The 144,179-nt window shown below is 42.3% G+C and overlaps 3 protein-coding genes across 6 annotated transcripts in view; 2 read left to right on the top strand and 1 right to left on the bottom strand.

Moving 5' to 3' along the window:
- Positions 1–39,546: 39,546 nt before the first annotated feature.
- On the bottom strand, positions 39,547–87,896 carry ASB7 (ankyrin repeat and SOCS box containing 7). Its single transcript, XM_025893194.2, has 6 exons — positions 87,420–87,896; positions 87,162–87,256; positions 79,629–79,747; positions 77,342–77,603; positions 56,323–56,928; positions 39,547–42,982 (listed from the first exon to the last, which is right to left on the bottom strand). Exons 4-6 carry the CDS (start codon positions 77,550–77,552, stop codon positions 42,843–42,845), a joined length of 957 nt encoding a protein of 318 aa, XP_025748979.1. The 5' UTR covers positions 77,553–77,603; positions 79,629–79,747; positions 87,162–87,256; positions 87,420–87,896; the 3' UTR covers positions 39,547–42,842.
- Positions 87,897–88,092: 196 nt separating this feature from the next.
- On the top strand, positions 88,093–106,834 carry LINS1 (lines homolog 1). Its single transcript, XM_073882501.1, has 9 exons — positions 88,093–88,337; positions 89,103–89,137; positions 99,717–100,090; positions 100,450–100,539; positions 101,391–101,532; positions 102,867–103,457; positions 104,643–104,814; positions 106,147–106,360; positions 106,696–106,834. The coding sequence occupies exons 1-9, from the start codon at positions 88,294–88,296 to the stop codon at positions 106,702–106,704; spliced, it is 1,671 nt and encodes a 556-aa protein (XP_073738602.1). The 5' UTR covers positions 88,093–88,293; the 3' UTR covers positions 106,705–106,834.
- An 11,460-nt stretch (positions 106,835–118,294) lies between these two features.
- Positions 118,295–144,179, top strand: part of CERS3 (ceramide synthase 3) — a 115,217-nt gene continuing 89,332 nt past the window's right edge. Inside the window, exons 1-3 of one of the 4 annotated variants that reach the window (XM_073882502.1) lie at positions 118,651–118,693; positions 121,440–121,515; positions 138,069–138,187. In XM_073882502.1, coding sequence (XP_073738603.1) covers positions 121,477–121,515; positions 138,069–138,187 — 158 coding nt within the window. In that variant the 5' untranslated portion in view covers positions 118,651–118,693; positions 121,440–121,476. Of the gene's footprint in view, positions 118,422–118,646; positions 118,694–121,439; positions 121,516–138,068; positions 138,188–144,179 lie in introns of those variants that run through there. The other 3 variants (XM_073882504.1, XM_025893110.2, XM_073882503.1) reach the window with 3 other exon arrangements.

Genomic DNA, 144,179 nt, shown 5'->3' with positions numbered 1-144,179 from the left:
GAGTGGAATTGCTGAATCATATGGCAATGCCATTTTTATTTCTTGAGGAACTGCTATACTGTTTGCCACAGGAACTGTCCCATTTTATGGTCCTACTGACAGGGCATGATGGTTCACCCCATCACCAACACATGTTTTCTTTTCTTTTCCTAGTAGCCATCCTAATGGCTGATATCTCATTATAGTTTCGATTGCATGTCCCTAATGATTGGTGATACTGAGCATCTTTTCATGTGCTTATTGGCCATTTGTGTATTTTTTTAAGTTTTTATTTAAATTCCAGTTAGTTAGCATGCAGTGTAATATTAATGTCAGGTGTAAAATATAGTGATTCAACACTTCCATACAATATCTGGTGCTCATCACAACAAGTACACTCCTTAATTCTCATCCCCCAGTTTTTAATTTTTTATTTAAGTTTTCATTTAAATTCCAATTAGTTAACATAAAGTGTAATATTAGTAATAAATGGCTAAAGAAGATGTGATAAATACACACACACACACACACACAATAGAATATTACCAGACCATAAAAAAGAATGAAACCTTGACATTTGCAAAGACGTGGATGGAGCTAGAGAGTATTATGCTAAACGGAATAAATCAGTCAGAGAAAGGCCAATGCCATATGATTTCACTCATATGTGGAATTTAAGAAACAAAACAAATGAGCAAAGGGGAAAAAAAGAGAGAGAGAAAGACAAACCAAGAAACAGACTCTTTTTTTTTAAAGACTTTTTATTTATTTATTTGAGAGAGAGAGCACGAGAGGGAAGAGGGTCAGAGGGAGAAGCAGACTCCCTGCTGAGCAGGGAGCTCAATGTTAGACTCGATCCCGGGACTCCAGGATCATGACCTGAGCCGAAGGCAGTCGCTTAACCAACTGAGCCACCCAGGCGCCCAAGAAACAGACTTAATTATAGAGAACAAGCTGATGGTTACCAGAGGGGAGGTGGGAGGGAATAGGTTAAATAGGCAAAGGGGATTAAGGAGGGCCCTTGTTGTGATGAGCACAGGGTGTTGTATGGAAATGTTGAGTCACTATATTGTATACATTAGTGTATCTTTCATGAACTGTCTATTTAACTCTTTTGCCCATTTTTGAATCAGGTTGTTTTCTGTTTTGAGTTTTAAGAGTTCTATATATGGATATTAATCACTTATCAATTAGATATACTGTTTGCAAACATTTTCTCCCAGTTGTTGGGGTGCCTTTTTGCTGTTGATAGTGTCTTTTGATGCACAAAATTTTAAAATTTTCATTAAGTCCAATTTGTCCCATTTTTCTTTTGTTACCTATGCCTTTATTGTCATATCCAAGAAATCACTGACAAATTCAATGCCAGGAGTATTTTGTCCCATATTTTCTTCTACGAGTTTTATTGCTTTAGACCTTACACTTAGGTCCTTCATCCATTTTGAGTTAATATGGTGTTAGGTAAGGATCCAGCTTCATTATTTTTGCATGTGGATATCCAGTTTTCCCACCACCATTTGTTAAAAAGACTGTCATTTTACCATTGAATAATCTTGACAATCTTGTCAAAAATCATTTGACCATATGTGCAAGGGTTTATTTCTGTGCTCTCTATTTTATTCTATTGGTTTATGTTTGTCTTTATGCCAATACCACACTGTTTTGATTATTAGAAATTTGTAGTAATTTTTGAAAATAGAAAGTGTGAATCCTTTGGTCTGTTCTTCTTTTCAAACATTGTTTTGGCTATTCAGGGTCCCTTGAGAATCTACATGAATTTTAGGATGTTTCTATTTTTGCAAAAAAAAAAAAATCATTGGGCTTTTGAAAAGGATAACAGTGAATCTGTAGATTGTAGTGTTGATAATTTTAACAATATTAATGCTTCTCATTCATGATGTGTTTCCATTTACTTATATATCTTTGATTTCTTTCAGCAATGTTTTGTAGTTTTTATTGTACAAGTTTTTCAACTCCTTGGTAAATTCCTGAATATTTTATTCTTTTTGATACAATTGTAAATGGAATTGTTTTATAATTTCCCTTTCAGATTATTCACTGTTCATGTATGGAAATGTAACTAATTTTTGTTTATTGATTTTGTATCTTGCTACTTTGTTGAATTCATTTTTTATTTCTAACAGTTTTTGTGTGGGTGGCATCTTTAGTGTTTTCTACATATAAGATCATATCACCTGCAAACAGAGATAATTTTATTCTTCCTTTTCCAATTTGGATGACTTTTTTTCTTTTTTCTTGCCTAATTGCTCTGGCTAAAACTTCCAGTACAATGCTGAACTGAAGTAGTGACAGCAAGCATTCTTGCTCTGTTCCTGATCTTAGAATGAAAGTTTTTAGTCTTTCACCATTGAGTATGATGTTTGCAAGGGATTTGTCATATATGACTTTTATAATGTAGGGGTAGTTTCCTTCTATTCCTAGTTTTGCTGAGTGGTCTTATAATGAAAGCATGTTGAATTATATCAAATGCTTTTTCTATATCAATTGAGATAATTATGTGGGTTTTCTCCTTCATTTTGTTGATGTGACACATTACATTGATCAATTTTTGTATGTCTATCCATCCTATATCTTATATTCCAGGAATATATCCCACTTGGCCATGGTGTACAATTCCTTTAATATGCTGCTGAATTCTGTTTATTAGTATTTTGTTGTGGATTTTTGCATCATTGTTCATAAGGGATGTTGGTCTGTAGTTCTCTTGCAGTATCTTTGTCTGTCTTTGGTATCAGGTAATGCTGGCCTCATAGAATTGGTTTCGGAAGTGTTCCTTTATCTCAAACCTTTTTTGGAAAGGTTTGAGAAGGCTTGGTATTAGTTTTTCTTTGAATGTTTGGGAGAATCCACCAGTGAAGTCATCAGGTCCATGGCTTTTCTTTGTTGGGAGATTTTTGATTACTGATTCAATATCCTTACTAGTTATAGATCTATTCAGATTTTCTCGTTCTTCCTGATTTAGTCTTGGAATGTTTTGTGTTTCTAGGAATTTGGCCATTGCATTTAGATCATCCAATTTTTTGGCACACAGTTATTCATAGTACTTTCTTGTAATCTTCTCATTTCTATAGAATCACTAGTATGTCCCACGTTCATTTCTGATTATGGTAATTTGAGTCTTGTCTCTTTTTTAATTAGTCCATCTAGCTAAATCTTTATCAGCTAGTTTTGTTGATCTCTTTTTAAGAACCAACTTTTGGTTTCATTGATTTTTCTCTATTGTTCTATTCTCCATTTCATTTATCTCTTCTCTAATTTTTAGTATTTCCTTCCTTCCACTAGCTTTATCTTTAGTGTGTTCTTTTTCTAGCTCCTTAAATTGTAAAACTAAGTTGTTGATTTGAGATCGTTCTTGTGTTTAATGTGTTTATAGCTATAAATTTGCCTCTTAGCACCACTTTTACATCATCCCATCAGTTTTGGTATGTTGGATTTTCCTTTTAATTTATCTTCCATCCATTAGTTGCTTAATAGTGTGCTGTTAAATTTCCAAAATTTTGAGTTTTCCAGTTTCCATTTTGTTAATTTCACATTCTTTAAGAACATCTTTAAGATAATTTTTTTGTCCCATTGTGATCAGAGAATATACATTGTATATTTAAAATTACATATTTTTAAAATTTTATGGAGACTTGATTTGTGACCTAACATATGGTCTATCCTGGAAAATGTCCCCTGTGCACTTGAGAAGAATGTATATACTGCTGTTATTGGGTAGAGTGTTCTACATATATCTATCAGATATAGTTGGGTTAATGTGTTGTGTAAGTTCTCTATTTCTTTACTTATCTTCTGCCCAGGTTTCCTATCCATTACTGTGAATGCAGTAGTGAGGTCCGCAACTACTATTGTGGAAATATCTATTTCTCCCTTTAATTCTGTCAATTTTTGTTTTACCTATTTTGATGGTCTGTCATTAGGTGCATAGATGTTTATACTTGTTATATCTACTTCTGTATTGAGCTTTTACTAACATATAGTGTCCTTATTTATGTCTTTATAAACTTTTTTGGTTTAAACTCTACTTTTTCTATTAGTGTAGCTACCCCTGATCTTTTTTAGTTACTATTTGTATGGAATACCTTTTTCTATCTTTTCACTTTCAACCTGCTTGTATCTGTGGATCTCAAGTGAGTCTTTTATAAATAGAATATATTTGGATCATGTGTTTTTATCCATTTTGCAATTTGTCTTTTAATTGGAGAGTTTAATCCATCTGCATTTAAAGTAATTTCAGATAAAGAGGAACTTACTTCCATCATTGTGTTACTTGGTTCCTGTATGCCTTATAGATTTTTGTTTCTCATTTCCTGCATTACTATTTTTTGTGTGTGTGTTTAGTTTTTTTGTTCTGGGTTTTTTTAGGTAGTGAAATATATAAATTCCTTTCTCATTTCCTTTAGTGTATATTCTATAGCTATTTTCTTTGTGGTTACCATGGAGTTTGCATTTAACATTCTAAAATTCTAACATTCCAGTTTGAATTTATATCAGCTTAACTTCAATAACATAAAAAAATATTTCTTTTCCTTTACAGCTCTGCCCCCACTTCTTTTGTTTGTTGATGTCACAAAACTACATCTTTATATGTGTGTGTCCTAAAACATAAACTAATAATTTTAAATGCATTAGTCTTTTAAATTATGTAGAAAATAAGATTTGATGTTACAAAGGTTACAGTAGGTTACAAAGTTTACTCACTTTTACACTAATAATTTTTCTTTAAATATATTAGACTCTTCAATCATGTAAAAAACAAAAAATATCATGTACAAACCATTGTTTCAATATTTGCTTTTATAATTCCCAATATATTTTCCCTTATTGAGAGCTTTATTTCTCCATACTGCTTAAGTTACTATCTAGTGCCCTTCCATTTCACCTTGCAGGAATTCCTTTAGCATTTCTTGCAGTTCAGATCTAGTGGTCACAAATGTCCTTGGCTTTTGTTTATCTAGGAATGTCTTAATTTCTCCCTCACTTTTGAAGGACAGTTTTGCTGGATATAACATTCTTGGTTGACTTTTTTTTTTCTTTTAGCACCTTGAATGTATTAGCCTACTGTGTTCTGTCCTTCAGCGTTTCTGATGAAAAATCTGCTGACACTCTTATTGAGGATCCCTCATATATGACAATTCACTTTCTCTTGCTGCTTTGCTTTTAAGATTCTCTGTTTGTCTTTGACTTTTGAAAGATTGATTATAATGTGTCTCAGTGTGTTTCTCTTTGAGTTTATCTTACTTGGAATTTGTTAAACTTCTTGGATGTTTATATCCATGGCTTTGATCAGATTTGGGAAGTTTACAGTCATTAGTTTTAAAAATATTCTCTCTCTTCTCCTTTGGAACTCCTACAATGCCTATTTTAGTCCACTTTATAGTGTCCCACTGGTCCCTTAAGCTTGGTTCACTTTTCTTTTTTTTTTTTAAAGATTTTATTTATTTATTTGACAGAGAGAGAGATAGTGAGAGAGGGAGAGCACAAGCAGTAGCGAGAGGGAGAAGCAGGCTCCCCACTGAGCAGGGAGCCTCATGTGGGGCTCAATCCCAGGACCCATGACCTGAACCAAAAGCAGATGCTTAACTGAGCCATCCAAGCACCCCTGTTCACTTTTCTTCAATCTTTTTTCTTCCTGTTCCTCAGATTCAATAATTTCCATTTTTCCGTGGTCAAGCTTGCAGATTCTTTCTCCTGTCTACTTAACTCTGCCTGTGACTATCCCTAGTGAATTTTTCACTTCAGTTATTGTATTTTTCAGCTCCAGAATTTCTTTTTGTTTTTGTCTTATTTGGGTTTTCTATTTCTTGAGCATTTCTATCTCTTTATTGATATTTCCATTTTGTTCACACGTTCATTTTCTCGGGGTTGTAAGTTCAAGCCCCATGTTGGATGTAGAGATTACCTAAAAATAAAATCTTTTTTTTTTAAAGATAGAAAAAATAATCTTAAAAGAAATTAAGTCTTTGTCTAGTATATCTACCATTAAGCCTTTTTTTTTTTTTCAGGGACAGATTCTGTTGAATTATGTTTTTCCTTTGAATGGGCCATTCTTTCTTATTTCTTTGTATGTGTTGTAATTTTTTTGTTGAACACTAGACATTTGAATCTAATAATATGGTAACTTTGGAAAGCAGATTCTCCTCCTTCCACAGGCTTTGTTTTTTAATTACTATTTTTGTTTATTGTTTTTGTATTTTTGTTTTATTGCTGTAGGCTGTCTCTGTGTGGAGGATCAGATTGAGTTATAAACTTAAGATCTTCTCAGGTCTTTTCTGAGCCTCTACCTGGGCGTGTGTGGTCATTTTCTAATTTTCCTCATATATGCAGTTGTGTTTGAATGTTCTAGTCTCTAATGTCTGGCTCCCAAAAGGGGAAAAAGCAAAAAATGAACAGGGGGGAAAGGACAGTAGCTCTTTAAGTCTCTGGATGTCACTTTAGCCAAATGGGGAGGAGCTTCCAATAATAGGGAAGGTATAACAACAATGGCTGTCTGCCTCTTTGACTACGTATCTGTGATCAGAAGCAACAAACAGTGACCACATATGGAGAGCAGATTCCTGGTATTTGGAGGACAGGAGGACAGAGTCTTTTTTGCCCACCCTGGCTCCTGTAAGCTGTGTGCAAGCTGCTCCATGAACACGTGCCCGGCTGCCTGCCACATGGCTAGGGATGGGAGATGGGTAGTTGCTACGGCGCTAAGAGCTGAAATTGACCAAAATTAACCACGTTTTACCATCCAAGTCTTCCCCTATAAGTTATAAGCCTTCAATAGACTCCAGAGTTCCAAAATAGCTACATCAAACATATCCTGCCAGTACAATGGTTGTCTAGGTAGGGAGACAGATTTTTGGGGCTTCCTACTCTGCCATCTTCCCAGGATCCTCCTCTAAACTCAAACCTTTTAATATAAGGTTAGAAAAAAGCTAAAGAGAGAATATGGGAACTGGAAGTTAAGCTAGTAAAAAATCATTCAGAATGAAGCATTGAGATACATAAAAAATGGGAAATATGAAAGAAAGGTTAAGAGACATGAAACATGGTGTTAGAAGATAAACATGCATTTAATTAATCCGAGGAAAGCACAGGAAGAATGAGACAAAGTCAGTGTTTGTAAAGATAATGGTCAAACACTTTCAGAACTGATGAAAGTTTGGAATGTGTTTCTGGGTGGTGTTCCTTGATAAATACATAACAAAATTTGCTCTGCTGTTATATCATTGTGGATGTTAGAAGGACTTGGAAAATTTTAAAATTTTATTAAACCAGGATCACATCACCCCACCTCCTGAGCTAAAATCCAGTTTCAGTGTGATAATGCACTGCAAAATCAGCCCTTACTCTGAAAGGGAATGAAGATTTCCAGCCCAGCTGAAATGGAGCAGAGGAAGTTCTTCAGAACACCGATCTCAGGTTAGGATCCCCTTGAAATCCCCCCAAAGAGCCATGACATTTCATTTTTAAAAATCAGTGTTATTGGTGAAACAGCATAACTTCCTCAGAGGATGAAAAAGAAAATCCCACAAGGTTCTACATCAGCAACCTACACCAAGGCGCCAGAAAAATTTCACATGCCGTCTTGTCATGAGTTACAATCATTGTTCTGGGAATTTTCTCAGGGTTTGGCATTTTTCCTTATAAACAAAACTACATATCACTCTTGAAACTGTCTGATAACTGGAATGCAAGTAATTGCAGCATCTTTTTTAGGCCAAAGAATGATACCCGGTGGCTCCCATAAACCAGGAGTTTATGTCCCATTCTTCATTCTGCAGCAGAGCTGCCCCCATTCGGGACACATATGGAGAGAGGTACCCCCAGATATCTTCAATCTGGCCCCAGGCATCTCACACATGGGCCTCAGAGGTCCTTCCTCCTTTGCCCCACAGAGCCCATGCTTTTCTCTGCCTGCAGATAAGGACTAAGTTTTCCGAGGACCTATCAGTGTGGACATGAGTTCCTTAAGATCTCTGGATCAAGTACTCATGGTTGGTACAGCATGTCCTTTGTTTGTAAATTAATTCTGGGATAGAGTTTGATGACCTCTTGGATAAAGGGATGTCAGCTCAGAGATAGTTTAAATAAATCAGGCCAAAACAGAAAAGAAATCGTCATTGGCAAGCCTCCTAGTCATCTTTTTTCTAGTTTCACTCACTGTTAATATCAGGGTCGTGTAACTCTTTTTATGTAGTTTTGATCCCTACATGCCCTGAACACAGAGCTCTCTGATTCTTCTGGAGATGGATAAAGGAGCACCCCCCACTTCTGTCTTGTTGTCACTTCTGCCCATTGTGGTGCTGGACCCTCTCCCATGGGCACACAAGACTGACCACAGTAGGATAGGCAGAGGATGACTCACAGGTGTTCTTAGCTACCTTAACAGTCTTCTCTCATTTGAATCTGGGATCTCCTCTTCCCCAGCTTCTCCACTCCAGCTCCCTTTACTTCCCCACATACTCTTTACTTGTAAACCTTTGGTGATTTCCCATTGTCTTAGGGATCAAGGCCAAATTTGTTCCTTTGGTTTTCAAGGCCTTCCTCAGTCTGACCCCAAATCTCACCCTGGTTGCCAACTCTTGTTTATTCTAGCGGTTCTCAACAAGGGGTGCCTTAGAGGGTGTTTGGAAATGCAATGGAAACATCATGGTTGCCACAGGATGGGGGTGGTGACTGGCATTTAGTAGGCAGGGTCCATGCATGCAAATTGCCCTCAGATGGGACTCCCAACAGTCCCACACAGTGAACAATTGTCCCAACCTGAGGCCAGTGGTGCCCCTGTTGAGAAACACTGCTTGATTCTGGCCAAACTCGTTCATTCTTCATCCATGAAACCAGTTGTGTGTGTTTGTCCCTGCTGTTCGATCTCACCTGGAATTTCCCTCCTTTCCTCTTGGCTTATGTGAGTTCTATTGATTTGTAAGGCCGGGCTTGCTCGGATACCCTCCTGAAGCCATCACACCTTCTGAACCCTCAAAGTGACCATAATCTACCACACACAGGCTGACAGGATCATGGTGAAGGATGTAAACTCTGGAGTCACACAGACCTGAGTTTGGTCTCATTCTGCCACTCTACCCACGTGGCCTGGGGAGGGTCACTGCCCCTCGCCAAGCCTAGTTTCCTCATGTCCAAAGTAGTGGTGATAACAGCATCTACCTTAGTAGGTTTTGTGAGCATGAGATGCTACATGATAGGGTAAAGTGCCCAGCTGGCATGCAGTAGTAACTCCATTGATGCTATACAATTTTTAATTTTTTTCAACACAATCTATGGATTCGATAAACACATGTGGAGTTGACATTTACCACTAAGACTGTCTGTGGAGTTAGAACACTAGGTCCTATCATTCTAGACAGGGATTGTTTAGGCAGAGACTCATTTTTAATCAGCCACATATAGTGGCTTAGAATATGAGCCACTGAGAAGTGACAAAGTAACAGGGAACCCTAGGAGGCAGTACCCCCTAAATTCTGACTTTTCACTAATGCTGAGTACAGAGCCAAAGTGCAAGAAGCTGACTGCCTGAGGTATGTGCACAGCCCAAAGGAGACGTAAGAGGAGAAATAGGGGCCCATGCATCTCTCTGAGAGCAGTGCCGATGCATAAGTCATGGGCACCAGAAAGGGGGCAGGGTGCTCTCTTTCTGACATGGAAGGCCACTGCCAAGCCACCTCCCCAGCTTCTCATGGCTCCTTCCTCCTTGCTCTATGCACTGAATACCCACAGTTACCTTGGAGTCTTTCCAGCTTGGCTTTGTTCATGGCCTGAGAAATGTCGTGTCTCCTAGTCAAGGAATGACAGATATGGTGTCAGAGAACAGCTTCACCCTAATTACCCAATGACATAGGGCGTCACAGATATCCAGGGAGGTTGGCGAGGTTGGAGGTCAGGCTGGCCCAGGCTCTCTGGCCTGATCTGAAGCCCAAGTCCCCACAAGCCATGCACTGCCTCTTAGCAAGTGTTTGGGGGCTAGCTGATGAAAGCTGAGAGTATGACTCACTTAGTAACCCTAAGAAGTGAAAGTTGATGGAATTCCTGATAAGAAATGACCAAGAGAGATATAAATTAGGGACCCCTTATCCAATTCCTTCTTATGATTTTCTATTTTTAAAGTTAGCAACATCCCAAAAGTCTAGGAGGACCCATCAAGAGTATCCCAGCCACCCCCTAGAGAAATAGTTCAGATACAAGGCACTGAATTTGCTATGATTTGAAGACAAAGAAGTGGTCCCAACCAGATACAGGTCAATGGACTGATGGAGCATACTGCACTCTCCTGTGTGGGGGAAGGAGTGAGGAGGACTGGAACGGAAGCCTGGCTCTGCCACCAAGTGGCCAGAAGGTTCTGGGCACCTGACACAGCTTCTCTGGGTGTCTGTCTCCATATTTATTCCATTAGAACGTTGGCCTATGAAGATGACTTCTATGATGATGATGATTTAGTTAAACACCCAGTTGACTTTTTTTACCCAAGAGGTTGGTAAGTAGTTGGAATGATCATGATCATGTTGTTTATTTGGCTGCTGGCTCTTCCTACAGAAGACTTCCCACCCACCACCCATAAAGGCACTTTGAGGATGCACCTTGAGGAGGTCACCCAGATCCACCTGAAGGGCCTCCATCTGACCGGGTGATATGTTCCTGGCTTTGAGTCCTGGCTCAAGCTCTGCTCCTGACACCTGTCATCCGTCATTTAACGCCCCAGACTGCCCTTTCTTTGTGTGTCCACTGCTTCTGCCCCCAGGCCTGGTGCAGGGCTAGCTCCACTGGGACTTTGGGCTGCAGGGGAGGGGTCAGATGGCACCCGTGACCCAAAGGCCAGACTCAAGAAGATGCAGGGACTTCCGCTGCACATGATCCACTAGCAGTGGATGGTGTTCAGCCAGAACACTCAGGTGAGAAGTGACAAGTACCAACTCGGGTTCTTAATCTCAGAGGGAAGGTACTGTGGTCACCCTGAGCAGAGCTGGAACAGATGATTATACAGCATGTGCTTGTAGAAGCCCCTTTCAATGTAAGGTCCCAGCAGAAGTTATGAATGGAGAACCACGATCATTTGCACTCTTGGGGAAACTGTCCAAAAGAGCAAAGCTGAGGAGTCTTCCCTGGCCAAGGACAAGTGCAGCCTCCCTCTCTGGGAGCTGGAGAAGCCTCAGCTTCAACGTGGAGAAATGTGAGTCCTTCTCAAACCCACCTCCAGTGGCCACATGTCAGGGGCCTCCCGCCAGCCTTCATGCTTCTGGCCTCTTTAACTCAGAGGTTTTCCTAGAGAACAAATACCTTAAGGAACTAGAACATCATCAACACTCTGAATTCACCAGATCATTTTTGTAAGATTTTCCTGTAACAGGAAGGGAAATCACATGGTAGAGAAAGAGTATGTCTCTGGTGTCTCTTCTTCTTCTTATAGGGATGCTAATACCATCTTGAGGGCCTCACCCGGAGGACCTCATCTGAACCTAATTACCTCCCAAAGGCCCGCCTCCTAATGCCCTCACACCAGGGCTTAGGGCTTCAACATCTGAATTTGGGGGGTGGGTCACAAATGTTCAGACCATAGCAAACATTCAGGTTCTATGACATCGGTGTCACTGAGACTTGTCTTTCTGGTGCCCCTTTCTGCTCTGGCCACAGGCTCCCTCCCTGTGCAGGAGCCAGGGGAGCAAGCCACGTGTAATCCCCTTTTCCTATGGTTTCCTGGGAGGAGTCAGAAAGGTAGGGAGGCAGTGAGGGGGTAGTGAAGGGAGGCTAGCATTAGTTTTGAGATTTGGCATTTTAGACATAGATCTTGAAGTTCCAACCCAACACTTTGTCCATGGCTGGGGGCGGGGAGGGAGGCGCAGGTGAGACCTGTACTCAGTCTTCATGCTATGGACCAAAGAGTAGAGCAGAGATTGTTCCTGTATCAGTGTCTCTGTAGGGACACATAACACAGCAGCATTTAAGGCCTGTGGCAGTGGCTGAGCTAGGGCCCTGGGTGGGAGACTTGCTGAGAGGGGTTCGGAGCTGAACCTCTGCCCAGGCCTGCGGGGCTGGCTGCCTCTTGCTTCCACCTGGCTCAGGGCTTTGCTCGATTCATTCTCAGGGGCGGCACGCTCCTCACCCATCCAGGGACTCTTGTCTATTCCCCTGATAGTCTCTCTCCTGTGCTCCCTCACTCACTGCTGCCTGATATGGGCCCCCTGGGAACCTGGCTGGCAGAATCCATCATTCCCGCCAACCCGGCTGGCATGGGGGAGGAACTGGAAGCTTCTGTCGGTAATAGGCTACCTTCTTCCCCTACAACAGCATTAAGAGGCTGCACAACCCACTTTTCCTGTAATTTGCTCTTCTGCTCTTGTAATCCTGGGTTGAGTGATGTAATGGATGCCTCTATGTCCACCAGTTCCTGTAATGATTTCTTTTACAGGCCACGTTGAAGTTGGAGGCCCACCAGAAGTTTCCATTCGGTTCCTTGCCTTTCTCCCTTTCTATCACCCTTCCAATCCATCCTGAGGCTTTCTGAATAAAGCCAGAGCAGCAAATTCTTGGTTTTGGCTCACACTTTTCTCCAATTGAAAGCTCACTGTGTTTCCTTACAGAGAAACTTCGTGTTGAGTATCTCTGAGAAAACTCTTACTCAGTTGATTACAACATTGCTGAACTTTTGGCAGAACATATGTTTATCCATTTAATTATCATTATTAAGTTTCTCTCCCACTCAGATTTTTGGCTTTACATATTATATCATTTTTGGCTGAGTGTCTGTGACTCGGGGGAGGGGGGTCTATGGAAGGGTAAAGAGATACAATTACTCCTATTGACTATCATGCAGTGTACTTAAACCTTCATTTTACCCCAAGGATAAATAATTGAGAGTTATCCATGCCACTAAGCAAATATTCCTTTCTTTACACCAATTTTTCTTTTCTTTCCTGTTTCCCTTCTATTGTTTCTGTCCTCATCAAGGCTTACTCATGCCTCAATCACTTCCCACTTGGGTTAGAGATAGTTTTTGTTTCACCACTGGTCTAGGATGATGTCTTTTGAATATTCCAGCAGCCAGCCAGACAGCGGAATGATTGATTCTGGCCTCATAGTTTTTGTTTTGCCACTGGTCTAAGATGATGTCTTTTGAATATTCCAGCAGCCAGCCAGACAGCGGAACGATTGATTCTGGGCTCTGGGAGATAAAATTTTAGTCATCTGCTTTACTCACCCATGAAGCAGCCTGATGTCAGTCCTGACATCCAAATCATTCATTCAGATTTCCAAAGTGTTCGTTGTTCCAGTAATTACCATAATTCAAACTTCACCTGTTACGTATGCCTCCCTTTCCTTGGTATATTTGTGGGCAACCATTTCCAAGTCATTGGCAGACAATAAAGGAGCTAAGGATGATCCCTTTGTGGGAGCCCCAGGCCTGTCTGCTTTCCCACCCAGATTCAGGGCTCACTCGCCCACAAACCCACCTGTCTCCAGGGCAGGATCTGTGATGCTATTTCAAGGACTCTGACCCCCTCAGGGTGCCCTGGCCTGAAAGGACCCCATATTTTCTCTGCTCTAACTCCCATTCCCTAACAACGAACTCTCTCATTTGCTCACCGCCCATTACCCACCAAGGTTCCCTGCTCTAAGCCTGCTTCCTAGGCTGCAGGCCCTGACCCAGAAGGCTGGAGCCAGAGATAGTCCACCATTCTCAGGGGGGCCACACTCTCCCTGAGCCTGGGCCTACAGCTGTTGACACATCTCCTCGGGACTGGGATCCTGAGAGTCTCTTCCTTCTCTTTCTCCTCCAGGAAGTGGCCCTCAGCCTTTTCCTACCATTACCCACTTCCTCCTGGGCCTTGTCCCTGCTGTGGTGGACGTGGCTACATACACACCAAAACTCTGTGCTCCCCGCTCAAGTGTGGGATGCTCACTAGGAGACAGTCCCACCAGGACTACATCTTCTACCTCCCTGGAGTCCAGGTGAGGCCATGTGACTAGTTTTTGCCAACACAGTGGAAGCGGCTGAGCAGAGCCTCACTTCTGGGTTGGGATCCTAAGAAGCCGACGGGACTGCCCCATCCTCTTCTCTCCATTTGCCGACTACAGAATTAACAAATCAAGGGACTGGAGACAAGGTGGGAGGGTCCCAGCCCCTGATATCACATATGGAAGAAAGTCACCCATTGACCAAGAACGTCTGCCTTAGACCATTACATGAGCGACATGAAGTCCCCTTATGCTAAATCACTGAGAAGTGAAGGGTTGTTTGTTACAGCTACTGATGTAAACTTCATTTCTCCAATGGCCATCTTCGGCCCCTTCCCCTCTGGAGCTGCCACCCACTTTCCCAAGGGATTAATTTCCCCATAGTAGTTGAGAGACCAGCACCCTGTGGGTGAAGGTAGATCCAGTCTGGAGCCTCTACATTTTTTGGTGAGGTGATTTCTCCTGTGCCTTCAGGGTTATCCCCAGTCAGTGCTTCTCTCCCCACAGAGATGCCTGGTTGGTATTGCCCCGGATGCTGTGAGAAGGCTGGGGCTCATTCCCCACTAGGGGTGTGGCGAGGCTATCTTGGGGTCAATGTCCCAGGTGCAAATCTGCACCCTAGCTGCACAGGTTCTTGGCCTGTCTCCACCTGAGTTTTTCTGCCTGCTCCGTGGCATCATGATGTCTACCCCACGGGGAAACGGTGAGGCTTTCAAAGGACAAACTCCCCAAAGTACACGGAGCAGAGTGAGGGCTCCAAAAATGTTAGTGCCCTTCCACTCTCCACCCCCCTTTCCCACAGAGGAGAGTCAGACACAAAACTTTGTGTGGCTGAAAATCACCCGGGGAAGCAAAGAGGGAAAACCCCCTAAGAACTCAAGATGGCCAAGCCAGATAGGGCAGGTCACTTCTGGCTGCACCCTTCCTGCTGGGGAGTGAGCTCAGCAAGCCTTGTAGCATTCCAGGGAAGTGAGCTGTCAGGGCCAGGGGTCCAAGCGGCCTGTGCCTTGTCAGGAAGGCCATCCCAGGCCCATCACAACTGCTCATCGAACCCCCACACCACGCCAGGAGCCTCAGAAGGGGGCTGCAGGTGCTGCTGAGAGCCCATGGGACCCCTTCGCATCCAACCCGGGCCCACCTCGGGACAAGAAGGAAGCTGTCCAGAGGGCTGTTTTAAACAGCTCCACCACAAAGAAGGAACGCTCATGCGCTGTGGTGGGAATGTACACTGGTGCAGCCCCTGTGGAAAACAGCAGGGAGATGCCTCAAAGAGTTAAAAACAGAACCACCCTATGATCGGTCCCCAATCGCACCATTGCCAAAAACCCACCTCGGTGCTCTGGAGCCGAAATATGTAAGTCGGGGACAGAGTTCGGTGATAAAGAGGAAAGATAGTTTATTACTTTGCCAGGCAAAGGAGGCTGCAAGCCTGCCCAGGATAAAAGGCAGAGGGGTTTTATAGGAAAACACAGGATCTGGGCGGTTTTGACAGGAATCTGCTATGTGCTGCCCTTAGGTCTTCAAGGTGGTCTCATGACTAGGGTTGGCTCGGGATCTGAGTCTCGTTACTAAGTATCAACAACGATACCCAGTTCCTGGAACAAAGGATTGTACAGATAAACAAGTGAAGGGAAGGGGGAGGCTTCAAGAATGAGGAAGAAATATATTCCGTCTAAAGTCAGGACTTGCTCAGAATGGCTAAAATTAACAAGTCAGGATACGACAGATGTTGGCGGGGATGTGGAGAAAGGGGAACCCTCCGACACTGTCGGTGGGAATGCAAGCTGGTGCAACCACTCTGGAAAACAGTATGGAGGTTCCTCAAACAGTTGAAAATAGAGCTACCATATGATCCAGAAATTGCACTACTGGGTATTTACCACAAAGATACAAATGTGGGGATCCGAAGGGGTACGTGCACCCCAGTGTTTATAGCAGCAATGTCCACAATAGCCAAACTGTGGAAAGAGTCAAGATGTCCATCGACAGATGAATGGATAAAGAAGATGTGGTATATATACACAATGGAATATTATGCAGCCCTCAAAAGGAATGAGATCTTGCCATTTGCAACGACGTGGATGGAACTGGAGGGTGTTATGCTGAGTGAAATAAGTCACTCAGAGATGACCTCACTGATATGAGGAAGTCTTAATCTCAAGAAACAAACTGAGTGTTGCTGGAGTGGTGGGGGTGGGAGGGATGTGGTGGCTGGGTGGTAGACATTGGAGAGGGTATGTGCTATGGTGAGCGCTGTGAATTGTGCAAGACTGTTGAATCACAGATCTGTACCTCTGAAACAAATAATGCAATATATGTTAAGAAAAAAAAGAAGAAGAAGATAGCAGGAGGGGAAGAATGAAGGGGAGGGAGTAAGTCGGAGGGGGAGATGAACCATGAGAGACAATGGACTCTGAAAAACAAACTGAGGGTTCTAGAGGGGAGAGGGTGGGGGGATGGGTTAGCCTGGTGATGGGTATTAAAGAGGGCACATTCTGCGTGGAGCACTGGGTGTTATGCACAAACAATGAATCATGGAACACTACATCAAAAACTAATGATGTAATGTATGGTGATTAACATAACAATAAAAAATTTAAAAAAAAATAAAGTCAGGACTTGCTGAAGGATTAGTGTGCCCATCTTAATTTCCTTCCATTTTACATTTCTATAGCAATTTCAGGACTACTAGGTATTTTTTTTTTTAAAGATTTTATTTATTTATTTGAGAGAGAGAATGAGATAGAGAGAGAGCATGAGAAGGGAAAGGGTCAGAGGGAGAAGCAGACTTCCTGCCGAGCAGGGAGCCCGATGTGGGACTCGATCCCGGGACTCCAGGATCATGACCTGAGCCGAAGGCAGTCGCTTAACCAACTGAGCCACCCAGGCGCCCCAGGACTACTAGGTATTTGCCCCCAAAATACAAAAACACTAATTCAAAGGGATAGCTGCACCCCGATGTTTCTAGCAGCATTATCTGCGATAGCCAAATTATGGAAGCTGCCCAAGTGTCCATCAACAGATGAGGGGAGGAAGAAGAAACGGTTATTTATTAATATATATATATATATAAACTATATATATAAACACAAACACACACACACACACACATATACACACTGGAATATTATTCAGCCATAAAAAAGAATAAGATCTTGCCATTTGTAACAACATGGATGGAGCTAGAGGGTATCATGCTAAGTGAAGTAAGCCAGCCAGAGAAAGACAAATACCATATGATTTCACTCATATATGGAATTTAAGAAACAAACAAAAAATGAGCAAAGAAAAAAAGAGAGACAAACCAAGAAAGAGACCCTTAAGTATAGAGAACACCCTGCTGGTTACCAGCAGGGAGCGGGTGGGGGGACGGGTGAATGGGGGATGGGCACTTGTGATGAGCACTGAGTGCTGAATCACTACATTGTACACCTGAAACTAATATATTAACACTATATGTTAACTATACTGGAATTAAAATTAAAAAACCTAATAAAAAAAAAAAAGCCCCTCCAGGGCCTGCACTACCTCCTATCTCAGATGCAGAATCAGTCCTGATCTTCTGTTCATGAGGGTGCAGTCCATGGCTTTGCTCTGGAAGCCCCCCAGCTACGTTCCCACCAGCTGTCTAACGAGGAAGGAACACACTAGCTGTTTTCCTAGACAGGCTCCGGCTCTCCTCTCCCGCAGGCTGGGCCCTCCCTTTGCCCACCCCCCTTCCCATATCTCTTTGAGCACCTGGGCAGCCCAACTGGGGTGTCCTGAGGAAGGACGCCCCATGCCCTGCACTCGGTCAGAGTGTCCACCGGAGTCCAGGCACGGATGCCTGCTTGTCATCTGTCATCATTTCAAGCCTGTGACCTTCATGGAAATCCTTCCACCCTGCACGCTGCTTTCTGTAAGTCGGCTCCCTCCTCCAGAAGGGTCAGCCGTCAGTGAGACACAGCCAAGGAACCAAAGCCCACCGGATATTCCTGGTGACCTTGAAGAGTGATTCAGGACCTCTCATTGAAAGTGGAGTCAGGTACTGTACGATTATGTTGGACCTGCACCCTCCACCAGACCCTGACTGCCTTGGAATGTCAGCCAAGGGAAGCTGGATTGGGGGGAAAGCTGATTAGCGTTTGGAAACCCTGGCACTCACAAGTGGAGTCACCATTTCTTTATATACAGGGTCACTTGGGGATCTCAGGGTGGCCATCACCCCTCCCTTCCTGGCAGGGGGGTCAGGGTCGAGGAGTGAGGGTACATGTAAAGATCTCCATTCTTGCTCCATGTGGATTCTTCGTCTTCCCCAAAAGACTGGCCGGGGTCTCCCTCTGGGGCCAGGCCCTGAGAACCTCCTGAGGCCAGCTTCTAAAGATTTTGTTTATTTATTTTACAGAGAGAGACACAGCGGGAGAGGGAACACGAGCAGGGGGAGTGGGAGAGGGAGCCCGATGCGGGGCTCGATCCCAGGACCCTGGGATCATGACCTGAGCCTAAGGCAGACACTTAATGACTGAGCCACCCAGGTGCCCCCTGAAGCCAGCTTCTAGAAGAAAAAGGGAGAAACTAACTTCTAATGCCTCCTTCTGGAACGATGAGCCCAGACTCTGTTCCAGATCCGCATGGCAACAGCATGAGCATTTGTTATGTATGGCTAGAGGAAGCCCTTCCTGTCCCTTCTTCTCTGCAGAGGGGTGCACTGTCCCTTGAGCCCCAACACCTCTAAAGTGGCCCACACCCTAGCCAGCTTCCCCAGATTAAAAGGGCAGGTCGTAGTTTCAGCAGGGGAAAGGCAGAGGTGAGCACGTGGGAACTCTGCAGGACAAGAGTGGGGACAAAAGAGAGTGGGACCCGGAGACCTGCTCCGCCAGGACCCCTTAGTAAGATGTCAACTGCAGCAGGGTCCACAGGAATCTGACCCTGCCTGCCCCGCTGGCCCCCCCAAGTGACTTACACGTTCGCAAAAAACTCTAATAGTATCCACAATAAAAGATTCCGCAAAGAAATAAGATTTGGGGTTTGAAGCCAGTGCAATTCTTAGTCTGGCAATGTCAATTGCTTCTAGACCCAATCTTTCATCACAATATCCTACTCTGCCTGACAACAAAATGCAGATGGAAAGCACTCCCGATTTGTCGATGCTGCAAAACCAGCAGACTTCAGAGTTTTGTGACAAAGGCAAAATCCTCAGGTGGTCCCCGGCTAATTCAATGACACCAAGGGCTGCATTACCAAACAGCAGTGAAAGAGAAAAGACTGAATCCATTGCTGGGGATTCCCCAAGGAATCCTGGCTTCTCCTTCCCCCAGGAGGTACAGGTCCACCCTTGAAGGCAAAACACTTGACTGGAAAGTGCCTCCAGTTATGGGTAGGAGTTTACAGCCCGGAGAGCTCTCGGTGTCCCTGTGTGCAATGTCTGGCCTTGTGCCTCAACTTTCTCAATTTGCAACCGACGGAGAGCCAACATTCGGTGAGGACATGCCACGCGGTATGGGAAAGGCGGGGCGTGAAGCCCGTGGGCATCCATGCTGTATGAAGCTCAGCAGTGGGAAGGTAAGTGGGCACAATCCTTTGCTCCGGTGACAGCATCCTCACCCCCACTATCCTGGGCAGCTTCTCTGTCCCCCCATAATCTGATGATCGTATGCGAAGGCCTAAAGAGAATGGATTGTGTTGCTGCCAGCCGACTTTGCAACATTTTAATCATCACGTACTCACCAAGTGTTGCAACACGATGGTCATTATTCATCCATTCTCTTAAGGACTGCTATAAAAAGAAACAGCTAGCCCCCAGTGGAGACGTTTGCCACTCTACAACAGCAAAGGAGACTTAATTACAGTTTCGACTGATCCCGGGAATGCGCACTAGTGAGGTCAAATGCATGATAAAAAAAAAAAAAACAATCCCGCTGTTGCCTTCTCCCCCAAAAGATGATCTGGCCTGGCATAATCCTTTCTTATCTGTTGCTAATAACTCCTTGCCTTCCGTTTTGCACGACTCCTGGGAGCATCTCTCTGGTTGCTAGATGGGATGCGGCTGGATTCATGAATCCCTTAATAAAGCCAATTAGATCTTCCAGTTTACTTGGTTGAATTTCGTTTTTTTTTTAGAACTTCGTGGTGAGCACCAGGTGCTACATGAACAAGATACACAGGGCCCATGACCGTGAAGTACAGAGTCTGCAGGGGGTAGAGTCCCATGAGCAGGGAATAAAGAGACCCCACTGCATCTGGGGGTCAGAGGAGGCTTCAGGCGGGCTGGGAGGTCTCTGCTGAGGCCTGCAGAATGTCCAGCATTGGATGCAGGCAGAGAGCATGAAGTGGGGTGGGTGCCCAGGCCACCCTGTGTCACAGCCACACAGGGAGGGGGCCGAGCACAGGCCAACACAGAGTTTGAACTTCACTCCAGGGGCAACGTTAGGACGCAAAGTTGGCATGGGAATGCCACGTGGGTCAGCTATGGGTATCATGGACTCTAAGACACTATTAGTTTTTTAAACCACAATCCATTTCAGAAATGTTAAAATATGAAAAAACATACATATTAGAAATATGAGAAAAGGAAGTTCGGTCCATTGCATGAAGCGAAAATAACGTCAGTTCAAAGCAACACAAGCAGCCGGGGTATGGACAATCCCCGGCAGGGAACCCAAGGCAGGGGCTGGGGAGAGAAGGCCACATGTATGTAGCACCACTTGGGGGAGGTGACCTTGGCCTCTTCATTCCCTTCCCTCAACACGTTGGTTCAGGCCAACCCAGCTAAAAGTAAACCTCAAGAGCGGACTTAAAGTAAAACATAAATAAATAAATAATCCAGAAAAGGTTTTCTGAGCACGATGTGGAAGCAAAAGGAAGTGTGTTTTCTCTGAGAGGGGCATTTATGCATATGAGGCCTCCCACGCTCCCCCCATGGAGCTGCCTTTCTGACCCCCAACTGAACAGCACCCCTAAACCATCTCCTGCTGTCTCGCCCCCGCCCCCAGCAGCTGTCCTGCCCTCCCCTGGACACTGGGCATTCGCACACCCTACTTCCCTGTTGGCATTTTACCTCCTTTGTTAACGTCTCTGAAATCACCATGCCTCTTATAATGGATATGTGTGTACATTGAAGGTGATGGTGTTTTTCCCCCCTGAAAAGTCATTAAACTGATGGTGCTTCTCATAACTATCTCATAACCATCCTGTAACCATTGGTATGAGATTCAGAATACTGAATATTCTAAAGCCCAAAGCTCTAGAATATTCAGTAATCCACAGGCCCGGCAGATCAGGCCGTAGCAACTGTGTGGTTTATTAAAAAAAAATAAATAAGTAAAAGGGCACTTGTGCTTCCTGTCTTTAAATCCTGCTATCCCCAACTGTCTCCCCTTTTTGCTGATGTGCACAATGAACCACTAATAAACAAACTCCAACGTCTATTGGGTAATTCCTCTTAAAAAGAAAAACAAAATGGGCGAGTATCTGGATGGTTACAGGAATTGGAGACACAGATATTTTCGGGAGTGGCTTTGCAGCCACACTTCACGGTACGGTTTTTGCAGAGCGAGAAATGACCTCGGCAAAGCAAGGTTGGGCATTTGGCTGGTTGTGGTTTGCTCGCCTGCTGGCCGTCATTTGAGGGTGCCTTTGACACAAAGTGTCTTCATTGTCTTCACTGTGACCGCTGTCCAGATGTGGAAACTGAGTCTTGGGGACGGCGGGAGGGGGGCGGCTACCAGAGGCCACACAGCACGGAGGTGTGTGGTCGGGACTGGAACACAGGTGCATCTAACTCCTCGCAGAGCCACAGAGACCCCCGAGGGGCACAGCACCCTGGGGGCTTTAACCCACGATGCAAATCAGCTTTCCTGAACCCCCATCCCAGGAGAAACTGGCATGCATATGTAGGGGATAAAGAAACTTCCTTCTTTCCTGCAGGATTCTTCCAGCTGGTTTTGGAATTAAATTGACATGAGACAGAATGACAGGAGGAAAAAACCCCAAGTTTTATGATGTGCACACAGAGGCACGATAATAAAATCGAGACCCAAAAGAAAAAACCGGTGCAGGCAGTTTTTATGCATTTTAGACAAAGAGACAATATGCTGGTGAGGAACTGGCAGGATAAAGAAAACAGATGTTTGGGAGCTTTAATTAGTAAGGAATTCTAAGCGCAATTTAGGCTGAGGTGGTAGTTTAGGGGGAAAAAAACCCAAAACAATAAAAAACAAGGTTTGTTTCTCCCGCTTTCCCGGTTTTAAAGCCCTGTGTCTGGTCATAAGGATGTCTTTTTCCTTCTTAGTACAAGAAGGGTACTTTTTATGTGGGGGATTTCTTGCCTGCTTTCAGGGGGACAGAGGAGGGTCTGAGTGTCCTCAGGCCGGCTGTTTTCCCAGTAGCTTCAATTCAAAAGAATCAATATGCCATTGTGGCACATTTTGGGACAGTCTGCTCTGGGTCCCTACGCATGATTCACTTCCCAGCTGCACAGCACTTCTGTGTTCAAGAGGGGTCCCTGGGTGGGGGTCAGATCATGAGACTTCTCTTTCTTTCCATCTCTGCCCCCAGCTGTGTGCTGGGAATGGCCCCTTGACAGAGCTCATCGCTTTCTGGTGCCTTCCAGATACTAAAACAGTTGAGGTCCAGGCTGAAAAGTCAGCCTCCTCCCTGGCTCGCCTCGGCCCAGCGCAATCGGCCCAGCCCAACTAACGCTTCTTCCCTCGGAGGTGGAGAGAGCAGAAGCCTGTCTTTCCTTCACCCCACCATCTGTCCCCCTTCTCCAGCCCCTGAGGCTGGCCCTGGGGCGATGATCAGGGACGTGTTGGGATCACACTCTGGTCTGCTCTGCTGTCCCATTCAAGGACCTGGAATGGGGCAGGGGTAGTGTCCACAATCCTGTAAATCCCCATACAGATCTCAGGCAGGAACAGGTTCCAGTACCTGGGTCCGGTGTTCCCCCAACTCCATATCGTGCCATGGGGGCTGGTGGTCCTACGCGCAGCAAGCAGCCAGCCGAGCAGACAGGGACAGGCCCCCTCTCTCGGGTACTCTGGACTCCGGGAGGAATATACCCATCTCCCTCACTTGGCTGCGGTGGGAGAAAGCACCAATGCTGCCCCTCCCCCACGAAGCTGCCAATACAAATTCGACCTTTCCCTCCTGCCCTTCAGTCCACTCTTCTTACAGACCGGGGGGGGGGGGGGGGGGGGGGGGGCAGGGTGATTGCAGTGCCAGAGAGCTGATGGTTCCCTGTGGTTCTGGCAGCTTTTAGGAAGCCCTCGGGGAGCTCCCTTTCTGATATCTTCCATTTGTGGATGTGGCCTTGAGCCAGGGCCTGTGGGGAAAGCCTTCTGACATGCTGTTAAAAAGGAGGGGATTGGGGGTGCCTGGGTCGCTCAGTTGGTTAAGCGTCTGCCTTCAGCTCAGGTCATGATCACAGGGTCTCAGGATCGAGCCCCGCATTGGGGGGGGGGGGGCGGTCCCAGCTCAGCGGGGAGATTGCTTCTCCCTCTGCCTCTGATCTTCCTCCCCTGATTGTGCTCTCTGTCTGTCTCAGATACATAAATAAAATCTTAAAAAAACAAAACAAAACCCAGCACCCCTGCGACGTCAACAATGCCAAAGAGCTCACCGGAAGCTGTCGTGGTCCTGGTCTGAGTGGAGAGAATGACTCACAGTGAAATGTGCCAAGATGGCTCCCATCAAAACCAAACCCCCAGTGGCCTGTCCTCTGAGGCACATCACCTGGACTCTGCATGAACCATTTCAAAACACCACAGTAATGCCGGCCAAGGGCTCAGTTAGACCAAACGCAGTCCTCTTTGGCCCAGACAAGAGACTCTGAGAGCGTCCAAGATGGGCAGACATGGGCCACCATCCCACCTTCACCGCTTCCTCACCATGTGACTTTGGGCAAGTCCCTTAGCCCCTCCATGCCTCGGTTTCTTCATCTTTACCCTGTGGTAACCCGGTAGAGTCATGGCGAAGGGTTAAATGAGGTAAAGAGTATATAGAGACACACATGCGTGTACCTACGAATGTGCATCGCAAATAGCTTTCAAGAACCACACTTTCGGGCCATTGGCAGCCACGTGAACTCATCTAGTGCTGGGGAGGAGATACAGTCCAAGGGGAAAGCCATACTTCGAGAACTCAGGGCAAAGCAGATGTCAGCACTCAGGCCTCTTCCCGCTTCCCAGGGAGCTCTGTACCTACCCAAGGAGCCAGGCACAGTACACACTTTCTCTTTCTCATGCTTTCTCTTTAGCAGACCCCAGTAATTCTCATTGTCAGGAAAGACGATTTTCTTTCATACATGAGCTTCTTATTTTACAGAAAGGAAACAATTTAAAAATGGCATCTAGAAATGGCCACTTAGGTTAGGTGGGAGCAGAGATATATAATGATCTTCCATCCCCCACTTGCCATCCATATTTCTGAGATAGTGTGTGGGTGGGGTGGGGTTGTATGTGTATGTGTAAATGCAAACAAGTCTGAGTCACAGAATTTAAAACCTAAGGAAGGGAATTTTCAAGAAAAGTCTCCTTAGCTCCAACTCTGTGGGACTAACCAATGTAGGCCGTCTATTTACTTTGTTATTCAGCTGTTGGCCTGAGAGATGAAATATGGGATTAAAGACGGGGGGCGGGGTGCGGGGAGAAAGAACCACCATGTTGTAATGACATAAAGAACAAACAGGGCTGGCCAGGCCTTGCCTTCCATCGGGCGGGTAGGTGGCCTCACCTCTCTTCAACTGATGTAAATAGATGGGCCAAGAAATGCCAAGTCGGTTAGAATGCCCTGAATCACCAAATACTGGCTAATTCCTGGAAGGGACCCCAGTGTTTCCCAGCCTCTGCCGAGTGGCCAGATGTTTTCCTCATTAAGGCTTTCCTAGGGTAGAAATGATTCTTGCCTGTTGAATGCTCAAGTAGATTAGCAGTCTTTCTGCAAGGCCTGGGAACTGTCTACTTTCAACTGCCTTCAGAGACAAAACTTTTTAAATGGATGCTAGTACACAACATTGTCAATGCAACACATTTCCCGAGAATGTTTACCCTGAACCCAGCCTCGCTGTCAGGCTGGCTTTCAGTTTACAGGAAATTCCAAAAGTAGATGAACAAGCGAAATGACATCAGGAATAAACAGTCACGCAAATCCAGATTATGGGACATTCTCCCCGGCAACTCTTCTATATTCTTTAATGTCACGAGATTAAAAATAAATCAATAATAAGGTAGGGGGTATTGTTCTAGACCCAAAGAGACCACAGGGAAACAACCAAATGCAACGTGTAAACCTCAATTAGATCCTGATTAAAAATAATACCAAAAGGGGCGCCTGGGTGGCTCAGTTCGTTAAGCGACTGCCTTCGGCTCAGGTCATGATCCTGGAGTCCCGGGATCGAGTCCCACATCGGGCTCCCTGCTCAGCGGGGAGTCTGCTTCTCCCTCTGACCCTCTTCCCTCTCGTGCTCTCTATCTCTCATTCTCTCTCTCTCAAATAAATAAATAAAATCTTTAAAAAAAATACTACCAAAAGAATTAATAACAGACATTCTTGTGGCAATTGGGGAAATTTGAATACAGACTGGATATTACATTAGATTATGGAATTAGCATCATTTTCTGAGGAATGATATTGGGAGCTTATTTATGTTGAAGAATGTCTGCAAGCTTGGATACAGGGTGAAGTGTTTAGGGGTGAAGTGTTATGATGTCTACAACTTACTCTTAAAGGGCATGAAAAGATATGTATGTATAGCCACACAGAGACAAAGCAATGGTGCTGCTCAAATCTTCACAAGTGTTGGACCTACGTGGAGGTATTTCATTATATCATTTCGCAACTTTTTTGTTTGACAATTTCATATTTAGGGGCGCCTGGGTGGCTCAGTCGTCAAGCATCTGCCTTCGGCTCAGGTCATGATCCCAGGGTCCTGGGGTCGAGCCCCGCATCGGGCTCCCTGCTCCACGGGAAGCCTGCTTCTCCCTCTCCCACTCCCCCTGCTTGTGTTTCCTCTCTCGCTGTGTCTCTCTCTGTCAAATAAATAAATAAAATCTTAAAAAAAATAGAAAATTTCGTATTAAAAGGCCAGGGAAAGAAACAAAGCAAGCAAAAGAAAAATAAAGAGACAATGGAGAAAATAAAAATGAATGAAAGGAGAACTGTTTTCAAAAGTAGAAAAAACAATTTTTTTTTAAGTCGGGGAAAAATTCATCGTACTTAGAAGCCATGCATTCCACTCCTTTGTCTTCTGAAAAACATAGTGGAAGACTATTGCCAGCACGTACGGACGCACAACAACACTCCCACCAGCGAAGCAAGGAAACAGGACCATCATAAAATCCCCGTGCGGGCTCGTGGTGACTTCTCAGGAGGAGGGGGGAGCACAGATGCCAGTGAGCCTTCACGTCGCTACTCCAGTTCTTGGGCTGTGTGGAGGCTTGATGACTGTAACATACTATTAATAAATGAATAAATGAAACGGCGGTGGGCCATGCACAGGCTGACGACGACAGGTCAAGCATCAAGTAAAACGAAATACTGCCCAGTGTACGGGAACAGTAAGAAAATGCTCTCATGGTGGAGTCGTGGAGTCTCTGGTCCTCCGGACACTGAAGCAAAATAGTTATACTCATTAAGTGATATTTCCATTCATCTGCTGATTTATCCAGGTATATGGTGTGTATATATGGATAAATAAATATACATAGAAAAATATACACATAGATCAATATATATAGATATCTGTGTGTGTAAATATATACATTGTATATTATGTGTACACACACACACATACATACATTGAGGATCTGCTATATTCTAGGTATATAATATGTGTGTGTATTTACTATATATAAAAATATATTTCATGTATTTATAAATATACATGTGTATCACATATAATTTATATATATAAGCATAGTATAACATATATATGGTATATACTTACTGAGGCTCTAGGCATATATACGTAGGTCAAATGCTATGAAGAAAAGCATAAGACATATAAAGAAGCTTGGGGGCAAGGAGCATGACCTTTTGGCCAAGAGGCTGGAGGCGAGCTCTCTGAGGAGGTCTTTTGGCCAGGCCTGGAATGACTGAACTAGCTGCCCTGCGTTCTCGGAGGAGGAGTATTCCTGGTAGAGGAACAGTTAAGTGCAAAGGAAGGTTCTAGGGCAGGAGTGTGCTCTGTCAGGGAACACAAGAGGTCAGAGCAGCTCCAGTGAAGTGATATGGGTCAGAGAAGGTTTGGAAGCCGTGATAAACACCTCAGAGTTGTGTTGGAAGCAATCAGTGGGTTTCAAGCAGGGAAGTGATCTATCAGATATGTGTTTTTAAAGGTGAAAGCTGAGTGATTCCCTTGAACAAGTGAACCAGAACAATATTCAAAACACTGAGCAACTTGCAACTGTGCTGACCAATCAGCACGGACCCTGGTCCTGGCACGAGCCAGGTGCTTGGGAGCCCCTGTGGGCCAGGTGGCCAGTCCTGGAGCTGCTGCATCTGGGTGAGTTCTCTGAGGTTCCGGAGGAGAGGACTGGAGGGCCAAGAGAGTGCTTGTTTGTCCATCTGTATGGAAGTAGTCAACATTTTAACAGAAGAACGGGTAAATACACACCGTATAAAGGTACAATGAATAGCTAGGATTGAGCTGGAAGTTTAAGGAAACACCATCAAGGTCATCAATGAGCAGATCTACTTCCCTTTATCCAAGGTAAATAAGAATCACCCATCCATCCATCCATCTGTCCATCCAGCTCTGCATAGAATTTGTAGCTTTTGAACTACTGGTAGATGTCAAATACTGTTTTCGTGCTGGGATCTGTCTGCGAGTAAGACAGACAACGTCAGCAATCTCATGAAGTTTATATTTTAATGTAGACAGACTATAAACAAATACATGTCAAGCAAATTTCAGCCGGAGAAAAGAAAAGCTCTTGATGATAGAGTGGTTGGGAAGCAGGTGGGATATTTTAGAGTCAAGAAAGAAATGAGTAAGAAAGAGACAACATAAAAGAATTAGTTCCCGCTATCTCTCCAACTCCCAGGGAAGTACTCCACACATGGAAGTTGCTTGATACACATTGGTTGGAAGAAAAAAATGAATGTGGAACTTACTTAGCCATTAACAAGAATTAGGCATAACTACACGTAGAGATGAGGAAGCTGCAGAGAGGACACTTTGTAAAACTAAATGCACATATAGATGCACAAAGACTTGGAAGAATCCACACAACACGATCCACATTGAGAGGGAATGAGAAGGTACTTTCACTTTTTACGTAATATGTCGGTTTATTGTTTGCATTTTAAGAGTTGATACTCATTTTGAAATAACAAAGGCTCTTAGAAGCACACACACAATGATTCTGCGTATCAGAGGGGTGACCTGGAATGAGGCATGAATACTGGTGAATAATGGATCCAATCAGGAAACCTACATAGGCACTTGACAGGTGACGATCCTTGTACTATGTGGGCAAAGCAGCTTCACTCACACTCAATGCCATCATCCAGGCTCCCTGATGCTCCCCAGGGCCTCTCGGTGCCCAAGGAAATACAGGCATAGAATATGTTACAGTTTCTAATGCACCTGTGTGCTACGGCAGAAACAAGAGGCAGAACAAGTAAGAGCAGAAAATAAAGAAGAAAAGGTATTGCAAGTTTCAAAGGACAGCATCCCGGTGGCATCGCTGAAATGGATGTCAGGAACTACTGGCATTTAAACAATTCAGACCTTCACCTCGGAGGAAGTTCAGCAATGCTGATCCCACGAGACCTCTCAATCCAGGTGAATTCTGTCGCTGGTTTACAACGAAAAGAAGAACAACCAAAGGAAGAGGTCTCACCCTGGAGAGACCTGCTGCATGGTGGGGACATAAAAACCTTAAAAACAAAGGCACCTCGTGCAGATTTTTGTGGAAGGATTAGAGAACAAACAAGCATGCCCTCCCTAAATTCTCCTGGGCAGTGCTGGCCCGAGAGCCTCATCGCGGAAAGCTGCACACAAAACGTGGGGAGGCGGGATGCCGGCAGGAGAGCGTCCCGGGGTGAGGGCTCCCTGACCCTAGAGTCTGAGCAGGCGAATCACGTGGCTCCTAAAAGACCCTGTAATTTTCAGTTGACTAATGGGGGGCGGGGGGAGAATCAACATGTGAATCACCTTTCAAGTACTTAATTTAATTAGACAAGGAAAATGAGGCTTCTTTAACATTCTTCCTTGGCATTAACTTCTGTCACAAAGCAGCGTAGCCTAATTGGTAAAAGTGAAAAAGTGATTACCGAGGCTTAAGCTTATTTATCACAGCTGCTGCACTTTTACAAAGTGAGTTTTATGGTGCTAAAACCCTCCGCCAGGGCAGTACGGACCCCGGAGCATGGATTCTACTCTTTTCATAAAGCACCTCTAATAAGCCGCGGTAATAGGATGGGTGGGTGGGGAGGGGAGTATATTAAACACACAACCCGGCTGGGGCTCACAGCTTGGTCTGCTGCCCTAGGTGCCCATTCTTTCCCCTCCTGTCTTCTCTGTCCTTTAGAATCATACAGTATGGCAGGTCAGGGAGCCCTTAGCTCACCTCCTCTCATCCTGGGCAAATGACTTGCCCTGAGTCACACTGCCCTTTACCAGCAAAGCCAGATCCACCCAGGTCACGTGAGTCCCAAGTCATGGCTCTTTCTGCCTTTAGCAAGCTAATCAGAAAGAAGGTGGCGCTGGATCTCGGGAGCTAAAATTAAGGGTGTTCTGCAGCAGCCCCTAATCCGCTGTTCTTCTTGGTCCTTCCAGTGTTCCATCGTGTTAGTAATTTTCGCGCACCGTCTCTTCCCTCCAAGGGCCTAAACATTCGGAAGGCAGGCTCCTGATCGCATTCCTCTTGGATTACTACTGGACGGCTGACTGTAGGGCACCGTCTTTACGAGGCACTGGATACAACTGTGAGAAAGAAAGAAACCTCTCCTTGTTAATAACCACGCTAACTGATGGACTATAGGGGTGTTTCCTCAACTCCACGGACTAAAGCATGAGAATGGATGTTTGCAATGTGTCAAGATCTTGCGTCGGAATCCGAGATCTGAGGAAAAACTAGAGCCAGCCCACAGAGAACTTACGATCAAGCTGGCAAGATGACAATTTTTCTTTTTGTTTCGGGGGAAAATATCAACACAAAGACTCAGAGAATACTAGCACAAACACCCATGCACTCATGACTCTAAATTTTGCACATCTGAATTTTGTCATATTCACTTGATCTTCCCACCCAAACCAGACAAATAAAACCGATAGAACAGGAGGCCAGGATTGTCTGTGTTCCTGGACTGTAGGCCAGGGATTCAGCTGCACGTTTCTTTAGAAAAATACTTAGTTAGGCAAGCAGGAGATACAGGGGTTGGAGAATAGCATTGCTGCAATCCTTCCAAGAGTTTGAAGACCTAGAATATTTTATTAAACACCTCTGCCTGATGGAGTTCCAGCCCCCCCCCCCCCTCCCTTTACATGGGCTGCACCATTGTCAGGAGGGGGCTAGAGAGTGGATGGACAGGGCAAGTCACCTGCGGCCACTGTCCCAAGACCCACTGCGGCCAGGCTTTGGAGCAAGGGGTAGGCTGAGCCTCCCTTGAGAAGCTCCCTCAGAACACCACTATTGTCCTTGCTACCTGTGTCCCAACCTGCTCCCCACCCCCAAGGCCATCTCTTCCTCGAGCCTGGCCCCTTGAGAGGGATACTCATTGCTTGTCCCAAGTCATGGGCTGTGGGTAGCAGCCTATTTTTCCGTGAGGATCAACTTTGGACACCGCCTTTCCTTCACGCTGTTTCCCCACTTTCTGATGGGAATCATCAAACATTACCTATGTGCAGCTTTTTGCATAATTCTAAACTCAACTGAACTGTTCTAGAAACACGGTGGGAAGGGGGAAGGAACAACGCGGATTCTTCGTGTTAGCGGGTAGATGCCATACAGAGAAGACTTCATTTTGGTGACCCTCAGAGTGGCTCCTGGACCAGCAGCATCCCACACAAAGCTACACTCATCTGAAGATTTTTTTTTTTTTTTTTTTTTGGTCTTAAAGTAGGTACCACCAGCTTAGTCCCCAAGAAACCCACGTTGCCTCCCAGGGCTAGGAAAGGATCTGTGGGTGCTGGCGCAGGCTGCACCCAGCCTCGACCTGGCATCCGCCGTCAGCTCTTGGGCCAACCCTGCCAATGCTTCTTTCCATCTTCGGGACACGCCACCAGCAGGCTGCCTTGTGGGTAGTGCCAAGGCACATGGGGACCGAAGTAGCGAGAGTCACTGTCTCCCCCACCCCGGAGCAGGCTAGGACTGCCATTATCAATGTCGGGCAGACATATACTTCACGGGCTGCTGAACTAAGTTGAAGAACAGTAACAGCAAGACCCCAGAACTACAGGCTACTGGTTTTGTCTGTGCCCAACTTGCAAAAGATCACTGGACACACAAAGGCCCAGGTGTAGAGTCAGCTTGTAATGCGGCGGGGGGGGGGGGAGGGGGGGGGGGTTTTTTTTATTTTTTGGTAGAACAACACACAGAGAACCGTTCAGGCTGGCCCATAAAATAAGGCGACTTGGTGCACACGTGGTTTCTGAGAATCTCTAGAAGTGTGTTAGTCACAGCTCAAGGACAAGGAGGTAGGTGGTTTCTGTAACAGCTCATGGTGACTTCTGGAGTTTTCTTTCTTCTCTCTTGTGCCATGCAGAAAGCCTGAATACCCATCTGCAGGGGATCTCAGTGAGGTCTCTCGACCAGCAGCATCAACATCTCCTGAACTCTTGCTGGAAATACAGATTCTGTGGCTCTGTCCCAGACTTGCTGCATCAGAAACTCTGGTAATGGGGCTTAGCAGTATCTTAATGAGCCCTCCAGGGGATTCTGATCCTCACTCAAGTTTGAGACCCACTTGGACTAAGGTATACAGTGGAGTTCCATAATTCCACACTCCAAGAATGGTGTACAGCTTGAATTTAGAATATGGACGTCCTCGGCCAGGCAGAGCCCTGCCTGATTTCCACACAGTGTGGCCTCCCCACAGCAGCCCTGCTTATTTCTCCCCACATCCCCACACCACCCTGTTATCTCTTACCCATCCCTGGGGCTCTGACATTGGCTGGCGCCTGAATGCTCGCACGATGCTGGCCCCTCAGCCTGGCACTTCAAAAAATATGCATTGAATGAGCAAGCGGTCCTCGACTGGATCATTTTTAAACTTTCCCAGGACTTTGTGAACAGGCTCAGTAAAGACCACGGGGGTGGAGTCTGAACGTTACATAAGCGATCTCCCGTGCAGAACTCAACTGGGTTCCACTGTTAGGAACACCAAAGGAGTCCTCTTAGGAAGGAGCTTTTTCGTATGGTTTCCAGGGGTATGGTCTGGCTGGAGGAATATCTCAACTTCGGTATCATGAGAAGATGAGCTTCTACTAAGCAGGCATTTTATTATTATCCACCAAAACACAGGGTGATTAAAGCACTTTTTAATTTTAAAAATTATTAAATGGGGAAGGAAGTAAGAGTATCAGTTAATCTCAGGTCAGTCTTTTTTTTCTTTTTCTTAAACCCTCTAATAAGTTCCTAAACATCAAGCATTTCCATGAAGCTAGCCAGTTACTTAATTATAGACTTGGTGAGTAAATGCTTCTACAGAATTCTCAAAGGGATTGCCAGGATCCTCGTATAATATAGGGTTTAGATGTTCCACACCGGAGCCTATATACTAGCCCTTTTATCTTAAGGCAAAAAGGTGCCCAGGAGAGGATGCAACGCGGGGTTACACACCTTGGGGAGCCAGCCTGGCTCAAGGGTGAGGCAAGCCACCGAAGGCTGGGCACCGCGGTACCAGCACCCCCGCCCTGCTCGCCACGGGCCACAGCAGGACCCGCTCTGCTCCCAGTGGCCCTCCGGGGGCCTCGCAGGGCAGGGGAGTCTCTTCAGGGCAGTAACCTCATGTCTCATCATCCAGGACAGTCAGCAGTGCTGGTGCTCCCCTCCCAGCTCAGAGCTTCTCTCCGGGATAACGAGCCTGCGGTGCCGGCTGGAGGAGGGAAGCACAATGGGCGGCCAGTATGAAGGGCCCGACACCTAGCTGGCACCACGATCCCCTGGGAGGCCACGGGCAAGCCCTCCAGACTCTTCTAGTAGGGGTGTCCTCTCCTCTCCCCAGATTGCAGCGTGGGGATCCCCCAGGTCCCTTCTCGCTCAAAAATTCCCTGCTCCCTAAGAACTTCTCACTGAAGCCAGGGGTTCAGGGCCCATGTGGCAGAAGTTAAGTGAGGAAGTGAGAAGGTGGGGGAGCAAGGGGGACCAAGGCAGCCGACTCAGACCCCAGCCCAGTCAGGGCCAGGTGGGGACTCCAGGCCCAGGAAGCTGGAGGGGGTGTGCGCCATCATCTGACTCGGGGGAGCACTCAGGACTTAGGCTGAGTACATGGGCAGGGCCCCAGGGGTGGTCGGGGAGCTGCCCTGGGTCCTGGGCTGGCAGGGAGACATGCTCGGGAACGGCCACAGGGTCCCTCAGTGTGCTGCTTCCTGACACTAGGGGATTACAGAGCCCTTGGACAATTTGACAGCACCCCAGACCCTCTTCCCTGGAAAAGTCACATGTGCACCCACAGGGGATTTTGCACACTTAGAGGGATTTTGTAGGTTCTGCATGAAGAACCCTCAGGAACATGAGCACACACCAAGGATAGGACAGTGGTGATACGTGTGACACGGAGGCATAAAGATGTCTGCAGGAGCCCAGGGAAGGGTGGGGAAGGCCCGTTTGAGGGCTTGGGAAGCATCCCTGGTGGGAGGCAATGAAAGGATGGGTGGGTGGGTGGCCAAGGCTGGGCAGAGCCTGAGAGGCAAACCGGATGGGGGTGGTGGGGTGGGTGGGGGGGAGACCCAACCTCAGCTTCTTCATCTGTGAAAATGATCAGGGTACTACCTTGCAGGGTACTGGTGAGAAGTGAATGACAATCAGTGGTAGCTTAAAAGGGAGTGCGTGTGGGCAAATCGAACATTGGCTCCCTTCCGGTTTTCTTACCTGGCCCCAGAGCTTTCGAGCGGCTGTTACACCCACTCCCTCACTCAGCAAACATCTCCGAGGCCTGTGACTACAGACAGGCACTGTTGTAGTTGTCGGGCCACAAGGCCTGAGGCCAGATCGCTGCCTTCCGGTGGCTTCCAACATGGCGGGTGGAGACAGAGCTACAAACCAGTTTTCCCCTTAGGAAGAGGAATGACAGGACAATCCCTCCAATTAGAGCTTCCCAAAGGACATGGACATGGCCAAGGGATGGGAGCGGAGGGAAAGGGCATCTTCATGACTGGAACAGAATGCCTTGGAGACACCGTACCAAGAGGCAGCCCCAACTACTGCCCTGGGTTCGGGCCTAGAGCCCAGCAGGACGGGTCACCCGTGCCCTGCTCCCTCCACCGCCGAACTCCCAGCTAACACTCACGCCTGAGCGCCAGCCCCTTCACCTTAGTTTAGCTGCCTTAGTTTCTCATCCCCTTCCAGACCCGAGGAACCTGCTACTCTAAATCCTCGGACCCTTCACACAGAAGCCCCGCTCACGACACCCAATCACAGCTGATCTCTCTGAGGCACCAGAGGCCCACCCTTCCACCCAGGAGAAGACAGCCTGTTTCCTGTCCAACACAGTTCCTTGAGCAAAACCTCATCCCTGTTCATCTAAGGCTTTACTTTCACACACACACACACCACACACACACACACACACACACACACACTCATCACTTATACGTACAGGACAGACACACCTGAGGACAGATTGAATAGGAATCAGGAGTAAAGGCAAGTGTGAGCAGGTGCAGTGAAGGTGCTGCCTCCCAGGCCCACAGCTTCTGTGGCCCAGGCGAGGCCGTCCCTCATTCTTTAACAGGCTCCAAGGCAAGGAAGCACCTGCTACTAGCTCTGCCTGTCTCAGTTTGAGGCTCCCGGTGCACCGTGAAGCTTGTCATCAGACTGTGGCCATGTGTCAGGCCCATCCCTCCCAGGGCCTGCTCTCCCCATGAGGAGAGGCGTGAGGCGAGGGACTCTTCATCTCTCCACCACTGGTGTTATCCCAGCAGGTGGGGGCCTTAATGGCCCTGCATCTCATGCCTTAGAAATGCCTGCCAGGGGTGGGGAGGTGGTGGGCGTGACTTTCAAATCCACCCTGAATTGGGATTGACAGGAAGTTGGAAGAGAAATGACCGCCTTATTGACATGTCCACTGTGGTTTTAGCCACGGGACCTCCACATGTTCTATGGATAGTATTAGAGTTGTCAGTACTTTCTGGAATAAAGCATCAGAGTCTTAAGGGCTGATGAATTCGGGTAAACTAACATGACACCTTCCAGGTCAGCAAAGACACTTGGCCCATCCCATCTAAATCTGCAAGTTTTACTTTTTAATTGCTAGAGGTAATGACGTAAAGCTTGAAGAAAATTTATCAGCATCTTCCATAAAAACTTCAGAAGCCTCCAGATAAGAAACATCTATTTTTTTATTATTTTTTTAAAGAAACATCTATTGTAAAGTATACACAATTAGTTGCTATGATACAAGGACATTTATTTCAATTCAACCTTAGTTCTAAAACGAAATATCCACGTTCCTCCCTCTACTCCCTGGCAGGGCTCCTTAACTCTCAATGGGATTGCATAGGATGAATGTAAGGGATCATAAAATGTGATGCAAGGATGGTGGCATGGCATTCTCTTAGCTGCTCGTATAAAAGCTGAAAAAGGGAGAAAGAGCTGAGTGTGAAGACTACGGGCATTCCTGTGTAGGGTCACATATCCAGTTACAGAACCCATCTCACCAACCTGCAGTGCAAAACAAACACGATGGGCCCAGAATTCCTTTTGGCCACCCCCAGAAGGTGGGCAGTGCACTTCCCAAGGGCGTCCCCAGAACCTTTGCTATTTCTCTTTGGTTCAGAGCATCCAAAAGTCGTGGTGGAGGCTAAGCTGGAACTCTCAAGAAAACGTTCTATAGGCAGTTACAGGCAGCATATGGATGTGTTGGCTTTCAATCTAGGAAGTAGCTGTAGAAGATCCTGAGCCCCACCAGCTTTTGCCAAAATGTATTTCATCCCGTTATTGCTCCGGATCAATTTCTGTTCATGGGAAACCGCTGGTGCTAGCAAGAGCGGGGCTGGCTGGGCTGGGGACAGCCAGAGAACGTCGGGGCTGAGATGGCTTGGCTTCTGCACCCTACCCACCTGTCACTACGTGCAGGACCACAGCCACCGAATCGCTTCCATTCTCAACTGCCTGGCTTTCAACCTGCAGAAAGAAGGGTTTGGATGAGATGAAGTCCTTGGAAAAATACTGATTGTGTAGGACTACGTGAGGCCCTGGGCCAGGGAGGCGCTCAGAAGGGGTTAAAGAACGGAAGGGCCAACTATGCTGGTGCTTTCCTACTACAGATAAAGTGATCCGATTTGTGCTGTACGTGGAACAGTGGAGAAGAGCATAGGGGGTGGTGGTGATGGGCCAGGGACTCTGCCTTGGTCCCCATCTAGCTACCCTGAGAACGGAGGAGAGCTCTGTCCAAGCACGGCTGTAGCCCACGGAGACACACAGGGAGTTGGGGCTCCCTGTCCGCATGCTCTGAACTGGACATGCATGGAGGGTCCACTGCCCCAACAGGAACTGTAATCTTTCAGCTCAATGCACTGTGCCAGCTCAGGGGCAGGCAGTCTCCAGGTAGGCAGAATTCCCTGCGGAGTCCGGCGGTCTCTCTTGGGAAGCTTGCCATCCCAGCGCCACGCATGGTGGATCACGTGGGTCCGCTGCCCAGTGCTGACGGTGGAGGGGAGGGCCGGAGGGATGGGGACAGAGGGTAAGAGGAAGGAACAGCAAAAGGCAATGCTGGTAGGAATTAGGACTGTACTTATCTGAGATTTGGTGCTGAGAAATGCTGATGCCGGCATCCACTTGGCCCTCGTTTCCTTAGAGGCTTCCAGGAACTATTTGAGATTCAGGCAAGTAAGACCTGGGGTTTGTCCTCCAAGGAGCTCGCTGTACAGTGGACTTATAGCCAATGATTTTTTTTTTTAAGATTTTATTTATTTATTTGTCAGAGAGAGAGAGAGAGAACAAGCAGGGGGAGCGGCAGGCAGAGGGAGAAGCAGGCTCCCCGCAGAGAGCCTGATGCGGGACTCGATCCCAGGACCCTGGAATCATGACATGAGCCGAAGGCAGATGCTTAACCAACTGAACCACCCAGGCGTCCCACAGCAAATGATTTCTTAAGAGCTTCGGTAATAAACCAGGAAGAAATGCAATCTGTTCCTCTCTGCTGCTACCCAAGATGGTAGATGGATGTAGCCCTGACTAGTTTGCTAGAACATTCTTCCTAAATGATATTCAGCTATCATTCTGCCCAGGTAAGGCAGCAAAAAACAAGCAATCTGGGAACTCTAAAATCAGCACACAAAAGCAACTCAGTGAGGCCAAGACCATACTCTGTGCACATGTATGTACTTCACTAAAGGGTTAAGTGGCCAGAACTAAGACAGAAAACCTAGGTCTCTAGAGAAATATAAAATGGTCATGTACAGTAAGCCCGTGCCCCACAAATGTTCTTTTTTCTGTAAAGAAAAAACTGAGCAGTGACCTGACCCGAAACTATCAGAGGAAGAAAAGCAACATTAGCTCAAGCCTGAGCAGCAAGAAAAATATGACTCCGTTTGCCAGATAAAATAGGAACTATCTGCAGCTGGATTACCTCTGTGTCAGTCACAAAGGGTCAGTCTACTCATCACATGACCGAGTCTCTCCACTTCAACTAAGTCCCATTGTCCTAATTAAGCCAGCTATTTTCTGATTCATAAAATGCCATTTCACAGAAAAGTGCATCACTTCATTACTACTTCATTACTACTTAGTGTAACATAAAAGAAGTTACATTTAACTAATGTAAAAACAATTTCCTAATTAAAAGGTAACTTAATGTTCTAAGTGTGATTTTTAAGATGCTGGAACAACCCAAGATTCAGAATATATTTGTAATAACCACCAACATGATTATATGAATTTTTCTTAAGGTCCTCTCAGCAACCGAGGAGAATCATCCCCTTGAATCCGATCCTTTACCCCTAATGGGTCTTCAGAATTTCTAAATCACTTAAGTTTTTGTGGATGCACAACAACGACCCAGCACAAGGCACTGTGGGCATCAGTGAATGAATGAAATGAAAGAGCACATCTCACTACTGAGTGTGGCATTCCTTCAGGACAAGAGACAGAACACTGCAGCCAACAGCCCTAAGGGTTCCAGGCCCACATCGATGAGCTCTTACGGGGCCTTCTGCAAATCACCTCAGTCTTTTCGAATGGGATTCAGAATGTTAACTGTCGCTCAGGCATCACAGAGTTCTTCTGGAACATAGAGATCTATAAAATGCATCATGATCTTCGAGAAATAGATCACAAAAGTTTGAACGTTGTTTACCAGCAGCATACAAGAAAAGTCAGGAGATGCAACTTGATGATCCGTTTTGGTTATCGAAAACTCAGGACACTTCAATGGTAATGACAAAACCACCCATGACAGAATAAAGACAAGTGACTTCTGTATCTTAGGAGTCTACAGCAACTCGGGCCTGCAGATCAGTATCTGGCAGTGGACGTTTAAAATCATTTCATCGGTACTGAACCTTGTATAAATTCTAACATCAAAATTTGTAAGACGTTAAGAGAACACAGTTAACATGATGTGACATAAATACAGGCAGACGCTAGAAATCCATTTTCTTTCTTCCCTGAAACCCAGCTACAGAGGATGTGGAAATATATTTTTTTTTATCAAGGAGATAATCTGTTTTATCAATAGCTAGGAAGCCATTTTTGTAAATTGTCTGTCAGCTGAAAAAACAATACACTACTTACATCATATTGGAAAAGGAATGACCTCAAGATTTCCAAGCAACACAGCTATTTTTCACATCTGAACTCCCCTGCTGATCATCAAGAATCGTTTCAAATGTCCCATTCTTGGCCTTCAGTTGTGCCAAAGCCTGGACAAGTCCGCAACAAAGCGAGCTGCAAAATACTGAACATTTCTGCATGGGGCGCTCAGTCTCAGTCGTCTGGCCTCCCTTTCCCTCAGTACACCATCACTCATGGTCGTGTGAAGTCTCTCCCGAATCAAGCTGTGTTTACACTACACAAGGGAAGTGGGAAATCAGAGTTGTCTTGCTTCTCTCTCCTGCAGGCTAATAAACTCCCTCCAATTCATCGTTCTACTGCTCTGTGCTCAGAAACGCTGTGGTCCAAACTCTGTGCTCAGTCAAGGTGTGGCAGGCATGAGGCAAAGGTGAAATTGGCCTGAAAGGGGTCAGGGCTCACTCAACACACTGCAGGATGCCATTGTTTTCTGTTGTGGGTGTATGAGGGACGCATTGAAAACTGCGACTTGGGGAGGGGGCAAGAACTGCCTTCTCTGATCTAAAATGGTGCTGTTTTCTCTATCACGCTCTCGAAGCAATTCCCAATGATCTAAAATGCCGACGAAGGAAAGAGAGCTCTTCGCCTCTTTTCACCAAACAGCCTGAAATACTAAAAAGCTAAAGGCAGACTAGAAATAAAACACAATTCCGATAGGTTTTAAACCAGATTTAAGTTTTTTTTTTTAATTCAAATTGACCCAAAGCAAAACTTACATTACAAAGGAAGAACAAAATACATTATGATATAACACACTAGGAGTTACATGAAAGCTAAATTTGTGGGCAAAGGGCCTCATCCCAATCACATTCTGGGCTAATGAGCGACTCTGCAGGAAAAGTTAGAATCTCTATTTGTGTATGGTCCACTCTGGTAATGAAACTATACATTCTTGTCTCTTAGGGTGCGCATCTGACAAATCACTCTAGACTCCTCATGCTCCAGATGTGTACTCTTGCCACTGCCAGAACAATGAATTCTCTAGCGGAAATGCTGTTCCAAGCATTACGGATAATGAATTAAAAAAAAACAAAACAGTCAAGTCCTCCAAACTAACAAGCGTGGGTTATTTTGTAGTAAATAGTTTAGAAATATGGGAATTAAATAATCTAAAAAACACTCTTAACTCTGCTGTACATTTATAAACACAAATATTTACACACAAAAAAAATCTGTTTTCAAAAGATGAGGTTTGCAGTTCATTAATGATCATAATCTTTTATGAGCTGGTTTCTTTGGTGTACTTGCCAAATATACTTTCATAAAGGTTTAGTAATAGGCTTAAACAATAAATTTCAAAAGGAACATGGAAGGGTCAGCGACAAATCTGATGATATTCGGAACGTTTCAGTGAAGATTCTGGAAAAACCAATCAATCGATTTTTGGAAAATAACTTGTTCTCTCTACTCGTTACGTGACCACCGAATGCGTCTCTGCCAATTAAATTCAAATGTGGACCCGCACGTTGATCCCTATGTTCTACTGGTTATCACCTTTGAGACTAAAATTTTAGTTTTGGTTAAACAGGATATGTGATTGGGATTTTACTAACAAAAATAAAACATTCTTTTTAAGTTTCCAGGTAAATCACACCTCCAACAATAAATAATGGAATTATACACTTCTTCATTAAATAGAAATTTCAATTCCAAGGAAGAGCTCTCATAATTTTTTTTTTTTCCGAAGTCGCAGCAGCAATGCAGAACAAAGAATTTACCTTAATCTGATCTTTTTACTTGGAACTCCCTGACTCAAACTCAGTGGCTAACTTAGTTTGGAAACCTCTGAATGGCTGGGGAAAGGAAGTCATTTTCATCTACCTGAATAAATGAATACACACGTTTTGAGGAATTAAGCCCTGTGTGAAGGTAACGTTACTAGCACTGCTCCGAGTACAGGGTCCCGGGCGCCCGCCCTCCCAGCTCCTTGTCTCCCCGGGCCTGGGGTTTGACGGGGAAGTAACACACAATACATTTCTGGCCATGCACATTCCTGACACTGCAAGTATGTCTCACTTCTGACTTGGGTACTGGTAGAAAGGATGAGAACACAGCTCAGCTGCATGAGGGACTCTCTATCGGAAGATGACATTCTGGAGATGGGAGACCACCCATTTCTATCCATCAGGCTCCGGTTAGTCTTGGAATGGTTACCAAATTGGCCACACTATTACTGGCTCCCTGCAAAAGAGTCTATGTACCCCATCAGCAATCCCCCTGAATCATTCTTTTTCCGGAGCTGCCCGTTCTTCAGGCACCTGGGCACTGCCTAGGCACGAGCAGATCCAATATACCAATGCCAAAGCTACTCGGCATCCTAGGGAACTGACTCTGTGCTTGAGAGATAGATATCCCTGCTGGCTCTCTAAAAAAAGGTAAAGCCAGAGTAGATGCTCAATTCTGCTTAGTTATACTTTCCAGGTGAAGTAGTTTTATACTTAATGACTCAAAACTAGAAATTCAGACAAAAGAAGCCCTTTATCTTGTAAACGTCTGATAACAAATTTATTTCTAGCGCATAAATATTTTGAAATCGCCCAAAGCACTGAGAACAATACTGGGATATTTGAAAAGGTTCTTCTGAAACTAAAATGATGGCATGTTAATAAGCACAGAACACATTTCCGAGGGCATCAGCGTAGATCCCTAATGTCTCTGGAACCTTTCCCACTGTTACTGACACTTTATCATAACTGTGTTTACACTGCAAACATATGCCCAATCAACCCAGAAAATAAAATAACTGTCCAGAAGAGCTTCACTGTGCATAACCTTAAAATAGATAGGAAGTGTTGAATTAGCCTATTAGGAATTAACCAGACTTACAAATGTGCACCCATTAGAAATTGTACCCTTTAGAAATTTTTTTAACTGGGAAGAAGGAAAAAAAACAAAAACAAAAAACACCACGAAACCACCCCCAAATTATTTAACTGTTAAAGCCAAATGGCTTAACAATATTTTGGGTTATTTTTAGGGAAGACTCTACCACCAGGATATGAAATTTTCTGCTTAAAGTGAAGTAAAAGACAAAGCTTACAATGGAAATGGCACCTGACATCCTATGGTCCTGCAATTAAAATTAAAGTGGCGGTTCCTGTTCTCACGGGCATGTCAAAGCTGGCTGTGGAATGAGAAACATTGAGTGAAATAATGGATAAAATACACCAGAAAGAGTATTGCACGGGAGGCACTGTTTTAAAAACAGAATACACTGGCTTTATAAAGTTATTTTTGTTTCCATTAATTGTTTTAAAAGCACGATTCAACGAGAGACAGAATTGAGACCCAATGTCTCTGGGTAGTGTACTACAGTTGTTAAAAAAAATAAGTTAAAAACAAGAGCACACCAACAGGAAAGCAGAGGTACTGGATTTATGTCATCCAAGAGCTACATTAATTAGGAAAGGAACAGTTTCAAACAGCCAATTTGTACTCATTAAAAATGAATGAGGTGACAGAGTTACTTTAAAAATTTCTTAGGGCATTTTCCAGTAGAACCCAGGACCCCCCCGGGTGAAACTGTGCCTCCAAACCTTAACAAGTGCTCTGCTGGTTTATAATGTCGTGCACGCCCATGAAACCATACATTTGGAAAGGGGAAATTCTCCACTCCAACGCTGCTTGTGTTGTTTTGGAAAAACAATTTTCGTAAATGCAATATTGTATAGAAAGCTTGGACCTCTTAAACTTGGACCAAGAAACCAAATTAAGACCTTCAAGCATGTGGTGTGTGTGTGTGTGTGTGTGTGTGTGTGTTTATATATATAAAAAAAAAATCCCTCCCCTACCATGAAAACCAAACAAACAAACAATCAAAAAACCTAAAAGTGTATACCTGCTTTCTGACTTCACAGCAAATCAGAAATTGCATAGGATATACTTTGTGCAAGGCAAAAAGCCTTTTAAGTATCTGGAATATAACTCCTAATCTTGCTCACAGTTCTGTGTACATCAGATATCATCGAATTTGTGTTTTAAGTAGTCTTTCATGACCTTGGCAATTGGTAGTTCATCAAGTAGCTTTAGGTTTTGAAGGCCTATACATTGTCGAATTTTAATTCGGCACAGGTCCTGCAAGTTTCTGGGCTGTCCTAAAAAGACAGAAAAAAGAAACAGTTACAAAGCTACACAGTACAATATTTAAGGCAGGCTTTTCAGTTCTGAAAAGAATTATTTGTTTCACCAGGACGTGTCTCTCTATGGACTTCACATGCAAAGGACCAGACAGACTTAATGAGAGGACACGCCCTGGGGACCTTCATATGAGGTCCCATCTGATGCTTTTCACAACCCTGGGATGATGGATATTTTCACCTCCATGTTACAAATAAGGACTGAAGGGATCAGGGATTTGAGCAAATTGCTCAATGTCAGATGACCAATTAAAGCTTTTTGGACAGAGACTAAAACCAGTTTTTCTGAGTCTAAGCCTGGTATTCTTTTCATTATAAATCAGAATGCCTGTTTTCATCCTGGGATGCCTCTAATATGCTGAGTGAACCTGGGTGAGCAAATCAAAGTTTCTCTGTCTGAAAAGTGGGGGAACCGAATGAGAAGCTATCTAATGTGGCCCCTCCTTCAGCTCATCACTGAGGACACTGGAGCCTAGACACGTAGCATGATCTCCAGGGAGCTTTCCCAAGCGACATCTGCCCACCTGTTCACCATGATTCTGGACATAGCAGACCCCTGGCTGTAGGTACGAGGGCATAGACTGGGGGGGGGGGCAGGGAGCCAGGCAGAAAAAACACCCCAAACTATTCTGAATCTACGTGTCTTCAAACCTCACACCCTTACCGTGTGCCAATAAAAACCACTGCTGTAACTCAACTCAGAATTACAAAATTCAATTTCGTTCACTTCTGAATATCGTATTTTACCAGAACGATTCAGATGACCTCAAACGCAAGCAAGAATTCCGAGCAACAGTGCCTCAGTTATATCTGGACTCACATAAATTTTGCTCTCATATTAAATGGTAACAAACAGCAAAAGCTAACATGTTGAATGCTTACTCCATGCCATGGGTCCTTATAAGCTCTCAACATACACTAACTCGTTTCATCCTTTTATGAGGGAAGCACTACTTTGATCATCATCCCCATCTTACAGACTCCTTGCGTCTCAGAGAGATTAAGTAACATGCTCAAAGTCAAATAGAATGCCATACCTCAGCGAATCTCAAACTTCGTGGTCTCAAAACCTCTTTGCATTTTTTAAATATATCAAGGACCCAAAAGAACTTCCATTTATGTGGGTTATATCTATCAATAATTACCATATTAGAAGTTAAAGTGAATTTTAGAAATACTTATTCATTAAAAAAAAATAAAAATAAACCCATTACATGTGGCCACAGACAACATTGGTACAAAAAAACAGTATTTTAAAAAACAGTAAGAAGAATGACATTCTTTCACATTTTTGCAAAGTTCTTAAAGGGTTGTCTTAACAGAGGACAGCTGAGTTCTCATATATGCTTCTACATTCAATCTGCTGTGATAAAGTCATCTCGTCTCTGGACAAGTCCACTTATGCTCACGAAAGAAGGAATGTGAAAAAGGCAGATCATGTCTCGGTGTTATGAAAATCGTTTTGAGCTCAGATAGGGGAAAGGGTCTTGTGGACCTCCAGGAGTCCCCAAGCCATACATGGAGAACAATTGCTACAATTAGTACTTTACCCCTTACTTGAACTGCCCTTGTTTATAGTGATCGCCATTATTCAAAATTAAGTAATTCTTCATAAATGAAAAAGGCTCCTTAAACCTCTCTGTAAGGGCCTGTGTGAACATGTGCTTTCCAAGAGTTACTTAACACACGGTCTTCTCTGAACAAAATTGCAGAAGCTACTGCTTTCCTGGAAACGCCTGTAAACCTGGGGCGTGTGTATCTACGGATACCTGCACGCAGATCAGTGTGAGGCTGGGATACACTCACGCGTCTCTCGCCAACATGTGTCTTCTCCATTTTCCAGATCTCTGCTCAGAAGCACTTCATTAGGGGTGACAAAGGTTCCCCATCAGATACTTCAGAGTTCCTTTCTACTACAGCACTTAATAAGGCTGTGATTTTACATTTATTTGGTGATTCTCTACTAATGTCCAGCTTCTTCACTATCTGACATGTTCCATGAGGGCAAGACCACATCTGGCTGCCAATGTGGCCCAACACCTGACACTATACTCAGTAAAAACTAGCTGAATGAATGAATACTTAACAGGCTTGTCCATAAGGGACAAACCAGTCAACTCATTGCAAAACCCACCCATGTCAACGGCAAATCATTTTCTAACCTGTTTTGAATTATTTTTCACCACCCTTCATGGGCTACCATTAGGAAGGGAATAAATTATCATTGTCATTTTTTGATAAGCGTTTACAGTATTTGATCTGCAAATGCAAACCAGAATATGAATTAGATATGAACCTTCTTTTTTCAGAGTGAAGAATCTGATTTTCCTAATAGATGGCAGGTTCTTTTCAAATGTAATATTAACAAAAAGAACAAGCACAATGTATTCAGGCAAAAAACAGGTGAGGATAAGACTGACATGTAAAAAATATATGCACACTTAAATGGAAACATATCATCCGACAAAGTAGAAAACCTGTATTATCGGGATTTGCTTAGCTAAAGGGAAAAAAGAAGGGATCGAGACAAAGGGTTATGTAAGGGGGATCTTCTGATAGTCCTATTTTGTGTCAGACTGTGCTCTCCAAAAATAACCACGATATCACCTATGCCTCATTTTCTTTTTTACAGTGTGATCCATATGCCCACCTTTAAGAGATGGAGCCTTGGTTCCCCTTCCTTGCAACTGGGTGCACTCAGCACTATGGGGGAAGTGAAACTATGTGACTGCGATGAGTAAGTCACAGAAGGGGACATGCTTTCACCTGGTTCTTGGGACATTCACTCTGCCAACACAGCTACCAGCATGCCATGAAGTCTGAGCAGTCTAGAAGGAAGAACTGAGGTCACTGCCCAGCAACCCTGGCTGAACTCCAACCGCCAGCACCCAATTGCCAGCCATCGGAGCGGGCCATCTTGGGAAAGTGGAGAGGCCCCGGTCAAGAGACTCCAGATGACACTGCGTGGGGCAGAGAAGCAAAATAATCCACCATTACTGTGTTAAGCCACTAAAATTTGCAGCATTAAATAACTGAGATTCTGGGACCCCGAAGCAGGGTGTGTTGTCATTAAAAAAAAAAAAAAAAAAAAATCTAAAATATGTGGCTTTATCACTGGGACCAGCTGGTGGGGAAGGGCTCTGAGGAGTCTGTTAGGGCTTAAAAGAAAGTTCTAAAATGTTACTAGAAGCTGGGGTTGGGGCGGGGGGCTTTTATTAGTAGCAGAAAGTTTGGCAACACTGTCCCCTGCTGTAACATAGAAAAGTAGTAAATATATCCTAATGATCTAGTTAAGAAGATTCTGCAGGCCCACTACTGGAGGGGCCACTGGCTCTCCTCACTGTCTGTGATAAAATGCAAGAAAGCAAAGATAAGCTGGCACCTGTAATCCAAGGGATGTAGCTACAATAATCCTATCATCCTCAGAAGGTACCTCCACAGGGCCTCTCCCCGGGAGAGATGAACTTTCTATGTCTAAACATCAGAGTTTTACTCGATTTGCTACTGATTTTTCTTCTCCTTAAGTGGCGTGTTGTGGCAATCTTTTACTATTCTGGGAGAATCTTATCTTTTAAAGAGCTCTTGACCATGTATAATCTGCAGAATGACCTTTAATGGGAGAGGCACATCTTAGTGGTTAAAAGCATCAAGTCTGGAGCAGGACGGCCCGGGTCTGACTCCTGGCCCCACCATTTACAATCCGTGTGATCTTGGGCAAGATCCTTAGCCTCCTGCCTCAGATTCCTCATCTATGAACCAAGGATAACAACACCTCCATCACAGGCTTTACAAGCATCAAAAAAGCTAATTTTGCTAAAGTGCTTATGGGTATAGTACCAGACACATAGTAAGGGCTATATAAGTATTTGGTGAATAAAGGTTAAAATAGTGATTTTTCAATACTTGTAAGGATAATGTTTGCTTCTCCTTCCCAGAAAAGCAGAGGGTGCTTCCTGGAAGTTGAGGTCTCCCCTCTTCCTGGTGTTAAGAGAGGAAGACAACTGGTTGGCAGCTTACAGCAAAGGAGCCACTTGGTAATCAGTTACGGGGAAACGGTCCCGGACAAACTGATGGGACTGACACTGGGTATCGCCGCATGATTTAGGGCAGGCAGAGATGTAAGAACCTTAACCATATAAAAACCCGTGCAGTGATGAAGTGAGGGGTGTCTTTAAGTTACTGCACTGCCAATGGAGATAGGGACTCATCTTGCCATGCTGGAATGCGGACCGGGCGGCAGGCTTCAACAGGCAGGAGTGATAAGGACTACTCATTGCCATCCCTGCTGTTTCTAAGACTGACTAAGGAGCTTTTTTTTTTTTTTCAGGAATATCATTTTAGGAACAGAAAATTATGATTCAAAAAGTCCTTACTTTCTAGTCAACCCATCACTCAAAAAAGATTTACTGTGCACCTCCTACGTACCCCCAAAATGCGCTACGCCGTGGCTTAAAGGGGTGAGGGGAGAGAAGGCGGCAGAAGAAAAGAAGGCAGAGAAAGAGGATGAAACCAGAAACACTCAACACACACGTGCACAACGTTTACTAGGTGTCGCAGAAAATTACTCCTACCCTGTTAAGTAACAACCGCCTTGTCCAAGGGATTGTAACAGGAGAGACCTGGGGGGATGGCTCACACAAGAGTATAATTTCAGGAATCATAAACACTTTGGGGGATGCAGGAACACTACCAGGTATTCACACTAACAAACTACAACGGGATTGCATAACAGTTCAAAGGGCTGTTAGTCTCTCCATTTGGTAAAGCAGCCCATCATTAGTAATAATTGGGCTGGTATAAAATAGGAAATCAGCTTTTGAAGGGTCTGGTCTAAGATAAATTACAAAACCAGGGCAGCGGCATAATTTAGAAAATTAAATATCCTAAACCACCTCCTTTTGATACCACCATTACCACATTTACGATAGGCTAAACTTATTTGGGTAAAATATTTGTAAAGGTAGACAGAGAGGCAAAACATCTTTGTAGAGCCAGAGAAAAGAAAATGAAAGCAAAACAACGTCCCGGGTCTTCTTTGGGGGAGAGGGGAAAGAGGCCGGCAGCAGAGGGTGTAAAGAAAGATTTAGCCTCCTCTGACTGCTGTCTACAATCTGACTTGTGCCTTTCAGCTACCTCCCCATTTTAGGTCAGCATCTGGAATGGTCTCCCAATACCTCTTCGTTTTATTTCAGCTTCCCATTTTAAAATCCTACCATAAACACGTTTTGTTCCTTTGCTCTTGTCTCTGAATTTCCTTCACAGACACTCAGGATGAAATGTGTTCAACAAATCTTTATAGGACAATGACAGTTTCTAGCTCACCTTAATATAAAAATCGGGGCATTATAAAATAATTTAACTTAGATAAAATCCAAATATATACAGTATCAGCCTTGATGACATTTGTCCATTGGTTACATTTGTTCCCACAGGCTAATGACCTTTGACCTATATTCTTCATTTGCATTAAAACTAAACAAAACCGGGTCCCTGGGTGGCTCAGTTGGTTGAGCGACTGCCTTCGGCTCAGGTCATGATCCTGGAGTCCCGAGATCGAGTCCCGCATCGGGCTCCCTGCTCAGCGGGGAGTCTGCTTCTCCCTCTGACCTTCCTCCCTTTCATGCTCTCTCTCTACCATTCTCTCTCTCTCAATAAATAGATAAAAATCTTAAAATAAAAAACTTAAAACTAAACAAAACCATAGACTGCTTCTTAACAAATAACAAATCTCTAGAAGCCTATACTGAAAACAGAAAGCAATATAAATATCATGAAAAAAGTGAAGAATAAGGCAATGCTTTCTAGATCAAAGGACCTTAAAATGTAGTATAAGTGACTTAGAACTATGTACTATTGATTTCTAAAAGTAATTTTATTTTTTTTAAAGATTTTATTTATTTATTTGAGAGAAAGAATGAGAGAGAGAGAGCACATGAGAGGGGGGAGGGTCAGAGGGAGAAGCAGACTCCCTGCCGAGCAGGGAGCCGATGCGGGACTCGATCCCGGGACTCCAGGATCATGACCTGAGCCGAAGGCAGTTGCTTAACCAACTGAGCCACCCAGGCTCCCTTAAAAGTGATTTTAGTAATTGGAACCCAAAGGCCTATCAAGACTATAATGCAGATATCTGGCAAATCCCCAATTTATTACCAAAAAAAAAAAAAAAAAGCAATAATAAAAAAATCACCATAGGTAAAATGTGCTACACAAATTCTCTTAAAGAGTTACACTAGGTGGGGCGCCTGGGTGGCTCAATTGGTTAAGTGACTGCCTTCGGCTCAGGTCATGATCCCGGGGTCCTGGGATCGAGCCCCGCATTGGGCGCCCTGCTCCACGGGAAGCCTGCTTCTCCCTCTCCCACTCTTCCTGCTTGTGTTCCCTCTCTTGCTGTGTCAATTAAATAAATAAATAAAATATTAAAAAAAAAAAAGTTACACTAGGTAACGCTGTTTTGATATCATCCTACTCTCCCCCCAAAAATCAAAGAAAGTGATTAAAGAAGCTTTTGAAAGAAAAACAGAAATAAGGGCACCTGTCGTAGAGGTGTTGTTTTTATGTGATCATCTGCTCACATGCTTGCCGCTGTACTAGATTTAGCTGAGAAAGCCACAGCCTAAATTTTACCTTCTTAAAATTAAAAAAAAAAAGAAAAAAGTCATGACTTGTATTCTTACTTTTTAGAGTTTGAAACTGTTTTTGAAGTTTAACTCCTGCTGCCAAAACATCGTGTTTGACTATTTTTAAATAAAAACACATTTCAGGTTACTGCAGTGTTTGTAAAACAGTATTTTTAAACACCTGTGATGCTGTTCTGGAACGCAACACGCTTAAGTACTTGACAAACTAAGTCTCCCCCAAATAGTTTACCCAATTCAATTCCCATCTACCTAATCTTTTTTTTCCTTAGAAATAGGAGCCATTTAATTTCCTAAACTATACAAATCAAAATACAACCCAGTCCGACCTTTCACACACCACTGATGCAAACTGAGTGGTTGCTTCAAGTCTGTGAGCAACATCTACTAGAAACACAGATTGCAACTTGGCCTCCTTTTGGATAGTAAACACAAACCCAAACTGCATATTCCCTGCCTTAAGAATAATCTAGACCAGAGCTTGCCACAGAATAAAAGATGCTTGTGAAAGTTGGCTGTTCAGTGAACAAAAATTCATGGTTAACTTGCTCAAGGACTTCTTGGCACCTTGGATATGCTACTCCCTGAAACTGGGATCTAGAATCCAGGGTACTAGTCTTCCAAACTAATTTGAATAATGTATCCGTTTACCCTCACAGCATCTGATAGAACCACAATTTTATAAGCACACTTCAGGAATCACTGATCTCTACAGATCCTAAGTTGTAAATACACTGGCATAGGGCAAGTAGTAATTTAAAGCATTTCATTTTATCCAGACTGTAGTTAACTGCAAACAGAAATATATTAGCAATTCACCAAATGTGAAAACACCAGGCTAACAAGGTGTCCTTAAAAATTTGAATGTAGAAGTTGTACATCACCAGGGTCTCAATCTTTTAGTTTTATGACCTCTTTGCACTCTCAAAATTGGAGGACCCCAAAGGATTTTTGTTTATGTGGGTTATCTCTATCTGTATTTGCCATACTTAGAAATTTAGGTTGGGAAATTTAAAACATATTCGTTGATTAATTAAAAAATAACAGTAATATGGGGTGCCTGGCTGGCTCAGTTGGCGGAGCATGCAACTCTTGATCTCAGGGTTTGGAGTTCAAGCCCCACACTGGGTGTAGAGATTACTAAAAAAATAAAATCTTAAAAAAAAAAAATAACAAATATAAATTCATTATCAGTTGAAGTAAATTTTGGTAGACAAAAGAGGCTGCTTTCTGAAACAAAAAAGGTTTCACGAGAAGAGTGGCACTGTTCTACATGTTTGCAAATTATCTCTTAAAGTCTGGCTTCATGCAAGATAGCTGGATTCACAGATCTGCTCCTGCATTCTGTTCTTACATGCTGTCTTGACTGAAGTACTTCAAGAAAATCCAGCTTCATTCACATAGTTGGAAAGGGAAAGAATATTTTCATGGTCTTTTTAGATGATCGTCATCTTCTTCGATACTTCCCCAAAACTCAACAAGTGGTATTTTTTTAAAGGTTAGTTGCAATACGCAATCTGAAACCAAATCAATGAACCTCTCATACTCTTTCACATTCAAATCCATTGGTCTACTTTGTCCTTTGAATGGATCTTTTACCCATGCATGTTTTTGTCAAATTATGCATTAGTCCTTTGGAAAACATTGGCTCACTAGGTTATGGAGATCTTCCAAATGTTGACCCATTTCATTAATTATTATCAAAAAATCACTTTTGTTAGTATTGCCGCTCATCTCAAAACAGTCTTTGCATATTGGGAAACTGCCAATGTCACAGTAGCAAACACAAGCTTTTCAAAATTCTCATTTTCACTTGAAAGCTCAAATTTTATGACTTGTCATAAATACGGTCAATTGTTTTCCTTAACATGACAAGAAAGTCTGCCAAATAGCCAAGACTAAATAGCTATCGTTTGGCTGTCAGTCAATCTTCCAGGTAAAAATGGGTGTTCCACAAAAAAAGCTGCTGGTTCAGCTCAAACAAATCGAAGAAGAGCTTTCTGTCAATTCAATCACAGCGCTTTGGTATGCAATAAGAATACTTTCAATTTCCATTCCACAGAATATTAAAAGGGCATGTACTCAGAGGCATCAGATTTAATGGGATTAATTTTACTGCTTTGTCAAAGACATCCCTAAATGGAACCGCAATCTTCTTTAGTGAGACTGCCTGGTGGTGAAGAACTCAAGAACTATGTGTACCCTTTGGGGCCACTGCCTCGGTTGACACAGAGGAGCCAGCAGTTTGACCCGCCATTGCTCCTACCCCATCAGTCAAATGACCGCGCAGTGAAAGAGGCGAATCACATCTCAGCGCTGCTATGAAATCTATTTTGACCTCATGGGCACCTAAAATGGTCTTGCAGACCCCCCAAGAGGCCACACTGTGAAAACCACTGTTCTACATAAATCATAAAATAAAATCACAAACAGCAGGAAATCATTCCCTTTTAAGAGTGGTTACCGGCAAGAATTTTAAAAAGGAGGGGGGAGACCCCAAGGACTGTGGTCTAATTCCCTCATGTTTCAGAGGGGGTAACTGAGAATCAGGGGGCACTGGGAGGCTAAGCGGCTTGCCCCAGGTTTTTAGGCATGTCAGACACGGGGGTCAAGAACCCATTAGCTGCTCTCTCCACCACGAGATACAGCTAATTTAACAGCACCTCTGACACAGGCAGAGCTGAGAGATCTTCAGGATCATATATGGGAGACATGTGCCTCTGAATTCCAGGGGGCAAAACGCTACTCATCCCAAATGACCATGGATAGGCTGCTGTTCACTTTTTACGTAAAAACAACAAAACTAATGAACTGACTTCCAGTTTTAGCTCCTGAACATGTAAGGAGCTTGGAAGTCATCATTCCTGCTCTTGTAAGAAGAAAACGCTGAACAAATGCAAAATCAAAGACTTGCCTTGGACTTGCCCACCAGTGAACAGACTTCACAGCGCAAACCACCACAAAGTCAGGAGAGAGAAACAAATTCAGAGAGTCACCGCTGAGATCTGCGAACCCGGAGCAGAAGCTGCTGGAGCCCTAAACTGGTAGGAACACTTCAATGGTAATTTTGGTGAGTTACCTGAGGCTGTGTGTGGACTGGTCTGACAGTGAGGGTCACAGTCTTAGGAAGCACCCCACCCCGACCCGCCACATCCTCTCCGTTTTACTTTCAGGAACCCCACCAGGTTGTCACAGTGAATAGCTAATAAAACCCCCCTCGTGGCTCTGGCAAGGGAGGAGGGTTAAGAATAATCATGTGATCTACACCCAGGACCTTCTCCATAACAAAGGCCTGTTTCTCTAAGGGTAAAGACTTCACCAGAGTCTCATCCCACCTGGAGAAAGAACGGTTCTCTGACTCCAGCATCCAGAGTCTAACTGTCTCACCAAGCTGTGTGAGGGCGGAGGAGGGGGACCGAGAAGCCCAAAGTCAAGAGGGGCGACAAGACCGAGGACGCAGGAGGGACTGAAGTCTCCAGCACCTACAGCTCCAGCAGACATGGCACGCAGCCCAGCTCCTGGCCAGGTTCACACAGAACCTGACATTTAAAGGCCTATTTACCTCCATTCCTCTTACCTGATCTATCCTGTCTGGCTTCAATAAAAAGTTACAAGACATGCTAAAAGGCAAGAAAAAAACAACAGCTGGGAGAGACAAAGCAAGCATCGGAACAGACTCAGCTATGACACAGATGTTGGAATTATCAGACAGGCAATTTAACTTATGATTGCTCTGTTAAAACTAACGAAGCTGGTAGATGGTAACAGTAAAATCTTGCCTCTCTAATGCCTTGATGAAGTAGCAGCCCTGCAGAGGTAGATTCCACACAGTGAGTATAGACGTGCAGGTCCCCGGGCAAAGGGAGGAATGGGTGACAAGCTGACCCCTCCAACAGCTTTTCACCTTGCTGCTTGTCCGAGTCTTGGATTCCACTTTGCCTTCTGAACGTTTCCTTCTTGTGCAGAAAGAGTAACAAGCCTTACAATCGAGGGATTTCCTAGGCAGGCAGCACAACATGGCACCTGTTCTGCAAATAGGCCAGCCAGTCAGACGTGGAAGCAGCCTCCTTTCAAGTGGCACTCTCCAGCAGGGAGCCATCTCGTTTTCCGCCCCCTCTACTCTGTTCTCTAAAACCCTCCTCTGATTTCCAGACCCTTGGACACAAGGAACTGCAATTACCAGAGATTTTCAGGCCTAAGGCCTTCTCCTGCAGAGGTGGCTGGCTGAAGAAAGTCCGTCCCTACCACAGGCATAATCTGTGCCTGAGAATTCAGAAGTGGGCTTTCCCCCCACACTTAAGTTCTTCTCTACTTATCTCCAAACAAAATTCCAGGCATGCAGGTCATTAAAATCCCTTCTATACCTCCTGTAAGTTTAAAAGTTCTTGCTACTCTATGCCCGAGGTTCAGCTTTCTTGTGGAATTTCTCCCTTAAAAGATTCTTCATTCTGGATTAACTCCCTCGTCCATACAGTGAGTAGGGGAGTTTACATATGGCACAGGGGAGGATAAAGGGAACAACAGTCCACCGAGCTGAAAACTACGAGGCTGGGGGAGAGTAAGAATCTAAGGGATTCACTCTATTGGGAGCAAGCCATGCCTTGCTGTTCATCCACTCTCATTTAAAATTATTTTATTTTAAAAAACATATATGGCACTTAAAATGTGCCAGGTGCTATTTTAAGCACATTACAAACATTAACTCATTTAACCCACACAACAAGCCTGTAAGACAGATATAATTATCCTAATGATCCCATGAGGACACTGGGGCAGGGCAGTTGGGTAACCTGCCCAAGGTCACAGGTGACAGGTGGCCGAGCTGGGGCTTGAACTTGGGTAGCCTAGCTCTAGTCCATGCCCTTACCTGCTGAGCAAAATATTTAACAAAAGGGGCTGAGGCAGTCACACTAATTTAACCAGGAGTCTCGAGGGAGAAATTAAAACAAAAACGAAAGCAACAACAAAAAGATACTCAGAATGTAGAAAGAGTAAGAGATACTTCACAGGCTTTTTCCAGGACAGAATCCTAACCTGAAGTTTAAGAGTAATATTCTCTCTCATAACACCAGTACCCCTCCCAGTCTATGAATGAAGACTGCTAGAAAATTTGCTGAGAGAACCAGCACTTGAAATGTCACAGCACACTTTTCGTTAGATGCGGCCTGGATCTGAAGAGTCAGAGTAAGCTGGCGAGGAAACACCACACAGGACATCCCCTGTCTCTCAGTAGGTCGTGTGTCTCAAAAACTTTCTTCAAGGGATCACCTACCAGTCAGCCCAAAACCCTGCTCCCAAGGCAGACAGATCTGTGTAGAACACGGGAGCCAACAGGCGCTTGTAGCCATCTAAATTTCAATTAATACAGATAAATTAACAACTCAGTTCCTCAGTGGCATTAAGCACATAACACGTGTACAACAGCCACACGGGGCCAGGGCTAGTAGCTACCACACTGGACAGCGCTGACAGGCCATTTCCATCGCCACACAGAGGCCAACTGGACAGCCTAAGTTGGATCCTGAGGGTGATTTCTTTTTAGGCTTTGGTCTGCAGACACACAGTGGTAACAATGCCATCTTTTCCTTTTCATAAGCACACCAAATCCCAATTACACTTCATTTGTTCCTAAGATTTCTACTCCCAAGTTCAGTTCTAAGCAGGAGAGTAGATTATTTACCGGGTCAAGTCAACGCCTTACCCCTCAGTACCCGGTACCCACGGTGTATTTGTTCTTCCATGATAACGACTGAAAGGGAAAAAGCAGGTGAGGAAAAGGGAATTCATGAAAGAGTGCAGCAGAGGGCGAAATCAAACATTTCGTTTATCGACTTGAGCCTCAGGCTGGATGTTGAGCTCTGAAGACACACCTTGACGAGCTGCGGAGGAAGCCTGACAAGGGAGGGTGGCTATATCCACACACAGACCAATATCCCTACCAGAAAAACAATGCAAACGTGCACCGCCACGCAAGGCGAGTCACACATTTCCAGGCTTTCAGAAGAAGTGCCCATACCAAAACAGGTCAGAAGTGGAAGCCACGAGGGCCGGGGACAGTAGTACCAAATCGCCCACTGATGACAAATCTCATCTTACAACTTCTGGCATCTGTAACCTGCATTACTAGGATCCCTCGCTCAGGAACAACTGCTGTTCATCTCATGTGGGGTCACATCCCGGGAAGCCAGAAAAGCAACAATAAGACGTGGAGCAACAGCTTAGCACTAAAGCACCAATTCTAGAACACTTCCACAGCTATGGAACCTAAAGTCCAACGCTCTCCTTCTAATTCTTCAATCAGAAGTCCATGAAAGCCCGAATGACTATGTGTATGACCAGTAAGAACTGTCTTGTTCTAACAGAGATCTTTGTGAATTTAACAATTTCTCCTTTCTCTGTCCCTTCCTATATTTCCGCTCTCAGCCTATCTATCCCTGTTATTTTCAGTAACACATTGAATTCATATGAAATCTTGTGATATAGAGCTTTCTTTTTATTTCAGATGAATGAAGCATGACTCATATTATTAATAACTTATTAATAAGCAGGGCTGATGGGAATCATTAGCATCTGCTCATTTTAAGTTGTAAACACATCTGAAACACCCCCCAGAAGATGAAAATTTCTTAAAAATGCAATAAGAGTAATAATTAAATTACATACTTGTGACTTCTTGTAAGAAATCCAAACACGGTCGACTACTTCCAGAAATACTTATTGAAACAGCCAATGGGGTCTGTCCTTCATAGTTCCTTGTGTTTGTGTCCGCTCCATAGTTATATAACATCCGTGCACAAAGCACATCATCCCTAAGGGCAGACAAATGCAAAGGAGTCTGTCCATCTTCTAAGCGACCCAAGTTTGTGTCTGCTCCTCTCTGAAGGAACATTCGGCAATAAGAGTGATTGCTTTTGATCACAGCATATCGCAAGAGGAAACCGTTCTGGATGTCGATGTTGGCATTGTGGTCCAGGAGGATCTTCACGCAGCTTGACCTCTCTCGGATGATGGCGAGCTGAAGGGGGGTGGTGCCTTTATCGCTGAGCGGGTCGACCTCAGCCTTGAACTCCAGTAGGAGTCGGACAAATGAGTCCCTACCATAGTGAGCAGCCACATGGAGGGGAGTCCAGCCATCATTGCTTTTGGCATTAATAATGTCACTCCTGTATTCAGATTCTAACATCAGGCGTGCAATCCGGGCCCGGCCGTGCATGGCTGCGTAATGAAGAGCAGTGAAGCCTCCGATCAAGTCCTTAACTGTCGGATCGGCTAGGGTTAAAACCAAAATGAAAACATTAGCAGACTCGAAGACAAAACAATGAATTCTACCACGGCACAGAGCATTTAAGCCCATTCCTAGGGAAAAAAAAATGTGAAATGACTGAAGATTTTAATGGACATCAGGTACTTCTTTCTCAGTTTAACTGAAGCATAGTTTTCACGGAAAATAAATTTTGGTAGAAAGTCATCAAACCTGGGTTAACAGGACAAAAATGACCTACAGAGTATTTAAAAGATAGGCAAAAATAGAGCGTTCAGATTGCCACAGCCCCTCTCTTAATTTAACTTAAATTAATTTTAATCTTAATTTAACCAACTGCTTTTGGCTACTCGGCTCTCTCATCTCTGTATTGTTTCATGTTTCTCTTCAGTTTTGAACTTTTTGTTTTCTCTTGTGCTTCTTGGTCTTAAAGAGAAGCATGTGTAGCAACATCTGCTGCTCTAAAGGACGGATGTACTGTGGTCTGGCAGGCTGTGTTGTTTTAGGGTGTATTAGGTAGAAAAAACAAAAAACAAAAAAAAAAACTTCTGTGGTCTGTAAAAATTCCAAAGCATGTAAGATATATGTTAAGTGATCTTGATAAATCATGTTTTCCTAAGATAAGAGACTCTTCTGTGGATTCTTAGTTTTATAAGAATTTTGGAGTTTCTAAGAATTAAGTAGCACGTTGTGTGAAAAATTGGGAGAAACCTCAGCCCTGTATAAATATTTTCTATAACAGTTCCAAAATGCTCTCCTAAATGGACTGATTTCTGGAAAGAAAGAGTGAAAGGAGGAAAGAGAAGCGACAATTGGCTATGTGACTCTTCATCACAAACTTTTGTCACCTGCCCCGATCTTCCCTGAAGCCAAGGGTCAGTTCTGTGTGGCTCTCATCCCACTCACCTTCCTGGGCAGTGGGGAGAAAAGGGGCAAGACAAGAAGTGCTCCCTCCTATTATGTAGGTCACGTCCTGGGGGGCCAACAATCTCTCAGGTGAAAATAAACTGGTCAGGCCTAACTACCTGTAGGATTAAAATGCTCTCTTCTTATAAAAGTCACCCTTAATTTCTGGTTTATTCATGAAAGAGAGAAATTCATGAGTGCTTTCCAAACAGAAAGCCTCCAAAGTTATAGGATTAAAACACTTCTATATTGTTTACTGAAACATTATTTAGTTCTAAACTATGTGATGACAGCTGGGTCCCTTAGAAAAATCTATGAGGCAGAAAACTCCATATAAAATATTAATAATACTATGGAGAATAAAAAATACAATTAAGAAGTAGTTGCTAACAACAACAAAAAGATACAGTACCTACACACTGTGCTACTTAAAAAGAAAAAAAAAGCAAGCAAGAATGTTTAAACAAAGCATTTTGCTGCCATCTACTGGTAAGGCACGAACTTGAGCGACAAATGTTTTCACTTTGACAGCTTATGCTGAGCCCTCAAGTCTCGGACACCCACCCTCCCTTACATATGGAGACTAAGGCATGAAATCTAAAAGAACCCCTTCTATTCGAATGAAACAATGAATCTTGCCAAGACTTCCATTTCTAATCTATACCTGACCAATCAGCTGCTTCTTTCTTAATCTGTGGGGTTTAAGAATACCTTCTTTCATTTCTCCCACCTTTGAATCCACCAGGGCTGTCTTTAAAGGTGCCAGCAAACAGTCTTACACGCATCTTATACTCGCTCCATTTGAAAGTAAGACTGAAATTATGTTACATGCAATTGCACCAGCATCTTTGGTTTTCCACTTTAGGCCTTTTTTAGGTGCTACTTGCATTTTGGTGCTATACTGAGCTGGGAAAAACAAAGATTAACAGATACAACAGGGATCTGCTTAGTCTCAGTAAAAACCATGAATACGCAGTAACCGAGGACATGCTGGAAACACAGCAGAGAGGTAGAGCTATAAATTAACAATGCATAAAAAGTGTATACTTACTGTCCTCAAGGCATTAACAAATAGGAGACAAAAGACAAATGAAGATGAAAACAACGATTAATTTAAGGATTCTTATAGCTAATGCAACAGATAAGGAAAAGATCTCATTTGTAATTAGTAACAGAAACTGCAAAACGCCTGGATATAAAGTAAGAGATGCATGAGGCACATGTGAAGACACTTCTTTGATTGAACTGAATTCACTTCATCTGTATCTGCTCAAATGTCCCTTCATCAGAAGAGCTTTCCCTGAACACTACCAGCAGTCCCAGCCACCTCATTACTTTGTCCTTTTAGCTCCCTTCTGCCTACTCGCAGGTGCAACTTATTTTAAACAAGTTATAGTATACTTTCAAGAAATCCATTTAAACCTACTGAAAATTTTTAAAGTATATATAAATAAAAGAAGTATTTCCTACCAATATGATTTTTTTCCAACTGCTTTAGTGAGGTACAATAAAATTCACCCGTTTTGAGTGTAGAGGTTGATGAACTCTGACAAACTATAGAGAGCCAGGTAACCGCCACCACAATCAACATACTCCCATCATCTCCGAAAGTTCCTTCCTGCCTCTTTACAGTCAATTCCTTGCCCAGACTGTAGGTCCCAGGCAACCACTACAGTTTTGCCCTTCTAGAATGCCATGTAAGTGAAATCATACAGTATGTAGACTTTTGTGTTTGACTGATTTCACTTAGCATGACGTTTCTGAAATTCACCCATGTTGTTGGTGTGCATATATCAAAAGTTCATTCCTTTGTATTGCTGAATAGTATTACCTAATATGTATATACATTTATTTATGGATTCACCAGCAGATAGATAACTGCGTTATTTCCAGTTTGAGGCTATTATGAATGAGGCTGCTGGGAACATTCACATACAAATCTGTATTTTTCATTTCATTTGGGTAGATACCTAGGAAAGAAGTGCTGGGCCACATGTTAAGTGTACATTTAACTTCCCAAGAAATTGCCACACTGTTTTTCTAAGTGGCTATACAATATTATGTTCTCTCACCAGCAAAAATGTATGAGAGTCACAGTTCTACATCTTCATTAATACCTGGCATCATCAATAATTTTAATTTTACTGCTCCAGAGAGTATAAAGTAGTAACTTACTGAGGTTTTAATTTATATTACCCTGATGACTAGTGATATTGGGCTTATTCATGTATTTTCTTTTGTCAAGTGTCTGTTGAAATTGCTCACTCATTTTTACTACATTGTTTTTCTCATTACTGAGTTTACAATTCAATTGTGTATATATTCTGGATACAAGTCTTTGTCAGCTACGTTTTGTAAATATTTTCTCCTGGTCTCCTGATTGCCTTTTCATTTTCCTTTTTTTGAAGAGCAAAATGTTTAAATGTTGAGGAAGTCAACTCATTTGTGTCTTTTATTGCTTGTGCTTTTTGTATCCCATTTAAGAAATCTTTCCCAATGATTTATCCCTGTGCCACGGTCGAAAACCAATTTACTATACAAGTGTGGGTCTATTTCCAAACTCTGTTCTAGTCTATTGACAGAAAAGTGTATCCATACACCAATACTGGATCGTCCTGATTACTGCAGCTTTACAGAAAGCCTCGATAGCAGGTAGTACATATCCTCAAGCCTTTTAAAAAACTGTTTTGTCCAGTAAATTTTAGAATCAACTTGTCATTTTCTTCAAACAAGCCTATGGGATTTTGATTGGAACTCCATCGACTCAAAAAATGGAAACCATCCCCAAATACTCTAAATAATATTGACTCTTCCAAACATGAACAAAGAATATCTGTTTAGGTCTTCTTTAATTTCCCTCAGCAATGTTTTGTACTTCTCAATGTAAAGGGCTTGCACATCTATCATTACATTACTAAATATTTTAAATATTTAATCTTAAATATTTTGTTTTGTTGGTATAATAACTAATTGTTTTAAAATTTCATTTTCCAATTATTAACTGCTGATATAGAGAAATAAAGCTGATTGTATACTGAGCTGTGTAAATTAACTAAATTCACATTTTTGTTCAAGCACATTTTTGTAGATTTGTTATGCTAGTCTGTATACACAATTACGTTCTCTGCTAATAAAGAGAGCTTCACTTTCTTTCCAATCCTGACAGGACTCTTACTTAAACAAGTGTTAAATAAAAATGGTAAAAGCACATACTCTTGCCTTGTTCCTGATCTCAGAGGAAAAGCATTCGGCAGTTCACCATTTACTATGATGCACATAGTAGTTTTTCCTAGGTACCTGTCCTTAGGTTTTGGAAGTTATCTTATGCTTCTGGTTTGCTGAGTCTTTATGATAAATGGGTATTTTATAGGGTCACATGCCTTTTCTGCATCTACTGAAATTATCACTTGGTATTTATACTTTTATTCCATTAATAATGTAAATTACCATGTTGATTTTCAAATCTTAAACCCTGCACTCCTGGGGTAAACAGTACTTGGCCATGATATAATATTCTTTTTTTGTACACTGATGGATTAGATTTGCTGGTATTTTGTCAAGGATTTTTGTATCTATCATCACGAAGGATACTGGTATGTAGTTTTCATTTCTTTCAATGTCTATTTGGTTTTGTATCAGGGCACTGCAAGCCTTACGCAGTTACACAACCAAAGAGTTTGGGTAGTGCTGTTACTGTTTATTCTTTCAACATTTGAAATAATACAAGAGAGAAGGCAGCTGGGCCTAAAGTTTTCTTCGTGAGAAGTTTTAATCATGAACTAAATTTCTTTGATATAGGGCTGTTCAATTGTTTTATTTCTCCTTGGGTCAGTCTGGGCAATTTGTGACTTTCCAGAAATTGGTCCATTTCTTCTAAACGGCAAAAAGGTGTTCGTTATATTCCTATTACCCTTTTAATGTCTACAGGATCTGTAAAACAGTTTTCCCATGCTTACTACTGGTTATGTGTTTTTTCTCTTGCTTTCTTTATCAGTCTGGCTGGAGATTTATCAATTTTGTTGATCTTTTAAAAGAGTCAATTTTTGCTTTTTTTGTTTTATCAATTTTCTCCTTCATTTGCCCATTTTCAATCCCACTGATTTTTTTTTCTCCTTATCATTCATTCCTATTCTTACTTTGGGTTTAATTCCAGCAGTACATAGAAACTTCTAATACAGCCCTCTTTCCCCTTCTTTGTGCCACTGCTGTCATATACATTACATCTTTATATAGATTTTTCTTTAAGATTTTATTTGAGAAAGAAAGAGAGAGAGGGAGAGAGAAAGAGAGAACAAGCAAGGTGAAGGGCAGAAGGAGAAGCAGACCCCCCGCTGAGCAGGGAGCCCAACGCAGGGCTCGATCCCAGGATGCTGGGATCATGACCTGAGCTGAAGGCAGACACTTCACCGACTGAGCCACCCAGGCACCCCCTAACAGCAGTTTTATACTTGTTTTATGTTGTTGTCTTTAAGAAATGAAAATGGGGAAAATATATTTATACTGTCTATGGCAGAATGATTCTAAGGGGGCCCCTCCCATAATCCCTGCCTCTTCATGTCCATGCCTTTATGTACCTCTCCCCTTGAGTTTTAAGCAGGACCTAGGACTTCCTTCTAAGCCAAGAGAATTCGGCAAAGGTGATGAACTGTGTTCATCATCACTACTTTGATTGTGTTATGTTATATGAGGGTCCACCTTGCTGGCGGACTTGCTATAGTGACTCTCGTTGCTGACCTGAGGTAAGGAGTGCTGGTGGGAAAGCCCATGGGACAAGAATCTGCAGGTAATCTCTAGAAACCGTAGGAACCTCCAGCCAAAGGCCCACAAGAAGCTGAGGCCCTTAGTCCTATAAGCACAAGGAAACTAACCTGGTAACTACCTGAGTTATCTTGGAAACAAACTTTTCTCCAGTCTAGCCTACAGATGAGAACATTCTGGCCAACACCTTAAAAGTATAGGGTAATAAATGTGTGTTGTATTAAGCCATACGTCAGCGTAATTTGTTACATGGCAATAGAAACAAATACACTGTTTTTTAGATATACCTGAGCAATTACTTTTACCAGTGATCTTTATTTTTTGTATGAAAAACAAAGGACGGTTTTGCTAGATACAAACTTCTCGACTGACAGTTTGTTTTTGGCAATTAGAATATGTCATCCCACTGCCTTCTGGCCACTGCTGTTTCTCATGAGAAATTAGCTGCTAATCTCATCAATGAATTCTTATACATAATGAATTTCTTCTCTAGGTGCTTTCAAGATTTTCTCTTTGTTTTTGGCTTTCCACAGTTTGACTATTTTGTGTATGGATGAGTTTATCCTACTCAGAGTTCACTGAACTTTTCAGATGCGCAGTTTAGTATTTTTCATCAAATACGGGAAATTCTGGTCATTATTTCTTCAAATATTTTTTTCTGCCTCTTTCTCTCCTCTCTTTTCTGGCTCTCCCATTAGGCCTCATGCATATTCTTGATAATGTCCCACAGGTCTACTGGGCTCTATTTTTTTTTTTTTTTTAGTTCTTTTTTCTATATATTCCTCAGACTAATGTCTATTTAGCAATTTTCAAGGTCACCAGTTTCTTCTGCCAGTTCCAATCTGCTGTTAATTACTATAATGAATTCTTGACTTTAGTTATTGTTCTTTCAACTGGAGAATTTCTAGACACATACACATATATTGACATATATGTAAATTCTATCTCTTTATTGCTAGCTTCTATGATGAGTCACTGTCATCACGTTTTCCTTTTAATTCTCTGGACATGGTATCTGTCCTTAGTTCTTTGAACACATAATAGCTGCTTTGAAATTTTGTTAACTGAGTAAAGCATCTGGGTCCCTTTAGAAACACTTTCTATCAGCTGGTTTTATTTCCTGTGTATGAGCTATACATTCCTGTTTCTTAGGCATGTCTCACAATTTTTCTGAAAACTGAAGATTTTAGGTGATATTGGAGCAACTCTGGATTAATGAGGAACTCCTTAAAAGTGAGGATGGTGTGGAATGCTGCTACTGTTTGTTTTAGTGAAATGCTCAGACTAATTATACAAAATCTGTCTCCTTAGCACTATGCAGCTACTTAGGTCTCTGCTTAGTTGTTAATATTATTAAATTCTGGCTTCTAGGGGCCACTCCTAAGACTAATTCATGTTTGGTTAAAATAACTATTTTTGACCAATGACTGGTCAGAAGCTGTGCTTAAACATCTTGAACCAGCAACGTTCCCACACTTTGCCAAGGTGGTATGTGTATAGGTTGAGGTGCACATTCAATCATCAGGGAATTTATGAGTGTGCCCTAGCTTTCATTCCCTGGTCTCAGGGTCAGGTAAGGATGAAGAGGTAAGTGGGGTCCTCTCTGGTCTTTCTTAAGCATGCATGTAGCCTTCCAAATTCCCAGGAATACACAGAAGCTTAACGAAGCCCAAATGGCTGTCTCCGTCTCTGGGTCTCCTATTAAATGTGAGAGTACGATGTTGCTTGCCCCAACCAGTATCACAGCCTCAGGCAGCTGTGCTGTTGGCCTTTCCAGATTGTCAGCCACCTAAACTGACACCACTATTATTTTCAACTAGGCTCCAGGCATAGGGCATTTTCACTGAGCTCCAAAAGCAGGTCAGCCCACTGGCAGCAAGGGGAGTGCCGGCTATCATGATAATTGCTGCAGAGATTGCTGGGGGCAGGAAGGGCACCGATGGGGGCAGCCACTTTGGGTTCAATTTCTTATTCAAGTTTCTCATGGTAAAATTTAGATAACTGATTTAAGATCATTCTTTTCTACTATAAGCATTTAAAGTCACAAATTTCTCTCTAAACACCACTCTAATACATCCCATAAATTCTGATATATTGTACTTTCAGTAGCATTCAGTTCAAAACACTGTTTAATTTCCAAACATCTGAGGCTGTCTGAGGTATTCTAATAAAATTCCACTGTAGTCAGAGTTATTCTTATAATTTCATAAAATTTACTGAGACTTTATTGCCAGCATACAGTTTATCCTGGTGTCCTATCATGTACACATGAAAAAAAATGTATATTCTGAAGGTGCTGGGTGCAATTTTCAAAAATATCAATTAAGTCAATGAGCTTGGTATTTTTCAGATTTTTCTCTAGTTATTGATTTCTTTATCTAGTTGTTCTATCAATTGCTGAGAGATGTTAAAATTTTCAACTATGATTGTGAACTGTCCACTTTTCCCTTCATCAAATTTTTGCCTCAAATTGGGCCCCCCCATTGGGTACACATTCTATGATCAACCTCCTCTCTAATACTTCTGGGCATTATAAACCCCTAACCCTGATGAACTGTCCCATCTGTCACTGTCTTTCTTTAGTTCGGGTAATAGTTTATGTCTTAAAATAGATTTTATATGTTATTAACATAGCCACTCTGGCCTTCACTTAATTATCATTTGCATGGTATATCTTTATCCATTTATCTACTTTCAACCTATCTGTCTCTCTATACCTAAAGCGCATCTCTTGTAGGCAGCATATAATTGAGTCTTGTCTACTCCTTTTAGACAATTTCTAGTTTTTAACTGGAGTGTTCTGTCCATTAATGTTTAATATAATTATTGCTATAGCTGAGTTTAGATTTACCATTTTATTAGTTGTTTTCCATTTGTTTCCTCTATTGTTCCCCTTCTTTACTGCCTTTTTTGTACTAGTAGGCCATTTTTTAGCATTCCATTTTAATGTCTATTGACTTTTTAGCTACACATCTTTGCATTATTTTTTTTTATCTTTGTTTTACTGGTTGGTCTAAGGATTGGAATGTACACTAACCTGATTAAAATCATAATCAGGATTTATACAAATGTACTATTATATTATATGCATCCCATTTGCATTCAAAAGGAAAATCCTAAAATCAGGAAAATACAGGTATAAGCACCATACCCTAGTTCACTATACATGTGATTACTCTTTTTTTTTTTTTTTAAAGACTTTATTTATTTATTTGACAGAGAGAGAAAGAGAGACAGTGAGAGAAGGAACACAAGCAGGGGGAGTGGGAGAGGGAGAAGCAGGCTTCTCGCTGAGCAGGGAGCCCGATGCGGGGCTCGATCCCAGGACTCTGGGATCATGACCTGAGCCAAAGGCAGACATTTAACGACTGAGTCACCCAGGCACCCCTACATGTGATTACTCTAAAAAGTTTTGGGAAGCACCAAATGCAATTAGCTAAGTTACACAGGAACAGATATTGCTTGGAGGTCTATAACATAGTTATGTTTCATGTTGTATTAACACAGGAAAGAGAGGCAACAGTGATGGAGGAAAGCAAACTAGATGAATACCTAAAACTCTGCTAATAATTCACCACAGAATAAAAAGCTGGAAGGTCAGATGGTATAATGTCTCCAAACAGGATTTCGCCAGAAACAATTTTTTCATTAATGAAAAACTGCAAATTTAGTAAAGCAGCAGTGCAAAAAAAAAAAAAAAAAACCCCCAAAAAAACAAAAACAGCATTCCCTGATAACTACTCTCAACACTGATGATAGACTTGCAGCTTTTCTTCTACACCTTTTAAAAAATTACAAGTAATTCTAATCATAGTCTAATAACGTAATCTTTTCTCTATGTTTGGGCATAAGAATTTTAAAAATATGTGAAATGAGGGGTGAAATTTTCAGAGAGAAAAAAATTCCTTCATTAAGGATAGATTTCTTGGAATTAATCAGAAGACAATTTATTGGAAAAAAAGATCTCCCAATTCTAAGGATCTAATATATACTTCTAAACTGCTTTCTCCAAGTGTTTTCATAAATTCCTACCATTAACATTTCTGTTTTATCCCACTTGGGATATCATCTGCAAAATCTTTCATTTCTGAAAAGATAAAAATAATTTCTCACCACACTGCTACTGATTTCTTTGATTTATCCCTTATCTCCCTAACTTACTTTCATGTGTTTCTCCACAAGGATTTTACCTACTGTATCAAGAGGAACCCTGAGATGCTCTTCTCAGGTTCCTATGGGGATTTGCTCTACGGATTCAACTTCTAGAGCTTCAGCTGACTGCCTTTCCCGTCAGTTACATGAACACTGAACCTGAAGATAAATAAACACACCTAAGATAGGTCTCTTAATGTTATTTTCTTAAAATGTCTTAATGTTATTTTCTTAAAACAAACTTAGAATTTTTAGAGTGATTCCAAATGGGAAAATGAAGAGGATAATAATAATGGGTTTTTTATGATTCCCACTATTACAATACAGACTCCTCTGCATAACTTTAACAGCATACTAACCTGGTCAGAAAGATTATCAGGATTTGTACTGAGGTACTATTATACGCATCACATTTGTGTTTAGAAACTCTAATATTTCTGGGCATTATAAAACCCTAAGTGTTCGCTTCAAAGCATGATGTCTGAAAGCACAGACACAAACACATGTTTGTGCTATGCTTTATTGCACTTTTTACAAATGGAAGGTGTGTGGCAACCTGCATCATCGAGCAAGTCTATTGGCACCATTTTACCAACAGTATCTGCTCACTTCATGCCTCTGTACCATATGTGGGTAACTCTCACAGTATTTCAAACCTTTTCATATTGTTCTATTTAATCTCGTGATCTGTTACCAGTGATCTTTGATGTTACTATTGTAATGGTTTGGGGGCACAATGAACTGTACCCACATAAGCAGTGAAACTTAAGCAATAATGACTGGCCATTATCCCATCCCTCCCCCTCTCCTCAAGCTTCCTGATTCCTTGAGACATAACAATATTGAAGTTAGGCCAATTAATAACCTTACAATGGCCTCTAAATCTTCAAGTGAAAGATTTAAGGTTTAAAGGTAAGGATCTGACTTTAAATCAAAAGCCAGAAATGATTAAGCTTAGTGAGGAAGGCGTGCTGAAAGTCAAGATGGGCTGGGGAAAGCTAGGCCTCTGGTGCCAAACAGCCAAGATGTGAACGCAAAGGAAAAGTTCTCGAAGGAAATTAAAAGTACTGCTCCAGTGAACGCACGAACGATCAGAAAGTAAAACAGCCTTATTGCTGATATGGAGAACGTTTCAGAGGTCTGGATAGAAGACCACACCAGCCACAACATCCCCTTAAGCCAAAGCCTAATCCAGAGCCAGGCCCTAACTCTTCAATTCTGCGAAGGCTGAGGGAGATGGGGAAGGTGCAGAAGGAAAGTTCGAAGCCAGCAGAGGTGGGTTCGTGAGGTTTAAGGAAAGAGGCCGTCTCCATAACTTCAAAGTGCAAGGCGAAGCAGCAGGTGCTGATGGAGAAGCTGCAGACAGTTATCCAGAAGATCTAGCTCAGAGAGTTAATGAAGGGGAAGACACTAAACAGTAGATTGTCAGTGTCAACAAAACTGCCTTCTACTGAAAGAAGATACCATCTAGGACTTAACATAGCTAGAGAGGAGAAGTCAATGCCTGGCTTCAAAGGTTCAAAAGACAGGCCAACTCTTGTTAGGGGCTAATGCAGCTGGTGACTAAGTAGAAGCCAGTGCTCATTCACCGTTTCAAAAATCTTAGGGCCTTTAAAAATCATGCTAACTCTACTCTGCCTACGCTCTATAAAGAGAATAACAAAGCCTGGATGACAGCACATCTGTTTACAACAGGGTTTACAGACTATTTTAAGCCTCTGTTGACACTTACTGCTCAGAAAAAAAAAAAAAAAGATTCCTTTCAAGATGTTACTGCTTGTTGACAATATAACTGGTCACCCAGGAGCTCTGATAGAGACGGACAGTTGTCTTCCTGCCTGCTGACACAACCTCCTCCATTCTGCAGCAGATGGATCAAGAAGTAATTAAGTCTTATTATTTAAGAAATATCTATGTAAGGCTACAGCTTCCATACACAGTGATTCCTCTCCTGGATCCAGGCAAAGTAAACTGAAAACCTTCCAGAAAGGATTCATCATTGTATATGGCACTAAGGACATTTGTGACTCACAGGAGGAGGTCAAGGTATCAAGAACAGGAGTTTGGAACAAGTTGATTCCAACCCTCATGGATGACTTCGAGGAGTTCAGGACCTCAGTGGAGTACGTAACTAGAGATGTGGTGGAAACAGCAGAACTAGAATGAGAAGTGGGGCCTGAAGATGGGACCGACCTGCTGCCCTCTCATGACCAAACGTAAATGAACGAAGAGCTGCTTCTTAGGGACGAGCAAAGGAAGTGGTTTCTTGAGATGGGATCTACTCCTGGTGAACATGTTGTGAAGACCGTCGAAATGACAGCCAAGGATTCAGAATGTGACATAAACTTAGTTGATAAAGCAGCCGCAGGGTGTGAGAGGACTGACTCCAATTTCGAAAGTTCTACTGTGGGTAAAATGCTATCAAGCAGCATCACATGCTACAGAGAAATGGTTCGTGAAAGGAAGAGGCAATCGATGTGGCAAACTTCACTGCTGTCTTATTTTAAGAAATCGCCACAGCCACCCCAACCTTCACAACCACCACCCTGGTAAGTGGGCAGCCATCAACACCGAGGCAAGACCCTCCACCAGCAGAAAGATTACGACTGGTTGAAAGCTCCCATGATGGTATTAGCATTTAGCAATAGTCTTTTCTAAGTAAGATATATATAAATATATATGTTTATGTATATACATACATATATGTGCGCCTGGGCGGCTCAGTTGGTTAAGTGTCTGATTCTTGATTCTGGCTCAGGTCATGATCTCAGGGTCATGAGATCGAGGCCCGTGTTGGGCTCTGTGCTCTGCAGGGAGTCTACTGGAGATTCTCTCCCTCTCCTTCTGCCCCACCCCCTGCTGGCCTGCATTCTCTCTCTAAAATAAATAAATCTTTTTTTTTTTTTAAAGATTTTATTTATTTATTTGACAGAGAGAGGGAGCGAGCAAGAGCAGGAACACAAGCAGGGGGAGTGGGAGACGGAGAAGCAGGCTTCCTAATGAGCAGGGAGCCTGATGTGGGGCTCGATCCCAGGACCCTGGGACCAGGACCTGAGCCGATGCTTAACGACTGAGCCACCCAGGCGCCCATAAATAAATCTTTAAAAAGTATGTATTACTTTTTAAACATAATGCTATTGCACCCTTAACAGACTACAGTATAGTGTAAACATAATTCTTAGACGCACTGGGAAAACCAAAAATTCACTGACTTGCTTTACTGGGCTATTCACTTTATTGCTGCAGTCTGGAACAGAGCCTGCTACATCTCCAAGGCATGCCTGCAAAGCGGCAAAATGTAATTCATCTGCACAAGCTCATGTTTCACATCTGTGCAGTCTACCATGGTAGCTACTGGTTAACATGTAAGTACTGAGCCCCTGAAACATGGCTACTCTGACTGCAGCACTGAAGTTTTAAATTTCATGGAAACATAAATAGCCGCTACGGACGGCCCAAGTTTAAACCAGAAAGAGAGCCTCCCTTTTTAATGTTTTCCCCATTTTGGAATATAGACAATATCAGCTAACCAAGTCAAACTCGCTCATTTTCTCACTGAAACTGGGTCCCTCCCACAGGGGCAACCAGTGTGGCTTCGCCCAGCCGCTCCCTGACCAGGCTTCCCCGGGGGTCACACTGCGGGTGCCCAGCACCGTCACACGCGGCCTGTTATCTGTGCGTTTTGTTAGTGCCGTGTGACCACTCATTGGCGGTTTTACTGGGCAGATTTAAGAGTGGTGAGCGGTCTTACTAAACATCTCTGTCCCGCTTTGTTGTTGTTACTGTTGTTGTTGTTAATTGCATTTGGTTAACCTTCCCCTGCTCCTTCAACCAACGGCAACCTTTTTCTCCCTTAGGCCCCAAATGTCCGTTATCTTGATCCCTTTTCCCTGCCACCGCATGTCCAATCGATCTATCCGCAAAGCCTGTTGGCTCCCCTTTCAAAGCCTATCCAGAACCTGACCACTTCTCAACACAGGACTGCTACTGTCTAAACTGAGCCGCTCACAGCTCTCGCCTGAACTATTCCAAAGCTTCCTGACACGTGTTCCCATTTACCCTTTGCCCCTCTACACTCCAGCTCCCTCAAGCCAGAGTGAGCCCTTCAGTAGGGTCTCCTCATTCTTCAGTTGAGAAGCCTGCGATGGTTTTCCATTCTCAGTCGCAACAAAGTCCAAAGTCTTTTGAACCTTCAAGGACCTATGGACCCCGTCAGCTGATCAGATGGTCTCTCTGACCCGGTCGGCCCTCTCTCCCATTGCTCTGCTCTTGCTGTCGTCCTCCCAGCTTTTTCTTCGAAGTGCAAAGTACGTTCCCATCCCAGACTGTGTGCAGCACTTGCCTGTTCCCTTTACCTTTAACATTCTTCTCCCAGATAGTCTCACGGTTGGTTGGGTCTTCCTTTCTTTCAGGGCTCAACTCCAAGGGCACATCAGAAGCCTTCCCTAAACACTTCATTTAAAACAAAATCCTGTACCTCTTGATCCCTTCCCTGCTCCATCCTTCCTCACTGTGCTCATCCCCACCTGACACTGCACACTTCACTGTCAATTTCCTCCACTTAGAAATTAAGTGCCATGACAGCAGAGACTTTATGTGTCGCTGTGTTCCAGCCCTCAGAACGGTGTCTGACACATAGCAGGTGCTCAATAAATATGTGTTTCGGGTGGGGTGTAGGGAAGTGAGACCACAGTCCTGATCAGGCAGCAGGCACCCACCTGCTCTTGCCTGAGGTCTCAGGCTCTTTCCCTAAGATCCCACCAGTGAGCTTGCTAAAACACAAATCTGTCTCCACCGCTCCTGTCAATGGCTCACCACGGTCCCTAAACTCAATTTTGGATATGCTCTAATCGTACTGAACTTTTCTCAGTTCCTAAAACCAAATGTGCTCCCTTTCTTCTTCTACCCTTCACACTCAGTGTCCTATGTGTTTCCAATAAGCCCACATCTCTATCCTTCCAGTGCCCCATCCCTGCCTCGCCTTTCAAGCTCTCAAGTCAAACCATGCTTTCTCTAGGAAACCTCCTTCACTGCTGCCCCCACCCCTGCAACAGTGGGGGCCCTTTTATACGTGGCATTTAGGCTGCTCTGTTGGAACTGCATTGTCTCCTTATAGGCCATACACAGTCACGGTTAAGACCATGGGTCTGAACCCTAGCTCCAGTGTTTATGGGGTGAATGGCCTTGGGCAAATTACTTCCCATCCCTTGGCTCAGTTTTCTCAATGGAAAAACTACTGCTGACCCTCATAGAATGGCTGTGAAGAATTAGGCTAGTACTAAGTGCTCAGTAAATGCCGGCTATAAATCTATCCACCCACTAGTCTATGAAGTGCCAGACGGCTAGCACAATGTTTGCTCATTCTGTATCTCAGTGCCTGGCCCAGAGCCTGGCATATGGTAGGTGCTCAATAAATATTTGCTGAATCAGTATATGAGTAAGTGATTTATAGAGGACCAACTGGCCACTTCAGCAATTTATATGAGTCTTCTCTCCACTCTCATGGAATGGGGGGGAGCAGTAAGGGGAGGAAGTGAACCTTTGTTTCCTGTGGGTTATTTTGCTCACTTATCCTTTTGAATCTGACTTCATTTCACCTTAATAGCCATCACAAAAGAAGCTTATTAGGAGGAGGGGGCCAATCTGACTGGAAATTTTCAAGCTCTTAAGGAAACTGTGGTTTCAGGAAAAGAGCAGTTGTGATGAAGTCAAGCACTCTCCTGATTCCACCATGAGGCTGGCCCATGTTCAATCACTATTTTTCAAGAAAGAATTATTAGTCTTGTCTCCTTAAGGCAGAGAAGCAATTCTTTTAGATAGCTGACATCTGTCTCCTCGCTCTCTCACTGAGAACAAACCAGGTATGGGTTCTGCCCTCAGGAAGCTCTAGACGAACAGGAGTTAAACAGAATACTACAAGAATAAATCATTAGGCTTGTGATAGGAGCTGCAATAAAAAGGTACAGAGAATAATATCTGGATGGCAAGTCTGGATGGCAAAAGATTTCCCTGAGAAAGGGGTGTGACAGAGCAGTGGGGGTGAATGAGGGGAGGGTGGCAGCAGTGGGGTGAACTGGGGGACTCAGCAGGTCCTGCACAAAAGCCTCTGAACTCAGTGAACGTGAATGAACACAGAGAGGTTGCGGCTCAAAGATGAAGCTGGAAAGATACTGCGGGGGGGCCAGACATTGCCAGGCCAAGGAAGTCACAGGAAGGGCTTTGACTATTACCCTAAGAGAAGTGGAAAACTTTCAAGGATGGATTTTAAAAAGGAAATAACTGAATTTTCATTTTTTATCACTGATTACTCTGTTCGGAGACTGGCTGGGAGGGGGTCAAGACTGGAAGCAGAGATGGAGAAGAGCATCATGGTCCTCGTGAGGGACAAGGTTCCCCTCCCTAGAGGTAGGACAGTGCCTCTGAGGAAAAGACAGGAGAAAATCGGGCAACTATTTAGGGGGAAGAAAGTCAAGGGTGATTTCTAAATTGCTGATCTAACAGGCTGTGGTGTGAGCCATGAAGGTACAGAGTCTTAACCAGCAGTTGGACACACTGGGCTCAAAGTCAGAAGGCAGGCCTAGACCAAACACAGAGCACCCTGAAGCATTACGTGTGACCAAGGGGACAAGGGAGGAGGAAGTTCCTTCTCCTGTTAATGTTTCCAAGGTGATACATAACCTGCTAGGAAAAAAATACACCCCAACCTCCTAATTCTGCTATGGTAACAGGACTGAGTAAAAGGTGGTGCCATTCAAGAACCAATGAGCGGCTTCTCCAAAATACTTAATTCTGTTGTTTTAAAATATTATACGAAAATGTAAAGGGGTAACACTGGCCAAGACATCCTTAAAGAACAAGAAGAGGAGATGTGATGTCCTCCCCTGACCCCCGTCCTCCAGGAAATCAAAACTTATCATAGAACGATATTAATTACAACAGTATTACAGGGACTCAGGGTTCCACCAACAGATGTTAGACTCAGTGTAACCACACACACATGAAGACCTTATATTTGAGTTGGAATGACACAGCAATGGGGACAGAAGGAAAGATTTAGGCTACCTTTATGGGGAAAAAATATGAAATTGTACCTGACCATCTCCTACTATACACCAAAACCAATTCTGGATAGATTAAGGACCTAAACGCCACAAAACTTTTTAGAAGAAAATACAGGCAAATAATGACCTTTGGGTATGATGTACAAGATATAAAAAAGCACAAACTAGGGCGCCTGGGTGGCTCAGTTGGTTAAGCGGCTGCCTTCGGCTCAGGTCATGATCCTGGAGTCCCGGAATCGAGTCCTGCATCGGGCTCCCGGCTCAGTGGGGAGTCTGCTTCTCCCTCTGACCCTCCCCCCTCATGCTCTCTCTCTCTCAAATAAATAAAAATCTTTTTAAAAAACAAAAAGCACAAGCTGTAAGGCGAAAGAAAAATAAAATTCACCTACGTTAAAATGCAGGCTTCTGCCCAACAGCATACAAACATGACCTCAGAAATGTGAAAAAGCTAAAAACTGAGAGAAAACTGGTGCAACGTAGACCTAACAAAGAAGAATATGTGAACAATTCCTACAAATCAGTAAGAAAAGGACCAGCAAAGCAGCCCGATCGTGCAATGTTTTGTTACTCAAATGTCATTCCTGGGGAAAAAAAGAGAGAGAGAAGGCCTGCAAATCACACAGAGGAAGAGCAAACCATCTGGTGAAAGATTCCTGACAAAGGCAAGAGAATAGGCACTATCCCACCTGATCAGTAAGGACAGAGCCATTCTAACCTTCTTTGGAGGGCAATCTGTCAAAAAGCTACCAAAAAAAAAAAAAATATATATATATATATAATACACATATATATATTTAACATGCCTTTGATTTGGCAGTTGTGCTTCAGGAATTATACAAGAGATAAACTCTCACATATGTTAAAAAAAAATGAGTCAAAGACATTCTCTGTAATACAGTTTCTAGGAGCAGGAAAATGAAAAATAAAAATGTCCAACAATGCAGGATAAGTTTAAAGAAATTACATCCATGCAACGGAATCTGAACGTGTCAATACAGTGACAAGAAACTCTCACCCAGCTAAACTGCTCTGTGAAAAAATCAAGATGCAGAAGAAACTATTAACAAAAAAGGAGCAGGCTAGAAGGTGGAGGATGGAAAATTATGTACACCTATGTACACAGATTATCTCTGCAGTGACACAAAAGAAACCAGGAAGAGGGACTGCCTCTGGGAAAGGGACGGGCACTAAAGGCATTTTCCCCTCGTTGAACAGTCCAGAATACCTTTCATTTGGTTTTTAACCACATATATGTACATATTATGTTCTCAACAAATAAAATCTCCTGCCATTCTCAAAAAAAAAAGAATGATTTAAACAAATAATAGTATGCCCATACTAATAAATATTATATTTAGCAGCTAAAAAAAAACAGAGTAAATCTACATGTATTAATATAAAACAGGCACAGGGTTTTTTTGGGGTAATGAAAATGTTCTAAAATAACTTGTGGTGATGGATGGCCAACTCTATAAATATACTAAAAGCCACTGAACTGTATGCACATTTTAAATGGGTGAACTGTAAGGCACAGGAATTCTACCTCAATAAAAGCTATTAAAAAATATCTGCGCGCACACACACACACACACACACACACACACACACACCCGTGCACATCCCCACAGCCACACAGAGGGGAGGGTGAGTGAGGAAACAGGGTTCAGTAAACTAAGGCCCACAGGCCAAATTTGGCCGCCCACTGGTTTTCATAAAGTTTTATCGGCACACAGACACACTCCTTTGTTTCCAAATTGTCTATGGCTGCTTTCATACTACAAAGGCAGAGTTGAGTAATTATGACAGAGACAGTAGGGTTTGCAAAGTCTAAAGTATTTACTATCTGGCCTTTTACAGAAGTAATTTGCCAACCCCTGATATTAAAAAACAAAGACAAAAACAAAAACAAAAAAACTTAAGTTCTATAGTTGGGTGAAAAACAACTGTAGGAAAATATGACCATGATATCATTTATGTTCTAAAACCACACACAACATGACATATTTTCTATGAGTACAAGTAATAGTGTCAGAAAATGATCCCAAACTCCTACCTAGGGGACAGGCAGAAAGGACTGGGAGTTGGGCAAAGGGGCCTTTAGCTTTATTTGTAATTTATCTGAAAACTGTTTTATTTAAGGAGACAATATTACCTGAATAATTGCACTTTTTTTTTTTTTTAGTTAATTTTTAAAAGCAAGGCTGGTGGCAGCAGAAAGTAACAGGACTAGGTTGGATTAACACTGCAAACTCTGATCTTGGTAAGCACTGCCAGAATTTTAAGTGTTCTGATCCTATACCCCACCTTTCAGTTTTTTCCAATCTTTCTCCTGTTTCCCTTCCATTTTCCCTCCATTAACTTTGGAAGTGAGCTTTCCAAGGTTTAAGGTGAAATGAGGTAGGAGCAAGAGGAACAGGAGGGCTGAAGGGCGGCTACAAAGGAAGCATGGGACAGCGAATGGCTAGGCCCTGTCCACAGTCCACTGTTCCGGGGATCCAGTTCCTATCACAGGGCCCCTGAGATGTGTGAAGACTCAGTCTCAGGCTTAGCAGTGCCCTGCAATTAGTTTCTGCTCATAGCCTTCATATTCCTAGCTTCGTGTGATTCACACAGCCCTCACCAGGGCCCTGGGGCTTCTAGAGTTTTCTGTACTTCAAGGCGGTTTACAAGTTTGACTAGTCTTGTAACACAGTACACCTTAAAAATGAAACTAACGGATTGTCAAAGAGCAATTCAGGCCCCAGAAGGGCACATGTAGAACTTGAGTCTCAACTATGCTGCTTACGCCATCATTACAAAGATCAAATGGGTACAAATGATAAAATACATATAGCCCATTTCTGGAAAAGAAAGTAAGTAGAAATTCAACTGGGAAAAAAGTAAACTAGTTTAGGGCAATTATTAGTTATTGTTAATTATGGAAACTAACTATGGGAATGGGCAGTTTTTCGAAGCAAAAGCATAAAATGTCAAAGGTCATTTCCAATTGCGTGTATTTATACAAAATGAGACCTCAGGTAACCTGTCTTCAGAAACTATGTACAATTCTGGAAAAGGCAAGAGCTCTAAAACAGCAGTAAAAGAAACCATCCAAAAGTTTTTTTTAAAAGAGGTAAATTCAAAAGATAGGCTACTATTAAGGCCATGATATTTAAAGGGACCTGTGCTAGGTCTCTGTTTGCACGAGCAATTACCAAAGGGGAAACTTGTGTAACTCTCTAATTGTGGGTCCCAAAACCACTTCTGCTTCTGAAACAAAAGCAACTGGACAACATGAAGGGTTGCTGGGAAAACCTGGCTGCATTTAAACTACAGTGACAGGGGTTTGAAAAAAGCACATTCACCAGACTGCTCTTTTAAACAATCTGATTTTGAACAAGACTCAGCATAATTCCAACAAATCTTCACAAAAGAGAGAATAAGAAGTTGGGTGTTAACCAACGAGAAGCATTAAATGTTTCATATACATGGGCACATACATTTTAAACTAAATAGAATTTAAGTTTCCCCTTGGCAAAAAAAGGTTTGCTTCTGGTAAACTCACCTCCATGTTCTAGAAATACCCGAACACATCTTTCCTTCCCTCTTGCTGCAGAGAAATGAAGCAGGGTCCAGCCATTAGCATCCCGGCCATTGGGAGAATAGCCTTGTTCTAGCATCTTCCGTACTGTGTGAACATCCCCAGCGGCCACTGCAGCCTGAATCTGCAATTCTTCCTGGAGTTCAGGGTTCCTTCGACAATGGTGGTGTAACATCCTAGCTGAGTCCACTTTTTACAAAGGATTCATTAGGTCACAGGGAACAGCCTTTGAGGGGAAGCAGAATACATGAAATTTAGAATACGTGGCACCTCATGGTGTGTCTGTTAAATAGTACAGAATTTTCTATCATTAAATCATGTAAATCTTAGTAATGACAGTTCACCCTACTACAACTAATTAACATGCACCTGTTATGACCAAATTTCCCTAAGATTATAAAAGATTTCAAACAAAAAGCCAGGCATAAAGCTCTAAATTGCTGAAACAGATCAGTTCTTTTGTAGTCTTTCGAAAACTCAAAGCAAAGATCCCATGAACATAGCAGCATTATTTCAGGTATAATGGAAGATGATGATGGGCAGCTAGAAAATGGGAGACAGCAGAGGAAGAATTGGATGAGTTTGAGTTCCCTAATGCACACAGTTATAAACCATTTCAAGGATTCTCTCACAGACTAGTGAGTGAATATGGACTATCAAGCGGACAATTCATAGACTATGAAGACTACAGACCTTTAACTATGAGAAGCAGTTAAAGAAAAAAAAGTAAAAAACTTTAGGTGAGTCCCCTAAAAGTATTTCAACAGTATTTTATTTTTAGCCCCAAAGGATGAAAGGTTTGGGGAGGGAGGGCAAGGGGAAGTGGGTGGGGTCAATTAAAGTAAAATGCAAAGACAACATGTATTTTCCTTTTGTTTATTTCTTTTTCTCTTTCTGTCCTCCCTACTTTGTTATTAACCACCCCTCTTTTTCTGCCACATCTTTTCCACTTTTCTAATTTCAATTTTCCAGAAGTTTGACTCTATAAGCATAGAGTACCAAGATCACACAAAATATTTAAACACTGTTAAGAACTGAAACAAACTGTTGATTCACCACATGAAAAAAATCATTTTAAATTTTTTTTTTAAGATTTTATTTATTTATTTGAAAGAGAGAGAATGAGAGATAGAGAGTACGAGAGGGAAGAGGGTCAGAGGGAGAAGCAGACTCCCTGCCGAGCAGGGAGCCCGATGTGGGACTCGATCCCGGGACTCCAGGATCATGACCTGAGCCGAAGGCAGTCGCTTAACCAACTGAGCCACCCAGGCGCCCCTGAAAAAAATCATTTTAAAGCAAAAGGAGTATATGGAATTTCTACACTCTCTAAAAGGTCACAAAAGAGGTGTGCACTCAGACTCAATATAAAATGAGATCTCCTTCCTGTGAAGAAGAAAAGTCCAAATTGAATTGGTGAAAAGTGGCATCTTACACATGTGTATGCAAAAACTTTTGCAATGCATTTTTAAGCTTTACAGAAGCTTACAGAAGCTTAAACTAACATGCTTCTAAGAAGCCATTCCATCTGGGCTAATTTTAAGGAATAGATTAGACTCATCTCCTAATTAGTAGGCTTCCATTTCTAAAAATAAAAAATTATGTGATAAAGTCCTTTAAAGACATTTTGGTCTCCTATGTAGGTTAGACATCTTGGGATAATCTTGTTACCAATAATAATTTATCTTGTAAAACTTCTCGTTATAGATTGTACAAAGGTCAACTTAAGCCTGACCTAGGTCAAATCGTCCTAACTTAGGAGTAAAATCAAATATCTTATGTTGTTTTGTACATTGAAAATGGTTAAACTCTTACATATTACCATTAAGTAACATAATTTAAATTGAGAAGTTTCCTGACGATTTGTTTTCTTAATAAACATGATTTCTCCCTTATCTCTTCACTTGACTACTTTTTCAATCAACACTATAAAATTAAGTCTCTGATCTTAGAAATTTTAAAACTGAGAATCCTTTTGGAATAGGTTTTTGCTTATTTTTAGAGTTATAAGAGAAGAGGTTGACCATTAGAAGAAATTAATAATTATTGCTATGTGCTTAAAACAATCAGCTTCAGATTTTTTTTTTTTTAAATGGGACAATTATCTTGGCACTTAAATGAGGTCTACTATGCAGGATCCAATCAATATCAAAGCCAACCTGGATTTTCTCTTAGCAAGAATTGTGTTTAGTATACATTAGCTGATTTGAAGGAAGAGAACTGCACAGACGACCAAAGACCCTCAGTCACTTACCTTATGGAAGAATGTCCCTTTTCCTGATACGTGGATTGCCTAATAACCATTGTGCACATACAGCATTGTGAGGAGGAGGCTCAGAGTGTGTCCAGACTGCAGCGTGAATGAGCTTTAACCTAAAAACAAATACCAATTATGGGAAGATTCCTAACAATAATAAAGAATCAGAGCTGCCGCACAGTCTACCTTTTGACGAGCTTAAATTTTAGCACTTTATGATAAACTTACAGAGCAGAGAAAGAACTCAGATCAATTCTTAGAGAAAATCATCATGGTACCTACGCTAATATCCACACTGGTATAGAATACAGTTTATTTTCAGAAATTTTTTTTTCCCCTAAAAGGACAGTTTTTTGAAAAAGAATAAAGATAATAAAAAAAAAATCACACATTTGGAATCTGATACAAACACAGGTTCCTTTCATTTTTTGGTCTATTCACAATAGAGCAGACTTGCTTCACCTGAATTACTTTTTAACTGACACCGTAGGCACTTGCTCTTTCTAAACAGGACAAAAATGAAAGCATGTGTTCATTCAATACAGTAGGTGGCCAGGGCCAAAATGGAATCTCTGACAACTAAAAGGAGATTATGTCTTTAAATGCTAGTACTTCCTATGCCCAAAAAGCATTATGTTAACCATTTTGAAATTGTTATTCCTTTATGCATACATCAAACTAGGTAAAAGATGAAAACAACATTTCTTGCCAGCTTCCCCAAATGAATTTTGAAAAAATTCTCTCTACAACTTTAAGAAAAAGGATCTTCCTCTATGTAAATTAAATCCTAGATCTGTGAATTCCACTAATGTTAAAAGCACATGCTAAGTGACTTCCACACACTACACTAGGATCACTCTAGGAATTACTCACTGGGAAAACTGCCACCCCTTCCCCATGGGGTGGGTGTGCTAAGCCCTGTGTCACTTAAACAGGAAAGGTCGGGCCACCTGGCAACCTGACGTGCTTTCGGGAAGAGTGGCAGTCACAGGTGCTTCTGGGTGCACACCAGAATTTCCAACCCATCCAAATCAGGAGAGTCCACTTGGACCCTTTCCTTTTTCCATACCTTTTCTTCCCTTGTCAAACTTCTTCAAGGAAGGCCAAGGAGTTGGCCAAGATGCACCTGGAAATAATATCTGACTTAAAACTGCCTATCATTGACTCTGAAAAACAAACTGAGGGTTCTAGAGGGGAGGGGGGTGGGGGATGGGTCAGCCTGGTGATGGGTATTAAAGAGGGCACGTTCTGCGTGGAGCACCGGGTGTTATGCACAAACAATGAATCATGGAATGCTACATCAAAAACTAATGATGTAATATATGGTGATCAACATAACAATAAAAAAATTTTAAAAAATTAAAAAAAATAAAACTGCCTATCATTTCTAAAAAAAATGAATGAGACATGATCAGAACAACTCCTACAAAGCAAGCTACAAAAAATGCAGAACTATCCTTACAAAAATGCCCAATTCTGAGAGCGGGGCAAGGAAAGAAATATACAAGATGAACCTGGAGCATCTCACTGTGCCAAAAAGGAAGTGCTCAAAGAAAAATGCACTGATGGGGGTATGTCAGAAGAACACAGGAGCCAATAACTAGAGCTCTCAGTAGCCAAGATGGAAAAATTTGAACAAGATAATTCAAGTACTACTGGATTCTAACCCAAAGTATAGAGTATCTATATGCCCATGTTGCTATCACTGGTTGAATAAATGAATAAAGGAGGGGAGGAGAAACAAAATCTCCTGTGCATAATTCCAAAGAGTTGTGTAATTCTCCCTCCTCAAGGAGGTAGAGCATAACTCACCTCTCCTTTAGTATGGGCCATGCATAGCGACTTCCTTCCAATGAGGACAGCACGGAGAGGGAGGGAAAGAGCAACTTTATGGTGAGAAACCTGGAAAATACTGTCTCAGCCCAGTGATCACAGTTAACAGCAGCAGTGCCAAGTCATGTTATTCGTATGATATGATGAGAATGGCAATCTACCCTGGTGATCTTTGTCTCCAAAGCCCATAACCTCAGTCTAATCATGAGAGAAAATACCAAACTCCAAATGAGGGGCATTCTACAAAATACCTGACCAGTACTCCTCAAAATGTCAAGGCCATCAAAAACAAGGAAGTCTGAGAAACTGTCACGGCCAAAAAGAGCTTAAGGAGACAAGATGATGACTAAATGTAATGTGGTGTCCTAGATGAGATCCTGGAAGAGAAAAAAGGTATTAGGTAAAAGCTAAGGAAATCTGAATATGATTTGGATTTTAATTAATTATAATGCTCGCTGTTGGTTCATTAACTGTGACAAATGCATCTATTAATAGAAGATATTACCAGAAACTGGGTGTGGACTATGTGGACATTTTGTACTATCTGTGCACATTTTTCTATAAACCCAAAACTATACTAAGATAAAAAATGTTTAAAAAAGGCAAACTGAGGTCTCCAATGATGAGCCTCCAGCATTTTCCACAAAAGAACTCGTGATTATGTTCTACATGAGCTGCATCTACATTTCAAAAACCAACACCACTGGATGCCTTATTTCCAAGGGTGTCCTTGGTAACCCCTGCCTCCCAAGAGAAGTGGAGATGGCCCTGCATGGCTTCAGGCCTTCGAGAATCCTTGTTCTTACTGTCTTCCATCTACCCACGGTCACTTCCATGGAGGCAGAGGGGGTATGTGTGGAGGAGGACATGCAAGGTGGGGGTGGAGGAGAATTTATGAAATGGTATTAATTTATTAATAATATCAAGAAAAACCTGTGTTAAAAGATGAAGTGACTATTTCTCTCAACAAGAAAGGTGCACACACCACAGTAACTTGTGATAATGCTGTATGGACTCCTTCAGTCAGACAAATGAAAGTCCACTGAGTGCCTGACATGTGTTTGGCACACTGCTGAGCCTTGGCCACTGGTGTTACCTCTTGGTAGAATTTTAATAGAAAGTTCTCGGGGCGCCTGGGTGGCTCAGTCGGTTAAGCGTCTGCCTTCAGCTCAGGTCATGATCCTGGGGTCCCGGGATTGAGCCCCATGTCAGGCTCCCTGCTCCGCAGGGAGTCTGCATCTCCCTCTCCCTCTGCCTCTGCCCCTCTTTCCGCCTGTGTTCTCTCTCTTCCGCTCTTGCTTTCTCTCAAATAAAATCTTAAAAAAAAAAGTTCTGCATACTTAAATCAAATACACCTAGAAATATTAGGATCATTTTTCTCTTCTCTGACAATACTAAGCGCTATAAATAATAACCATAGGTTTAAACCAAAAAAGCACACTTCACATGCCTCAATCCTCCCCAGAAAAAACAGACACACGTACCACGCAAACATAATTCCTGTCAGCTGTATCCCTTAAGTTATGAAGGGCAATGACTTATTACCAAACTATCCATTATAATAGTCCAAGGCACGAGACAAGTAATAAATTTTATCTTGGTGTTATGCAAGTTTGCACTTAACAGAATTTAGCTATCCACACGTGAATAAATTTTTTTAAAAATACTGAACTGAAAAAGGAAATACACCATCCAGTGCTAAAGGTGTCTATTAAAAATCACAGAGGAGGGCACCTGGGTGGCTCAGTTGTTAAGCATCTGCCTTAGGCTCAGGTCATGATCCCCCTGGGATCGAGCCCTGCATGGGACTCCCTGCTCAGTGGGAAGCCTGCTTCTCCCTCTCCCACTCCCCCTGCTTGTGTTCCCTCTCTTCCTGTCTTTCTGTCAAATAAATAAAATCCTTAAAAAAAAAAAAGAGAATCACAGAGGAAGTCCAGAGATGAGATTGGAAAAAAGTCTATTTCCCCTCAAGGGGAAGTTCGAAAATCTGAGCTCCTGGAAGTCACCTATAAAATAAAAGAATATGGCCACAGAGGCAATTTTCTAAAGAAACACATGTAAATGTGAGTTGTTTTAAAATTAATGACTCATAATGACTAAAACTCGGAGGGTGCAATCTTAGAAATTCCATTTCAGGTTTCAGTTAGAAAAGAGAAAAAAACATACAAACAAGGAAGACTTCAGAATTACATATCAAAATGAGGCACTTCCCCAATGTATATCATTTTGGGGAATGTGTGTTGGGATTGTTTGGGGAATGTGTGTTGATAATGGGACAGTGTGTTGAATAGTGTGTTTAAATTTTACGAATCCATCTTTTTCTATTCTACATGGTGTCAAAAGAAAACCATCCAGGACTCTGAGCTTTTACACTGTTGATCATACTAGAAACTATAAATTTAGGAATTAAAATGTTACCACTGAATTCCATAAAGATGCCAAGTGAACTGCATTAAGTTGAAACCAAATTTCTTGCTTCACATAATTAAAAGAAGTCTATATTCATAGAACAGAGTGAAGCGTAAAATAACTATAAAACAAAATATATTTAAGACCTGTCTAAAATTGTATAAAACTTTCACCAGATCTGCCACATGTCCCCAGTTTCCTTTGGAATAAATGATTAGTCACTAATGGCTTTCTGCATATTATTTTCACTAAAAGTCCACACATTTTTGGATTAAGTGATACAAATTAGAACCGTGCTTTCAGATTTCACACAAACTAGAAACAAGATAACAGCTTGCTACTCAAAAAAGGAAATAAGCCTTTCTTTGTAGAGCAAACAGAGATACAGGCTGGTATGAAAATTAAATCAGCAACTCCAAGGATAGTGGCTCTGAGGAAAAAAAAAAAAAATACCACTGGCTCAAGGGTCCTAGATGGCTGCAGGAACACAAGGCCCAAAGAGTGCCACACGGCTGAGGTCTACACTGACCAGCACTATTTGTATGATCAAGAGCCTGGAAAGTAAAGTAGAAGTGTTTTTTAGTATCACTCCACATAGTTAGCATGGTGTTTATGTTCTAGAACAAGTAAGGGCATTCATATTTCCTCCAAATTGCTGGGTCTCCGTGTAACACAAGGATGTATTATCATGCACGACTTATCTACAATTCTCATCCTTTCTAGCAGAAAAACCAACCATTTTCATGGACTGTGGAGGAGGCAAGAGAGGACATTGTATAACTCACTTAATCCAGGCTCAACTCAAGGCTTAAGTCACAAGTACTGTAAAGAAGGAGGTCTTGTCAATGTTATCTTAGTAACTCATGTCTGGCATGATCACCTTAGCAGCCTCAAGTCAGTACTGAGTAAGTCTGCAAGAAAGGAGACAATCTTTCTCCACTTAGGGAGCGTCTTCAGTTGGGAATGAAATGAAAGGCTGTTAAGTCAGATATTAGGTATGCTTATATAAACTTTATCTGACTTTAGACTTTTTACAAATCATATGAATTTCTATGTTACCAAAGTTAAATGTGAAAAAAATAGATATTATATATAGCATAATATTAAGCAACTGTGAATGGTATCACTTCAGGTATAAAAACAAAAGTATGAAGCCACAGCATCCTCAAAAGGGATCACTGAAGATCTTCAGTTAAAATCAGTTATTCTCCCTATGTGACTACAAATCTATGTTTGGTTATCAAATAAATCAGGATCTTTACCTTTTTTTTTTTTTTTTTCTGTAAAAACCCATGTACCTGGCAAGAGAATTAACACAAAGTTAACTACCGGGTTGAAAAATATAAACTATCTAACTGTCCATGTTAGTAAATAATTACCCAAATTAAACATTTTAAATGTTCAGCATAACCTAGACCAAACACTCTCAGTCACGCTAATATCTGGAACCGATGCCAACAAGTATATACATATATATATTCCCTAATCCTAGAAGAACTGTTAAAAGCAGAGAGGGGATCAATGAAATATTATTTAAGCAATGAGAATGATCTGGCTGGCAACCAGGAGAAAGCAGGGTCCTTCCTGTATCTTCCACGCTTGACTTGCCAGAGACCTGCTCTCTTACCATCTCAGGTGATAACACCCCTTGCAAATGAAAACACGCTAGAATTATATCTAAAGTAGAAAAAATATTTAAGTGAGAAGGCCTGAATAGAAAACACATAATTCATTTTTACCTTAAAAACGTACTTCAAATATGTTAGCATTTAAAAAAAAATTCCGAAAGTCATCATTAGGCATCTCTCTGGTGATTTGCATATTTAAATAAAGAAAACTGCCTTTAACTTGATAGACTTCTGCCTAGCTTTTACTGAAATGAAGTGGACCCTATATAAAGGCTGCCCTAAATATTCACCATGGGAACAGTCACTGCTAGATACTGATTTTCAGTCTCATTCAGTAGCATACACTCTCCCTTTGGTGTCCAGTTCCAGGTCTCAAGAAAACGCAAACCCTCAAAGCACTTAAAAGTATCTTTAGCAATGTCTTCGCAATTAAAAGAATCAGGAAAGGCATTAATTTATTTTTGTAGAAGGCAGAAAGTCCAGTGGAACAGAGTAAATCAAAAATTTCCTAACAAATTCTGCTATTTTAAGTACTTCTTTGTACCTGAAATTCCCTAAACAATCTGAGATATTAAAATAACTCTGAGATTACCCAGTCACTTTATACCCCTATTACTGGATAGCAGAGAAGTCATTCACTTGACTAACTTCTGAATTAACTCTTATATAATTTCCGTGATCATATTCCCTCTTTAGGAACTACATGAGTGTTCTAAACTTACCTTTAGTGCATTTTCAGAGGCGGCAACAAAATACAGCGGCAGAAATGTGATATGAAGGAAATACTTAAATTTCAATCTAACAAATTATCTGTAAGGGTTTTGAAATGAAAAGTCTTATCTATGAAGAGTGCAAAAATAAAACCCTAGATTCTAAACACACCAAAACATTCCTGTGTTTGCAAACTCTTAGTGCCAAATGATTAATGTAATATTGTATAAAGTTTTATAAGTTCTTCTAGAAAATCAAAGGTGTAACAAATATAACTTATCTTTATAACAGTTTCAAAATCCAGCCACATCTGTCACACAATAACACATAAGAGCCACATGAGTTAATTATATTCACGTGCGTCAGGGGCAAATACTGCTTTCAAACTATCCACACTATCCAGCTACACAGATTCACTTTTCACTAGAACGAAGTCACATTATTCTCCAAAACTCACAAATTTCAGCTATTACTGTACCTTCCTCTACCAAACCCTCGTCAGTTAACTCAAAAGATTTTCTGATAGAGATAGAGGAAAGGTGATAGGAAGACATAAGGGGAAAACAGAAAATTGTGGTTTAATTAAAAAACAGAGTCATTCAGAATTAACAAGCAATTAACAAGGAATTGAGGAATTCCTATGAGAGTAAAGGGGGGGAGCTACTAAAAGGTCTCAAAGTCTCAGAGCAGGGTAAATGGTACAGTGTACGGAAAGATAATGCAGAAAACGGAACCACAACGTAGAGAGAAAGGGGAAAATACATTTCTGAGATAAAGAAGTTATTAATTAATATCTTAAGGATCAGGCACAGGCAGTGTTTGGTTTTGCTGGGAAACTGGGTACCAGGAAAGAGTTACATTTCCAGGTAACTACGCTGAAAATAAAGTAATGCTTAATGAGATAGGGGCCAGGAATAAACAATGGGGGAGGGGAGGTCTGGCTCATTACCTTTATAGAGGATGCTGGTCAGAGGCTCTCTGCTGCTTCTCTGGTGGGTGGCTTGACCCCTCCCTGCTCTCTCGTCTCCTCTAGCCAGCTCAAACCTGGAAAGCAGAAACCAGTGAGTGGTGCAGTGACCCAGGGGCTAGGAGGAGGGGGCTCTGAGGAAGGGGTAGCAAAGGAAGAGTGGTAAGGGCAGACAGGAAGAAGCAGTGATTCTCTCTCCCAGCCAGCCCCCTTCCCCTCGGGGGAGGTAACTGACTTTACCTGTCTCCTCAGCTGCTGCTTCTCTTCCTCCTTTCAGCCTTCTCCACACTCACCAACTTCTCCATTGAACAAACACTCCAGGCAGGGCCGGACACGGGTGTTCCTGAGCCTTCTCGGTGCCTCACGGCCCCAGCCCAGCGAGCATCCGGACAGTCGAGCAGAACTGGGGCGACGGTCCTGACCGCCGGGCAGCCTCGGGGCAGGGGTGCAGGGAGGAAGTCCCGGCTCGAGTGGGGGGGCAGCCCTGGTCTGAGGGCTCGGAGCAGGGGCTGCCGCGCTCCGGGCCGGAGGCTCCCGGCTACGGGGGCACACAGCAGGTCTCGGGGCAGCGAGGTCCCGGGTCATACAGGGTCCGAAGTGCCAGCCGCGGGGGCTCCAGGCAGGGGGTTTTCGGGATGCACTTTGCACTGGGCCACCCCCGCCCCCTCCCTCCAGCACTTTGGGGTCACTGGGATGGGACCAAGCCTTCAGCAGCCAATCAGCGGCCGCATCGGAGCCTGAGCCCGGAGCCGTAAACCAGGTCCGGGGTGGGTGGGGGTGGGGGGTGGGGGCGACTTGGTTGGTTGGTTGCTTCCTTCTCTCCTCCTTACCCCCAGCAGCCCCCACCCCTCGCCTGCCGTAAAGCTGTCTGCGCATTCGCGACAGTTAGAGGAGGCGTGCCGGTCGAGGTTGGGACTCGTCTCCGATTGGTCTCACTCACTTCCCCCTCGGCTTCCCCCCTGTGGCTTCCGATGCTCCGCCCCTGGCGGAGGGACTCAATGCGGTTGCTAAGAGACACTGTGCGCTGAACGGGATCTCTGCGCATGCGGAAGGAGAGATCAGCGTGTGCTTTCCGCGAACTACGGTGGCCCGGAAGGTGCTCCTGTTCTTTCGAATGGCGGCGAGAAGGCTGAGTCTCCCAAGGCGGATCTCCGGCAGGTAACTAGGAGTGGCAGCGGAGCTCGGCGGCGGGGAAGGCGTGTGTGCGGCCGGCTGAGAGGCTAGTTCAGGGGTCTAAGGTTGGGGAGGCGGCAGTCCCCAGGAAGCGAGGAAAGGGACGCCAAGTGCCGCAGCTTCTCGGCGCTCTTAAGACGAGGGTGCCGGGTCCGTGGCTCATCTTTCGGTCCCTGAGGCCCCATTAGCTGCTACCAGGCTGGGCTTGCCTCTCCCGGTGAGGAAAAGAGGACTCTTTTTGGGATGGCGGTTACGCTTCAAGAGCTTCCCTGCAAGGACAGCGACCCTCACGGATTTCTGACAATGAGGGGGAAAGGAGAATGGAAAATACGCGAGATGGACAAGCTTATTGAGTGCGTGTATTCATTTAGCAAGTGTTTATTGGCCGGGCACTGTTCTAGCCGTTAGGGAGACAACAGTGAACAAGGTAGATGCAATCACTTGTCCTCGTGAAGCTTTCGCTTTAACAGGGGAGACAGATAAAATTATCACGTAGGGTTAGGTTATATAAAGAAAGTCAAGGAGAATAAGAGGATCGAGCTTGACTAGGACGTGTTGGCTGTTTTAGATAGGTAGTCAGGAAAGTTCTCTGAGGAAGTGACATTTGAGCAGCGATGTGAATGAGGAGGAACCAACCAAGGCGAGATCTGGGGTATGGGGGGAGGGGAGAAGGAGGGAAGAATTTTGCAAGCTGGTAGAATCAACAAGTGCAAAGCCTCTGGTGCTGGAATGACCTTTGCTGTTTAACAGAAACTGCAAGAAAGGAGACCAGCGTATCAAGCAGAGTGAGTAAGAGGGAGAATGATTGGTATTAAGATTGGGGATGTTGGGACAGGTCGCAGACCTTTGCAGGACCTTGTAAGCCATGGTAGTAGAGAAGTTACAATATCGTATTTATGTTTTGAAAAGATCACTGGCCGGCTACTCAATGGAAAAGACTAGCTGGAGCAGGGTTACTGCAAATGTGGAAGGCTATTATAGTAATCCAAAAAGCGCTGCCATTATTTTAAACTGAGTCATCCAATACACCAGACATTTGGCTACCACCAATGTCCACATGGAATGGCCTACTCTATTATGTAAAGGAAGTAATTTGATGTATCAATTGCTTTTATGTAATGAGATATGTTAAGATGTTGTGTGGCAGATGGGGGTCACTGCAGACACTTTCAATTTGCCCCCTGATGTTTTCTTTTACACTATCACTCATTCAAGAATACATGTTTTGGTGCTTTCCTCATGAGCTACCTATTGACCTATTTAAGCAAACAACTCAGTCCTGCCCAGGGAAGCTCATAGTCAAAGTGTGGGGAAACCAAACTAGAAAATAATTATAGACAATGCTGTGAGATAAATACTGTAGTATAGGCTGAAGGAGCACTTGGCGGGGCCCCCTAATCCTGAGTTGGATATGTAAAAGGCTTCCCTGGGACTGCAGGTTTTCAAATTAAAGGTTGAGAGTGGGAGGGAGAAGGTTGAATGTGGCTTAGAAAGAATGCCAAGCAAAGCTTTGGAACCCTTAAAGTGCACAGTTTCTGAGGACTTTAGAGAAAGCCTGTAGCTTAGTTTGTGGGGCAGATTGATGAGGGAATTCCAAGAAGCAGGTCTTGAAGGACTTGCTAAGCTGTGTCCAGGGGGTTGGACTTTATCCTAAAGAGAGTGAAGAGGTTTTTCAGAAGAAAGTGGGTGTAGGGTGGGCTAAGAAACAACCATTTAGCAAGAAATCTGTTGGTTGTCTGGGGTAGAAGTGGTGTACTGCAGTAGTACCAGTGAGGGTGGAGAGAAATGGGCTGAGGAAGGGTCCAGAAGGATGTCCAGATTTCTAGCTTGGGTGCCTAGGAGATACAGTCACCATAAACTGAGAGGTAGAAGAAAACAACATGGAGATAGTAATTGAAGACACAGAGAGTCCATGAAATTGCTCTAAGAAGAGAGAGGACATGGAAGATTGAACACTTAAAGATCCCAACATTTTCCCCCCTGATTTTATTGAGAAATAATTGATACACATCACTGTATCAGTTTAAGGCATACAGCATGATGGTTTGATTTACATTTATTGTGAAATGATTACCACAGTAGGTTCAGCTAACATATATCTTCTCCTATAGACATAATAAAAAGCAATGAAAGAAGAAAAAGGGGAAAAATTTTTTTTCTTGTGAAAACTCTTAGGATTTACTCTCTTAGCAGCTTTCCTGTGTATCCTACAGCTGGGTCAGCAATAGTCATCGTGTTGTACCTTATTTAACTTATAGCTGGAAGTCTGTACCTCTTGGCCACCTTCCTCCAGTTCCGCCACCACCCCACCCTCTGCCTTTGATAACCACAAGTTTGATCTCTTTTGCTATGAGTTTGGGTTTGTTTTTTGTTTATTTAGATTCCCACATATAAGTGAGATCATACAGTATTTGTCTTTTTCTGACTAATTTAACTTAGCATAATGTCCTCAAGGTCCATCCATGTTGTTACAAATGGAATGATTTCCTCATTTTTTATGGCTGAATAATATTCCATCATTTATACATACCACACCTTTTTTATCCACTTAGGTCGCTTCCATGTCTTGGTTATTATAAATAATGCTGTTAGGAACATGGGGGTGCAGATGTGTTTTCAGGTTAGCGTTTTGATTCTTTTGGATATAACCTCAGAAGTGGAATTGCCGTATCATATGGTAGTTCTATTAATTTTTTAAGGCTCCTCCATATTGCTTTCCATAGTGGCTGCAGGAATTTACATTGCCACCAATGGTGCACATGGATTCCCTTTTCTCCACATCTTTCCAGCATTTGTTGTCTCTTTTTGATGATGGTGACTCTTTAACAGGTGTGAGGTGATATCTCGTTGTAGTTTTAATTTGCATCTTCCTAATGAGTGGTGATGTTGAGCATCTTTTCATGTACCTTGTTGGCCTTTCATATATCTTCTTTGGGATAAGGTCTATTTAGCTCCTGTGCCCATTTGGATTATTTGTGGTTTTTTGTTTTGAGTTGTATGAGTTCTTTATATGTTTTGGGTATTAATTCCTTATCAGATGTATGGTTTGTGAACATTATTTTTTCTATTCCATAGGTTTTATTTTGTTGATGATTTATTCAGCTGTGCAGAAGCTTTTTAGTTGGATATAGTACTACTTATTTATTTATTTACTTGTTTATTTATTTATTATTTATTTCTGCCTTTAGAATCACAGCATCTTCATTAATGGGGCAATATACGTTAAGTGACCAGTTGGGCTATGATCAGATTTGAACCTACTGTTGCCTTAAGCCAAAGCCCAATTTTGATTTTCCTAGCCGATTGGCAAACTGTAGTAGCTTTTCATATAAAGGAAAGCATTTTTTCATTGTAACATTGACCATGGAAGTAATTATTTTTCTGAATTTTCAATATATGGGTTATTTAAAGAAAATCTCGTAAAAGAGATAGTGGCATCTTTTTTATTATTGTTATCTGCATAAAAGAAGGATTAAATTACTAGCAATTTGTTTTTTAATAATTTTGAAATTGGGTGATGGTAGAATGCCTTCTAATGAATAAATAGATCATGTGCTTAAAATTTCTACCTAGTTATTACTTAGGAATATTTTTTAAGAAAATATTTTTTAACATTTTAAAATACCATTCTGCTCAGTTTTCTGTCTAGGAATTTTTAAAATCAAAGTCCCAATACGTTTACATATATATTTAGTTGATATTAATGAAATCCTATGCATATTAACACTTGGGATCAGAAGGCTGATATCTATAGCTGTAATTATTGTATATTTTTTAAAAGATTTTATTTTTTTATTTTAGAGATAGAGTGCAAGCAGGGGGAAGAACAGAGGGAGAGGGTCAAGCAGACTCCCTGCTGAGCATGGAGCCCACCATGGCTTGATCACAACCTGATGATCTCACAGTCCTGATCTTGCAACCCTGAGATCATGACCTGAGCTGAAATCAAGAGTCAGTTGCTTAATCGACTGAGCCACCCAGGCGCCCCTGAAATTATTATATTTTTAATTGAATTGTTAATTTTGAGAAATTATAGATTCACATGCAGTTGTAAGAAATAATACAGAGAGATCTTGTGTACCCTTTGACTAGTTTTCTCCAATGGTAGCATCTTTCACAACTATCGTACAATATCACAACCAGGATTAGTATAATCCACTGATCCCGTTCAGATTTCCTGTTTTTACTTCTGTTCATTTATCTGTGTGTATATTTAGTTCTATGCAATTTTTATCACATATGTTGGTTAGTGTTGCCTTCACCAGTTCCATGATCACAAGGAACCCTTATATTGGCCTTTATAACCCTACCCACCAAGTTCCAGGGGGGGCTCCCTAACCTCTGGCAACCACTAATCTCTTCTCCATCTCTCTAATTTTGTCATTTCAAGAATGGAACCACACAATATACAACCTTCTGAGATTGGCTTTTCTCTTAGCATAATCCCCTAAGAACTATCCAAATTATGGCATGCATCAATAGTTCTTTCCTTACTGCTGTGTAGTATACCATTCATGCATTGAAGGACATCTGGGTTATCTCGTTTTTTGCTATTATGGATGAACCTGCTGTGAGCTCTCATATGCAGGTTTTTGTGTGACTATAAGTCTTCATTTTACTGGAATAACTGCCCAGGTATGTAATTACTAGGTCATACAGTAGTTGCATATTTAGTTTCTTATTTTGCTTTAAAGATTTTATTTTTTAGAGCAGTTTTAGGTTCATTGTAAAATTGATCAGAAAGTATAGAAATTTCCTGTATATATACCTCCTGCCCCTCGCACATGCATAGCCCTCCCCTGTGTTATCAACATCCCCCCACCAGAGTGGTAACATTTGTTACAGTTGATGAACCTACATTATCATTATCAGTTCATGCTAGGGTTCACTCTGGTTGGTGCACATTCTCTGAGTTAGGACAAACATACAATGATATATATCCACCATTATAGGATCATACAGAGTCTTTTCACTGCCCTAAAAATCTGTGCTTCATCTATTCATCCCTTTCTAGCAACCACTGATCTTTTTTATTGTCTCTATAGTTTTACCTTTTCCAGAATGTCATATAGTTGGAATCATATAGTATATAGCCTTTTCAGATTGGCTTTTTTTACTTAGTACTATACATTTAAGTTTCCTTCATATCTTTTCATGGCTCAATAGCTCTTCCTTTTTAGCACTGAATAAATATTCCATTGTACCACAGTTTATCATCCACTGAAGGACATCTTCACTGCTTCCAAATTTTGGAAACTGTGAATAAAGCTGCTCTGTATATCTGTGTGCAGGTTTTTATGTTGACATAAGTTTTCAGCTCCTTTGAGTAAATACCAAGGAGTGCAATTGCTGGAACATATGGTTAAGAGTATGTTTAGTTTTTTAAAGAAACTACCAGACTGTTTTCCAGAGTGACTATACCATTTTATAATCTCACCAGCAACGTAAGAGTAGTCTGGTTCTCCATATCCTCTCCAGAATTTGGTGCCACTATTTTTTATTTCCATTATAGTGATAATAGTATTTACTGTGATTTTAATTTACATTTCCCCAGTGGCTAATGTGATTGAACATCTTTTTTGTGCACTTTTTTGCCATCTGTATTATCCTCTTCAGAGAAAGGTCTGTTCATGTCTCTTGCCCATTTTCTAATTATTACTATTTTTGAAATACTGAGTTTTGAGAATCCTTTATATATTGTAGATACTAACCCTTTGATTATGTGAATAACAAATATCTTCTCTCAGTCTATAACTTGTCTTTTCATGCTCATTATAGGGTCCTTCACAGAGCAAAAGTTTTTAATTTTGTTGAGCTCTGGTTTATCAATTTTTACTTTTTAGAGACTGCTTTGGGGGCAAAGATTAAGAACTTTTTGCCTAGCCTTGAATCCTAAAGATTTTTCTCCTGCTTTTTTCTTTTTTTCCTAAAATCTTATTTTAAGTTTTAAGCCCATGATGCATTTTGAGTTAATTTTTGTAAAAGGTTGAAATTATTTTAAGTTAAGTAAAACGAAGGTCTTAGTCATATTTATACTGCCTTTAAACTGTTGGTGGCTGATAATCAAAATATGATCTGTGGATATTTTGGCTTTTCATCCAGGGTTTGATGTAGCTTCTAAAAGTAATTTAATATAAAAATTCAATCAAATGGGATGGCCTGGTTAACGTTTTAACCTTTGGTTGCTGAGTGTCTTTTGAAAAAAATTGATCTTGGTTTGCATTAGGAAGTTGTATAGTAATTGCCTTGAGTTTAGATGCTGTGCAGCATGTGAAAAATGGGTATTCTGATTTACAGTACTGTGGGAGAAAATCTAGAAACTGTTAAAAATTAGACTGTGTGAGTTACTACTTTCACTTAGGAAGCTGGTTAGAAGTTCAATATTCATCCATTTTCCTGAGACTTAGAGCATCAGAGGAAATTTGAGGAGGACCACAAGCTTTGATATTAGACTTTGTGGGTTCAGATCCTGGCTCTGCCACTTAACTACCTCTGTAACTTAATCTCTCCTCGCCTTAATTTCCTTATTTGTAAAATAGGTATGATAATTATCCACCTCATAAAGTTGTTGTGAAGCTATTACTCACTTAGAACGGTGTCTGGTACATAGTAGGCACTGAATAAATTTTAGCAGTTCTTTTTCTTTTTTTTAGATTTTATTTATTTGAGAGAGAGCGCGTTCTTGCCTGTGTGTGTGTGCGCGCGCGCGCGCGCGCGCACACGCGAGTTGGGGGAGGGGCATAGGGCCAAGCCAACTCCCTGCTGAGCTGGGAGCGTGAGGAGGGGCTTGATCCCAGGACCCCGCGATCATGACCTGAGCCTAAGGCAGACGCTTAAGCATCTGAGCCACCCAGGTGCCCCTAAACTTTAGCAGTTCTTATTCCTGAAGCATCGACTTTGTGTGAAGATGAGTGGGAATATATTACTTTTATATTAAGACACATATGCTTCTATTAGGAATAGAATACACAATTCAAATCATTTATAGTACTTAAACAGTAAAAGAGAGACTTGAGGTAAATTTTATGTTGTATTGGGTACCCCTTTTGACCACCTAGTATTCATTCTCCTCTGCCAAGAGGTATTTTCTGAAAAAAATCTCTTTGAAAACGCTACCCGTTTCTTTTTTTTTTTTTTAAGATTTATTTATTTGACAGAGAGAGACACAGCGAGAAAGGGAACACAAGCAGGGGGAGTGGGAGAGGGAGAAGCAGGCTTCCCACTGAGCAGGGAGCCCGATGCGGGGCTCGATCCCAGGACCCTGGGATCATGACCTGAGCCACCCAGGCGCCCCAAACGCTACCCGTTTTTTATCCTAGTTAGACCTTCCATAATATTTGTTTCCTTTTCAGGCTAGACAGATCTCTCCCATATATCCAGTATAGCTGGTTTAAAAACTTGTCTGAGAGGTACACCTTCCTCCAGACCAGCATGGAAAAGAGCTTGAGATCTACTACCCTTGTAACAGACACTTCAGGAAAAAAAGGTCTAGTTGGTCAAATACCCTAGTTCATTTTTTCAGCATTTGTCTTTTCCTTTAATACTTTAATTCCTTTAAAAAAAAAAAAAAAAAGCTACAGTTCTCAATAGGCTACCCACAGACATTTGTTTCAATGTAGATTTCTTTGGCCAAAATCAATATTTTAAAAGATACTGTAATGAGGTAACCAGCCTAGCACCTATCTGGTACCTATCTGGTACCTATTTGGTACCTGTGAAGGGAGGGAAAAATTCTTCCTCTACCTTTCAAGGTCTTCCAGCTAGACTAAGACTTAAATCTATATGAGATGGATTAACAGAAAAAAAACAACAACAAAAAAAAACAGTTTTATTACATGTGCAAGAGGCCCAGGAATGACAGTTAACACCTAAAGAAATGACCGAGATGGGCAGTTTTTATGCTTTTTAGACAAAGAGAAAATAATCTGTGAGGAATTGACAGGGCAGAGAAAACTTAACTTTGCATGCTTTAATTAGTAAGGAATTTTTTTTTTAAAGATTTTATTTATTTATTTGAGAGAGAGAATGAGATAGAGAGAGCATGAGATGGGGGAGGGTCCAAGGGAGAAGCAGACACCCTGCTGAGCAGGGAGCCCGATGCGGGACTCGATCCCGGGACTCCAGGATCATGACCTGAGCCGAAGGCAGTCGCTTAACCAACTGAGCCACCCAGGCGCCCTTAGTAAGGAATTCTTAAGAGAATTTGGATTGTGCTAGTAAATTAGTAAAAATTAAAAAAGGTTGTTTATACAGCTTTGCTGGCTCTAAATTTCCTATCTGTGGAGATCAGGTTGTCTCTATCTCCTGATACTGGGAGGATACCTCTTGTGTGGGAGATTTATTTCCTGTTTTCAGGGGGACAGAGGAGGGTCTGAGTGTCCTTCCTGCACAGGCTCTCTCTGAAGTAACTTTTATTTAAAATAATCAATGTGCCAGAGTGGCACATTTTGGGGCAGCCTGTCCTTGGCACCCTATACCTGCCTGGCATTTGTGGGCCCCAGCTGATGCTTTTCAATCTGATTACTCACAACCACTCTTATCAAAGAACCTGGGTCCTACGATGATAGAAAATGGCCCATTTCCCCCCTGAAATGCTGGCTTGCTTACTTGCTTATCTATGTATCTATTTATTTACTGGTATTCACTTTAGTCTTGCATGCTGAAATGTTTGAACCATTTGAAATGGCCCTTTTTATAGGTCAAAAATTGTTGAATACCCACAATCTTATTCTCATTCATGGAAAAATTTAAGGGCTTAAGATTTATAGGAATATTATTGAAAGTGTTTTTTGTTTTTTTTTTAAGATTTATTTATTTATTTGACAGGAAGCACAGGGGGAGGGACAGAGGGAGAGAATCCCAAGCAAACTCCATGCCAAGTGTGGAGCCCTGGGCTTGATCCCACAACCCTGAGGTCATGACCTGAGCAAATACCAAGAGTCGGACGCCCAACTGACTGAGCCACCCAGGTGCTCCTTAATGGAAGTATTGTTACTGCCATGGAATTGAAATAAAAAGAATTCCATTTGCAGCTAAAAATTATAATAGACTTGTGCATGTGATATTAGTTAAAACCTAAAATAATCTATTGTCACAGAATATTTGACATATAAAAACGTAATAGTTTATATCAACTTCAATAAAAGATGTCAATAGTTTTATTGGGAAAAAATGTTACTGTTATAACCAAAATATAAAGTGAAATAAATACAGTGGAAGTGGACCCTGAAGTAGAATATGAAAGCTAGTTTCTGTTTGTGACAGATAAAATTCACCAATTAAGATGATTTTATTCAGGCTATTGCAACAGGTAGAATGTTCATTAATGGGACACCTCTCAAAGAAGAAGAAGGAAATGTGGGGGTTTGTGAAACAAGGGGAATCAATGTGGAAGCGTAGAGGTGAGGCCTATCTGGGAATATGGTGAGTCGTTTCTTGGAACATTAATCATTCTTGCTTTCTGAGAGCACAGTGTTCAGGTAACAGATAACATTGAACACTATCAGATGGAACAAGGTTCCCGATAATTAGTTATGTTTCCAAATCATGTGGGATGTTCACCACAGTTTCAAAAGAGGATTCAGAGAAACTTTACCAGAGAAAGTTTCATTCTTAACTTTAAGTTACCATCTATAGGTTTCTTAAAACTTATTTTTACACTATAGGACAAAAACAAGGCAGTTTTGTCCTGTGGGGGTGATCAGGAATTGAAATTCCTTAGAAGCTAAGCAAGGGGGAAGAAACCAGTGGAGAGGGAGGGGAAAGGTAAAGACCAGGGGCAGATCAGTGGGCCATCCTGTAGAAGTGAGACCCAATGTAAGTGACAGCCCTCCTAGGATTCCTCTAGTGAGGACCAAGGTTAAAGATGGACTGGGCATTTATAAATGGGCCGGAGTAGATAGGGAAAGTCCTTGGACTTTATTAAAGGATAAATTGGGAAAGGACAAAGTCATGACCCATATAAAATGAACTTGTATCAGCAATTTTATTTAACTCATTAACTAATGAAAGAACTAGGCAGATGTCACAACCGTTTTAAAGGAAAAGTTAAAGAACCATGAATTTATAGGGAGTAAAGGAATGTTGAACTGAGTTTACAAATAGAAGCAAACCTGGCTTTTCCTGCTGAGAGGAGGGTTGACCCTCCACCAGACAATTATTTGCATGTCTATAGACAAGAATTATTTGCATTGCCATCAGCAATCAACAAATTTACAAAGGTGTGAAATAGCTCAAAGGCAATGAAAGGCCTGAGCCCCAAAGGATCATATAATTCCCAGAGGCTCCGCATTTCATTGGAAGGATATTCAGGAATCTCTAGCTTCTGCCAAAGTCTTAAATTTCTCCCAGCCACACTTGCTCTTTAGTAACTACATTAATACTTGTATTACCCATAATATTTCCTCTAATACTCATCTATCAATGATTGTCCATATTCCTTGCTTTATAAGCCACGTCTGACCCTAAAAGTCCTTTCTCTTCTCCTCATTCTTGCTGGTCTCTATCTTGTCAGAGTCTGTCCCGGGACAGCGGGCGTGTCTAAAGTTGTATCCAGCTACAAGGACAGTATGCTCACGTTTGGATTATTTTCGCTTAACATTTTGTCTTTTTCTTGGCATTTTTCATTTTTTATTTAATGTTGAAAGTCCAGGCTAAGGATCTTCCTATTATTTAATTTTAAGTTGTGAATTAATCATCAATAATCACAGTAGTTTGACCACACAGCGATCTAACTAGGTTTTTATCTGTAAGTTGAAGGTGAAGGTTAATTAATTGGAGGTGGCCCTGTGGGTGTCAGCCTGCATGGTTATGCCCCCCACCCCCGCCAAAGGAGGTACTCCTGGCATCTGGCGGGCAGAGGCCAGGAATGCTGCTAAACTTCCTGCAGTGCACAGGCCAGCTCCCCCACAACAAAATTATCCAGCCCCTAATGTCAGTAGTGCCAAGATTGAGAGGCCCTCATGGCCCATTGAGAAATGTTAGAGGAAAGGTAAAGTTTCTGCTCTGATAAAATTAAAAATAAATTTATGGTCTTCAATCTGTATGGAAAGCATCCATTTCATTTTTACAGTCTTAAGATAATGTTCTTATTACCAGTTTTCCATTTTAGAAATTAAGCAGTCAGTATTACCTTTATTTAACTTGAGAGGGCTAAATGATTAAGGGAAAACAGATGCCTTTCCCCTGTAATATGATGTATATGACGCTAATTTTAAAATTACCGTTCCTGTTTTAGGTTTTCCCGAAGAAAACATCTTACAGATTTGTTGCATTTCTGAGATTAATATTTACAGTTTGGAGTTGTCAGCTTTCTCATGAGATATATTTTGGCAGTCCCAATGAAAGCTTTCTTTGACGTTTTAGAACAATTGTACAGGAAGGTACTTCTGGGAGCCACACTTGAAAATGAGAACCATGATTACATCTTTTATCTCAACCCATCATCTTTGGATCAAGATTGCTCTACAGCCCCCTCTTCAGAATGCCCAGACCCCCATGGTGTCCAGGACAAGCATCAGCCATCCTCTGCCAATTTGGCTACCATTTTTGTAGTGCCTGTGTGTTTGAAGAAACACTCGCCGATATACAGCGCCCGGGAAGTAATGCTCCTTCAGTTAACAGTAATCAAAGTGATGATAACCAGAATATTGTCTGTTGAAACTGACTTCCGTGCAAAGGAGAAATACAGAGATATAATTAAAATTCTTTTAAAATCATCTGACATCGATTCTAAATTAGTAAGCCATTTGTTTTTTATGGGGTTTTTTTGCTGTTGTTGTTTTGGGGGTTTTTCTTTAGATCTAGATTTTTTAAAACAAAAGTTTTAAAAACAGACCAACCATGAGAGACGATGGACTCTGAAAAACAGACTGAGGGTTCTAGAGGGGAGGGGGGTGGGGGGATGGGTTAGCCTGGTGATGGGTATTAAAGAGGGCACGTTCTGCGTGGAGCACTGGGTGTTATGCACAATGAATCATGGAACACTACGTCAAAAACTAATGATGTAATGTATGGTGATTAACATAACAATTAAAAAATTTTTAAAAAGTTTAAAAACATTCAGTAATAGTTGGTAAATTTATTTGCTTTCCCGTAGACCTGTATGTTCCAAAACTCGGATAAATTGTTATCTCACATGGCTGCAAAGTGCCTTGCACTACTTCTGTATTTCCAATTGAGAGAAAAGGTAAGATAAGTAATCAAGTTATGCTATTTTCTTTCATAGTTTCTTTAAAATTGTTCTTTGGCATTTGATTTACCCTTCAAGTGTTTGTATCAATAAAATGTTTGCTCTTTTAATAACGTATAAATCCATAAAAGTGTAAGAGTGGAGTAGTAACGTAATAGTGACTTGTATCAAAGATTAGAGTCTTAAATATGTCATAAGTCATTATAAATCAGATTCTTCACCCGAAGGATGGGTTTCAAGTCAGTCTATAACTTCTTCAGTTTCTCAAAGGAGCAGGTAGGCCTGCTTCCCTTTCTCCAAAAAAAGATTTAGGAGCCTCTGCTGGAGACCAAGACCGTTTTTACAGGTTCAATATAAATAAATTTTAAGAATGGTCCTCAGCATGATGAAAAAAATACAAACAAATTGAGCATCAGATTTTTCTCTTATCTCTGAATTAGTTAATAAATGTAAGCATCTACCGATTTATTTAAGCTATAATTACTTATTCCTTTCTCAAAGTAACTTTTTTCTAAATACAAAATGGTGGCCTTAGTAGTGGAAAATTTGGGAAATGAGAGAAAGTATAAAGAACAAAATAAAAATCACACAACATTCCACCACCTAGAAATAATGACTGCTAATATTTTCATGTTCCCTGTTGAGCCTTTATTTCTATGGCACATTGAATTTTTTTACTTAAAGAATATTAGGATATTTATGTCTTGTTTTACCAAATACTAGACTTTTTTTTTTTTTTTGGCAAGGGAGTAAACAATGTTATAGCTGTATTGTATATAATAGGTAATTTGCAATTGTAAAGAAAATTTTCTATTATAACTTGCTACTTTTTGTTTTCTCACTTGTAGATAACATTTAGTAATTCCTGGATTGCTTTTTGCCAAAAAAATCTTTCTGAATACCCTGAAAATGAGAAAGCAGTATACTGCCTCTGGACGCTTACTGTTATAATAAAAGAAATCTTTAAAGATACATGTTCACAAAAAACAGGTACAAATTATGGTTCCCAATAAATGTCATTCTTTTGCTCCCAAGGAACATTATGTTTCTTTTTTTTTTTTTAAGATTTTATTTATTTATTTGACAGAGAGAGATACAGCGAGAGAGGGAACACAAGCAGGGGTGGGTGGGAGGGGGAGGAGCAGGCTTCCCGCGGAGCAGGGAGCCTGATGCGGGGCTTGATCCCAGGACCCCGGGATCATGACCTGAGCTGAAGGCAGACACTTAGCGACTGAGCCGCCCAGGCGCCCCGGAACATTATGTTTATAATGAAGATTAAAACTTACTTTATAGCATCTGATCTGTCCTGAAGTACGAGAAACTAAAGAATCTCACTCCAAATTTTTTGAAGACTATAATTATTAGGCAAAAATTAAAGCTATTATATGTCCCTTTTGATATTTGTAAAGTGGATAATTAACTGTGGTTATTAGCTGTTATTCTTCTGCTTGTTTCAAGTTTTTATTTAAATTCTAGTTAAAAAATAGTGTAATATTGATTTCAGGAGTAGAATTTAGTGATTGATCACTTACAGATAACACCCAGTCTTCATCACAAGTGTCCTCCTTAATCTCCATCACCCATTTAACCCATCCCCCCTGCCCACCTCCCCTCCAGCAACCATCAGTTTGTTCTCTGTAGTTAAGAGTCTGTTTTCTGGGGGGTACATGGGTGGCTCAGTCAGTTAAGTGTCTGCCTTCGGCTCGGGTCATGATCCCTGGGTCCTGGGATCAGGTCCCATGTCTGGCTCTCTGCTCAGCTGAGAGCCTGCCTCTCCCTCTCCCTCTGCCTGTCGCTCTGCCTACTTGTGCTCTCTCTCTCCCTCTCTGCCAAATAAATAAGATCTTTACAAAAAAAAGAGAGTCTGTTTTTTGGTTTGCCTCCTTTTTTTCCCCCTCCATGTTCATCTGTTTTGTTTCTTAAATTCCACATATGAGTGAAATCATATAGTATTTGTCTTTCTCTGACCGACTTATTTTACTTAGCATAACATTCTTGAGCTCCATCCATGTCATTGCAAATGGCAAGATTTCATTCTTTTTCATGGCTGAGTAATACTCTACTGTGTGTGTGTGTGTGTGTGTGTGTGTGTGTGTGTGTGTGTGTGTATTATATATTAGCTGTTATTTTGCATATCTTCATTTGTTCACATTAACGTCTTATTAGCTGTTATTTTGTGTATCTCCATTTGTTCACATTAAACAGTCCACATCCATTTTTTCATCTTGTAAAGTGATAATATTTATAAAAATTGAATTGTAAATTGTGTTTCAAGAAGCCTTCACTTTTCCTCTTGTTTATAATTACTGTTTTTATCATTGCAGAAATTTTAAAGCAGTTCTTGACTCCTTTTGACACTATTTTTGAAGTTTTTTACAATTCGTTATTTTCTCAGCATTTTGAAAGCTGTCAAGATACATCTAAAATAATAAACAGCTTGATATGTTCCCTGGAATTACTTGAACTTCTTATAGCTTCCAGAATCCATCTGAAGCTACATTTCACTTGCCAGAGGATTTTATTTTTGAAACCTTCTTGTGTGCTAGACATTATTACCTGGCCTGTTCAGGCTTTTGTCAAAAGGAAGTTCATCATATTCATCAAAAAGTGCCTTCTCTGGAAAGTGGGTGAAGACCTTTTTCGGGGATCTAGCCCTGTCGTAATGCCACCAGATCAGCATTTAGATGTAGATATTTTGGCTTTAGCTGATGCTGTTTTGCGAGCTGTGGATTTGGGCTTATTGAGGACATTATCTGTCCATGGAAAACCTCCCTGCTTTGGTGGAGATGAAATTCAACCTACATGTGAGCATGTCCCTGGTCCAGATCATGTTATTCTCAGAGCAGCAAGCCTACTTATCATTAAATCTGTAGAAATCAAGTTTCAAAGTTGTGCTTCAGCAAATGAAATGAAAGGTAATTCTCTGAACTCCTTTTGTGTACAAAGTAATGAGTAATTGTTTACTGATATAAAGGAATTCATAATTTTCAAATCTCAGGACTGTAACTCCACTAATTAAATCTCCATGTTATAATTTATTACATTTTCTTTTAAAAAAGAAAAATTAGAATTACACAAGAAACATGTCAACATTTTGTGGGCTAAACTGAATTTGTATGGCCTAATTAATGACTAAGGTTAAAAACAAAGAGGTGCTATTGAGCACCTCAAAGCAAGTGATATAAGTCAGTTCAGTTCAGAAATTTGTAGTATTTCATTCGTATTTTCCTTCATAAAATTGGGTAACATAGATTATCAATAACTAGAAAGTGAATTAAAACTAACATGTGAGAAGTTACATTGGTTAAGAAATTGTTGCATATAATGTCCAGGATCTTAACTCAGTCCAAAGACAGCTGTTTAAAGTAGGATATTCAATTTAGGTTTTGGGGAAGACATGTCCTCCATTTCATCTGCTAAAAAGGAATAGTAGACTTCTCTAAACATGCGGCATAGAGTTTTAGTGAAAGGTTTGAATTGTAAGCAGCTACTTCCCTGAATTGCTTTGAATGTCATTTACCTTGTAATTACTGCACACTAGATATCATTCTGTGCGGTTATAATTTAAAACACTAGGTGGCATATGTTCTATAATTCAGAGTTTTACATTACAGTTAAAACTCCCCAAAACCTTTTTTGGTTTTTATGCTTAGCAGTAGTGCTTTCTTTTAATACTCAAACAAAAAAAAATTTCCTGTTATTTTAAAGGCAAAATGATTTTGCTTGGTTGCACTGTTGCCTCTGGTAACAGACAGCTGTGGCATCCAGTGAAGTGATGTCTTTTGCCTACTACTTATTCATTTATTTATATACTTTTAGCAAGAATTCATGTAACTCTAGTTTCTCCAAAATAGTTATCTGGTACTTGCAGTGAATAGATGATATTCACTCACTCAAGAGGATACATTTTAACTGTATCCTCTGACATTCAGTTTCCTAATTTGCAAAGTAGAGAGAATCCCTAACTCACAGGCTTTTTGAAAGTGTGAATTATGATAATCCATGTTGGAGTACTTGAGATGCCTGTATATAAAATTATAATAAGATATTAATGTATTCATAAGCAGTTGCCCACTCTTTGAAATTTGCATTTGTTGAAGTTGATTTACAGAGTTTCATGTGTGAGTTATTGACCTTCTTAAAGCCTCACCTTCAGCCCTCCCTTCAGTCACACAATCCATGTGAGTGGATCTCCAAGGTCTTCATAGAACAAGATGATGACATGCTGGAGGCTGCCAAAGCATCACTGGGCATCTACCTAAAGTTGACCAGGCTAGTATATTTTAAAGTAATTTTTCTAACTACGTGCCAGCAAAGCAGAAAACATTTTTAATAATGTGCTGGACATACTGTTTACTTTCCATCATTAAGGGGAAAAGAAAAATCCCTAACAATCTTGTGGTTTCCTTGTAAGTTCCAATTCCTTGCTTTAGCCCTGCCCTACATGAAAATGAGATTACACTTGAGTTCTCATTAGGAAAACTTGGCTGGGTAGGCCGACCTGGGGGAGCAGAAGTAGACTGGAGGGGGCCAGAAGGCACGGGTTCTGGTTTAGCTTCATCCGTTTTACCTTTGCAAGCAGGAGCAAGCTCGTACCGTTGTCCGAACCTTCATTTAATCGATGTTTTAAAATGCTTGTCACCTAACTTTTCCATCATGAGCTTCAGTGTGGTGATTTTTGCCTTTTTAAAGGTAACCTCAGCCTTGTCAGTAACCAAAGCAGCAGCTCAATATTTTCATTTTATTATATGGTTGCATGGGGGCTGATAGCAACTTGAGGCGGGTCTCTGAGGTTGGTCATGAAGCTGTGTTACTGATGACATGGCGTGCTGAGCCTGTTCCTGCTTTATTAAAGCAGCTGTACATGGGGTCATATCATCCTGTGGCAAATATCTGTAAATGGTTATGAAGCTCGTAACTGATGACCTTTTACACTGTTTCTGCTCGGCTTTATTAAAACCCTCAAGTATTTGCTTGATTTCCATTTCTTTTTTGGCGTCAGAGGAAGGACTTTCTTACTAATGCCCAACGGCGCAGTGCGGTGCTTCCAGGTCGTACTTGTGTTATGGCCCTATGCAGTGGCTGCTTTCAGACTCTTAAGTGTTTGCAGCCAATTTTCAAAAGGTTCTAATCAAGAACACAAAATGCCTGCATGTGATTTGAATTAGGCTCCCAAACGGTGAGATACAAATTCAGTCTGAAAATGCGCATGCCTGTTAGCCGATTAGAATAGATCTTAGTTGTACTCAGAGCTGACTCCTTACTGCTCAGGGAAGAGGAAGCCTCTGAATTAAATCTCTTAACTTTCTTCACTTCAGTGTGTCCAGAGAGGCATGTGCTCATGCCATTTGTATTTTTTTTAATGTAACTTTTTTAGTTAAGATTGGTTGTAAAGGATAGAAACCAACACAGACTAGTCTAAGCAAAAAATAAATAAAATAAAAATAAACAAACAAAAAAGGCATTTATTAGCTCACAGAAATTCATTCCAAGGGGCTTGTTGGCATCAGAGATCACTGTATATACACTGTATATACAGGGATTCAATCATGTCGTTGATCATTGCTCTTTTCTTGTATTTTGCAACTCTGAATTCATTCTCAGGCGGGGCTTCCAGCAGTGCCTGGCTTACAGCAGCCTTACAGTATCATCTTTAATATCTCCAGCAAGAGTCCCGGGGTGGGGGAATCTGATTGGCCCGCTGGGGTCACAGGTTCACGTTGGAAACAGTCATTGTAGCCAGGAGCATGAAGCGCTGACTGGTCAGTCTAGGTCCCGTGCCCACCCCTGGAGGAGAACGTGGAAGGAAAGGAAGGAGGTCAGTCTCCAGCCCCATCTTACCCCATGTAATCAGTTACCTGTAGGAATGAGGGAACTCTGATGTCAAGAGACAGGAGGATAGAGGACTTTTGTTCGGCAGACAGTAACTAGAACTACCGAAGTCTGTGGATTTTATTTATTGAGTTAGATTTACATGGAGTTTTTAGAGGAAGAAATTGTTTTGAATTTTTTTCTCTTAAAATAATGCGTATAAAATAATCTGCTAGGTGAATTTGTGGTATGTGAATTATATCAGTTAAAACTGTTATTTTTGAAAAATGTTATTTTTGTAAACAGTCATTAATCTGGGGTCTCTGTTACCTTGATTTTCAGACAATGTGAAGCTACTGAAAGCTCGACCCAAGAAAAAGAAATGTGGAACCATCACACACATGAGTATGGTTATAATCCACACTGTATTTTCTTATTCTTACTGAAAAACATAGGATTTGATTCTTCAGTTCTTCTTGACTTTTTGATTTCATCGGAAACCTGTTTCCTTGAATATTTTGTTAGATATTTAAAATTACTGCAAAAAGATTGGACTCATTTTTTCACGATTTGCAAGTATTTTGACGTAACTGAATCTAAAGATAGCATAAATATTTGTGGTTGTGGCTCCTCACTTGTCCAAGACGGAAGCAGGAACCAAACAAAACTTAGCCCTTCCGCTGCTCCTGGTATTCCCAGAAGTGCTCATGCTTCGATCTCTTGGGCTTCTAATGTTTCTTCTGGATCTCTGAGCCATCTTGTGATTTCCAAGGAGACCCATGCCACACTCCAGGCTGATAGTCTGCCTCCCCTACGAGCTTCTCAAAATCTGGTAAATTATGACAGCTCTGATGATTCTGAAGCAGAAGGCACAGACCAGCACTCAGCAAACAGTAAACAAACATCTTTACATCAAGAAGCAATGAAGAAATCTCAGGACCCAGTTGGAACAGGTATGGATAAAAAACAACTTCGCCTAGAGCCTCAATCAAGGCCTCTGGTTCCAAAACAGTCTAATAATCCCTTCTCTGTTAATTGTGATAGAGTCCCAGATAACTTCTCCGAAGTGCGAATATCTTACACAACACTGAAGTGCTTTGAAGAGCTACAAGGTGCCATTTACCGTCTGCAGAAGAAAAATCTTTTCCCGTATAATGCCACAGCACTTTTGAAGTTGTTAAAACATATTGAGGCAATATATAATGAGAGTATGAACACTTTGTGAAACAGTAGCATTTTATTTCCAGGCGTGACATGGCGTGATATAAATTGTGCCTTAATGAGATAATTGTAAAAATAAATAAATACCCTCAAAAGCATTTTCTAAATCAAGTCTGTCTTTTTGCCCTTTCAGAGTAGCCTAGTGACTGACAGAGATACCTCAAATGATAAGTCACCTGATACGGTTTTATGTCACTTGAAATTTACAGTGGTTCCGACTTAACACAAATCTGAGATGGATAGTCTATTAGTTTGCTAGGGCTGCTGTTAACAAATTATCACAAACTTGGCGGCTTAAAACAAGGGAAATTTATTCTCTTGTCATTCTGGAGTCCGTAATCAAAGTGTCAGCTGGGCCATGCTTTCTCTCAAGTTGCTGGGGAAGAATCCTTCCCCGACTCTTCCTATCTTCTGGTGACTGCTGGCACTCCATGGTGTTCTATAACTTGGAACTGTGTCAGTCCAGTCTCTTCCTCTGTTGTCACGTGAGGTTTTCCCTGTGTGTCTGTATCCAATTTCCCTCCTGTAGACACCAGTCATTGGATTAACATCCACTCTCATCCAGTGTGACCTCATCCTAACTTGATTACATCAGCAAAGACCCTACCTCCAAATAAAGTCACATTCACGGGTTCTGGGTAGATGTGAATTTTAGGAGGGACACTAACTCAGTGTACTTATTATTTCCCTCTGAGGTATTTACTTGTAATGGGATATGTAAAAAACTTAAAATCTTAGCAGGTTTTTTTTAAGAGAGGAGATTAGCTCTCTGTATTTGTGTGTGTATGGTCTACTCTGTGAACATGAGTCTATTCTTTAAAGCAAATTTTTAATCAGTAGATAGTTTTCCTATTTAAAATTGTTGTGAAGGGCGCCTGGGTGGCTCAGTCAGTTAAGTGTCTGACTCTTGATCTGAGCTCAGGTCTTGATCTCAGGTCATGAGTTCAGGCCCCACACTGGGCTCCATACTGGGCATGGAGCCTACTTAAAAAAATAATAAAAATAAATAGAAATAAATTGTGATATGAATAATTATATTCTGCATTCTTTTTGAGAGGAGGCAGTAAGACTGTGGTAATCAAAACAGGTCAGTACTCATTCAGGTAGAAATGGAAAGATCAGCGGAACTAAATAGAGAATTCCTACTTAAGATAGCAGTGAGATGCTAATGGTAGTAGAAATACAGAGGTCAAAAAGTTTGGTAACAGAGTTGTTATACACTGGGGCAGTTTCTACATAATTTAAGAAACACATTAAAGAAGGTGTATTCAGGGGTATTTGAGGCACTTTGTTTGCAAAGGCAAAAAATAAATTTTATCTGGTTAAATAAGATAATTTATATACTCGATAGAATACTGTATACTTGTGGAAAGAATGAGCTGTATCCATGTTTACATCTGCAGTAAAAAACAAAAGTGAATATATGGGCCTCCCATTTGTTTAAGAAAAGAAGGGAGCAGTGTAATACACATTTATATATGCTTTCCTGTTTTTATAAAATATTTATATAAGAATATATGAGAGTCCTAACAGTGGTTACCTTGAGAAACAGATCTAAAGTAAAAGATTTGACTTCTCATTATATATCTTTTTTTACTTTTTTATTTATTTGTTTTTAACTAGGTACAGAGATTGTGTGTGTGTGTGTGTGTGTGAAAATAAGTTCTTTTCAGAAAAGCAAAAAAACAAACGTGATTCTTTATGCTTCTAAGGGTACGTACATGTTGAATGCCTTAAAAGCCATGCTTGTACAGATGCAGTTTTGAGCTGTGTTTCTCTATAAGGTTAATAAGGAACCATCAGCCCCTTGTTATATCTAAAATGAGGGGAAGGGCCATCTTCTGTGTACACTGAGTGCTGGTATTTCAGTCTCTGACCCTTGGGTATAAGTCAATTAGTCACACGCTCTCAGGAAGCCCTAGTAGTGGTGAAAGTGACTGACATTGGCTATCCTCGGCCGTTCAGAATATCCAAGAACTCTTTTTTTTTTTTTTAAAGATTTTATTTATTTATTTGAGAGAGAGAGAATGAGAGAGAGCACGAAAGGGAAGAGGGTCAGAGGGAGAAGCAGACTCCCTGCTGAGCAGGGAGCCCGATGTGGGACTTGATCCCGGGACTCCAGGATCATGACCTGAGCAGTCGCTTAACCAACTGAGCCACCCAGGCGCCCTCCAAGAACTCTTTTGAGTTAGTCTGTAAAGGAACACCAAACTAATGATACTTGCACGACGAGTTCCCAGTCTGTAGCTTCACCTCTTCTTGAAGTGAACACACACGTGTGTCTGAGTGAGCACTAAGTATGAATCTAATTTATTGTTTTAACTAAAAATAGATAAAGCAGAGAACACATATAAGTATACGGCTTGATGGATATTCATAAACAACATACCTGTGGAACTAGTAACCTCATCAAGAAACTACTGGCAGCCCAAAAATTTTGCCTAGATCCCCTTCTGGTCACTATCCACTTGGAAAGGCAACTATCCCGAATTGGAAAAACATAGACTAAATTTTGCCCAGTTTTGTCTTTATATAAATGGAATCATAGGGTATGTGTTCTTTTATGTCTGACTTCTTGAACATTTTGGGGGGATGGGTTTGAATTTATTTTTTAAATAATTGCCAGATAGCTGCCTTGCAGCTATTATTAGTAACAAAATACTTATAACACCCCCAAATTGTCTTTGGGACTGCCAGCCTGGGAGGATGGTGAAATTGACAAACTGGTTGAAACAAAATACAGACTCAAAACAGGTTATGCAGGGCCCTTGTGCAATTGGCCCCAACCTGCTTCTCCAGCCTCACCTGTCATTCTCCCCCCACCCCCCACCACTGTCTTAACAGCACAACCTTTTGTCTTACAGATTCGTTCTTCAAGCCCCATCTTAAATGTTGGCTCTGTGAAGCCTTCCCCCACTGTTCTGAATCATTGGGTCTTACCTGCTTTCTATTCTCTTCACTGTGTTCTTTCCTGTATTGTAGCATTTGTCACGTTCTATTTTAATCATTAGTCAGTCTTCATGGGCCAAGCTCTTTTTACTTAGTCCCTAGTGGAGAGCATCATGTCTGTCCCATTATAAGCATCCCACAAATGTTGACTCAATGGGAATAGAGCCCTCTCCGAGGACTTGATAATCTCCTGGAGGAGACAGGCGTGCAGAGGCTTACCTTTAACGTTCCCATGGTACTTCCTGTGTGCCAGCCGCTGTGGTAAGTGCTCTAATAATCCTCACCATAGTGTTGGAGGGCAGGTACTATTATAATCCCTGTTTTGCAGATCAGATTAAGTAACTAGGCCGAGATCACCCAGCTGATAAAGTGGCAGAGCCAAGAGAATGGATCCAGGCAGTCGGATTCCAACATCCTCTCATCCTCTTCTTCATGATAAGTTGTGCCAGAAAGGGATATTGGGGGGGGGGGGGAGTCAGATCATCCAGGACCTTTGATAAGGAGTTTGGAGTGTTTTATAGGCAATGGAGAGGCAGTGAGGTTTTTGAGTAAAAGACGGGTTTTCTGTTTGGGAAAAAGTGACTTAGGTAGCAATATAGTGGCTAGGTGGACAAGTAGCAAGATTAGAAAGAGTCCTGCAGAAACCCCACTGGAGTTAAGGGCAGTGGAAATGGAACAGGGGCAGCAAGTCCTGGCTGAGTACCTGCATCCAGCTCTCCCTGCAGAGACCCACTACGACAAGAGTAAAGGAGCCAAAATCAGGAGCAATGAGACACAAGGACTGACTTAGCAGACCTAAGAAAACCAAATCCTTAGCTGCAATGGAGAAAAATGAGAAGCATCCTGGTTACCAGGTAGATCCCCCTGAAGACTTAGGAGTATCCAAGTACTACACTGTGAACCAAGGAATGGTTGATTGAAAGCCTATTCGAGAATTATTTCTAGATCCTCTCCCTGATTTCATGTAGTTAAACCATTGTGCACTCTCTGATTCAGGTACATGAGAAGCTTACTTTCCAGAGAACGTAAAACAGGGCCTTGGGACTGGGGAACCCCAGGCACATCTGAGGATAGGCAGGGCACACTGAAAATGGGATGAATTAGACAACTGAATGCTGAGAATCACTGCTGTCCCCAGCCTTCCCCCCCACCGACCCAGAGACCAGATGTCACTTTTCTGAGGAATCTGACCAACCCAAAGAAAAGATCTGAAGATACACTGGAGGGTTCCCCAGGGAAATTTCTCCACCAAGTCACCCTGCTCTGAAGCCCATGGTCACAAACTGCACCCATGTGCATAGACTTCCTGATGGGCATTGAAATGCCCAACTCTTAAGTATGAGTGAACAGCCAAGGATCATCAAGCATTTGGGGAAAGTCTCTAAACATGGAAGAGAAGCCAAAACAAACTAGACAGATAAAGTGGGGAGGAAGTTAATCTATGATTATCTTCAGAGATAAGTGGTTGTAAAAGATAATACATTAAAAATAAACTTTGTATAAATGAATAGTATGATAGCAGAAATGGAAAATAACAGAAATGTACTCAAGTTGAGGAAATCAAGAAAGTACAGCAACACGACAAAGAAACTGGAAGACGGGAGAGCAAAATTATAAGAAAATTCGAGGACCCATCCACAAGTTTCAATAACTGAATAATGGAACTTCCAGAAAGAGCAAAAAAAAGAGGACGTGGAAAGTAAACAGTACTAAAGAAATTCAAGAAAATTTTCCAGAACTAAAAGACTTTGCGTCTTAAAACAATGTATGCATATATAACTGAAAACAAACAAAAAAAATCTAAATTTTTAAAAGGGGAGTGAGGATCAACCTGATACAGGAGCCATTTTTTTTACTCATGTGGCTGAAGCTCCTGCTGTTCACAGAAATAAGGAAGTAGAAAGTCTTGTGAGGAAGGAAATGAGTTCAGTTTTCCCCTGAGTGACTTCAGGCTCTCATCAGCACATGCTGATGTCCAGCAGACAGACAGAAGTCCTGTGTTGAAAGGAGGATGGTGCTCAAGCAAACACAGGAGGCAGATGCAGAGAGGTCTGATGAGAATCACGGGGCAAGGCATGATCACCCTGAGACTAGAGAGAGGAGGGAAAAAAGGCCTAGGTAGAAGAGGAAGGAAAGGGAAAGAACAAGGGCAGAAGAGCAAGAAATACTCTGAGGAAACAGGGTTTAGGCAGGGCTTTGAGAAGGAAAATCCATATGGAGTTGAGTATCTGAGAAGAAGCACTGGGTGCTTTGACCCTTAGGTTGCTGTTGGTGAAGTCTGAGAGCAATCCTGCACAGGAGAGGAGAGAGGAGAAACCATAAGGACAGTGGCTGTCAACATATTTGTGTTCTCTGTACCATCTGAATCGTGGGATTTTTCGGTGGCATCTTTGAAATGATAGAAAGACTGAAAAGCACACCATCCCAAGTCAACAACGATGTGAACACCATCGCCAAACGTACTGTTCTAGTCGCCAAGCACCTCAGGCTCTGGTCTGACCTGCTGTTACTCCTTCCACCTCTTCTCAGGCTGCATTCAGTAGACTTGGACGGCCCAGGTGTTGGGAAATTTGACCTAAATACTGAACTTTAATTGGTCTTGTCGTTTATGACAATATATAAAGTTGTCTTGCTCTATTAAAATGCCTATTTTAAAACAGTGGTTGATAAAATGACTTTTCTGACTATATTGTCATAGCCCAGACTAGCAAACCAATTCTAAGTTGTTCTGATTATTCTAAGGATGATGGAGATGAACAACACAAATCAAAAGCCTTTACTTTACAAGCCTCAGTAAAGTTTACAAAGCCTTTACAAACCATGGATCTGCTCCTAATTACAAAACTCACTAGGTTATTTTTTAAGATCTGGGAAAAACAGTGATCCCTTTCTCAATTTCCCATTGACATTGAGCTATACCAAGTCATTTGACCCAACTGTAGTACAATTACTTTGCCCTGAGTAAAATACATGTTTGTGGATAGCCAGTTATCGCTTGCATTTTTCCTTTTTGGAAAATTTGTTTTCAAAGCAAATACAGTTCTTTGATATTTAGAAGAACTGAGAAATGGCATGTGATCAGAGTATGATTTCTTTCCCAGTGAGAAAGGTTCAGGTATTTTTAGTCTGGTTTGAGACAAGAGTCTACCTAGTCACTGAAAGCCATAGAGTTTCAAACACGCATTTACAATAAAGATGTCTTCTAGGACTGGTGCTTGGGATTGTCTGTGGTATCCTGACAGCACTTGTGTTTTTTAAGTTCTTTAGGACTTCTGTCAGGCACATTTCACGCTTTAGTCCCATAAAATGAACACACCGGCAGCACATTTAGAATTGCTTATGCCTTTTGGTTTTTTTTAAGTATTTAATAAATTGTGATAAGGACTGGCAGGTTTCCCGAAAGCTAAACTGTTTTTATTTGCTAAGAAGAGAAAAGGATATTTTGTATCGCTCAATTGCTGGGTGTTCTTGTTTCTTCATTTCTGAAAACAAAAAAGTAGTATAGCTTTCTCATGTAAAATAGAATTGGAATTTTGACTGTCAGTTTTCTTGTAAATTATCTTCTAAAAATTCTTTCTGATTTTGCTCTTTTTTTGTGCAGTAAAGATATTTCCCTTACTAGATTGTTGGTAAGTAAATCATTTTTGACGTCATGTGGCATCTTTTGCATGAACATGGCATTTGCTCTTCTAATTGTCACTTTTGATATGTATAAGGAATGATCTGATGATTACATGGAAGGGAAGGGAAGTGGTAACTGGAAAATAAAATTAATTCCCAACAGCTCTTCTACCATATGGGTGAGTTTTATTACAAACTAATGGTAGAATCAAAGTCACACTTGAGAGTAATCACAAATAGCCCAACTCTCTCCAAGGTCCATATGGGCAAAAAAAGAATGCCAGCACACCTTCAGATGGAGATTTGGGAATGGATCTTTAGCAGTACTCTGCACTTCCTAGATTTGCATGGAGAAAGAAGCCTTCACGATTCCATCAGCAGCATTTCTTTTAATAGCATTGCAAAAAGTAAATTAATAGCACTGTTTATTTTGTTCTTGAATAGTCTTGTGGGGGATGGCAAATGCCCGTCTCCAGGGAGGATGTGTCATTGCAATTGTTATAGGTCAGTGGTGACAAATCCACTGTGGGAGGACTCCAAATCCACTGGACTCACAAACACAGTGGGATGCCATCTGGGATAGTGGTATGTGGGACAGATGATGTTCGAACTCTCATGCAGTCTATATTGTCTACCCTGACAATGCTACTTGAGCCGTGAACCAAGCCAGTGAGAAAAATCACTGTAGTATCTAAAGTGCATCGGGGCCATTCAAGACCAGGGTCTGAGGTTCCCACCTCTGTTATGTGACTTCTAAAATAAACCCTTTGGAATGATTTCTTTGGTCTGATCATGAACAGTTGACCGTTGACCAATACAGGTTTAAACTGCACAGCTCTACTTATATTTGGATTTTTTTTTCATAAATACAGTATAATACTGTGAATGTATTTTCTCAGCCATACAATTTTCTTAATAGCCTTTTCCTTTCTCTAGCCTACTTTATTGTAAGAATACAGAGAATACATAGACCATACAAAATATGTGTTAGCTGTTTATGGTATCAGTATGGCTTCTGGCCAACAGTAGGCTCCTGGTAGTTAAGTTTTGGGGGAGTCAAAAGTTATATGCAGATTTTCAACTTACACAGGGGTCAGTACCTCTAACCCTCATGTTGTTCAAGGGTCAACTGTATAAGCAGCAGATAATAAATAAATAGATTTTATAATATAAATATCTTTGACAAGTTTTTCCTTTTTAATAAAGTTATTCCTTTTTATGGAACTATAACATAGATAGTTTTCACTTTTCCAATGATTTTTCTTGTCATAAATTACATATTTGCCATTTTAGTTTATTCTTTCTTGACATTTCCTTTTGTTTTCTCTTGGGTTGCATATGGGTTGTTAGTAATTTGTATTTATGTCTTGTAGTTATTTAGAAAACACACCTACTGTCTTTAAAACTATACAAATCATTATCTTTCTAGATAATTCTTTTTCTTTCCATATCTTTCCAGAAAATTCCTTTTTCTAGTCATCAAAGCCAAGACTGAAGCCATAAGTATAAACTTCATTCTGTGCAACATTTCATTCACTTTCATCTACCCACCCTCTCCAGCTCTCCGGCCATTGCTAATGTCATCTGAATTCACAAGCCACATCACTATTCCCAATAAATTAACATTATGTATCTTCTCCAAATTTTACTTTTGCTTTTTTCATTCCATTTTATTATCATTATTATATTTATCACTATTATTATATTGATCACTTAGTCTAAACTCTTCTTTCCTCTTGATTCACAGTGTGTCCAATGAGCTAATCTTAATTTTGATTCCTCTCTGGTACAGTTTCCAGGAAGGATGACTGGGGTATACCTCTCAGCAACCTTCCTATGAAGATGGGTATATTTTCTGAGACCTTGTATATCAGAATGTGTCTTTTGGTTGCCATGCCTTTTGTTGACCTAAATAGCAATTTGTCTGAGAACAGTTTTTGTGGTGCAACTTTTCTTAAACTGTTGCCATTTTGCTCTATTGTGTTCTTTTGTTGTTCTTTTTTATTTTTTAGTTTCAAAGAGTTTTTTTTTTAATTTTTTATTTCAATTCAATTTACTTAACATATACTGTATTATTAGTTTCACGGGTAGAAATTAGTGATCCATTGTTTTCTATTCTTGGTCGTTCTGGAAGATAAAGGTGAGACCCTCCTCAACTGATTATTTTTAAGTTAGCTGTGATTTTTCAAATGCTGCATCCCAAATAATTCCTTGTCCTTGAAATGCAAAAATGCCCTGAGATTCTATCTAGATCTGGTTCTCTTTTGAGTACTCTTACCTAGAGCATGAGTCTTCTATACCATCCCAGATGTTCTTTAAGTCATCATTTGTAGATGGAGTTTCTTTGTTTTTTAATAATTTTTATTGTTATGTTAATCACCATATATTACATCATTAGTTTTTGATGTAGTGTTCCATGATTCATTGTTTGTGCATAACACCCAGTGCTCCACGCAGAATGTGCCCTCTTTAATACCCATCACCAGGCTAACCCATCCCCCACCCCCCTCCCCTCTAGAACCCTCAGTTTGTTTTTCAGAGTCCATCGTCTCTAATGGTTCATCTCCCCCTCCGACTTACTCCCCTTCATTCTTCCCCTCCTGCTATCTTCTTCTTCTTCTTTTTTTTCTTAACATATATTGCATTATTTGTTTCAGAAGTACAGATCCGTGATTCATCAGTCTTGTACAATTCACAGTGCTCACCATAGCACGTACCCTCCCCAATGTCTATCACCCAGCCACCCAATCCCTCCCACCCCCCACCGCTCCAGCAACCCTCAGTTTGTTTCCTGAGATTAAGAATTCCTCATATCAGTGAGGTCATATGATACATGTCTTTCTCTGATTGACTTATTTCACTCAGCATAACACCCTCCAGTTCCATCCACGTCCTTGCAAATGGCAAGATCTCATTCCTTTTGATGGCTGCAGAATATTCCATTGTGTATATATACCACATCTTCTTTATCCATTCATCTGTCGATGGACATCTTGGCTCTTTCCACAGTTTGACTATTGTGGACATTGCTGCTATAAACACTGGGGTGCACGTACCCCTTCGGGTCCCTACATTTGTATCTTTGTGGTAAATACCCAGTAGTGCAATTGCTGGATCGAACGGTAGCTCTAATTTCAACTGTTTGAGGAACCTCCATACTGTTTTCCAGAGTGGTTGCACCAGCTTGCATTCCCACCGACAGTGTAGGAGGGTTCCCCTTTCTGTAGATGGAGTTTCTGCTTTTATCCCCATGCTTACCTTCCTCTCTTAGCACCTTGATGTTTGTTCTTCTGTGTACTCTGGGAGAATGACTGAACTCTTCACTTCTTTATACCTGATTTGATTTTCTCCAATGTCAGTTCAACTCATCATCATCTCCAAAGCAGGTATTAAATCTGTGATTATTCTTCCACTTCCTTGAAATCTTTCATCTATCTCTGCCCATATCTCAAATCCTTGATTGCCATTTTATCTCATCCTGGGCTCTCCTTGATGCCTTTTCACTTTTATTTCGTGGAAAATGTATTAAGACTTAAGACTTAATAAAACTTAATAATTAAGTTGTTTAATTATTAGGAACATACATCACCTCAAACTTTTTGTGCACTTACATAGCAAAAATAACTATCATTTTCTCAGGACTTATTTTTACCAGATCTTATACTAAACATTTTATAGACTTTATATCATATAATCCTTAGGACACCCTGCAAGGAGGAATTATTATCCTTATTTTACTCATGAGGAAATTAGCTTTTTAAAAGGCTATAAAAAACATTAAAAAGCCCGAGGCCACATAACCCAAAGTCAGTAAATTGAAGAGTCAGAATTTGAACCCAGGGCTGTCTGTTTCCAAAGCCTGTTTTCCCAACTACCACACTATACTATCTCCTCTATAAATCATTTTCATAGATTTATATTTTAATCAAATATTCAAAAAAATAATGCTCTTCCTCTTTTCCTGGAGATTTTTCATTGCTCCTTTTTACCTGTATTCTATGTGTTGATCTATGGCTGTTCATTCAACCTTATAGGAGATCGCTGCCTACCCGGGCTTGAAGAATTATTCTAGAACTCCTTCCAGCTGCCTCTCCCTGGACCCGGAAGTTGTGAACAGTCTACAGACCAGTTACAATGTTATTTACCCTCTGGAGAGGTTGTGTAGTGCAGTAACAAGCACGTCGTGTTTGGAATTACAAAAAAAACCCAGATTGGAATCCCAGTTGTGCTATGCACTAGCAGGACAGCTCCGGCAAGTTACTCAGCCCGTGTTACAGGTCTGTGTTACAAGGTCAGGTGCCCATTAAGCCAAGTGCAGGCCAGGTACAGTACCTGCCATGAACGGGGCACCCACACAGGATGCTGTTGTCATTCCCGTGCAGTATTCGGGTTGCCTGCTGGGGCTCCCCACCCCCACCCCGGCTCCCACTCCCGCCCCCCCACCACGCCCCCAGGCCTGGAGGAGTCCTCCTCCCAGGATGCACCGCTGTGCTGACCCCTGGCCCAGGCTGGGCGCACTCAAGTCTCGGCCTCTGAACAGAGGAGAAAGGTGCGGGGGAAGGATGAGGCTCCCAGACCCTGCCGGTCCGGGTGTATGCGGGGCGGGCAGACCTCGCGGGTGCCAGGGCCGGTGCTGCACAGGCTGAGCCGGGCCCCTTTCCCCACGCAGGCCGAGGCCGTACCCTGGCTCCGCCTAGGCCTTGTCCCAGGTCCATGTCCCTACGCAGACTGAGCCCGTGTCCCTGTCCCTGCACAGCCAAGGCCGTGTCCCCACGCAGGCGGAGGCCGTGTCCTGCGTCCCTGTCCCGACGTAGGCCGAGACCCTGTCCCTGTCCCCACGAAAGCCGAGGCCGTTCCCTCCATCCCTGTCTCCGCCCAGGCCTCGTCCCAGGTCCATATCCCCACGCAGACTGAAGTGTGTCCCTGTCCCCACGCAGGCTGAGGCCCTGGCTCTATCCCCACTCAGGCTGAGGTCCTGCCCCTGCCCCCGCACAGACCGAAGCCGTGTCCTTGACTGAGCTGCCTCCCCTTGGCTGCAGCTCACGGTAGTGGGCCTTGCCAAGTCAGGCGCGTCCCAGGGCTAGAGTACCAAGCTGTTTCCCATCTTTGCCTTTGCCTGCGTGGGTTTTTGTGAATCACTGGGTTGGCTCCATCTTTTCTGGATATTAACCCCACCCAAGTGAACAGAGATCTAGCCCAGATTACTGCTGTTCTCTGTGGCAGGGGGCTCAGCAGGGAGCCCTAGAGACTGTCCAGAAATGGGCAAGCTCCTATGGCCTTTGTAACTCCGGCCATGAGGCCTCTTTGAGTAGGCTTTGTTTTTGTCAGGTAAAAGTTATTATCCCTACTTGAAAAAAAAAAAAAAAAAAACAAACACTGAAAATATGCCTTTACTTACTCTAAAATTCAAGAAAATTTATCAAGGGCCCCAGCATGGGCTTAGACTCAGTAGTTGGACCCTCTTCCATGTAGCCATAGTTTGGAGACTGAAATTGCCCTCTAAAATTTGACGCTCACCTCAATTTTTCTTTTAGTTCATCAGAAAATGTCTTTAAATTAACTGGAATGAGAAAGAAAAATCTGAGTAGCATGTTGAATTATAGAAAGGGTAAAGCAATCCAATTAGGTAGTTTTGAACCCTGTAAATTGTGCTCCATCATCCATTAATGGATCAGTAATAAACCAATGTAGTAGATCCAGACCGACAGTTTTTAGAGTCAAGATTAGACTAGAATAGACAATAGAGTACATCACAAATAGTATGGATAAGTATTGTTTTGTGAAACTTTGGTTTGAGTTATATATATTTGTAGGTATATTTGTATTAGGTCATGATGTAAAAGGTATGTATTGTGGATTACATTTAAAAAAATGAGCTACTGGTTTAGACCAGGATAAATATGTCACATATACAGAAAGTACCCTTACAAGAATAGTAATCTATCTTAATAACAATGATTGGAACTGTAGAAGAGTCAAATGGTATTTCTGTCCTAATTAGCTCCTTGTTTTATATTTACGTGGTATTAGCGTGGCATATATCTGGGTATCTGATCATCAGTATGCATCATTGCTGATATGTAAGGAATGGAATGGCAGAATTGCTTCAATATATGGGATCAGCCCCTCTGGTGGTCACCAGTTATGGGAGCCACAAGCCATCGTTGTTACTATGAAATTATGCATGATTTATACGTACTTCTATTACACGTGTGACCATATGAGGATCTTTGCTTTACATTGTTCCTGCTGAAACCCAGTAATGAAGTTTAATAGTCCAAGAGTTTTCTGATCTGTTCTGATTGCTATGTTACCTTGATAAAGAGCATATTTGAGGCCAAAGGGGTATTGATTGCTACTGACAATCAGATGGTCTTCTTTTCAGCTTTGAAAAAAGATTTTTAAAAAAATTTAACTAACATCTGAAGCCCTTAGTGCTTATTAGAATAATTATTTTCATATTTTGTATTTGCATTTGTTTGTTGAATGGTTGGTTGGTTGATTTTGATTTTAAAAATGTAAATAACAAAAAGTTTGGACCAGAGTTATTGCGGCTAATTTCCCTGCAGACAATATATCCTCTAAAGTTTAGGCCAGAGATTTAATTATACATGGCTGGTATTCTATTTTGCAAATGGGCCTTGCAGACAGTTTAATATGATCAAGCAAACTATTTTTATTGTAACCATACTTACTGGTGTCAAAACTGCTCTGATAGGAGCTCCATAAACGTGTGAATGAATGAACATTATCAATTATTCATGTAAACATTTGGTGACATTAGTTTTTAGTAAAACTTAATTTTTATACCTGGTTTCTTTAAAGAGAAACTAATATTTGGCAGGTGTAGCTGTGTTATGAGACATCTGTTGTGTGAAGGAACAGAAATCATCCTATCTTATTGAACACTTCCAGACAGCACCCAATAGTGAAACAAGTTATGTGACATCTGAAGGTCAAATTCAAAACCAGCCTAATGTAAAAGAGGTTAATAAAAGGGGGGGTGGTGATCTTTCCTGATGCAAGATCTCAGGAGAAGGCAGTGAAAAACATTTTATAATCAACGTGGTGTGTGGTATTTTGCTCATAATCCCTTTAGTGTCCTCGGAAGTGTTAGACCCTAGCCCTCGCTATGTAGTGGACCTGTGGACGGTCTCCCACAGAGGGAGAACAAAAGGCTGCTGATATTCAGGGAACCTGCTTCCCTTTCCAGCCTTAGCCAAGGCTCGAGACTCTAAGTAGCTAGAAAGCAGGGACCATCACTGCCTTGTTCACTGAGATTTCCCTATTTTTAGGCACATAGGAGGTGCTCGATAAGTAATTGTTGAAGGAATGGAAATACCATGGAAGGAGGAAAAGCAGCAGCAGAAGGTACATATAGCTTAAAACAAAGGGGGAAGGAGTGTTACCAGAGCTTTAACTAAGACTTATTGAGGGTCTCCTGTGTTTCTGGGCTATCTGGGCTCATAGGGTGTTTACAGCCTAGTGGAGACAAGGCATATACCTGCTTGTGTATATATGGATTCACACACACACACACTGATCGAGTTGTCTTATGGAAGTATTTTGTGCTATACGGGTAAAAACTGGGGCTGCACGTAAAATGGGGTAATGGTGTGTGTTGGATAAGTGTAAAGGCTTGAGGAAGAGAAAGGGTGATTAAAGTTGATTTGAGAGGCAGAATTTCCCAGAGGAAATGATTGGGTCTTGGATGAGGAGGGATCACAGATGGGGCATGAGCAAAGGTCAGAGTGAACATAGCCACGGGCTCAGCCTAGAGGCTCACTGTATTGGGGTACAGTGAAGAGAAAAAGTGGGATAGGCTAGGTGGGGAATCACATTTTGGAGGGGAGTTTAGGAAATGGGCAGTCCTAGACGGTTAGGTTAGCATAAAGAAGCCATAAATTCTGGAGCAAGGACATAATTTGATAAAGGCTATGTTTTAAGATTACTTGGAAGCAACGTGCAGGAGAACAGCTCTACCTCAGGGACCAGAAAGGAAAAGGGAAACAGCCCCCCCCCCCCCCCCCGGGATAGGGATCTCAATACCATCCTTAGTTGCCCTGGAATGTTCTCTGGTTACTGTGGGTGCTTTGGTGGTACAAAAGCAACTGATGAGGGGAAATACATTTGGTTTAGAACTCCACCAGAGGGAGTCTGGAAATGACCAAAGAGTGACCGAGCCAGTCCAATAGCCATGATCCCGCAGGTGGTCAACACTCTTACCCTCAAGCCTGGGCTGTATTTCCAGTGCCCCATGGAATAATCGGTCTTTTATGAAGCAGGCAGATGAGGGAGTGTCTTGTTCTTGGGAATGAGTCTTAGCTGGCTGACTTCATGAAACTCAGTTTGGCTTTTTAAAAAAAAATCATACCCAAGAATTCACAAGCTGAAGAGAGGTACCCATTCTTGGGTGTCTCAGGTTAGCCAAACAGATCTTCTCCTGATTCCTTGTTGGCAGGTGGTATGTAAGGTATGGGATAGGAGGGAGAACGGAGTAAGAGGGCAAAGATAGATGGTGACCTCCTTGAGGGCAGGGACATTGTCTCCACCTTTGTGTGTCATGCATCTTGTATAGTACATTTATTGAATGAATGATGACTGAATGGGTAAGGGGCATTGTGTTTTCATTATCTGTCACATATAACACGGTATTGACAGCCCAGGCATTTACCAAGACATCCATCTCCCTCTTAACTCCCACTGCCTCCTACCTACCAGTGTAAGTGCTGATGCAGCTCGTTCAAGTCTATTCAAAGCACATGGAATATTTACACTGATGCCCAACACAATGCTAGATAAAGGGAGCACGGATGTTAAAGCTACTACGTTCTGCCTTCACAGACTGAGGTCACTCATGGGATTAGTTGTTCTGGGGATGAAAACTTTTCTGCCCACTTCTGTCTGCTTCCTGATGCCATATTGTGCAGTCTTAGCTCCTCTTAAAATCCACGGCAATGCTTGCCTGCATGTGGGATATGAAATAGTAAATGTCTGAGAGTCCATCTCTTCTGTGGTCCCAATTTGTACCTATGCAGAGCATATCAATATACCCACACCACATACACATATGTAGATTTCCCTCTGTCCCCTGTACAGGAGGTCTGTATGAGTGTGTGTCTGTATCGGTTTGGGCAATCATGCTATATTTTTATTCTTGAGATCCTCAGCTCCTCCAAAAGATATGATGTGCCTGGCACATAGTATGAACCCAAGAAATACTTGATGAATGAATGAATGAATAATATGTTCAGAGAGTGGTCAGGGTGCTACTTAGAGACTTTTACTCAAGATTTAATTGGAGAAACTAAGTCTATATGCATGAAATAAGGTCTCTTACAAAGCAACATAGGAATAAAGCTCATAGATGATATAAATTAATAATAGTAATTATAATTATCATCATAGCTAATGTTCACAGAGGGCTTCCCATATGCCAGGTACTCTCCTAAGTGCTTTTATGTATATTAACTCATTTAACGCTTCTACAACTCTGAGGTATTGCTGTTATTTTCCTCATTTTGCATGTGAGAAGCCCGAAGGACTGAGACATTAGGTGACTTGCCTGGAGTCACACAGCTAATAAGCATAAGTCACTAGTTAGCACAAAGTGGGACGAGGCTTTAGCAACAAAAACTTTCTGGAGGAGGCAAGTAGAGATGTGGCCTGCCCTATCAACTTCAGCCACACCCGTGGCCAGGGGCCATATGCACAGACCTTCTGGCCATCCCTCAGTGAGGGCTGCAGACAAAGAGGCTGTGGAGAGACAGCTTACATGACAATGCGTGATCTGGCTGGTAAAGAGCTCCATAGCCTTCCCAGAGGTTGTGCCAGATGGATTCTTAAAACGCTTTGCTCCAAGTACTTGGTATGTGACAGACCTAAGTCTTGGAGGGAAAACTCTCCCCCCTCTCCCAACAAACTCAGAGTAGAACTGGCCATCTTCATGACACCCAGTACCCACTTGGAAGTTTTGAGAAAGCCCAACGAATTTGCCTTTGAAAAAAGTAACTATCTGTTGTGTTAGATGGGAAGAGACACAATCCTAAAGGTACCCTATTCTGCACTGAGCGTGGACTCTGTGCCAAGAATTGTTCTGACTCTGAGGATTCAGCAGTGAACAAGGCAGACAAAAACTCCAGCCCCCAGGGTGCTAACATTCTAATTCAGGAGAGAGGTCATAAACAAGTCAATAAGTAAGAAGTCGCATGTGTCAGAGGGTGATGAGCGGCACTCGAGTACCAATGTATGAGAACCATTAGTTCTGGTGATCTGCTCTTCCCTTTTCTTACTTTTTTTCAAATTATCTGCCAGGGAATCTTGTAACACTGGGCCAGGGAGAGTGTGGAACCTGGTGGGTAGGGGAAAGGGAGACTCCATTCAGGTCCCATGCGGGCATACCTGTATTATTGCACTTGACTTTACTGTGTTTCGTAGACAATGCATTTTTTTTACAAATTGAAAGTTTGTGGCAACCTTGCGCTGGGTCGTCAAGCAAGTCTATCGGTACCATTTTCCCAATGACATTTGCTCACTTTGTGTCTCTCTCACATTTTGGCAATTCTCGCAATATTTCAGACTTTTTTTTAAAAGATTTTATTGATTTGTCAGAGAGAGAGAGAGGGTGAGAGAGAGAGCACAAGCAGGGGGAGCTGCAGACAGGGGGAGAAGCAGGCTCCCCGCTGAGCAGGGAGCTGGATGTGGAACTGGATCCCAGGACCCTTGGTTCATGACCTGAGTGGAAGGCAGACGCTTAACCGACTGAGCCACCCAGGCGCCCCTTTCAGACTTTTTCATTCTAATTATATCTGTTACGGTAATCTGTGATCAGTGATCTTTGATGTTACTATTGTAATCGTAAGACAGTGAACTTGACCAATAAATGTGCATGTTCTGAGTGCTCCCCCAATGGGCTCTCCCTCTTCTTGGGTTTACCTGTTCCCTGGGACACAGTGATATTGAAACTAGGCCAGTCAATAACCTACAATGGCCTCTAAGTGTTCAAGTGAAAGGAAGAGCCATGTGTCTCTGACTTTAAATCTAAAGCTAAAAATGATTAAGCTTAGTGAGGAAGGCATGCTGAAAGTCAAGATGGGCTGAAAGCTAGGCCTCTGGTGCCAGTTAGTCAAGCTGTGAAAGCAAAGGAAAAGTTCTTGAAGGAAATTAAAAGTGCCACTCCAATGAACACACGAATGTTAAGAAAGTGAAACAGCCTTATTGCTGATACGGAGTAAGTCTTAGTGGTCTGGATAGAAAATCAAACCAGCCACAACGTTCCTTTAAGCCACACCTAATCCAGAGCCAGGCCCTAACTCCCTTCTATTCTGCAAAGGCTTAGGGAGGTAAGGAAGCTGCAGACGGAAAGTTTGAAGCCAGCAGAAGTTGGTTCATGGGGTTTTAGGAAAGAAGCTGTCTCCATAACATTAAAGTGCAAGGTGAGGCAGCAGGTGTCGATGGAGAAGCTGCAGCCAGTTATCCAGAAGATCTAGCTCAGATAATTCATGAAGGTGGCTACCCCTCAACAATAGATTGTCAATGTAGATGATCCAGCCCACGATTGGAAGAAGATGCCATCTAGGATTTTCAAAGTAGAGAGGAAAAGTCAATGCCTGCTTTCAAAGCTTCAAAAGACAGGCCAATTCTTGTTAGGGGCTAGTGCAGCTGATGACTTTAACTTGAGGTGAATGGGGGAGAGTACTTCTATTTCAAAAATCCTAGGGCCCTCAAGAATGATGCTAACTCTACTCTGCCTATGCTCTATAAAGCAAACAACAAAGCCCAGATGACAACACATCTGTTTACAAGATGGTTTACAGACTATTTTAAGTCTGCTATTGAGACTGCTCTGAAGAAAAGATTCCTTTCAAAATGTTACTGCTTGTTGACACTGCACCTGGTCACCCAAGAGCTCGTATGGAGACAGACAGTGAGATTAATGTTTTCATGCCTGCTGACACAACCTCCGTTCTGCAGCCCATGGATCAAGGAGTGATTTCAACTTTCAAGTCTTATTACTTAAGAAACACATTTCATAAGGCTCTAGCTGCCACAGGTAGTGATTCCTCTACTGGATCCAGGCAAAGTAAACTGAAAACCTTCCAGAAAGGATTCATCATTGTATATGGCACTAAGGACATTTGTGACTCACAGAAGGAGGTCAACGTATCAAGAACAGGAGTTTGGAACAAGTTGATTCCAACCCTCATGGATGACTTCGAGGAGTTCAGGACCTCAGTGGAGTACGTAACTAGAGATGTGGTGGAAACAGCAGAACTAGAATGAGAAGTGGGGCCTGAAGATGGGACCGACCTGCTGCCCTCTCATGACCAAACGTAAATGAACGAAGAGCTGCTTCTTAGGGACGAGCAAAGGAAGTGGTTTCTTGAGATGGGATCTACTCCTGGTGAACATGTTGTGAAGACCGTCGAAATGACAGCCAAGGATTCAGAATGTGACATAAACTTAGTTGATAAAGCAGCCGCAGGGTGTGAGAGGACTGACTCCAATTTCGAAAGTTCTACTGTGGGTAAAATGCTATCAAGCAGCATCACATGCTACAGAGAAATGGTTCGTGAAAGGAAGAGGCAATCGATGTGGCAAACTTCACTGCTGTCTTATTTTAAGAAATCGCCACAGCCACCCCAACCTTCACAACCACCACCCTGGTAAGTGGGTAGCCATCAACACCGAGGCAAGACCCTCCACCAGCAGAAAGATTAGGACTGGTTGAAAGTTCCTATGATGGTTAGCATCATTTTTAGCAATACAGTATTTTTAAATAAAGGTATATACACACTTTTTAGATTTAATGCTATTGCACATTTAATATACTACGGTATAGTGTAAAGATAACTTTTATATGCACTGGGAAGCCAAAAAATTCCTTGCCTAGCTTTATTGAGATGTTCATTTTTTTGCAGCAGTCCAGAACCAAACCTGCAATATTTCTGAGGTGTGTCTGTAATCTATAATCCATTGTGGGGATTCAGGCAAGTCATGTGGGGAGATTTTTATGTCAAGAAGATGTAGTCTTCAGATTCCTGGCATTTGTGAAGAACATTAGCTTGTTTCGTTATATTCCATAGGAGTTTCTCCACATACCTATTTAAAGAATACACAGTTTGGTAGCATTTTGACTTAACATTTCCGTCTATGAGAAAACCTTTGTATTTAGAAAGTCTGTGAAAATGATAAGATGAAACATTTTCAGAAAACAGAGATTTTGTTCATAGAAGCCCCCCCAAATTGGACTGATTAGGTTAAGATCAATATGGCCCAAAGTGTGTTCATTAATTTCTCGGAAGGGATTCTCTCCTTGGAGGTAAAAGCAGGTCAGTTCCATCAAACTTAGATTTTCTTCTCTAGAATGTTAGCTTGAGGTTTGCAACATAACATGCCATATAGAATATCAGAAGTTATCCCACTTCCCTTTCCTCTGTGTCTATACCCCATCCATGCACCCTCTGTTCCTGGCTGGCAGAGCTCTGGACACAGTTTCTAGTTCCAAGCTTCCTGCTGCAGCCCCGAGGCCATTTTCCCGTGTCCTGCTTATGCTGTTTTTCTCTTGTGAGTTCCTAAGTGGCCCTCCAGAGTCCTGATTGGGTTTGCAAAGGTCCTCACTGCTCTTCTCCCTCTCTCCTGTTTTATTCTTGGAAATATACTCAGTAGGTATTTTCCACCTTACTCACTTTAGTAATTAACAAGCTTGATCTTGTGTATAAAAACCCATGGGTTTTGTAACGTAGCCCCTCTGCTCCCCACAAAACTTGTCCACTAATATCAGGCTTAACTGCCTACCTTTAATTGTCAGAGGTGTGATGTTCACTTTTAAAAATGCATTGAACCATTAAGATTTAATAAACAACCTCTATTAATGAGAATCTAAAATATACAACAGATTTAATACCTTAACTCGCTTCTAAACCTTTCTCATAAAATGAGACAGTTAAGTATTACCTAGAAGAAATGACACCCCACACAAGCCTCTTGCTCTATCATGCTTCCCAGGGTTCTCTCCCCTCTGTTAGCAGTGACCTGATAAATTTATCATGAGACACAAGTGAGAGAGAAAAGGAAAAAGGCATTGCCAAAGGAGTCTTCGAAAGAACCATATTTGTATTTATTTGTCCTCCGCAGAGGGGTCATGGGCAGACACGCTGACGTGTAGGCACACAGCTCCCCCAGGTCACAACTCACAAACTGTCAGAATTCCTCACTTCAATCTCTCCAGCTACTGCACCCCGTTGCATAGATTGTGCAACAGGTTAATTTTTCTCTCTGTCCCTGAAGGAAGAAGGGACTACACCTCAACAGTGACTCACTGCAGCCCATGATAATGGGATTCTTTTGATTAAGGAGGAGGTATTGAGCTATGTAGGTTGCAACCAGGAACCAGGCTGTCTCCCATGCTAAGGAATCTTATAAGGAAAAGGTGACTGGTAGAACTTTATCAGCAGGGAAGGTAGACACGAGAGAGAGAAACAGTTTTAATTAGGAAGGCAAGTCGGGCGGCCGTTGGGGAAGGATGGACCAAGAAAGGGATAGTGTGGGGTCAGGAAGACCAGGCAACCCTACATAGTCGAGTAGCATGTTGTGACAAGGATCCGAACCACGACCTGCCCCACTTAGTGACCACTCTGCTGGAAGTTCAGACCTCCTGCCCGATAAGCTTTAAAATTTCTGAACCCTGGGATGCCTGGGTGGCTCAGTCGGTTAAGTGTCTGCCTTCAGCTCAGGTCATGGTCCCGGGGTCCTGGAATCGAGCCCCGCGTCAGGCTCCCTGCTCAGCGGGGAGCCTGCTTCTCCCTCTCCCTCTGCCTTGCCTCTCTGCCTATCTGTGCTCTCTCTCTCTCTGTCTGACAAATAAATAAATAAAATCTTTAAAATAAAATAAAAGAAAATTTCTGAACCCCTTCATGGCAAAAAGAAAGTCTGGGAAGAGAAAAACAGGCCTTGGAAGAAAGTGAACGAGCATCCAGTGAAGGGGCCTTGACCAATCCCCCTTCTTTGAACTGAATTCAATTAGTGAAACCCGAGAACCCAGGGAGTCCGAGACTGGCCTTTCCCCTTCTCCGCCTCTAGTCAATTTTTAATTTGCTGTCATCGATTAGCTGACAGGAGAAGAAAGATGGGTCTCAGCAGCTGAAGTCAGCTGATGGGAAGGGCCTTGAATTAGGGCCTTCGGAGTGGGCGGTGCTGCCTGAACCACCTGGGAGGTGAGCTTTGGCTCCGAGGGGTACAAGAGCCAACTTGCCGAAGCTTCCTTGCTCGTCAAGGCACCTTTAAACAATCCACACCTGGAGCTGTTTCATCTGCAGGCAAGAGAAAGTGCAAACGGCCCCCAAAGGTCTCCCGTCTCAAATAAACACCGTAAATGGAGGCAAACTTGCCTTTGAAATTGAAATGTCTCCAGCAGACAGATGGACAGCTGTCGCTTGTCCTGCTACTCCCTGGTTTGTCTCTCATTGTGATGACTGCTCTTTGAGGCTGACAGAAATAAAAACAAAGAGAATTACCTCTGACTATTCCAAAGGGAAAAGGTGGCCAGACTTATTTTGGGGGCGTTATATCGGTCAAAAAACAGGGAAGTTTCCTTTCTCCCCAGTGTTGCCAGGAGACACGCAGAGAGGTGGCCTTTCCGTGGACTGAGGCTCCTTTAGTCAATGCGTTTTCAGGGCGTGCTGGTGGTGGTTGTGGTGGGATTTAGTGAGCACAAAGCCCCACCAATACTCACAGGCTTCTAGAGAGTGCCATAGCTGTCAGACCCGCTCGGGGGATAGTGTGGGCTTGTCAACAGTGTTTCGGGGTTCTCTCCGCCGCGAAACCCCTTCCTTTCGGTACAAACAGCAAGACCATCTTGTTCAGTAGTTGACTCATGACCATGTGCACCAAACCCAACAAGGATGAGGCAACTAATGCATTTCTAATCCCGTGTCTGACTGAATTCCAGTTTTCTCCTCTCCCAAGTGGTGAAACAGGAAGCAACATCCCATCAGGAAGAACCAGAAGGTGCCATCCAGTAGCTTTGCCTCACGTCACGGATCGCCCTCAGTCAGAAATCTAGACGTGCAACTTTAGAGGGTGGGTCTCTGAAAGAATTTCAGAGCTTACACAGAGATGAGTTGTGTTGCTCTCTGACGAGAGCGAGGCTGACTGGAACGCTGGAAATCTGGCTCTGACTGCTCTTCACAGGCAAGGGGCATCTTTTGTGGACTGAAGTTTCTGGAAGGTAGGCACCATTTCACTGATGTTGCTACCATTTGAGAACTCTCAAACCACGTTGGCCTCGACGTGTGTGTGTGTGTGTGTGTGTGTGTGTGTGTGTGTGAGAGAGAGAGAGAGAGAGAGAGAGAGAGATGTTCAAAATGCTCATTTTTGGCCCGCTGTTCAGGGAGAGATACAGAAAAGAGAGATTTGAAGCCCATTGCTTGATGAGTTTGACTTCAGAAGTATTCAGTCGTGGAGAGGAAATGTCGAAGCCAAACCTCTCTTCTGACCTGTAACACTTGCTCTTTGGCGAGTTGAAATGGATTCATCGTAGGGCTAGGAAGGATTGTTCAGCCTGTGGAATTGCAGGAGGCTGAGCCCTCAGTCGGCACAGCCTGGTTTATGAGGAAGGAGAAATGAAAAGGGTGACCTCAGATCTCCGGGTGGCATGGCCAAGGCCATTTCAGACCATGTCAGAATGTCTTAAATGTGGAACAAGGCAGGACTTGCTCACCTCACAGCAGCAAACTTTTCTAAGCTGGCTCTATCTTGACAGAGACAGTCTCCATGCCGTGTCCAGAAGACATTAGCTGATTAGTTCTACAACTGCCGGCCTCGGGGAGAGAAACATAATAAAACTTTCCTTTTTTATAACCAGTGTACATGTTTAGCCAGGATGTTCTTTTAGGCAAGTTTATTTCCCGAGAAGCCTTACACACAGGGCAAGGGAGGGAAACTTTGGGCACTCACCAGAGGATGCATATTCATTTATTCATTAATCCATACTATTCAAGTGCCTTCTGTACCACGAATGAGGGTTCTGACTTTATTTTTTTTTATTATGTTATGAGGGTTCTGACTTTAAACAGCACCTTTTCATGCCTCTTCCCCTACAAGCCCTCCCCTTTTTTAAGGGGTTTCCACTTAAAATTTCATCAGTAGAATTTGCTGGACAAAGGGGCAAATTCTTTAAGGGGAAAATAGGTAATAATTGTATTGTCTTCCCTTTAAAAATGTTTCTGCCTTTTCTAAAAGCAATCACATTAATTGACATAAGTTTGAAGATAACTCTGGGTTGGTAATAATCTACATTATTCTGGGTTAGTAATAATCTACATTTATTGAGTCCTCGCTGTGCATAAATGCATTTCCCATTTAATTCAGTGAGATAGAACTTGTGTTATGCAGTTTTCAGATGAGGATATTTGGACTTGGTGAGAGGTATAGGATAGCAGGGAAGTGAGAAAGCCCAGATTCTGTTGCCTCTCTGTACACAGAAATATGTGACTGGAGCCTTTGTGATTACCCACGATACTATGTAAATATGCTAACGCAATATCTTATAGCAAAAGACCAAAGGTCAGTCTATAATTTGCTTCTACTGGGGTGAAGGCATGGTGTGGTGGACAGAACATGGGCTAGAAAGGCAGACAGATCTAAATTTGAATCCCTGCTTTCTGCTTACTACTTGTGTGACCTTGGCAAGACAGTGAAATTCTTCAAAACTCAGTTTCCTTATTTATAAGCTAATTATTATAATGTCCATCCCGCAGGGTTACTTGTTATAAGGAATAGAAAGACAAGGTATGCAAAGTGCCTTCTGCATGATTGACAACTGGTAGGCTTTTGATATATAGTATTCATTTCTCCAATTATTTGTTGATGCTTTCAGTGTACTAGATCCTATTCTGGGTTCAGGGGTAACAACAGTGAACAAGGGAGACAAGACTCTGCCCTCACGGGGCTGACTGGTGCTGGTTTAGTCTAGCATAGTGTCACTGACTTTCTTTGAAAATCAGGTTGTGATTATTATTTTTTTTAAAGATTTTATTTATTTATTTGAGAGGGAGAGAATGAGAGACAGAGAGCACAAGAGGGAAGAGGGTCAGAGGGAGAAGCAGACTCCCTGCTGAGCAGGGAGCCCGATGTGGGACTCGATCCCGGGACTCCAGGATCATGACCTGAGCCGAAGGCAGTCGCTTAACCAACTGAGCCACCCAGGCGCCCCCAGGTTGTGATTATTGAGATCCTCTATGGTGGAGCTGATCTGGCTTTGACACAGCCTCTGAAGCAGAGCAGTAAACATCCTATGTTAGGGGTCCCCCAAAGTATAGTAGAATCAGGCAAAAACCAAGGACATCAGATACCTCTTTTGCAAGGGTCAGTTTGTTGTGCTAATCATTGCACAGTTATAGGAAAAATATGCTTTTATGCGTGCCTTCACACACACACACACACACACACACACACACACACACACACACACACAGTTCATTTGAGTTTTCTTAGGCCCCCAAGGCACTGCCAGTAGGCTGTGCATGGGAGGAGGGTCTGGCTCCAAAGTCTCATAAAGCACAGAGTGTAGTGTGGCAACCATTCATTTACCTTGGGCTCCAGGCCATCTCTACAACAGCCTGGGGCTTTCCAAAGCCTCCCCAATGTGAATTTAGGCATGTAGTCCAAAGATTGAACTGGATATAATACACCTTTATAAAGATGGATTTGGACAAGAGCAATTGACTTATTTACTGCCTAAAAGCCTATAGTCAAGTTCATCAAATGGGCTAGTTGGCATCAAGAATGGTGTTTTGGTAATCTGTCCCTAATTTTGAATCCCGATGAACGGCAGATTATGGCAAAGAGATTAGAGGAACACAGGGTAGCTCCCTTTGGAATCAAATTCAGGTCTCCCTTCTCTTAGAAACACCTGCACACCCAGAGCACCAACCTTATTGGTCCTACATGGCCCAAGTTTGTTGTTTTATTTATTTGGTGGACCCAGAATGATTGAAGACATCTTTGGGACACCCTAGACAGACCAGACAATTGGCACTATGAAAGAAGTCTTTCTGAAGTAACAAGACTTATTTTCCTAAGCCCTATGCAACCATCAATCTCATCATTTTATGGGTCCTACTATATATAGTGCCTTAAAATTGCATCTTGTGGAGGGTTTTTTAAATGATGAAAACATAAACCAAGCTAAAAACCTAATTAAAATAAATTAGGGCTTAGGTATAAAACCCTCAAATAGCAAGTGAATGGGGATAATAAGAATCTTTGACCTTGTATAACACTTTAACAGCCAAAATTCTCCACAGGACTTTCTGTTGATGGTAGACAGATGTTTGATTGTCATTAAACTTGAGCAATCACTGTGTTTTTTAAAACAGTTATTCCCAAATTTCATTATTATCGTACCTTAAAGTCTGAGAAAGCACACTAATTTTGCTTGGGTGAACTTGAAACAAATTTCATCCATCCTAAGTATGAGAATTTAAAATTTCGCAAGCTGTGAGTGTCCAGATTCCCCTCAAATGTAAAGTTAAAGGGGTTTGGTTCATTTTAATAACCATTTCTTCTTTCTTTCTTTCTTTTTGCCACCTGGTCACTAGAGAGTTTGTGGAGGGGATTCATGCTGCATTCTTAAGGAGAGTAACTGAGCAGATCAGAGGCCTAATACATAGTTGGTGTTTGGTTTATGAGGTTTCAATTTAATGGAAAGTTTCCTTTTTATTGATCTCTGAATTATATCTTCAGGAAAGCAAGAAATGGAGATATTTAATGAAAGTATCCCAATCTCTCTGTTTAGGATTGATACACACACACCCCCACATAGTCTCTCTCTCTCTCTCTCTCTCTCTCACACACACATACACACTTCCATGTGCTGGTGCACATTATAAAAACAAACCCAAAAGATACATATATATTTGTGTGTGTGCAACCAACTTTATTTCTTCTCCTGTCATAGATGGCTCTGCCTTCTTCTGTCTTGGAGCTGTGTCTTCTGAAACGTGTGACATGTGGTCACTAGGACTGGAGAAAGGAGAAATGAAAACAGGTCTTCAGCTTTTTAATTTTTTTTAATTGAGGTATAATTGATGTAGGACACAATATGAGTTTCAGGTGTACAACATAATAAATCAGCATTTGTATATATTGTGAAATGACCACCAAATACATCTCTCCTTTCTCTCTTAATGGGAAAACTGTAAAATTCACAGCTAAGATATGTATTTAGGTTGATTGAAGAGATAAAATATTACATTAAGGGGCTCAAAATAATTTTTATTTACTATATCCATGTTCTAAAAGAAGGGAAAATCATATGCCACAATCCATTTTTCTCCATAGAGTTCTTGTATGCAAGAACAAAGTCTATTTCTGTTATTTTGATTCCTTTGCCAGACATATTTTAGTGGAGAGTCAATAAATATGTTGATCAGATTGATCTTGACACAGGCTGAACAATTAAATAATCATTTCAAGATTCAAGCAAATGTTCTGAGAGCATTTTCTTCAATAACGAAGGTTACTTAACATCATTTAATAACTAAATTGGCTTTAAGTTCTTCCCCTCAAATTTTGTTTTCTTATTTGACATCCAATTAAAACTTGAAAAACAAAATCTGCTGATGCTGAACAAATTTCAAATTGTTCAGATTAGCAATTTTTGTTTGCAAGGTTCACATCACGAACTCATTATCATATTCCACTTTGGGTCAAAGTCACAGGCTTTATAATGAGCTCCTCCTGTTCCATCAGCTGTAACTGGCTTTCCCTGACTTGCTTCAAATGGAGATCTGCTTTGTGTGGAGGTCTGGTCTATCACCAATTGTGTAAGAGTAAAACTTCAGAGCATTTCTAGATGATGACTATAAAATAATATGCAAGTTGGATTTTCCCAAGTACTTACTTCACAGATGACACTATTGTAGTGGATTTCAAACTGTTTTTTTGGACCATCACTGATGGTAAGTAATACTTTTTAGACCTCAATTTAGAAACACACACACACACACACACACTGAAATAAAGTTTTCATAAAACATTACTTGGTACATATTGATGTTTTCTCTTCTATTCCATTCCACTCCACTCTATAAAATTTCTGGTCATAGCTACTGATAAATTTTGTGACCTCTTGGTAGTGGTTCTCAATACGGACTGAATGTAAGAATTAACTAGGGAACTAAAAAAAAATACTAAATGCCAAAGGCATGGTTGACCGATGAAATGGATTAGAGACTCTAGAAATAAGCTTCCACGTATTTGGACGCTTGATTTATGATAACATTGATATTATACAGAAGGGATAGTCATTTGAATATACAGATGGAAAAAAACCCCTGAATCTTGATTCTAACCTCAAAATTTATACACACTGAGGTGTCTGGGTGGCTTAGTTGGTTAAGCATCTGACTCTTGGTTTTGGCTCAGGTCATGATCTCAACGGTGATGAGATTGAGTTCTGCATGGGGCTCCGTGCTCAGCGGGGAGTCTTCTTGAGATTCTCTCCCTTTCCCTCCTCCTCCACCTCTGCCTCTTCCAGCATCTGTGTGCTCGTGCGCGCATGCGTGCACACACACAATTCTCTCTCTAAAATAAATAAAATCTTTTAAAAAATATATACACATCTGAATGTTAATGTAGATGTGGCAGGTAAAACTGGCAGGTAAAACTATAATTTCTAGATCTGTGTTGTCCACTATGGCAGCCGCTAGCCCCTTGTTGCTACTGAGTCCCTGAAACGTGGTTGGTCCATTAGAGATAGATTCTAAGTGCAAAACGTGCACCAGATTTCAAAACCCTACTGTAGAGAAAGAATTCAAAATGTCTCATTAGTAATTTTTATATTGATTATATGTTGAAACAATAATATTATGGATGTGTTGGGTTAAATAAAATACATTATTAAAATGAATTTCCTTTTTTTTTACGTTTTAAAATGCAACTACAAGAAAACTTTAAATTACATATTTGGCTCCCACTATTTTTCTATTGGACAGCATCATTCTAGATGACAAAATAGGATAGATTAATGACCTTGGGGTGGGCAGTGATTTTTAAAAGAAGACACAGGAAGTACTAGTATATGGAAAAGATCCATACATTGGACTATATTAAAACTAATAACTTCTATCAAAGCTTACCATTAAAAGAGTAAAAGATAAGCTGCCGAAGGGAAGGGGACATTGCCATACATATAAACAACCAGGAGTCATATCCAGAATTAAGAAACAGGTCCATTAGAAAAGATAGACCAACACAATAGAAAATTGGGCAAGAAATTTAAACAGGCGGGGCGCCTGGGTGGCTCAGTTGGTTAAGCGACTGCCTTCGGCTCAGGTCATGATCCTGGAGTCTCAGGATTGAGTCCCGCATCGGGCTCCCTGCTCAGCAGGGAGTCTGCTTCTCCCTCTGACCCTCCCCCCCTCTCATGCTCTCTCTCTATCTCATTCTCTCTCTCAAATAAATAAATAAAATCTTTAAAAAAAAAAGGAAATTTAAACAGGTACTTCACAAAAGAACATATCCAAATGGCCAAGAAACATGGAACATGCTCAACCTTACTGGAGTGGTCTTTAAAACCACAGTACAGTACTGCTACATACCCACCAGAGACGCAAAAATTTAAAAGATAGACAGCAGGTGTGTTGGTGAGAATGCGAGGAAGCTGGAACTCTCATACACAGATGTGGGCGTGTGAATTGGCACAACAGCTCTAGAAGACTGGCCAACAGGATCTATTAAACGAGAGTATACGTATACCCGTGGCCTAGCGTTTGCATTGCCCTACAGAAATGCATACATATGTTTGCCAAAGACATGCTCAAGAATGTTCACAGAGAGTGGCCTTATTTGTTATAGCCCCTGGTTCAGAACAACCCAAATTTCTCTCAACAGGAGAATGGAAAAATAGCCTGTGGTAGTCACACCATGGAACACTAAAAGCCAGTGACAATGAGTCAGTTACTGTCCACGCATCAACCTGGATCTGTCTCAGTCACAACTGTTGAGGGAGAGAATCTAGATGCAAAAGAACGCAGTCAGTGTGATTCCGTTAGTATGAAGTTCAAGAACGGGCAACATGAATGCACGGTGTTAGAGGTTGGGCGAGGATAGTTGGAGACAGTGGGGTAGTGACTGGGCAGACACAGGGGAGGATCTGGGGTGCTGGTAATATTCTGTTTCTTGGCCTGGCTGCTGGTTATAACACAGGTGTGTTTATTTTTGTGATTTGTTACTTTACTATTTGCATGCTAGGCTTTAATAAAGATGTTTGTTAAGCAACAGTAACAATACTGATTTAGGTGTTCTGAATCAGGGGAGGGCGTGGCTTGAGAAATATTTTCTAGGTAATCCCTCTAGAAAGCTGGCATTGAGAACCAGGGCACTAATGAGTCACAAGTGACTCTTTTGAAAACCATGTGCTGATATAACTATAATCACTATGCGAGGCAGTGCCAGGCTCTTACTGTCTTTACTTAAGTTGCACTGACTTTGAGGACAGAATTCACATTGATGAATCTTAGACACATAAAGAATCATAAAGTTAATGCCTTAGAAGGCCGGGAAGGTAACTCAAATGAGCAGTGGGCCAGGTGAGCAAGCTTGTGCCTCACTTAAGGCCTGCAGGTCCTGTGATTACTGCCAAATCTTCTGGGTCTGTTTTTTGTTTGTTTGTTTGTTTGTTTTCCAAGTGAAGCTGTGAATCTGGATTTTTTTGGTGAAAATTCCTAAAATTTAGATGTTGGCTCAAATTATGTTAAAGCCCTCCCCAGGTCAGATGAAACTGATTTGTAGGTCCAGTTCAGCCTGCACCAGGTTCTGCCACCAATTTGTAACTCTGACTTCAAGTTTTAGAGCCAGAAGGAAACTTATGGGTATCATTGTATAGTCTATTAATTATGTTTCCCTTTTCGCTTCTGCAGGGATGTTGTGAAAGTAAAGGCGAAACTTTTACATATATATATACACAAACTTATATATATATATATATACACACACAGTACTTGAATTTCTTCACGGAAAGCTATCCTATATACTCAAGGTAACTACTGTTATTTACATTTTATTTTATTTTATTTTGTTTTATTTTATTTTATTTTATTTTATATTTACTGTGTTGTCTTCACTGTGATCTTGGAAAACTACATCTGTGCCCCAAAGCTTTATTACTATGTGATATTGTTTTATGTATTATGTATGTATTATGTTCTGGGGGGAGGAGAGGTGTTTTGGGCGAGGCAAGTTCCGTGTTATTCTCTATGGTAATACTGTAAATCCATACTCTGTTCTTTTTGAGAGGAGAGATGTTGAGTGAAAGTTTCCTCTGGCAGCACCAGGTGGCAAAGAGCTCCACCTGGCTTAGCCGGTATTTGCCGTGTCTGTGATCCAGTCTCGCCCCCCACCCTGCCCTTCCCATTTTCTCCGAGCCTCCTTTCTAACTGGAAGGAAGAGTGGCTCTGTCTGTCCTGCAGATTTCCAGCTTCCAGTCTCTCCCCTGTGAGAGACGGGCTTTGAAAAGCACACGTCTTCAAAGTCATCAGAAGTGACAATCGGAAATGATTATTTGCATGGGGAAGAGTTACTCACAGTGCATGCTCACAAATATGGATGAAAGGCAAAATCAAGTACTGTAAAGAGAAGGAGCCTTTTTACCCTCAGCGCCTAACTCTGGGTCTGGCTCTGGGTCACCTGGAGCAGGTCACTTGATCCCTCTAAACTTCTCTTCGCGTGTGTAAATTGGGGGTGTGAATAATTATTATTGTGGTGAGGATACAATGAGCGAATGCCGGTGAAAGAAATCGTGTTCATTGTGAGATGCGTGCCGGTTGTTAGTTATGATTGTAAGCGTTGCCTTGAACTTCCGTCGCGGTGTGTGAAGAGACGGTGCTGTTATTCCCGGTTTACAGCCGCGAAAGCAGGTAAAGCACAGCCGCTGGGCACCTGGATCACGTCCCTGACACTTGGCCCTGCACCAACAGTGCTCCCTGGCACAGGCCCTCGCCCCACCGCCCACCTAACCAAATCCCAACGGATCAGTGGAGAATGCAGAAGGGGTTCGTGACCAAGGCCTGCCCCACCCCCGCCTTTTAGCCTATACTTTTCTACACCTTCTCACGAAAAGTTACGTTAAACACAAACCCCATTGATCACAAATGTATTCCCCGCCCCCCGCCGCCTACTCTCTGTGAGGTGCGAGTAAATAGGGAAGCAGTAACCTGCTGGGGGGGCGGGGCGCGGCTACGGACGGGGAAGCACAGGGAAGCCGGAGTAAATAAACTACTTTTTGCTAACAATGAAGGCGCTTTCTCTGGGGAGGAGTGGTTGAGCTGGACCTTCGGAAGTTACCTGAGGATTTCTGTCTCAGTCATGCCTCCAGCCGCTGGTGGCTGCTCAGCCTGAATCCGTCTTTGGCTTCCAGAATTCCTGGGACTTCTGGAGTTGCACACCTACCCTGAGGCCCTGTGGACAGGCCCGCCCCTCACACTGGAGGGGCCCAGGGCAAGAGGACATATGGAGTTGTCTGGCCCTCAGCCTGGCCCTGTCCCCCTTCCCAGCCCCAGAATTGTCCTGCTTGGCTAGAAGCCCAGTGCACGTGAGTGCGGACCCCTTGGTGTGTCTGTGTGTCCAGGCGTGAGTCTCTTTGTCTCCTCCCCAACAGTCTCCTGTTGGCCATCCCTAAGCCTAGGGGTATATTGTGCTGTCACTTTTCAGAGGACAGACCTGGGGGAGGGTCCATGCAGGCCTTGGAAGTGGTCTTGGAGGGGTTTAGGCAGGGGTACCCCTAGCAAGTCTAGAAAGGGGGTATGGTGTGTGGGTGGGCAGGTAGCCTTGGGTCTATGGACTCCTCAGCCAGTGGGAGAGAGGTATGGCCAGAGGAAGGCCAGACTAGGGTCTTTTCAAACAAGGCCAACGTGTTAAGGGTGGGGCTGCTCCTGGGCCTGAAGCTCAGCGCCCTCTGTACACAGTCGGTGCTTACTGATATCACTGAGAGATGCATGAGAGAGCCACAGAGGCTGAGCAGTCTCAGAATTGCTATGCAATATGTAAATGTGACTCCTCTTTACCACCACACCCTGGAAACCTCCACCTAACAGCATGGCAAGGTTGAAATTGCTCAGATTTCATAAGGTGGCAGCTGAGTAACATTCCCAAACCTGTAAACTAACAGGAAGACAAATTTACTGAGAAACAGCTTTGCATGGCAGGGAAGAGAAGCATCCAGGGCTCTCCCTCCCCACCTTGAACGAAAGGACTTCACTGCGGCTCCGCTAGGGATCTCTTGGTATCTTTTAAGAGACTGGACACAAGTTTAGAGGAGTTGATTTTATGTTATGTTTCAGACAATGCTTGCACCTGAGATACTTGCTGTTGAATATCATGTGATCCTTCCATTTGCCTTCACTTTCTTTCAGAGCATGCCTTTCTTTCACAATGACCTTAAGATATCCATATTGAAATGTCACTAACAGGAATGACACAGAGGAGGAACTCTGAATCTCCTCATGCAGCACGTGAAGCCGGCAACCTGCCCTGTGGGTCATCTCTGTTCCAGTCCCACCCCAGCTCTTCTCTAGGATCACACATGGTCCTGCTTCACCTGATTCAGACTAGTCATTCCCAGTAGCACTTCTGCCAGCTATATTTCATGGCAGAAAAAAATTTGAGGAAATAGCCGATAAATCTTAGCTTAAAGAGAAAAGACTTTAAAAGAGAAGACTGAGGAACCCGGAGACCCCCGAATCAGAATCAATAGAGGAGTAGCCAGAAAAGCACATCGACACATGTTCGACCTATGTCGCCCAGGGAAAAAGGAATTGGCCATGCGCAAGATGTGGCCCTGACGTAGGAAACTCTATATATGTTAGCACAGTGTTTTCTCTCATTCATAGCATTGATAGACAGAAATCAGAGAGACCGAAATGAAATTACATAAAAATGTATTGGAGAGAAAGTTAAGGATACTCTCTTGGAAAGAATGTTTGTCTGAAATGTCTGGAAACTTAGGGAAATTTTTATTTATTTATTTTTTTACGATTTTATTTATCAGAGAGAGAGGGCAAGTGGGGGGAGGGGCAAGGGAAGAGGGAGGAGGACAAGCAGACACCCTGTTGAGCACAGAGCCTGACGGAGGTTGGATCCCCGGACTCTGAGACCATGACCTGAGCCGAAGTCAGACACTTAACCAGCTGAGCCACCCAGGTGCCCTGAAATTTTTATTTTTAAATAATGTGTTACATTTTCATATAATATACCCAGGATGTTTTCCTTCCAGACACTTTTGCAGGCAAAATAGCTCTAAGTTTGAAGCCATGGGTTTAATCATTCATCAAAGACAGTAAAATGAATAAGTGAAATATTTCCCTTTTGCAGATGCCCTGCCTAAGTCTCTGTCTCTGTCTCTCCCCCTAGCTACTTAAAATCTGGGTGTTATACACATGTTTTTTTTCTTTAAGGGGCTTCTTGCAGTAGAAGCCGAGACTGGACAGGAATGACTCATTCTGTTCAGTTTTGAGATCTTATGAATTATTTTCCTATGGTGAATCAATAGCAAGGACTAGTGGCCATGGACAGAGGAAGCAGCTTTCCCTGCCAAGGAAGGGAGATGACCCATCCCTGTTTACTCAAGGGAGCAAACAGTGACTGTTCCAGCAGGTGCTAATCTCCCAGCCCCACACCAGCAGTTCTTGCCGTAAGGAATCTTGCCTTTTCTCCTTCTAACTTTTTTTGTGATTTCAGGGTCAGTGAAGAAAGCTGTTGAGAATGAGCAATTGAGATTTTTTCCTGCCCTCTACTGTAGGCTCCCCTGCCTACCGTACCTCACCCTCATCCGAAGATTTCTAGAATCTTTGTCATCTCGTTCTTTTCCAAAGACTGCTTCATTCTGCGGGGGCAGCAGGCTCTGTGACCGGAAACCCTGCCTTTAACTATTACATAAGCATATATTTTTAAAACATTCAACTTTGGGGCTTGCTTCATCAGTGTACCTTAGTAACCCCAAGTCCCTCCCGGAAAGTAACTCGGCTTCCACCTCATCTGTGAGAGGGATGTTCGAAATTCCTTCTTGATCAAGAGGTGGCCCCACGCCCTTCTGTAGGTTTTACTCTCTTTCGTAAAATGATTCCTTTGTTGATACTTCCCTGGTCGGGTTCCAGTGATGAAGGAAATCCTGCTGTCACTGAGGAAATGAGTTACCCTGTCAGGTGGTTACACTCATCCCTCAGAAATGCCTTTCTGACACTCGGTCTGGGGGACCTTCACACTGACTAGGGGATTGTCGGAAATCAGTGAATGAGGGCCGAGTGTTGGGCCACCTGCAAGTCCGTGGTGCCATTGATGAGGAAATGTAAATAGTGACAGTCCTAACACCTACAGCGCTCACTATCTGCCCCAGGTTACACAGAGTGATTTAGACACATGACCTTATTTAATCCCGACCTAGACTGTACAGAAATAGAAAATATTATTCCTATTTTATGGATGAGGAATTCCAGGCTTGGAAGAAAGTCATGTGCTGTCCTAGCTCAGGTAGCTGGAAAGGGGCGAGGTTGGGCATTCAGAGTCCCAAACCCCTCTTCCTTGATAAGCCAATAGTCCTTGGGTTCCTGCATGTCCTATCCTAGAAATTCTACCCCAGGGTGTTGTGGGGGGTAGTCTGGGTATCACCCCAGGTGAGTCTGATCATCCGAAGGGTCTGAACTAGATGACAATGTATAGCACAGCCTCTCCAGAACTGTCCCTAGGTTTTCTGTTTAGGATATGAAACCAGTTCTTTTCCGCGCAGTGAGAGATGTGGAGATGGTGGGGAGAATGCACCTGTGAAGGGGCGGGGGCGACCCGTTACTCTCCCTTGGGGAATCTTTTTAAACTTAGCCTTTAATCTTACTGTTTAAACCCGCCTGACATCGGATTCTTGCCCAGACCCAATAAGGTGAAGATAAGATAATGTGACTCCATAATGTAGCTCCAGGACTTTACTGTGTTCAGGAATTTCTACATGCCGAATCGCTCTCCATCTACAATAGGTCTTTGTGAAAGGTAGAATCAGCACCATTGAGCAAGTGAGCCAGCAAGGAATTCAGAGAGACTGAGTTGCCCAAGTTCACTTCGTTGTTGTTGTCGTTGTTTTTAAGATTGATTTATTTACTTTAGAGAGAGGGAGGCCGGAGGGAGAGAGCAGGGGGAGGGGCGGAGGAAGAGGGAGAGGGCGAATCCCAAGCGGACTCCCCACTGAGCACGGAGCCTGAGGTGAGGCGCCATCTCATGACCCTGAGGTCATGACCTGAGCCAAAATCAAGAGTCTGGCACCCAACTGCTGAGCCATCCAGGCACCCCGCCTCCCAAGGTCACTTAGTTTTAAGAGGCAGGGCTGGAGCTCAAACCTGGGCTTTCTGACTCCAAAGCCATGGTTCTTTCTCAAGTTTTTCGGCTGTTTGAGGTGGTATGTGAAGCACTACATTCTTTTTTTTTTTTTTTTTTTCATTTTTCATTTTATTCATCAATTACAGGCTGGCAGTGTGAATGGCAGTCTTGCTGACTCTTCTTACCTGGGACTACCTGGTGGGAAAGCTCCTACAGCACCCTTCAGCTCTCCCCAGGAGGGCTTTGCAGACTCTAGGTCAATCCTCTCATCTCTCAGATGGGAGATCTGAGGCAGAATCAGGGCCTCCCCTTAGGCTCCTCTGTGAGTGAGTCACTGTCAGCAAGGTTCCCAGCCCCCTTGCTCTTGCCTACATCACTCACTTCTGCCTGAGACTAATAACAGGGTAATTTGTGGAGCAAGATGTGTGACTCACCAGGCCAGGGAGGAGAGCTTGTGAGGAAGGACTTGGTGGAGAGGAGCAAAATATTTAATAGTAATTGGAAAGGAGATGCTGACGTGATGCTAATTGGGTTAACATTTCTTTACATTGCAACAGCATTGCCTAGTTACCCAACTCTTAATTTACATTGTAGATTTCTAAATTTAACTAAAAAAAAAAAAACAAAAAAAAGAGGGAAGGGAATTCTGCCTTTGAAAGCAGAATTATGAACAG

This window comes from Callorhinus ursinus, unplaced genomic scaffold (genome assembly GCF_003265705.2).
Source record: "Callorhinus ursinus isolate GAN/ISIS: 27379988/994484 unplaced genomic scaffold, GSC_fseal_2.0 scaffold47, whole genome shotgun sequence".
Lineage (NCBI taxonomy): Eukaryota > Metazoa > Chordata > Mammalia > Carnivora > Otariidae > Callorhinus > Callorhinus ursinus.
The sequence above is the reverse complement of the archived record's forward strand: the minus strand, read 5'-3'. Positions and strand labels throughout refer to the sequence as shown.

Coding starts and splice junctions, on each gene's coding strand:
- ASB7 (XM_025893194.2), bottom strand. CDS start 77,552: ATGTTACACCACCATTGTCGAAGGAACCCTGAACTCCAGGAAGAATTG. Junction 56,929..77,341: donor GGTATTTCTAGAACATGGAG/GTGAGTTTACCA, acceptor TTTTAACCCTAG/CCGATCCGACAGTTAAGGAC. Junction 42,983..56,322: donor TTTCTTACAAGAAGTCACAA/GTATGTAATTTA, acceptor CTGTCTTTTTAG/GACAGCCCAGAAACTTGCAG.
- LINS1 (XM_073882501.1), top strand. CDS start 88,294: ATGGCGGCGAGAAGGCTGAGTCTCCCAAGGCGGATCTCCGGCAG. Junction 100,091..100,449: donor CTGACATCGATTCTAAATTA/GTAAGCCATTTG, acceptor GCTTTCCCGTAG/ACCTGTATGTTCCAAAACTC. Junction 104,815..106,146: donor ATCTACCTAAAGTTGACCAG/GCTAGTATATTT, acceptor ATTCATTCTCAG/GCGGGGCTTCCAGCAGTGCC.